Source organism: Larus michahellis, chromosome 10 (assembly GCF_964199755.1).
Source record: "Larus michahellis chromosome 10, bLarMic1.1, whole genome shotgun sequence".
NCBI classification, from domain to species: Eukaryota; Metazoa; Chordata; class Aves; order Charadriiformes; family Laridae; genus Larus; species Larus michahellis.
In genome coordinates this window covers 13,200,923-13,345,101 of record NC_133905.1, presented here as the reverse complement: position 1 = coordinate 13,345,101, position 144,179 = coordinate 13,200,923, and the positions used below count along the sequence as shown (strand labels likewise).

The 144,179-nt window shown below is 40.6% G+C and overlaps 2 long non-coding RNA genes across 2 annotated transcripts; both read left to right on the top strand.

Annotated features, from left to right (window-relative positions):
* The first annotated feature begins 53,905 nt into the window (after window positions 1-53,905).
* LOC141749332 (uncharacterized) lies at window positions 53,906-61,851 on the top strand. Its single transcript, XR_012589322.1, has 3 exons — window positions 53,906-54,523; window positions 60,176-60,255; window positions 61,463-61,851. It is a non-coding gene; the product is annotated as an uncharacterized LOC141749332 (long non-coding RNA).
* An 18,912-nt stretch (window positions 61,852-80,763) lies between these two features.
* LOC141749331 (uncharacterized) lies at window positions 80,764-140,316 on the top strand. Its single transcript, XR_012589321.1, has 3 exons — window positions 80,764-80,863; window positions 132,252-132,359; window positions 139,751-140,316. It is a non-coding gene; the product is annotated as an uncharacterized LOC141749331 (long non-coding RNA).
* The last annotated feature ends 3,863 nt before the right edge of the window (window positions 140,317-144,179 follow it).

Genomic DNA, 144,179 nt, shown 5'->3' with positions numbered 1-144,179 from the left:
AGAAACATGGCCCGCAGAGTAGGCAGAGGCTCCGATGTGCCCCTTCTCCTCCGCCCAGAGCTGTTACGCTTCCCACCACCATCAGGTCCTGAAATCACCTAAACTCTATGGGTAGCTCAGAGTTTAGTGTTAAAATTTTTCTACGACTGCAGGTCTGCTTATACTTGTCCAAAATTAGGACTTAATCAGGATGCAGGTTATGGGTGTCCGTCTGCCTGTCCTGCCTGCGTGGTTGAACAAACTGCACAAAACGAGAGGAAGCAATTTGGACCAATTAAAGCTGCTCTTTAGTAATGTTCAGGGAAATAAAGCCATGTTCCGTTCCATACAAACCTTATGACGGCTACTTGAAACTAGTGTACCACAATGCTAGGGAGGCGTCTGGAAATCCTGGGCAAAAGTAGAATAATGCAAGTTCTACCCAGAAAAACAGGCTGTTTCCTGTTAGCTGGAGACCCAATAGCTGTAGCATAACATCGGCCAAGCTTGTAAGAGAGATCTGTGGCAGAAGGAAAACATACATTTGCATCTTTTGCAAAATAGCTTGTTCCTTAATCCCTGAGCTGTCCTTCCTTTCCAGTCAAACCCAAAGCGCCCTTTAAACTCACGCGTCCGTAACCAGAACCACTGCCCTGGAGAAGACCATTTACAAAGAGCTGTATAGCTGAGGAAGAACCCCGAGTGCACGTCTTTAGGAGGCTTTTTATTCCAAAAAGAGAAGGGAAAAATGTAAGCAGGCAGTGAACAATCAACATTCAGCCACCCACGAATGTTTTCCCGTTGGAGTTTGGGAGAGCTACAGTCACAATGTGCAATTCATATATCTGCTGTGAGCCCAGTGATTATTTCCTCCTACATAAAGACTAGGAGGTGCTTAAAATACTTGATGAATATTGAACAAAATACAGAGTGAAAGTTACAAGAGGTCACCAGTAAACAAATTCCTGTAGACATTCAAGAGTTGATTTAGATACAATCTTGTTTTTAGTCTAGCTAAGCATCATTTCCCTCTCAATAATGTTAAATAATGTATATGCACATCAAAACGTCTATTGCAATGTGGAATAACCATCTTGTTAGTGCAAATGGTGCACAGTACTGATTTTTTAGGACCCCGGTAGACGAAAGACCATTTCAATTCTTTTACTGCAGATCTAAATTTCCCTTTTTATTGTTGCAGCATCATATAACTTTGTCACTTACAACTAAGTGCTATGGTACACAATGGGAGATACATTCTTCTGTACCTGAAATTATAAATGCCACCTATAGTTGGGTAGGTTTTGTTATTTTATTTCTGCTACACGTCTTTTTCTACATACATAAGGCATGGCTTCAAATACGGTTACTGAAAATTTTTGCAATACCATTTAAACCCCTCTACATCTTAAAGGAGATGTTTGATCTTTAGCAGGATGCGTTTCTTGAGACAACTACAGCAGTATTTAATTATTTCTGGTTAAAATCAAGCAAACTTCATTTTTTGTTAACCTCAACAACATTTTTTGTTAACCTCAGTGGATTTACTTTTAATAGCATAAAAGAAGCGTGGTTCATGATAAGGCACTCACGTTCTTCTATTTTAATAATTTTCTGACCTGCTTGTCTTCTGTAATCTTTGGTAAACTGTACAAAAAATGTTCCCTCAGTTTCTTCTTCTGTAAAATGTTAAATAATATTTTCTACCCCGATTACAGTGATTTTGGTCCATATCTTCCCATGTATCTATGTTTCTGATTGCCGCTCATTTCAGTAGTAAGAAGAAATATTTAAATGTTTGAAGATCCAACCTGCTTTGTGCTAGATTACAGGCAATATATTATACCGACCACAGTTCACCCATTGCTTACTATGTGCAGTGATAATTTTAAAATATTCCAATTCATCAAACAATTTATGCATGAATTAGGCAGGTGAACATGCTGATTTCGGCTGTCACAATCGAATGCCCACCTTGGAAAAGGAGGAATTCATTGATTCCTTTCAGTGAAATCCCAGCTCTGTTGACACTGTAGGCAAAGTTTCTCCTTGTGTGTATTTAGGTTGAAATTATCTCTTTGTGGTGGGAAAAAAACCTCCTCACTTATTGGTCTCATTGTGATTCCACAACTATCAATAATTTTTAAAATCTTGCCTCCTGCCCTTTAAAATAAGTGAGAAATACCATAGATGCCATGACTAGTTTAAGTGCATGTGGGAACAAAGCCAGAATAATGTGATTTAGGGTTGATTCAATATAATCTTTTCTTTGTAAAAATGTTTGATTCATTCTTATATTATTCTTAGTAATTAGAACATAAACAGATACAATACATTCCAAAAATCCAATTTTTGAGGACCTCAAAAGCAGCTTCTTTCTCCCTACTTACTCATTTCTTTTCAATAAACCTTAAAAAAAAAAAAAAGTATTCAAAGAGACCAAAAAATCAGTAGGATTTTATTTCAAACAAAGGAAGAAAACAAAACCAGGCTGAAAGTGTGGATTTCTTTCTAGTTTCATACTTCCTTTGTTTTGCTTTAGCTCTTTAAATGCACCCTTTCCTGGGGGGAAAAAAATCTATATTGTCCAATTGTCTTTCCATTAAAATCCGCAACAAACTCCTGCAGCTTTATAGAGGAGCAAGATCAAGGTAGGAATATTTGTTCGTGTATTGATCACTCCTGCAGGATATCATGCCTTTTCTCAGGGTTGATAATCTACCATCGCTTTCTGATCTGGCGATTTCTACTCCCCTGAACGTTGGATGGCAGGAGGAGATTGCTGCTTTTTGTCTATGTAATTGCTTTGAAGATTTAGGTCTAGATTTTAATCTCAGAAGGGCAATATATCTCAGAGAATCTAAGAAGAAAAAGGAGGAAATGTTGCTAATGGGTATGCAGGCAGCCTTGCAGCAGCATTTTCCATGTCACAAAGAACGCACAACTCCTACCTGAGATTAAGATCTGGCAGTCGTGAAATTCAGAGGGAAAACCCCACAGTGAGCTGTTACTAATTTCAATGCCATGGGTCATAATCTCCCACGTAATAATCTCAATAAATCTTCCAATATTCTTTACTCGGGGATCTGTAAGGCTTTTCACATCTAAATCCAAATTTTACACTTGGAAGTACACAAACATTTCTTCCTCCCCCCCAAAAATGCAAAATTATTATCCTTTTCTGAAACAGCAACATGCAAATCACAGAGGTCGTATCTGATGTTTTAATCCCAGCATTATTATTTTTTTCCCCCGTTTACTTAGATTTAGCCATGGTCAGAAGTGAACATTGCTTGGTCCTGAGTGCATCAGTGAGGGCATATCCTGTATTGTCTATTTACTGTCTATGTACAGTCCTTATATACAGCGTTACTCGTAAGGATTTTTTTTTTTTTCTATTTGTATCGTAGCAATGCCCAAAGGCAGTAAAGGAAAGCAAGGCTGCATTGAGCGAGGCGTGATGTGATGTGACACACACGTACACAGCAAAGGGCAGCTCTTACCTTCATGAGCTAAAACCCCCAGGAGTTGAGAAGAGCGGGAGGCGGTAGTAATATCTCACATCGTGGGAGAACTGAGGCACAGAGATCATGCTGAAGATGCGCTTTATGAAGGAAATAGCACTAGTAGGGAAAAGTACTTAAAAGAAGAATTGTGCTTCCCTCAGCACAGGAAGGACACAGAGCTGTTGGAGCGGGACCAGAGGAGACCACGGAGATGCTGGGAGGGCTGGAGCCCCTCTGCTGGGAGGACAGGCTGAGAGAGTTGGGGGGTTCAGCCTGGAGAAGAGAAGGCTCCGGGGAGACCTTCGAGCTCCTTCCAGTCCCTAAAGGGGCTCCAGGAAAGCTGGGGAGGGACTCTGGATCAGGGAGGGGAGCCGTAGGACGAGGGGGAACGGTTTTAAACTAGAAGAGGGGAGATTTAGACTAGATAGAAGGAAGACGTTTTTTACACTGAGGGTGGTGAGACATTGGCCCAGGTTGCCCAGAGAAGCTGTGGCTGCCCCATCCCTGGAGGGGTTCAAGGCCAGGTTGGACGGGGCTTGGAGCAGCCTGGTCTGGTGGGAGGTGTCCCTGCCCAGGGCAGGGGGCTTGGACTAGATGACCTTTGCAGGTGCCTTCCAACCCAAACCCTTCTACGACTCCTTAGAAACAGGATGTCTGCCTTCCCCCCCAGTTTAGATAATGTAGTAACTTTAAAGTCACCAGAAGGATTTGTGCGATCACATTTTAATTTACAATTTCAGGTCAGACTTTTTTCACTCTTACAGTCATTACACATAAAACTACTTTTCTTGCAGTGCTTATTACGATGATCTGTCAACTAAATGCACTACCTTGTCTTTACTATTGATTACTGATTCAATCCATTTTATGCGTTCTGGGTAATAGGCTCCTAACGCCCTGCCTGGGCTAAGGTGATATCTCTCAGGGACTACAAGGGTCATGGTTCTTCGCTGCAGTGTAGCACAATTTGATATTTTTTGGGTTTTTTTCTCCCCTCAAAACATTTTTATTGCCTATAGATAGGTGTCATTCCAGCTCCAGCTTTGGCATGTTGAAGAGAGACAGTTGTTGCACAGATAATGGATGACATTGCCTTCCTATCATGTTTGGGTTTCTTCTGTTGTTGCATTATTTGGCTTGAAGCATCTCTCTTTGTCTCCATATGTAATATAATTACCACCAACATGGTTAAAGCAGGTAGAACAGCTAAAGTTGAAGCCCTTTTTGCCAGCTTTCCCATGAAACAACCAAATATTCCATCTCTGGCTGTGCTCCACCTGGAAGGATGCACCAACAGCATCATCAGTGTCTTCAAGATGAGTAAATATTTCAGTTGTGTTTGGTCCTGTGACCAAATTCTCCCATGATATCATATTGCATATAAAATTGGGAATCTAATGAAGAAATGAGATTTCATGCAGCCCATAATGTTAACAAGCCTGAAGAAATTTGATAAAAAAATTTTGGGTGCTTTGTACAAATACTAAAAGGTTTTTTTTTTCCCCAATTGTTGCTACTGAAGACAAAGTGTGTTTGAAGATCTGAAACTTTTCATTCGAGGGAAAAGTTGCTGCCTTGTTCTTTTCCGCATGCTGTGTTGACATGTTTTCATCAGCTACATCGTGTTACCTCTTCTACATTAAAGGCTAATCACAGACTTGGAGTCTGCAGTTACCAGCTACAAATAGAAAGATTTCTCCCTGTGAGACCACAGCATTCCTCAAGCAATTTTCCACCTTTATGCAGGGTTTTTTGTTTTGTTTCATCAGGGTTTCTTTTTTTTTTTTTTTTTGTTTCTTACCATCTGCCTTGCAATTAAGTTATTTAAAAGCACCCACATCAAAGAAGTGTTCTGGTTCTCTACAAACAGACCTCACTACTGCACTGCAGAAGTGATGAAAATGATCTACCCAGTTCCGTAGCTTATAATGGTGAAATAAATATTTTTCCCTGGTATTTCTTAATGACTTACAAAACCACATCACAAAAAGGCATATTTTCTAAATGTGTCTAAATACAACAATTCTTCATTGAATAAAACCTAGTTAGACAATGAAAACCTAACCAGCAGCATCTACATTCTTTGTCTTTTTATGCATACATAAATGATGTTATAAAAATCATCGTGATTTTTATTTTTTCTTGTGTTTTTTCACTTTTTGTTGAATTCATTCCCTCTATTAAAACCATGATGATATGATCCCATACCTATATTACATTTACATTTATTTTTTATGCAAAAACGCATGTGTGGCTTTAATGCTAGTCTTCAGGTTTTATGGAGTGTGGAGAACAGGTAAATTTGAAGAAAGGGATGGAAGATTAAGGTTGAAGAGCAAGCTTAAGAACCGCTGAGACAGCTAGTACTTACATTAATTGTTATTGTAAGAGTGTTGTAGGGATGAGCCTTTCAAAGGATACGATATTTAAACAACAAGGTTATACTGAATGTAAAGGCAAAGGAGAAAAAAAGCATGGATTAGAGAAGCTGTTTAAAATAAATGGCAGCTTTGGCAGTTTTCCCACTTTCTTCTATTTTTTTTTTTTCACTATCCAATAATAACTGCAAAGAGAGGGAGAAAGAAGGCAAAATCCTTAAAAGAAGACAAATTCTATCAGAGGCTGTACCATCATAGTGGAATGAAAAGCCATGGAGGGAAAAGAAATGTATAAAATCCAGCGTCTCAGGAGAAATATTTGCAAAGGTGAAAATGTGCAGATGGTTTCCATGATGTGACAACGAACAACCTGTATAAAAAGTGGCCAGAAATTGGAAGTAATTGGAGGTAACGTTTCATTGCCCAGCTGGGTGATTACCTTTGTGTTGCTTGGAGTGACCTCCCTAAACAATCTGAAACCAAGCTGAGAAAATGTGATTTTCCGTTGTCTTCCTCACTGACCTCTGCTGTCAACTTGGAAGGAAAGTAAATTAATCAGGGTGTGTTTGCTTTATTCAGAGAGTGATGTTTTCCTTTGGCATATTATGTTTTATTTCAACAGCTAATGGTCCAAATTATTAGGAAAAAAATAGGAATTTTGCAAATTCCAATTCTCTTGTTAGAGCCCGATGAGTAAACTGAACCGGGCCCTTCCAGCTCCCCTGTCACAGAGGTACAGAGCAGAGCAGGGGATTGTTTGAAACCTGATATTCAATCATTAGATGATCCCTAAGGATTTCAGATCAGGTCTGTCTGTAGGCCGTTGTTAAACTGGGTTTGAGCTGAGACTGGAGAGGTGAACCCAAAAAATGTTTGCTGTCCCGTTCCCGTGCGCTGCAGCGTGCCCCAAGAGTGAAAGACAATGCAATTTCCTTCGGCTTTGAGATTTGTGTTGGAGCGTTACTTTTCCTTTGTTTTCTAATTTGAAAAGTCCCTGGCTGCCTTCGAACAAACCTCTCCAGGATTTACCCCGATTTATCTAAAGGAGTACAGGAATTATTTTCCCACAATCTCTTTTTCCTACCCAGCAATTAAAATTTCTGCCATCCTTCTGCAAGGCTAGCGCAGGGACCTTCCGAGCCTGACAGCAAAACTTCAGTCTTGGAAGTCCTTTAAAAATCCTTAACTTCCTAGATATTTAGCTGCTCTTTGTTTCTTCAAAAAATTTAAATGTCTTCTGTACCCCGCAGGTGTGCAGTCAGTCACGGGCAGGGCACAATCAGTGCTCAGCAACATCCCGTCCCTCTCCCTGCTCCTGGGATTAAAACCTGGGGTGACAAAATACCCCCGGCACTTACCACCATGTCGCTCCCCTGTGGAAATCACATTTTTTTTACCTTTGCAGTTGCTGAACATAAATCAGTCAGTGTATAGGAATTCAGCATGTGGGGTTGGGAGCGATGGGCAGCTTTATCCAGCTGCTGTGGAGGGCCCTTTATGATCTGAGCCACTTGGAATCACCATTCCTGGGGATTTGACTCAATTTTGGCATTAGTATTCCCGTGGACATTTGACACACGGGTACTACAGAAAGGTTTATCAACTCTGAAGCAATCAGAACAGAGGTTTTGTAGTTTATTACCAGCTTTGCCTTGTTATGCTTTTCCCCTTTTTACTTTCATTCCAGTGATTGAAAGTAACCAAATCTCAATTAATTGTCAAGGTTTGAGAGAATTAGGCTAATCGTTTTCAAAGTGATGTCAGAGGGAAACGTCTGGGCTGTGGCAATCACTTTGTTGCTGTGTGGTGGTTGTCTTAGAAGATTCCCGAAGATGAAGCTTTCGTGCAAATGAAGGAAGCCGGTTTTTGAAGAGCTCCGTAGAAGGAAAGATCAGAGGTGTCGTCTCCGTACTCTTCTCATCTAACGTCACTTCACAATGAATTTGTTTTCACACATTATTTTCCTTTGGATTTCTCCTTTGTACTCCAGGCCTGATCCAAAGCTTATTTCAGTCAGTAGAAAGATTCTACTGATTTTGGGGGAACTTCTCTCCATCTGAAGGAAAAGGCGTCAGAGTCCCTCCCGTTAGCGCTGGTGGCCATCAGGCTGCCGGGACTCGTGTCCTGCCCCACCAGCCACCGGCTCCCCAGCTCCGTGCTGCCTGGCAGCAGCCTGCCAGGATGACTCACGCTGAATTACACTCCTCCTTCTTCTCTGAGCATTCCTCTTCTTCTGCAGAAGTCTCTATTTTGCAGTTTTCGGCCTCAAAACCGTGCTTTTTGTCTCTCAGCCTCATGATATTTCATGTCTCTCAAATTGCATCAGGTTAAAAAAAAAAAGCGCTATCCACTCATTGTCAAGTAACTTTGACATAAAAGCAGAACCAAACATATCATAGCCTTTGTACTAATAAAATTGCATTGTAATATTTTCATTTAAAGTCAATGGGGCTGAAATCCGTGGAGCTGAAAGGGTGGAAGCAAGCGTAGGATTTGGTCCGCTGGTGTCTGTGATACATAGGCTTGCATGTCTTGGGTGAATCTTCACATCTTCTTCAGGGACGTTTTACCAACTGGTAAGTAAAGGTAGTCAGGATCAGGACCATAAAGTTTAGCAGTTCTGAATAATGTAAATGAATATATATATTAAAAAAAAATATGCCTAAAAAGTCGTGAAACATCAGCATGGCTCAATGCTGTGCTCGTCACATTCTTTTTCAAGCGTTAAGGAATGAAGTTATTCTTCAGAGGAGTCCTCCAGGGCTGCATTTATTACAGGGACCAGCAGTATGGAGTTCAAAGCATAAAACTGTAAGCAACACTTATAATGCACAAAAAAAGCCTTCTTAAAGAAAGAGCAAATACTCAGAGTGAGCTCTGTGGTGCCTCTACGTTAACGTCTGCTGTATAATGTAGGCTTTAATAGGCAGGTGTTAATAAGCAAGGTCGTAAGGACTGATCTATTCTCTCAAGGTAATGGCTGCTTCAGAAATAAAACCTTTTAACCTAAACAGAGTGAAAAGGCTTAAACCTTGACTGCATGTTGAACTGCAGCCCGTCTGGGGAAGAATAAATGCAGAGAGTAGCCCATTGCTGAAAGCTTAACGGATTTATGGAATGCAGAAAGCAGGAGGTATCAGGGATGCTGAACATCACAATTGTGCCGAGGTTGTTAATGAATGAAGTTACTCACTTTCTACCTAGCGAACTTGGACACTCAGAACAATTATAACTGATCGGATATATGTAGATGTGTTGTTTTGCTTTTCCTTTCAAGGGTGCTTTTGCATCCAAACATGTAAAGATCACTTTCATGTAACTCCTTTAGAATTGAACCACGGCAAATCCCAAATGCACGTTGCTACAGCAGAGCTTGTGCAGGTCGGGCAACGGCCACAATTCATCATGAAAAGCAGGTGTGAAAGGCAGAGAAAAAATATAATCAGAATGAAAAATGACCAGGGTTTGTTAGCAAAACTTTTACTGCTAACTTAATCAAAGCATTATATTTTTATTCTCATTTTTAGGTGGGTTTCTTATGTCCCCCTTTAGTAATCTCACTTATCTGAAGAAGTACTGAATAACCTAGCCCTTAGTAATAACAGACATAAGTCTTCCATCGATGTAATCTCTTTAATTTTAAAGGATTCTCAAGAGATTCATCAACTTTACGAGCCACATATAAGCAAATAATATACAAATTATGTTTGCCTGGCCTATCACTGCTGTCCCTAATCACATCCTAGAAAAAAAATAATAAATCTCTGCCTTTACGTGAAAAAGCCTTAAAGCAGAAATTTCTGAACGCACAAGATCTGCATGACCAAAGGGTTAATAAAATCTGTTGCACGGTTGAGGCAGAAAGGAGGATTGCAGAGAGTGCAGAGAGTGTTCAGAGTGCAAAGCTGTCTTCCTTCCCTGATAATAAAACAAACAAGGTGATTTCAGCACAACTAATTGTCAGAGATAAGAAACAAATGTCAAGAAGGGGGGTGAAGCCCGAGCTCTGACATGCAGAACATGTCGAACACCTTACCTGCCTTAGCAGCCGAGATGCTCCTTAGCACAGATGAGATCAGAACAGGGAGATTAAGCCTCATTTGCTTAGCAAAGAACTGTGGATGTGGTTTGTATCTAAAATAGTCAAAGTCAAAAATGCATTTCAATAACGGACCAAAAAAAGCAAAGTTCAATACGCTTTCCCCACAGGGTTTGCCTGTTTTGGAAGAAGTCTTTTACCCAACTCCAGAAACAAAAGAGAAACATAAATCAGAGAGCTGTGTAAATAAAGCATTCACAAATGTATGTTTTCTATCATTAGCCAAACCGCTCATTGTTGCAAGTATTCCTAGGAGTACCATTTTATCACAGCCTCAGCAACATATTTGTACTGCACAAGCCTTCAATAAGTACTTATTAAAGTCAACTATACAATGCGTTAAGTGGAAACCATTTATAAATATAATCTGAGAGTTAAATGCTGTTAGTCGTTTTGAAAGTATTGATAGAGCTGCTTATTAGAACGATTAGAGATATTACTTATCCAGCCACTTACTCAGGAATGAGAGTGTGTGATGGAGCAGAATTAGCGCTGCTCTGCTCAGTAAAACCCTGACGGTTACACAAAATTTGTCTGCGTGTTGGGTGGTGGGTTTTGAGTCAATGATGGTGTTCCCAGCATGTTTAACGCGTGCGGACTGAGCCCGGGTACAGCTCTGTTTTAGCTGTTCTGGTTGGGACATCCAGAAGAAAAGCTGCATTTGCCTGCACCCTGTTTACACCTCTCGGGGCTATACGGTAAGGTCTAAATATTATAAGTGAGCAATGTGTGAACTGAAAATAATTCTGATTTTTAATGATGTTTCCATCTCTGCCAAAGCCAGTCGCTGTCAGGCAGGGAGGACAACAGCATTTTCCCAGACAGAATTTTTCTTCCAATGCAATGAAAAGAAACAGGTGGTTGAAATAAAAGTTACAAGAAAGCACAGTAGGACCATGAGGAATATGGCAGGAAACAGCAATTTCCTACAGACTATGAAATGAAAAAGGCTTACTAATTCTTAAACTAAAGGTGTCTGTGCTTTAAGAGAGAAAACTTATGGGACCCGCACTTATTTTTTTCCATTTTATTAACCATATGATGCGCTGTAGGCACGTAATTTCTTAAGTCTGGAATTCACTCACTTTCTCAGCTCTGTTTTACAATACCTGCCAACACCTTGAAATAAGAGCGTGACGTGGCCACAATGTCCGCTGACCAAGGCTCGCGTCCGCGGTGGGAAAATCCATTTCGTGTTCTGCAGGGAGGGAAGGAGCGAGAGGGGCAAGAGAAGGGAAATGGAGCAGTGATGAAAAGGGAAGAAAAAAAGGTTCTCTCAAAACCCTACTGATTATTTTATCTTTTAGAAGAGGTATTACTGTTGTTGCTATTATTGTACTGTGTTGTAATAAGACCAGTATCCTTCTATGACCCTAGAGCAAGTGAGTGAGGTGCTCTCCATTCACACACACCTTCTGTGTCCTGAGAATAAGGTTTGGAAATAGAAAACCATGTGGAATATAGGAAGTGTCGTTATCACCTTTCTACAGGCAGAGACACAGAAATGAGTGCAGAGAGAATAGAGGAAAGAGTGGTAGCAGCATGAATCAACTTCAAGTCTCCTGGGTCGTAGTCTTGATGCTTTCCCCGTGACAGTTCAAAATGTATAAAATTTGCTAGTGATGATTTCCAAGAGGAGAAAGGATTATTCTTTACCTGCCATGTTATTAAATTCTTCCATAATCACCACTGCCCCAGAGCAGAAGCTTGCTAAATATATCCTTCGCCTGACCAGCTGTAGCAGTTCTTGTGTTCTTAACATTGCTTAAGACTGACATCAGAAACAAGATATTTCTCTTCTGCTCAAAACATTATTAATTTTTAACCCTGACTTTCAAACAGATGACACAATGAGATTATAAGATGTTTTAATTGTTTGAATTCTGCTTTCTAATTTGTATCCGAGATGTAAGAGTGGAGCGCTGTATTAGCGCTGTAGAGGAACTGATGCACGGGGTATGAATGGGAACAGCTACAGGTGATACCTCGGTCCTTCAGAAGGTGATTTATGAAGCCTTCTGAACAAAGTAGTGTTAGCAGTAAAAAGAAGCTCTCAGGGGAAGAGTAAAGCCAGAGCAGAGAGTGGAGAATTGAAAGACGCAGTAAAGAAAGATTATTTCACTTAATTGTGCTTCTCAGTTCAAGGACTGGTTCCTCCCACTGATGGCAGGACACCTCCATTGTAGTGCAGGGAGAGAGGGGCACAAATGGCATCTGCTGATTGCTTGAAAAATTGCTTGATATTTGATATTGCTTGAAAAAAATATGCAGATATGGTTGATCAGAGTACCCATGAGACTCCCCGGCTTCCTACTTTATCTCTTTACCCAGATGGCATGTGACTACCCAAAAGCATAGAAAATTCCCGACAGCGGGAAGTTGTTTGACTCCGCAGAGAAAACTGCAGGAAGATTCGGCGTTTGCAGGGTGAGGCTGGGTGCAGCTGGGTCTGAAGGGAAGCAAAGAGCCCTGATGGTGTGAGCAAGCGCTGCCTGGCATTCACTGAACATATTTTGATAAAACATGTTTTAGAAGTTGTGATGCCAAGGCTGGTGCTGGTCGGAAGGGGAGCTGTGGTTCGCCCGGTGGGGGAATTGTCAGGCATTCCACAAAAAAGCGGGCGAGTGTTGTGCACCTACTTAACCAAAGCAAGACCTGTGTGCGTTTAAACCCTGTCCCAAAATATCCAACACCCGCGATAAAGCGTTTTCAGCCCTTCATACCTCGTTATCCGCCCCATGTTAGTGGGTCCGGTCCTGGCATAAGGCATTGCTCAGCAGTAAAAGGAGTTGCCTTTAGGATATTGCCTTGACAATTTACTGTTTTCATTTTGGAAAGTCTGAATTTAACGTCTCGGACAAAGTATATGGCCACAAAGTTTAGACAGTAAATCAAATAATTGCATTGCCAAGTGGAAATATTTTTAAGTATTTTTATGCATTGTCTAGCCTGATTGAACATTGCTGTGACATTTAAAACTGTTAATGCGTGCTGCTTTTAAAAGTTTACTGGTTAAATGCAAATTGAGACCTTCAGGATGAATTGTAACTAATTATTCAAAATACTACTATTAGTAAGTGAGAGTAAACCATATGAAAACTAAAATGTGGATCAGATATCTAAATTCTACACTGCATGAGTACAGCTCTCAGAGATTTCCATAAACATAAATGCATGTTACTCAGTGTCGCTGGATATACTGTAATTGCATCGCGATGATTTTGCAGTAATAATGTTCCTATTGCTAATAGCAGGGGAGCAATAAAAAAATGTGTATTTCAGGTGGTCAGATTTGACATGTAACATCTACCTGGTAAAGAAGGGGTGAATTTTATGAGCTGTGCTGTAGTGGGGAGAGAGGAAAACGGGCTTCATCCTGATTTTATGGGACTGGATCAGTCTCTAAGTACTGTCAAAGCTCGGTGCGAGGGTGCCCTAAAAGCTTCAGACCAGGGTATGGATGGAAAAGCATTCTCACTATGAGGAGCAGCGGCAACTTTAATGTAACTTTAAGGCAGCTATATAGAGATGGATTTATACTATTTCGAACTTGACCTTGAGCGTGTACATAATCTTCAGCACTTATTTTCACTCTCTGAACCACAGTCACCTTTCCAGTGGCCCACAAACTCATGGCCCAGTGGCTCTGAATGGCTAAGGGAAAGCAGCAGAAATTGGGCTGAAGTCACCGAACGTCAAAACGTGGTGAGATTTAACTGAGTTTAGTCAAAAGGAAAAAGAAAAGAAAAAACAGTAACTTTCCCAAAAACCTTAACATTTGCTTTTCCACTAGCTGAAAAGACAAGCCTTGAAATAATTTTAAAATGCCCCTAACAAATATTAAAGGAACTGTGAACTCTTCAGTTATCGAGTTTAAAAAATCTTCACTTTTTAGCTTTCCTTAGTTTACATAAGTTTTATTCCGTATACATCTAAAAGGAACCAGGGGTTGCTGTAAGACACGAGCCCGTGTTTATGTGTCAATAGCAAAGGAGGCAGGCTAAGTCTAATTAAGAGAGAAATCTGAGTGATTTCCATATGTTAATGACAAATCCTTGCTTTTTGCAGTATTGCAAAGCTGATGGAGAAAATGAACTGACATAATCCAATTTCATATCAGGAGCTGTCTTATAATTTTAGAAAAACAACATTTACTAATCTGTTAAGTAAATTACTGATACGATAAAAATTATGCTTAATATGATAAGACTTCATTTTGCATTAAAGTCTCCCCTATCACATCAGGGAATTCTAGTCTCGCTAATGCTCTCCAGAAGCCTTACGATTTAAATGACTTTAGGTTAAGTAAAACAAGATATGCTTAATGATTTTACAGCCATTTCAGTACAGCAACATTAGCGTTATCAGTCAATCCCTCAGCAAACAGGTAATGTGCTCGGCTAACGAGCAAGAGGGGAGCTAAGCCAGCTCTCCGATGACGAGGGTGGGAAGGTGGCACTCGGGGCTGGAGGCCACCTCTCTGCGACAGCCCTTGGCCTTCAGCTCAACTTCCCCAGCGAGCTTGGATGAAGTCCCTTAAAAAGATAAATTGTCCCCTGTGGTTTTAACGTAAAGACACGCAAAACATAACGGATCTGAGTTTTTTTCTTGAAATGTGGGGACTTTTCATGAGCAGAAACCAGTGCAGTAATGTCAAGGAAGAAATTCTTGGCTGTGAGGGTGGTGAGCCCCTGGCCCAGGCTGCCCAGAGAAGCTGTGGCTGCCCCATCCCTGGAGGTGTCCAAGGCCAGGTTGGACGGGGCTTGGAGCAGCCTGGTCTGGTGGGAGGTGTCCCTGCCCAGGGCAGGGGGTGGAACCGGATGATCTTTAAGGTCCCTTCCAACCTGAACCATTTTGTGATTCTATGATTCTCTATTAACAGGCAGTTTGTGCCGGTGTTTTCCACACCTGACAAATGGGATGTATTATGGGGCATGAGTTTGCTATGGGGATATTGCCAGCTTTTTTCTTGTTTAGATGTAGGAATTCATCTGCTTCAGATCCATAGGCTTTTATTTCCACATTTGCTCTTTGACAAGGAGCTGGCACTGTATGCTTTGGAAAGGAGTAGATGTCTGCAACATGCCAGTTTGGGACACTAGCCACTCCATCTTCATTCATAATCGTTGAATAGGTGGCTCTAAACCCAGATGCACGAGTCTTCATGTCTCTTGTAAAATTTCCTAGCTAAATATGCTCCAAATATATGCATGTCTTCTCATTAAAATATAAAAAGATAAAATAGTATCATCTTATGCTGAATGCTTTTGTTAGCCCTACCGATGACAAGCTTTTAGAATCCAGCTACGTTTTTTGTATCAATAACATTCATGACAACGAATTTCACTAACTAATCACGCTCTATGTGAAAACAATTCCTTTATATCCACTCAGGTTGTGTCACTGTTCAATGATCCCTCATTTGTACAATCCGAGACAGTGAGAACATTTCTCTGCCATTCGTTATTTGATATAATACCCCCACTTTTTCTGCGTCCATAGTGAACAGCCTTGATTTTTCAAATGTCTTGGAATTCCTGATCCTATCGCCATGCAGAATCTGTTTCCGTGACTAGAGGAAATATCAGCAAGTCGTCAGCAAACCTTTATTCTGTGCACTTCGTAGGTTAGTTAGCAGAAATTTATGTCATTGTTCTTCCAGAAATTAATGTTATAATGAAAATTTATGTTACACTTTATGTCCTTCTCATGTATGATTCCCATTGGTGGTGCCAGCAGATATCCTGTTGGGGAGATGAGGAGGGATACTCACCTAGGAAAATAATGATAATAAAAAAACTCAGGCAGGCTAAAGGAGAGCTTTACTTTGAACTCCGACATGGGGGACCAGAAGCACCCCCCCTACTCCAGCCGTGCTCAGCCGGGAGCAGTCAAACCCTTGGGCATTTCCGTGGGGATGGTGCCAGAGCCGGGCTCTGGCCGTACCAACCCGCCGGGGCAAGGCAAAGGCAGAGGTTTATTAAACTCCCGTCCGGGAAGGGCAGACGCCACACAGCTGTGCCCGTGACACAGTTCTTTTCGTAGGTATCTGTCAGACAAAGCTGCGCAGAATTGTGAAGGTTATGTTAGATTGCGAAAATGAGATGGGAGATAGTAGTCACTCTGTCAGATAAATAAGTCATCATTCCTCCAAGAGAAAAGGGGTCTAAGAATAACTCAACCTAGAGCTCAGAAAGGGAAATGCTAATGAGTTTAAATCAAAGCTTATTTGCATGCAAAAATGCAAACTCTTTTAAGTATTAGCTTTGTAAGCTGTACAATAACCTCTTGGAGACGCCAGGAATGTGTTTGGTGTCAGTGAAGGATGCTGGGCTGCCAGCCCCGAAGCCTGAAGGGCTGTTTGCCGGGAGAGGAGAGGCGGCAGCATCGCCCCAAGGTGCCAAATCCTTCCCGGGGCTGCCCAGGCGCCGCTGCCCACCTCGGGCTGGGCACCCCCCGGCCGCCTTGGGCCTCCTTCCCAATTTATCGCAAACAAATCCGTCTCTGCCATTTGTTTACCCTTGTATTCCGCCTTCCTGCCTTGGTATGCATTTTTAATTAGGTGCACTCCAGTTCTTTCCCTGCTTGCTCGCACTTTAATTTGGGAAGCACAGTTTTCATTAGCTCTGCAAATATCCACTGTTCTTTGCAAAGTCAAATCTATTACTTGCGAAATAACCTTGCTTAGTCCTGGTTATCAGTTATACCAATAATACTGGGCTCCCTAATTAGTCCAGCTGTTAACTGTTCAAATTCACATGACTTAGCTGTATTATGTAGCTCTGCATCAACATGATCAATGCTCACACTTGGCAGATATTTTCTTGCAGACAAAGGCAGCTTTTCCAAGCTCCTGGAAGAGATACAGGTTTGGGGGTTTTTTCTTTAAATTTCAGAATGATTTTGTCTTGCGGTTTGCACTTTTCTTGGTAATCCCGCTGTAATGTACTGCCTATTTCTAACGCCTCTGAACCTGCCGCCTGTAACAAGCGGAGGATTTCTCTGTCTTCAATATCTCTTCAGAACTACTGGCTTCCAATGAGAAACACAAGTGCTATAATCCTCCCTTCCAGTCCCAGGCCACGTTGAGCTCCTGGCTGAGGGATTCACGTGGCTTCATTTTCTTCCAGAGGTTCACTCGCTCCTCGTACCCCGTAACCACCCCGTGCTTTATCGGGGAGATCAGGGGGGTTTATGCTTTCTGACTCCAAGAGCCTGGCAAGGAGTAGAACAAGAAAATGCCCCCCCCTCCTTTCTGCTGGAACCTTTGGATACAAGCGATGGAGGACCCAGCACAGGTCTTCCACGATTGCAAGGCTTTATCTACCAATTTATATTTTAAAGAGCATTCTGAGAAATCAGTCTTTTCTGTTAACTTCTCCACTCTCAGCATCAAAGAGCCGTATAACCTTCCTTATGGGCCATTTAAAAAAATCTCACAGCCTATTTCAAAATCTGAAGCTTTTATTAAACTATTAATTTTTGCCAGATTGATTCAGTGAAAAAAATCTGGAAATAAAATCCCATAAAGCATCAGCTGTGTCCATACCTTTTGCAATAAATTCAACACGATTTTTTAATTGATAGCTTCAGTGTTTACTTTCTAAACATATTTTCATCTTGTTTGTAAAGATGTTTAAGCAAGCTTTCAAGTAGGAAAGCACATTTAATTTTGGATTCGAATGGAACATTTTGTTCAACCCAGAAAGAAAGCTTAATTATTATTTTTAAGTCTGCCAAAAGCTTAGACAAATTTTCGTGTCACGTTGACAAATTTATCTTTTTTTTTACGTTGAAAATAAACTACAAAATCTTTTCCAAAGCTGTACCTACATTTTTTTTTCCCGTTAGAAATAAGATGCAGTGTGAATGTGCATAGGTGGATGGCTACAGCAGAGGGAGGTTAATTCTCATCCCTTCTCCATCGTCATGTGCTATCGCAGATTGAGAACAGACCCACCGGCCTGAGCAGAACCTGTTCGCAAAATAAAGCGTTGCTTGCTGTGAACATATGCTCAGCATTTGTTCCTAAATAAGTAAACCCTCCGAAATGAAGGCACAGGCAGCTTTTGCTGTTGTGTACGGAGGAAAGGGGCAGGTTGGAGACCCCGGTGCAGGTCCGGTGTGCAGAGGGAAAGGCGAGGAAGTGCCTCTGGCTGCTCTGTACGCGCGCAGGGAGAAGTCAACGTTCAGGAGCTCCTCGCGTGAAATTGCCTGGTGGAAAAGTTAACCCAGAATTGAAAGCAAATGCACGTAGAGTAGCAAGGAGAAATTCAGTTACTATTACAATGCGTTATCACCCTTTTTAAACTTGTTCGAAACAATCTGAGAGCATAAAGCAATGTCTTTGCGCGTTTCCCCATTGAAGTTTTTTCAGATGATGTTCAGCAGCACCGCAGATGAAGGTTTGCCTTGCCTTTGATGTAGCCAGGGAGCCTGATAGACTTCTCAGATGATTTGCAAAACAGGTCTGATTTGAATTTAATTTTTAAAGACAAGTCCAGCAGTGTCCCCTGGGGAAGGGGGGTTTCAGCCAGACCCGTGGTGTGGACCAACAGGTCACCATTCACTAATCGAGTCCTCTCCAAAGCCTAAGGGTCCATCAAGAGTATTTAGGGCACATTATTAAGTATTATTTATATTTTTCTTAAGATTATAATTTTCTCCATAGTAGTATATATCTCTTTTAACTTTGATTTACTCTGACAAGCAAGAAAGGATGAAAGTTACTGCTGTAACTTAAATAAATACCCAAAAGCTTGAATACTCATCAGAGACGATTGCAGGCCACAGGGGATTCCTCCAGTCTGGCGGAAGTCAGGCAGAAGCTGTTTTCCAGGCTTTTCACATAAAAGCAGAGGGATTGCTGCAGCAGGGCAGAGCCCCCTCCTCAGCACTCTCTCCTTTCCCCGCAGCGCGGGGTGAGTTGGGGCTGCGTCACACCGGTGGGTGCCTTAATTTGGGTAGAACCAGATATCCTGAGCTCCTTTTTCCCAAGGTCATAGTGGGAGATGGCTTAGACAAACCCACATCAGAATTCAGGCCGACTCAAGGCTCCGGCATGCGTAGAAATATTTAACCTTTTCGGGAAAAATAACGCAGAAGTGCTCTGAAGAGAGTTGGGCACAAAAGTGTCGGTTAACTCAGCTGTCACAACTCAACTGAGCTACAGACAGGTAAAAAATAGGAGGTTTTCAGATAAAGAATTTGAGAAAAACTTGTAGGTGGAAATATGTTGAGCCTAGGCAAGAGAAATCCACGCACAAAGATAGCAATACGTGTATAAATGATTGCTGAAAAGGAAAGAATGGTCCCAGTATTTCAGATTATTTACTTATATCAAATAGTTTAGGCAGGACCAAAGGTGTACTATTCTCTCCTCTATCTAGAAAAAAGTCTTGAAAAAGCTTTATCATACAATATTACAAACTTTTGAATAACAGGCTGGCCAGTGATTTCACATCTTTCCCAGTCCACAAAGAGACCTTGGTAGTTCATCCAGAGACCCTAAACGCTTTGCTGGATAACAAAGGACTTCAGCCCAAACTGTGCTGATGATTTGGGTTTGCAGTCGTTAATTGTCCTTCAGGCATTACTGGAGCTACCTCCCTCTATCGGGGTCTGATCCAGCTCTGACAAACCTTTCTGAGATTTCACTATGGAAGGTAGAGGAATCAGGGATTGTCAGTGGCAAGTTTGTAGAAATACAAAAATAAGCACTTGGGCTGTTGTAGAACCTCAGTGGTGTTAAGCTCAGCTTCAGATATCAAATTAGCAAAAGTAAATATTTTTTCTCTTTCTTTGTTAAATTGAGTTAGACTATCCGTTCTACAATAAATAATACATTGCATTTACTTTCAAGTATTTCTTTTTGTATTAGCCTGGGTAGGGAGTAAAACAGGATCTGCTGCAGCATCTTGCTAGAGCTGCTTGAAAGATACCCGTGCAATAAATAAATAAATAAGTGCATGAATAAATGTATATTAATTGGGAAGCCTGATCTTCAGCAGGGACACACTGGCTTTGTAAACAGACCTTGAGCTCAAGCTCGGTCAAAATCTAAATCTGGGTTTGTAACTCATTTTCACTTCACTTCCTGGCAAAAATGCGTGAAACCACAATTTCCCAGTGTAACAAGATGCAAGTTCCATCACCTTGCAAGAACTGTGATCCACCTAGATTTCAGATTTTTAATTCCTTACCTGCAGCTACGTGCTTATTTTAAAAATCTCATATTTCCACCTTAGGTAGGCTTCTTAAGGAAAAATCTCAGTAGATAACATCCGTATGTGTTTTCTGGCAGAGGCTCCTCAGGTTGTGGCTACATGATGGTTAGGTGCTGAGAAAGCATTTGACATGAGAGAATGGCTGTTCTCCAACAATTACAATTTCATTCCCACTTTTTACATGGGTCACAGTGCTTTATGCCTGTCTGTCTGACATTGTGAAGACCTCTGGTGTCTTCTCCTCGTCTTTTCCCCTGGACCAGGGTGAGAGATAAGAAAGTGTGCTTTCTCCTTTGTTGTCCTTCAGGATCAAAGGTGTTAATGGCTGTGATTTGGATTGCTGAGCAGAGAAGTGATTTATGCATCTAGAAAGCTGAAAATAGGATTTCAATTATTTGTAGGTAGTATATAGATTTTTTATGACTGATCCTAATAAGCCCTTTTTAGCATTTGACAGGCAGAAGTGTGTGCATTTTTACCAAGGAAATCAAATGGGGGAAAGGAAAGTAATTTTATTACTCTTGGTGGGAGGTAGTTGACTAATGGACATGTAAAGGACTATATTGCAAATTGGACTAGATCGGGTACAAATGTAGGCAGTTAAATGGCAGCTCTTGGTATTCCTGCTTTATCTGCCCTGGAGAACACTACAGAAGCCACCGTGCAGGATCTTCTGCTACACATTGAGAAAATCAGGCACCTGAAGGTCAGGTCTACTCTGCGCCTTTTAGGCAGAAATAGTACATGTTTATCTGTTTGCGGCACAAACAGAGGATCTTGCATCTGACTGCTGAGCAGGAAAATTCCAAAAACAAACAGGCTCAGCAGGTCCATAGAGAAATGTGAGAGCATAAGCAAAGTTGAAACTCCAGGCCCCCCGACAGCTCGCTCAGGGCTGCAGCAAAGTACCTTTTTTGAAATAAGGTCTTTCTTTAAGCACCAGCAGGTGGTAGGACCTTCATCCCAGGCTCCTGCCGCCAGGTGTGAACACGCACTGGGGTTGTCTCTGACAGCCCAAAGTGGCTGTCAGGTCATCAGCTGCCTTCCTGTCACTGGAAAGAAGTGAATAAAATAATCTCTGTCTGTAATGCTGGTTTTTTTTTCCTGCTGCCATGTACAGAGCCATGCCCAGGGCTCCTGGGGCTGTCCTGCAACCCCCAAAGCTCTGGTGTGCGTGAGCACGGTGAACTTGGACCCAAAGCTGTACCCACTAGTGCTAAATGTTCACGGTTTCCTCTTTGGGGAAGCATTTCCCCACTGAAATCAGGCTCCAGGGTGGCAAAAAGCTGGGCACTTTCCGAACTGACGCCTAGGGCTGGGGTGAGGAGGACACCATAAGCTGTAGGATTTGGAGCGTCATTAGCAGTGGTGGTGGATACACCGTACCATTAGGTAGGGCGATAAGCTATGCACAACCAGCAAACAGCTCAAAGGCATGAGCACGGAGATACATTTTTTTAAAGATATATCTTTGCTCTTCATACACGCCCACACAGAAGCAAAATGCCAGCAGGGACAAGTTGTATTTCTCTTTTATGTAAGATAGATGCTTCTGTGGTCCCTGTTACCTAAGCGTCTCAGCACCTCCTTAATCTGTCATTTATTTCACAGTACCATATTAAATTGATATTGTGGGGTATGGATCTACCAAAGGGCTGAATAACACAAACAAGTCGGCACAGGGGGTCCGGAGTCTACAGAGCAGGGAATTGGTCCCTCATTTTCTTCATTTCCTGACGATCAGAAAATACTTTCCTCCATGTTTTCATCCTTCTCCCAAGATCAGATCAGCTTCTGCAAAAGGACAAATGCTTCAATTTCTTCCTACTGTTTTCTCTGAAAACTTCACATTTTATCCATTAGCTTTACAATTTTAAAGTTTACTTGCTCTAGAGGGATAAGATTATGTGCTGCTTTTGCTATGTACCTTGTGGCATGAAAACAAATTGTTTTGTCTTGCCATTAATTTTTCACATTGTTACCCAGGAATACTTTAGTGTTTCATTAAAAACAGAACCTTGGAAAATGTCAATTCATAAATGCCTTCGTAGCCGTCAGAGTGACAATATACCGCTTGGAATAAAATTATAATGCCTTTATACCACACGTTAATGTCCACAGTTTGGTACTTTATGGGATGTAGTGTGGAAATAGACCTTTTTCCTCAGAAGAGGTCATCTCTGTGATGCTCTTTGTGGAAGGAAATGGTGGAGGCACTGGTTAGCGAAGGCGGCTTTTCTGCGATGCCCCGGGGAGGACTGTCAGCCTCGGCAGCATAAGCACAAGGCTTTTGAAATATGTCTCCAGCCAGTCTTGGCAATACCCCTGTGTTCATTAGTAAAACAAAGGAATCGTTTCTAAGGGTGTTATAAATACCCAGTATTACACAAAGCCCTGCCTGTATTCCAGCCTTCATAATATGGCACTTTGTCAGTCAGTTGGAGAATAAACCTGTGAGTATCATCGTCTGTGAGCTTAGTAAAAGCTGTTTCTGTTTTCTTCAGACAACTTGGGAGATAAGGCTTGTGACTACTGAATCACGCTAGACTAATACATTTATTCTTCTCTTATGAGAACACATATCCTTGTATATAATTTCAGACACACAGAGTAGCGGTGGTAATAAACAGATGTGTTATATTGGTCCAACTAAAAGCGCTGAGGAGATGGGTAAACAAAAAGAGAGATGCAGGAGATGGATGCAGTAGCGAAAGCTAAGGGGCCCTGAGCATCCGTGCTCTGTCAGCGTACGGCTTTATTGCTGGTGGCATTGTTGATAGACTCCATTTGCCTGTAAAAGATGGTGTGCAATGCTGATCTGACATCCCTGTATGTAAATACTTAAGAAAATATTGGAGGGCAAAAAACACTTCAATCTCTGGAGTCCATAAGCCTGAAAGGAACTTGCCATGAGGCTTATTCTTCTCTAGGTAATTTTCTTTCCGCTCCCCTAAAGGCAGAACTATTAACAAGACATGAGATCTTTATTGGTTTTGTGTCAGTGCTGGAGGAAAAGATCCTACACAATATGCTCATTAAAAGGTAGGCTTTTCTCATGATGCCATGTGGGGCTTTATATTTTTGTTTAGCTTTTTTTTTTTGTAATGTAGTCTCTGCGGAGCATGTTTCTGCAGTTACAGGTCTACTTTTTCTTGTGTAATTGAATTATTAACCTGCTACGGGGTCAGCAGAATGGTTTCTTTTATAACGGTACAGGCCAAATCCTGCTGTCATTGTTCACATTGAGAAGCAATGTGAGGCCGCACCGAAGGATGCACCTGCAAAGAGTGCTGCTGCTGAAATCAAATCGGTCGTCCCTTATAAATGAAACCACGGTACAGGCTGCAGAAAATCAGAAGCGGTAATACAAGTCTGGATGGATGTTAAAAAATCCAGATGCAGTGGGATGCAAATGACCTCAAGCTTTGCTTATTCCAAAAGAGTAAAACAAACAAAAAAAATCCCAAAATCCCCAATGGACTTTTGGAAAACCTCTACTCATCCTTGCATAGACTGCAGGACTGCATTCCTGTGCACTTAATAGAATCGCTTTTCTGTTTCAGATACCTGCTGCAAATCTTTTGCAACCCAGAATTAAACTGTTCAGCCCCTAAAACTGAATATTTCAGTTCCCAGGACTGAAATCTGTTGAAACTTTGTGTGTGCTTTAATAGAAGGAGATTCTCTGTAGCGTATCTTCCTTTGCACAATTTTTCATTGGGCACAATGTTATATCCTGATTCTTTATATATTCTGGGTCTTCTTTATCCTCCGTTCCCCACTGTACACCTTAGCAAAGAAAGAAAATTTACGGTCTAGTGTCTGCAGGCTTTTCTCCACAAATTAAAAAGAAATAATGCTGAAATAAATAACAGATGTCAGATCATGTCACAGTGTTACTTTGAGATGAGAAATGTAGTGTTAACTGGAGAGTTTACAAGTCATGCAAGCTAGAGGGTAATTAAGCATTACTATTGCTAATCAGGCATGTTTAGCAATAAAGCAATGAATGAACTAAAGAAAATATGGAAATCAAAAGCACATTTCGTGCCTTCACCTGAAGCTCCCTAAGAACAGAAATCTGACATTGACATAATTTTGTCCCATGTGAAGTATTTCTAATATGCTTATGGGGTGGGTTGAACTTGGCAGGCTGCGAGGTGCCCACCAAGCTGCTCGCTCACTCCCCCTCCTCAGCGGGGCGAGGGGAGAAAATAAGATGAAAAAATCACGGGTCCAGATAAAGGGAGTTTAACATGAAGGCCACGTGTGGAAGCAAAGGAAAACAAAAAGATTTATTCTCTAATTCCCATCAGCAGGAGATGTCCAGCCACTTCCCAGGAAGCAGGGCCTCCGTACATGTAGCAGATGCTTCAGAAGACAAATGCCTTAATAGCAAAATGCCCCCTTCTCCTCCTTTCTCTTAGCTTTTCTTGTTGAGCATGATGCCATATGGTATGGAATGTCGCTTTGGTCACCTTGCAGTCTTTGACATCCCTATCCAGCCCAGGACCTGCTGTGGCCAGACTTGTCCAAATTTCTATTCAAATAATGATTAAGCCACAAATGATAAATTGCTCACTGAGATTAATACATTAATCAAGAAAAATCGTGATCATGGGCAATTTGTTAACCAGAAAAGTGACAACATTTTTAAAATAAATAGAGTATAATAAATTTATCTTCCAACCTTCTCCACTCTCTTAATATGCTGCCTTTGCCTCATCCCCATTCCTTGCCTGTAGTTGCCACTGAACTCAAACCTTGCATGTAACAACGCAGAGATCGTTTGTAAGGTCACTGGAGTGAACCTGATCTGTTCTCTAATCCTGCACAATTTAGAAGCTGTGGTAGATATATAAACACCCCCGCTATTTCTGAGTGTAATATGTCGTAATGAAACCCTCCATCTTACACCGCAAGTAGAGCAATAATAGAGCAGATAGGAGGAAATGCCAATTACATCATGTCTAAGGCTGTTAAACAGTGGCTTACAATCAAGAAAAGAAATTTGACAGTTTGGACAGCATTAATGGATTGTCCTAAAATTCTACAGCCTCTGAGTTACTAACTTCAATTATGGAAATGGAAAAAGGCTAGCACCTAACACCCCTGTCTGTTGGTGAGTTAGAATTAAAAAATTAGCAGGAAACTTGTCCAGAACTTTAAAACAGAAGATGGTTAAAGACCAAATAAAGATCTTGATACAAGGCTACTGAAGGTAATGGAGGGATTCTCTACTGAATCCCTCAAACTTAGGATCAAACTGAAATAAGAAAAAACCCGAGAGGGATTTTGCTGGGGAAAAATTCTATCATATCCAGTGGGCCATAAAGAAAGGAAGGAGCTGCCTCATCTAAATCAAATGACAGCACTGAGGATGAGGAGGAGCACGTTCGATTCATGTGTTGTTCCTAGGAATGCTTGGTTTCCTTTTTAGTTCAAAAGTGGTTCATATTTCCATGATAGATAGTTATTGTATCCTCAAATAACCACAAGCACGACCGTAACTCAGGCATCCCTCCATCCTGCTGTGAGTTACCATCGCTCCCAGAAGGTACGGTCCTGATGTACGGTGCACAGTTCCAACAAATCAGCGCTTCTTCTACAAGAGAATAACGCTCCTTTCAAAGCACTCTCCTCTGGAGGTGGCCTCTGCACAAATTATGTCAAAAACGCATTAGTATGCCCATCAGAAAGGTAGGGATAAGGATAAGTCAGTATCTTCCTGTAGCACAAAACAGCTGAATCTCAGTAGGGGGTATTTGTTCCATCTCCAGCGTTTGCTGTTTAGTTCAGCTTTATCTTGTTCATGTTTTTCTCCCCCCCCCCATAAACAACCATAAAAAATCACTTTCAAAGGCCCCAAAGACAAAGTAATACAAAGTAATGGCACGTAACATGAATAATAAAACCGTATTTTGACTTCATCTCCCTTTTTGCATGCCTTAAGTATTATAATTATTAATTTACAACACAGAGGAGTGCATGGTGCGACACAGATGAGAAACTTGAAATCTAAATACTTTGGACAGCTCAGGTATAAAAATTGCATACTAAATAGAAACACGCAAACTCTTCAGAAAAAAAAAGTTAACTTGTACTCTAGGTGTGTCCCCTTCTTCGTAAGACTGTGCTTTTCCTGAGTTGATGGTCATGGCTACCAGCTTCCCAAGCAGAAGAATCAAGGCCTCTGTTCCTTTGGGAAGAATTTGGGCCCAGAATATATCAAAGATGGTCCTTGAGACAAAGAACATTGTTGAAAAAATGTGTTCCTCAGGCACAAATTAGACACACAGGTTCAAACCAAGTGAGCAAGAAAGAAAATCATTTTCAAGAATCAGACTGATGCTGTGAGCTGAATTCCCTCAAGAGCTGCAAGTCACCGCTGAACTCCCTACCTTCATCTGGCTTCATCTACCATTTCATCTCGCAAAACATATATATATTTCTAGAATTAAAAGTAACACTGCATGTATCGGGTATAACTTATTATATGTGCATTTCAGAAAAATAGTGGAATTTGTCCCCCTGACTTGATTACTTTGGTTTCCCATGTAGTCCATGGAACCAAACAAGATGTCGTCCAAAGATACAGTAAAAGATCCCTGCCTACCTAAATTTCAGGAAAGAAAATCTTTGGAGGCTTTCAAAGGAACTTACCTCTCTCCTCTGACTCTAACTTTGGCATAAATAATGTTCAGCAATAGGTAGACTGTACCTTACTCCCAGCTTACTCGCTGAAACAGGAATAGGAGGCTGTTATTCGAGCTGCCTAACGCACCGCTAAGAGACACTCAACCACCATCATCATATTGGTGGTAAGCATCCAGTTGACTGGATTTTTCTGGCAAAACATCTTACACTGGGAAATGCAGATATGTCACAAACACTGACAACATTATTATTATATTTATTATACTTACATCATCATTATTATTATTATTATTAGGGTTTGTTGTTTTTACTGTTCTCTATTACATCCCTAGGAGAAAAAGGGAATTTTTTTCATCTCAAAATGTTTTTCGGAATGTAACCATGATTCTCTGTTGCAGTCTGTCTCTATGGCTTGGAGTAGACAGCCAGCAGGAGGGTGCCTGCCTAAGGAGGATGTCTCTGGGGTGGGTGTCTGTTGGGGTTTAACCCCCGACAGCAATTAGGACCACGCAGCCGATCACTCACTCACATCCCCCCACAGGGTTGGGAGAAGAGGGAGAAAGGGAGAGAGGAAAAAACCCAATTTGTGGATTCAGATAAAGACAGTTTAATGGAACAGAAATGGAAGAGGAAAAAAAAAATAACAACAACAACAATAATAATAGAATAGACAAAATAAAGTGATACAACACAAGTTGCCCTCACCACCTGATGATGGATTGCCCAGCCCGTCCCCAGCAGTGATCCTGGATCCTTGCCCCCCAGTCAACCCCCATTCATACACCGAGCATGACATCTGTGGTATGGAATATTCCTTTGGCCAGCTTGTTCTGTCCGTGCTTCCTCTCAGCTTCTATGGGAAGCTGAAAAACTCCTTGACTAATGTAAACATTACTTAGCAACAACTAAGCCAATATGCGTTATGTTATCAGCATTGTTCCCATACTAAACCCAAAACAGAGCAGCTGCTGGAAAGAAAATTAACTCTATCCCAGCTGAAACCAGGGCAGTGTCCCAGCAGTGTGACCCCTCTGCAAGGGGCCACAGCACCTGCTGTATGGTGGAGGATGTAGCAGTGAAATTTTGATGTGCTACATGATTGCTTCAAGAACCAAGCATTAAAGTGTTCTTAAATTCTTTTTGATATCCTTGTAAGGGATTTTGATATATGGAAGGAATTCTCAAACAAAAAACCTGCCCAATGACATCCATGGAGTCTCGTGATTTTGGAAGTCTTGCTCTACCTTAAGAATTATTACAGCATTTTATGTAGCCTGCCGTATTTCTTCACCATTCTGATTAGGTACGGACATGGAACGAGCAATTAAACCAAGCTGAGAGGAAGAGCAACGTGGGCTCTGTGTGTGGGATGGTTTCCAGGTGGGATAGCTTTCATAAGTGCCTTAAAAAACATTCTGCCTCATGGCTCTTTAGAGGCCTCCCCACAGAAGCAGCTCAATTATTCATTCAGAGCAAAAACCGTTTTATTACATGTCTTGTAGTTCGAATGGTTAGACTGAAATGTGGGACACTCTGCTCTCAACAAGGTTCTGGTACTTGCATTTGTACTTGCACTTGTCCTGCAGAGCGGTAAAAGAGTTGCCAACACCAGCTGGGAGATAGGAATATCATTAGCACATATTTTGTTTTGTATCTTCAAGGTTAGAACAAATCACAAAACCTCTGCAGCTGAAAGAGAGGAAAAAGAGCAGAGTTCTGGAATTAAACTTGTTTTTCAAATCAGTCTGGGCGAGTTTTAAGATAGGATTGAATATTTGCCTTTGGCCCCCGGGAAGATCACCGCTGTGTTGCACCATCCCGCTCAGAGAGTCTGTTCTCATCCTTGCTTGAAAACTTTTCTTTCTGCCCCAGAAGGTGTTTTCTACTCTCAGACTGCCTACCTGCAGCGGGCAGTCAGGGAGGTGCAAACCTGAGGTGCCGCACGGTCCACTCCTGGTGTCCCTCTGCCAGGTGTCACCCCCCAGGGTGACACTGGGGACCTGAACCCACCACGGTGGCTGCTCTTGGCCAGCGCGGGCTCCCCTCTGCGTGCTACCAGGGTTGTATCCAGTTTTTATTTAGATATTCACCCGAGCACTGGGGGATTTGGAACTGCTTTGGGTTAAGAAAAGACACAAAAACTTTTAGCATTTTTCTGGGTGAAAAAAAAATGTTTTCCCGTTCGTATTGAGCATGAAATTGTGCGAGTTCAAATTACTATTGTGCCACGAAGGTCCGAGGCTGAATTGGGGGCTATGTGGTACCACAATCTGGCGCTGCATTAGCAGTGAATGATTTTCAAAGATTTTCCTTGAACTAACATTGACTTAATTGTGTAACACATTATATATTACCATATGTACACATTACCAAGGCTCTTGATTATTTTCTAATTTGAATTTCTCCAGCGGTTCTCTAAAGGGCACTAATTCAGTATCACTGTAAAAATTAAAGTAACTTACCATCACGATGCTTGCCTGGAACCGTCGAACCGAGCAGAATATCTCCCCATCTATCCATAACTTTGTATTTCCCCAAAGTGAAGAATGCCTAGTTAATTGTGGTCAGTGTTTACACAGTAAATGAGCATGATTTCAAATTGTTCTGGTCTATTTTAGAATTGGATTAGTTTATGTTTCTTCATAAAGCGACTACATTTGGTCAAGCTCATTTGTTGGCACTCCAGGGACAGCCAGACCAGCAAATGAATCATCTCATCAGAGACGTAAGCTGGCTCTGCCCATCCATGAGCTGTGGCGTCTCCTGCAGGCAGGGTGACCTCTTCATCTCAAAGGGCAAGATGGAACCTGGAGGCCCTGCCAGCATGACGTGGTGGCCCCCAGATGGGATAACATCTCAGAGAGCCACATCCTTGTTGGCCCAGCAGTGAAATGCTGATGGAGAGGAGACGCAGGTTTGCTGCCACACTGTGCTCCCATCTTATATCCCCAAGAAAAAAAGTTATTCCAACTCTGAGAGAGCATAACATCTATCTTCTCACATGCTTAAGAGTTGGAGAAACAAGAAAGATACAATCCTACTTGCCAACACAGCGTTGCCACTAGCATGACTCCATGCCCTTCACGCTAACCAAAGCTAAGGGACTCATGAGACTTTGGAAGCTCTACTTATTCTGCTCCCTTATTCTAGTTTTTTTCTCCAGTGTTTGCTGTCAGGATAAAAAGTGTCAGAAACTCTTAATGCTACGAAAAGAATTAACAAATAGAATGCAAGTATCATTGAAAGGTATCGTGCTCTGATCTTAGAAGGCGAAATCACGCGGCAAGGCAGAGTTGCCCAGTGCTTGGCAGCTGTGGTTCACCATGGTTTGTGAATAGTGTTTTCCTGCCTGATCCCCCCGAAATTACCTTCCACTCACTGACCTGCTGTTGAGGAGATCAGCAGGATGTCAGCATATATAATTCAGGCTGCAATATAATTAGAAAAAGAGAGGTCCCTTCTTCTGCACATAAACTATTGAACAATGGTATCTTCTGCACACCTGCAACACAAAATAACAGTAAATTAACAAAGGTTCACCCCAGAGATATTTGAGCCTCCATGAATTTTTCAGAGAGTGGCCTGAGGTTTTAATTTATAATCTAATCCAAACTCAGATAAACTGCAGCTTCATGATCTCGCGCCCAGCGTGAGAGCACTGCAGTCAGCATGCCCACCACAACTCATTTAATGAATATGCTAATAGGTGAGTTAAGGATAGAAAAGAAAGACAAGAAACTTATGGCTGAAACCTAGCGCAGAACTGGGATGCCCTCTCCATCCTCTCTGCTAACAGCTGCACACAGCTTTGACTCTTTCCATTCCAAGTTTGGATCAGCCTCCTTCTCGTGAAAGAAATCATCATAATCAAATTAAGTAAACGTGAATTACAGTACAGGAGGAAATTTGGACAACTTTGAGAAAATCCAGATCACAATTCAGATTAAAGACATGAACAGATGCTTTACCTGGGGGCGGTTACAGCAGCATCTTCCTGAACATGAATGAACTTCACCTCCGGGTAGGCTCTCGTCTTCTCCGGAGATGTTGGTAATTTCAAAATAAGCAAAGGGTCAGATAATTCATTTTAAATGAAGACACAAAGATACATACAAATGGTTGTATGGTTATTTAGCTATGTCAGGGGTGTGGCCTCAACTGATCTCATAAAACGCATACAGAAAAAATGGCACGTGCGTGAAATTCTAAGGATTGTTATCTTTTGGGAAGAAAATAAGATTAGTGCAGAGTAACATCTGGATTGCTGTATGGCCTAGACATTTATTGGATGCCTGTGTGTGGATGCAAACACACTTGTGTTGGCATCATTGGCATTTTTTATGCTTTCTCTCTTTCTTCGTGTCCTACTTTTACAAGATTTCCGATGCATTGGGTACTGAATTTTCCTCCTGTAACTAAACCATACTTAGACAGGACTCTCTTTCTCAGAAATTCAGTAAATCAGGAGACTTTAAATGGTTTGCTTGCTTTTATACAAGTGTTTTTGAACCCTATTGAATATGAATTTAAACGCTATAAGCAAAACACGAGTGTTTGGTCTGTAATACATTTATAGCCCTCAGTGTCTGAAATTAGTTTATCCAAAGGATTCTGTTCATGTGAGAGAAATTGCTATGATCAATCACCGCGTAGTCAGGGATCAAAGAAAACGCTGAATCAAGGACTGTATTTCATTTCACCCCTTCAGCGAAAGAGAGGGGACACTGCAGGGGAGCTGATAGAGATTCTGCAAGGAATCGACAACTAGTTTTAGATGTTCTCTTCCCCCTACACACCCCAAGTCCCTCAAAATTATGTGAAAAAACATGTGTTTGTCTGATTCTTTCCTTCATATTACAGATTCACCTTTCAGGGACAAGCCGAAAGCTTTGGCTGTTGGCTTCGGGTTCCTCTCCCTCCTTATCCCCATGGAAGTTCAATAGGGCATGAGGCACTTTTTTTCTCTGGTTTGCCCAGATTGCTGTTCTTTCATAGGAAATAAGTTAGAGAAAGCTGGAGAAAAATCAAAATATACAAGAATTTGAATTCTTTGATTCTTCACTGAGCAAGTAACACTTGTCTCTCTCTTCTTCCCTTACATATGTCAGGTAATAGCTGTTTCTTAAAAGGTTATAATGCGTATTTGAGCCCAACTTCAAGTGCCAGCTAAGAGGGAAAAGCTGAAGATACTAAAGATAAAAGCTAAAGCTCCACTCTCTGTTAATATCGGAGATACCTACAGATACCTCGAATCTTTTGCACTGCAGGACGTCCTCGTGGCACAAACTGCACCTCCAAGACACAGAGCTGGACCACTGTCGCTCTCGGGGCAGAAACAGTCATTGGGTCCATGGAAATCAGAGCTTCTGGTTTGTGTAATCCACAGAAAAAAATAATCTTGGGAGGTTTATGTATCAAAAATATGATTTCTAGATCTGATGTTGTCCAAACCTCCCTATTAGCCTAGTTCGCATGAAATTTAAGCTGTTAACAGACCTAGCAATGTCCTTTTCTAAACTGTTGCACCATGTTGTACACTTTGCATTGCCCCAAAATCTGTTGTATTTTGCTGTCAGATGATAACAAAAATGGAGCTACATCCATAAAGAATATGGATAGAGCCCAGGAGAGAAAAACATACAGGTCCTGTCACTTTTGTGAGTAGGACAACTGCATGACAGAGGAAAAGTGTGTATTAAATCTCTGTTGCCCACCACAAAGGTGACGCCTATGAGATGAAGTGATCAGCGTGTCTCAATGGCAGTTTGTAGGTGCTGTATCTCAGATGTCAATCTTGCAGGATCCGTGTAGATAATACATCCGTGCCTCATGCATTATCCAGCCCTCGAATCAATTTAAGGCTACACTTCAATTTGGCCCAGGGCCAGCTGCCGCCATCAGCAGAGCATCGCGCGGTGTTGCGTACCGTGCCGCTTGTGGGGGAGCAACGGCTGAGCACGCCCACGCCGTCTGAAACAAGAATTAGTCTCCCCCCACGCCCTGAGAAGAGATTGTCTCATATCAGCTCACCACAGCTGCTCCAACACAGGTTAAGCTTTTTGTCGTCTTACAGGGACTGGAGCAGGAAAGCCATACGGCATCCACACCAACACAGGGCACTGGGCAAAACCCTTGAGAAGACGTTCCAGTGCTCTGGTCCTGTAGCACCAGCTTTAAAGGCCTGAAGTATTTTGCCTTTGTGAAGACGTACAAGTCCTGTGGGTCAGGTTTTGTCCTACAGATCTGGAAAGTCCCATCTTCTTCCATCCCAGGCTCAGACATTGTTTCTCAGCAGGCTGGGTGTCCCGCAGCCCCATGCATCGTGCGTGGGCAATGTATCAGATGTTTTCTACCACTGACGGTGCAAATCTGTCGATATTGATTATATTAGGTACTTTTGCCACTCATTAAGCTGTATATTTCTGTAGTATTGTTGTTAAAAATCGCACTGCAGGAGTGTATTTAAACCAGCGAGTCTTTCACTCCTGGGGAAGACCAACCAGATAGATATGTATTCCTACCATACAGCGCTCTTGTGTGGACAGCATGGGTATCTTAATAGACAGTGCTTGAGAGCAGAAGGCAGACATAAGCCCTGAGTCTGGTTTGCACCCATTGGGACAGTTTACTGAACTAAATTAATGCTGCAGATGTCTGGAACTGTGAGGCAGGAGAGGCTCAGGCAAATACCCAGAGTAGGGGCACTGAACTAACCCCACTGTTAGCTCTGAGAAGAGCAATATCTACTTAATAAAAATCAGAGATGCACCAATTACATTGCCAAAATGACCTGGTGGATAACTAATGGCATGGAAGAAATTTCTGTTCCACGCCTGTGCTTGCATTGACAGAAGTGAGGACTCGGTGTCGATTTGCATGTAAGGAATGGGAAGGCAGCGCCCACCCGAAGGGTCGAGTACCACGTACAGCATTTCCTGCCTCTCCAGGGGAGAAGTACGGGATTTTAACATCGCTTTAATAAGCTTCCTTCATTCTCCACCATTTGCATTCATAGCTGATTATGAAAACAGAATTATTTTTTTTTTTCAGTCAGTGATGTAGGGTTAGTCCAGGATTTAAACTAAAACACGGTTTGGAAACCAAATATATTATTTAACTTCATTTTCCTTCCACTTTTGCGGAATCCAACCCTTTCTGAATTGCAGAAACACTCAGGCAAGAAGGATCTGTTAATAGAAAAGACAACCTGCTCTGACTGACTCTTTTTTTACACCCCCTTTTTCCCTATTTTTTAAAAGGACAGAAGAGTTGGTAGTTTATTAGGTAAGAGCAGTCTTTGAAGCTGAAAGCTTTCCATCCTCCTAAGAAATAGCATGACTGACTTTAACAATGTCACTGTCCCATACAGCACCATTTCAAAATTAAAAGATTTTTAATTTGCAACTCTAGAGGCAGAAAGGTAATTGTCATTACACCCAAAGATCTCATTTTCCCTGATCCTTCTTGTACTGCATCTAGCACCCAGTCTACTACAGAGAGATGCTCTTACTATTACTCTTCAACTCAAAACCCAGTTTTTACAACTAGTTATTCCAGGGAAACATATTCCAAAGAATGACTACAAAGACAAAAAGTGAAGATTCTGGCTTTTTTAATAAAATATTTCATTTTTCCATATAACAGGCAGCAATTCTCATTGAGGCCATAAAGCAGACAAGAAGAAAAGAAGAGAAGGGAATTCTTTACCGCACTATTATTTATAGCTTCCTCCCGTAGAGGATCTTCCTGGTGAGGGAGAGAAACCCCGTAGTTATATCACTCCGTGTGGCAATGCAGATATGTAAATTAAGACATCTCCCAGCAGACGAATATAGCACTAATAAGGATACTGCTGGAATTGTCTAGGAGAGGCCTCAGAAGGTAAAAGACTGTAGGATTAACTGCTTTGTTATTAGGGTTCTCTTTCTTCAAGAGGATGATGAAATTGTGACCATAAGAGTGAATGTTGAATGCAGATTAATTTGATGTCCCAGGCTGAATAAGAGTGGTTGAAACCAAGGAAGTGTATTAACTGTCATCTTCAAACAAGTTTATCGCTGCCCTCTCCCCAGTGTGGGGTAATTAATCAGCTTTGATGGAAACCCAGGGATCCTCTTACAATGAGCAGAGGATTTCCAAATGAGTCAGGGACAAACTCTGCGATGTTGGAAAAATCGCTGGCAGATTTCTTGTTACAGAAAACACAGCTCCATATGCACCAATCTGTCAAGGTTAACCTACAGAATTCCCATTTATTCAGGATTTTTACCTATTCCTTGAATTCCAAATTCTGACTGCGTGATGTTGTCAACTTCTGATCTATGAAGGCAGTCTCTGGTGGCGAACCAGGGCTCCCTGGTCTGCGCATCCCATTATGGATAAGCAGCTTCTGACACAGGCGAACACATCAAGGCGGATTAGCTGCTCCTGTCCTCTCACCCAGCCTCCGCTCCACTGACAGATAAACTGAAAAATTTAATCAAAGACAGAAACATATTCTGGAAGTCTCCATTTGTTTTATGCAAGCAATGAGACGCAGAAAAACATACTGTAGGTACGATCTGTAAGAGACTAGTGTGACATCTTACAAAGTAAATATAAATTTATATATCTCCAGTAGCAACCCCCTCTCCTAAACTTTCTGAAAGCATTTGCTTAAAGACCATTGAGTCAGAGTGTCAGTGTGAAACTGGAAATATGCGCAGAAGTGATCCTAGAGTCACAGAATCACAGAATCATTTTGCTTGGAAGAGACCTTTAAGATCATCAAGTTTAACTATTAACCTGCCACTGCCAAGTTAACACTAAACCGTGTCCCTCAGCACCACAACTACCCATCTTTTAAATACCTCTAGGGGTGGTGCCTCCACCACTTCCCTGGGCAGCCTGTTCCAATGCTTGACAACCCTTTTGGTGAAGAAATTTTGCCTAATATCCATCCTAAACCTCCACTGGCGCCACTTGAGGCCATTTCCTCTTGTCCTGTTGCCTGTTCCTTGAGAGAAGAGACCGACCCCCCCTGGCTACACCCTCCTTTCAGGTGGTTGCAGAGAGCGAGAAGGTCTCCCCTCAGCCTCCTCTTCTCCAGGCTGAACACCCCCAGCTCCCTCAGCCGCTCCTCACAAGACTTGTGCTCCAGACCCCTCACCAGCTCCGTTGCCCTTCTCTGGACAAGCTCCAGCACCTCAATGTCTTTTTTTGTGGTGAGGGGCCCAAAACTGGACACAGCACTCGAAGTGGGGCCTCACCAGTGCCCAGTACAGGGGGACGGTCACTGCCCCAGTCCTGCTGGCCACACTGTTCCTGATACAGGCCAGGATGCTGTTGGCCTTCTTGATCACCTGGGCACACTGCTGGCTCATACTCAGCTGCTGGCGACCAATGCCCCCAGGTCCTTTTCCACCAGGCAGCTCTCCAGCCACTCTGCCCCAGGCCTGTAGCGTTCATGGGGTTGTTGTGACCCAAGTGCAGGACCCAGCACTTGGCCTTGTGGAACCGCACACCATTGCCCTGAAAGCTTGCAAAGGGCTCTGGGCCATTGCGCTCCCGAGCTAACAGCAACCTGCTGCGGGGCAGGCGGGGAAGGTCCCGGCTCCCTTCAACCCTGTGCCTTCAGCCTGAGAGAGCAGACGCTGCAGAGCCATCCCAGCCATGGGGCTGCGCGCTGAAAGATATAAATAGCAGCAATTAACAGACCTCATTTGCCCACCTCCTCGCGGGACTGTAAATGGAGCAGTCGCAAGCCCAGGGCGCACCCGGAGCCGAGGAGATCCTGCTAAAAATATTACCGTCAATTTTTAAAAGCGGGAGAAGGAGGGAAGAAGTCACGGCAACCATTTCACAGCTCCATGCGCCGGGCGCCGGCACCCTCGGTAACCCCTCGCACACGGTGCTGCCAGGATGGGAGTCCATCCTCCATCTGCGAGGCCATCCGGGCCACCAGCATCCTCCAGCCCCACCAGGAGACCACGGCAGCCCCGAGGGGGAAAAAGATGTGCATTGGAAATATATTAAGGGTCTAGATGCCTTTAAATGGTCCGTTTTACATTAAAAAAAAAAAAAGAATAAAAATAAAAATAAATCCTTTTATTTTCCCGGAGCTGAAGGAAAAAGCAAGGTTTGGATCACCAGAATGTCTATAAGTCTGCTCTGCATTCCAACAACACTCTAAAAACCTTTCATGAACCTCAAATATAAAGCAGATATCCCCAAAATTTCATGTCTGTGTCCCCCCCATCCCTGCTCTACATTCTCCATTTAAAGGATTCTCCCAGATCCACGCAGGAGCGGTGGCTGTGAGCGGTGCCAGCAGGAGCCACCCTCGCCAGGCCCTTCCCCAGCCCTCCGCTGCCTTCCGAATTTGCAGCAGACTAAGGGAGATTTAAATATCGCCTGACTATTTTGCGGCGCTCTAAACCTGTGCTTATAAATGATTCATGTAGGACAGACAGACAAGCGAGGTTTTAAAGAAAGAAAACAAAAAACCCACCCCAAACTAACCCCCAAACTGGCTTTGTAATGGTGGTGGTTGTGTTCTGACAGCCCCTGTCCACCGGTGCCGTGGCACAGGGGGTTGGTACACAGAGAGCACACACAGAGCTGGACCTTTCAACCTCTAAAACAAAAAAAAATAAGGGATTTTATGACCGGAGCAGAAGGAGCCATCTCCCAGCTCTGGGTCCATATGTGCCTCCTGCACATTTCTAATGTAATGCTGGTGCTCGGGAGCAGTTGGATAATCTGAAGTTCTGGCTACGGGAGCATGCAGTCTGGCCAAGGATGCAATTACGCTGCTCCAGGGCTGCCCAGTCCTGCCCAGTCCCATCAGACAGCGACCAGCTTCTGGAAGCTGCTGCTCTCACCGGCCTCTGAACTGCTCAGAAAAAGAGTCAGCGCTCCAAGATTTGTAATATATCACGCATAGATTTTGGTCACACCAGGATTTTGATCGTTCAGTCGAGATGGTCAGGAGCTATTGGTGGGCGTTTGCTGTCACCGAGGACCTGCTGTGACATGAGGACCACTGTCCGCAGGGAGGCTAGAAAGAAGAGGTCAGTGAAATTTGAGTTTCACAAGGGACTTAATTTACCTGTCTTGCAATTCAGGCTCTTTAAAGGAGAAAAACTGACCAAAAGCCTTAATTAATATGCCATGAGATGACTGTTAAATTAAGCGCTTTAGGATATTGTCTGAACCTACTCATGTGGCAGCCATTTAAAGAGCAGTAATCTCCTGAGAGGGAAATCTAGACTCTTCCTTTTCAAAGGCTCGTGCAGGCGTTGGTGGCAGCCAGGGCAGTGTTATTTAGCAATTTGCTGGCTGCCGGTAAGATGATGCTACACGAAATCTTACTTTGTGTAAAACATAATTTGCGGGAATGAGTCCTGACATCTTTGGTGCCACCACAAAGGAAGGCCTTTCATCTCTCATTGTCTTTGCTATTAGAATTCGTGATTTTTATTTATATAAAGGATTTCTGTGCCCCATGATTACACTTTTCCTTGACACCAAATATTTGTTACGCATATGGTTTGGCATAAGACCCAAAAGTTGCTGTTGGTTGTGTGTATTCTCCTTCTTTGCACCCTGTCCTACACCTGGAATATTGCTGTTGCGTCTCAAGGTCCTGACCAGGAATGAGTCCCTGTTTTGCTGAATGCTGCGCAAACAGAGATAAAGAGAAGCATCTGCTTTGGAGAGATAAAATCCCCACTCAGGCAGGATTTGTACCCTCCAGGTGAGACGTGTTCCTGCTGGTCTTCTGGCTGGCCATGGAGAGGCAAAGCCAGCATGGGTGGAGCCATGTGGATTCATTAGATGGCAATCTTCACTCCGGGAGACTTAGGTGGGGACAAACAGCCAAAGTTTTGCGTTGTTTATCAGCATCTTTTTCCAGGCTAAGATCATGCTCTGTTTGCAGGTGGAAGGACACGCTGAGTTCTGTTTGCCATGAGATGGGGAGTACGCACGGTACAACAGTCTGCGGGAGAGGACGGCAGCGATTCCACCAGCATCAACCGAGTCGCGTGGCTGGAAGCTGCTGGCTCGTTTTGCTGTACTTGACACTCGAAATAAGTCAAGGGTTCGGTTTTTTTCAAATTACCACAGAAGTTGTGTCCACCAGCCTGACCCTCATGCTCTCTCCAGCAGATTATCGCTGGACCCTGCACAGGCTCAAACGGGAGTTTGTGTCACGTACCAAAGGCACAAGGCTGCAGTGTAGGAACAGTGTGTGCATTGTAGCTTTGCACCTTCCATTATTACTAAATAAAGTAGAAAAAACCCACCCCAAACCCCTAAAATTCTTTTATATTTTAAATAACAAATACTTGTAAAAAAATAATAAAAAGTAAATAGTAAATAAAGTAAAAAAAAAAAAGGTAAATAAAGTGTGAGTTTGGGAAGAGGTCAGGACAGAAACTCAGTGACCAGACAATTTCTGTGGCCTGCAGAGATATTAAGAAACAGAGAGTGACGACTGGAAATACCTATTTTTCTCAGCTGTTTAAAGAAAACACGCATACTATACAACACAAACAAGTCAGTGTTTTACTATGGGCCACAAGTTATGCAGAGGTTGTGAATAAAACTGTAGTCAGTTAGAAGCTCATGAGGGTTGTCTACACGCCATAAACCCGGGATTCCAGCCGCAGCTGAGGGTATGCCATGCGTGCAGATTGCTCTCCCGTTCCTCTCTGAAGGTCAGGCTCCTCAGAAGTGTTTAATAAACAGTGACTGTAAACGGTCATTAACAAGTTTGATGAGGCATCAACCGTCTACTTTGCGGCTTCTTCACTGGTGGTGGGGAGAGCTGGAGGTGGCTCCCCCCGCCTGGTCCTCACAGGGTGGCAGGGGACTGCATTCCAGCAGCCTGAAACCAAAACCTCTAATTCTTCTACTTAATTGCTTACATCCTGGTGGGGAAAAAAAATGTGACCTATTTAGGCCTTGATTGTAGGAGCACTGGATGTCCTTACCCAGCCCCTATCAATGGCTAACAACCAGCTTCTCCTCTAATCCAACCTCATCTTTAATGTTCAGTAATAATAAAATCCCAGTAAATAAAAGTTTCGCCTCCGTTATCGCTTTTGCTTCACATATCGATAAAACTGTTGCAAACATTAATTAACACCATTAAGCATAGTAAATGCTGACTGGTTGATACTCCTCCAGTTAAGTGAGGGGACTGGCCCAGAGCTGCTTCTGTCCCTCAGCACCATTTCTCCCACGTTTTTTCATATATAGTTAAATATTTAATAGAATCATCTAGGTTGGAAGGGACCTTTCAGATCATGGAGTCCAACCATCAACCCCACACTGCCAAACCCACCACTAACCCACGTCCCTCAGCACCGCGTCTGCCTGGCTCTTAAATACCTCCAGGGATGGTGACTCCACCACTGCCCTGGGCAGCCTGTTCCAATGCTTGACAACCCTTGTGGTGAAGAATTTCTTCCCAATATCGTAATATAATATACAATCGTAATATTTATTTATATTGCAATTTTATTATATAAAGTATATATGATGTAATATATAGATATATTATAGATAACATTATATACTGTATATATAATGTAATATATAGAATAAAATATATCCTGTATTATTTATACTATATATCATAGTATTTATTTAATATACTTCATATATTTAAATTATTATATATACTGTTTTTAATCTATATTTAAAAAAAATATATCCAGAAAGCACTCTGTAACTCCTCTCTTATTTTTCTCGTAACTCTAGTTTGTCCCCTGCAAAACTGGAGCTGGTTTGACCGGCAAATTGGGAAGCCCCCGGGAGGTCAGCGCACCGCAGGGGCGGAGACGCGCGGAGCTCCGCGCCCCGCTGCGCGGCACCATCCGCACGCCAAGAGGAGCCGGTAGGGCAGCGGGGCCGTGGGAGTCAGGGCAATTTACGCAGTGGTTGGTTTTGCGCTTTCCCCCATCCCCTGTTCCGCCCCCCTTTCCTTCCCCCCCCCCCGCCCCGGGCCGGCGGGGCTGCCCCAGCTCCTCCCCCGCCGGGCAAGGCCTTTCCTTAAATATTCCTAATGTTTTTTTCCTCCGCTCCTCCTGTTTATAATTTAAAGTTGCGGCTCCCGAGTCAGGCAGTGGATGCTGCAGAACTTTGTTTAAAGGAAAAACTACGCGAGGAAGAAACATCACGGCAGTTTAGGAGCAATCGGGAGTGAAAAAGGTCACACGGAAAAAAAAAAAAAAAAAAAAGCAACTTAGCCCTTTGGGGTCTGGACTCTAAATTTAATTAAAGGGAAGGTTTTCAGCCGGCTGCTTCCCCGCCCTCCCCCGGACCCGTCCTGCCCGAGGACCGACAAGGGCTGCCCCAACCAGGTATTTCTGCACCAGTTTCCCTCTGCTGCTTGTTATTTCCTCGGCTAACTAGGGTAGAGTTTTTACCTTAAGTGAAACTTCTCTAAGGAACATTTGGTATTCTGAAAGGCTGTAATTTCTTTGCCAGGTTCAATGGGTATGACCTTTATTTGGCCGAAGACTGGGCAAAATGTGTTTTTTATACCGAGGTGGCTAACTCGAAATAACTATTGCAATTAAAATCCTAATTGAGTGAAATATGCGCAACTTTAGTTTTCACGTATGTGATTAAATCGATAATGTATCTGCCCTTCATCTCGTCTGTTCAGCTACACAGAGGTTAAAAATAATCTGTGTTTTGTTTCACTAAAATTTGATATTAAAATGTACTTAAAGACTCTGTGAGGCTTCCAAATCATCCTGAGAAGCTTGGGTTCCACTCCTGCAGATTTCATTTATTTTATTTATGTATAAATCTGTTGTAGAGCTGGGCTGTAAATTGTTGTGTTGCTTTCTGCTTGTTGAGCACAGACTTCATTTCAGCTGAGATGCGGCGATATTTAAGTAGCTGATTAAGTGGGAGCCTTTCAGGACGGAAGGTGCTTTACAGCCAAAGCCACCTCTATGTGCCGCACTACAACAAAGTTAAATGCTGTGTGAAAGGCATCGTAAATCTGCGTCTCGCTGAGCGCGTTCTGCAGAGGCAAGTTCGAGACTTTTGACAATTAAGGGGCTTAATTAGGAAAAGACGAGACTAGATAGCACCATGTGACATGTATGTTTGGGTTTTTTTTTTTTAATCCTGACAATGTATTCTTTTGATTTGTGAAGTTTTGTACCATTGCAGATTTGCATGGTATGTGTTGGGCGCAGAGATTCTTTGCGGAGGGATGTGTTAGGAATTTTCAGTAGAGAAAAATCGTTGGTGTTGGTAGTAACAATCACCCTTCTGAAAAGATGCTGAATCAGGGATAATTTTGTCTTTTTGTTCCCTGTCATCTCTATGTAAGCAATTGCTGCCTGTACCCAAGTACCATCCTGTCTTCCTCGCGCGTGCCAATTACTGGTGAGACAACAAATGAAGCCCTCTTTAATTCATCAGCTGGGAAAGAAAGAAGGCAATGCAAAATCTAAGTGGTTATCATTTGGTTTTAGGGTGAATGGCTTTGCAAGGCTCAGCTGTGGTAGGTTTCTCGCTCGTTGGGCAGGTTTGCTCTGTGAGGAGTAGGGCAGAACTCTCCTGTCCTCCTTGGAAGCCATGGAGGCCAGCACCTGGCTCCTTTAATGGCACAAGTCCACAAACTCGCCAAATACAGGGCTGTGCGAAACCCCGTCTGTGCAGTACGACTGCTAGCAGCGCTCACTCGCTTGGTTTATTTTTAGGGGCTCGGTGAATAAATCCCGCTTTAAAATATTTCAGCAAATGAAAATGTCATCATTTTGTAAGCCTGTTGTCCTGCTCTGTCACTTTTCAGATGAATTCTTACATAGCGAGGGGCGTCTGGGAAGGGTTGGTGTGCTGCTCCCTGCCCGCCTCGGGTGACCTCCGCTCTGCACCCGGAGTCACACCTGAACAGCTAAGGAGGACAATCACTCACCCTATTAATCTAAAGTAAATAACTCCCCTTTTTAATCTAGGTAAAAGGAAATCTGCACCTTCTTCCTCACCCTAATGTAGCTGCTGCGATTCTAAATCAAAGATACTTTTGTTAGAACATAATAAGAAATTGAAAGTCTTGGGACAATCCGCCACACCCATTTCTAACTTAGAGCTTTTGCGTTTGCAACTAATTAAGCGTTTTGACTGGAATTAATATACATCTTGTAAATTTAATATACCCAGAGCTACAGACATCTGTCTAATTCTCTCATAATATGACAGAATGTTGCAGTATTTTAACCAGTATTTCAGCTCTTTATTTAGAAAGGTAAGCCAGGACGGATGAATTCCATCCGCCCAAAGCCCTGTGCTCGAGGGGACGGTTAGGTGCTCCGAACCCAGCGATGTCCCTTGCACTCACTGCAAGCCAGTTCTCTTGATTGCAAAGAGGGATGTATAAAAGTTTCAAAAGAAGGGGATGCATATTTGAAATCCATAGTTTTGCTGCAAGCATACAGTAAAATCGTGGCCCTCATCACTCTGAATTAAAAAAAAAAAAAAGCATCAGATGATACGCTGTTTTAAGGGTTTTTCGTCTGAAGCACAGATGCTTCGGTACTAGAGAGAGACCAAAAGTACAGTCTTTGTCTTCAAAGACATTAACTAAGGGATGTTACGTTGGTCCATTTGTGCTCTCTCTTCATAATTACCAGAAATAATTAAAATTACATCACACTTGCATTTTCCTCTAACTCAGCTGCTATGAAACACAGTTGCAAATAGGAGAAGGGCAGTAAAATTTAACCTTTTAATCTCTAGGTCAGCTCTCCAGCATCCTCAGCTTAGTTGGCAATTTTCTTTGCAAACCAGAAGAGGAGGCATGATGGATGCACACAAAAGCCCGTCCACACAAAACTGGAAATAGGGGGTCCCACTGGGCATTTTTTATTTATGATAGGCTCCTTAGAGTGCATCACTCCTTACACTCCTGGCCAGAAATGCCTGTGGCGTATTGCAGATGAGTGTGGCTTTTCCTTCTGCCTTATTATGTCTTTGTTCGTTGGGTCGCGGGAGGAAGGCTGAGAGCCGGCACCTTTGCTTTCATTAGCAGAAAGTGTCGTCCTGGGGTTGGGAACTCTCCTGCCGCAGAAAGGCAGCTCCCTATTTATCCACACCGGGCACAGAGCATCTCTTGTGGAAACGGGATTCATTTACAGTTAGACTGTCCAGGGGCTCGTTTCTCAGGACGTGTTTGATATTAAAATAGCGCAGGAAGGCTGTAGACATGATCACGACATATAAAAAAGTGATTCCCCAGTATCTGCGCTAATAAAATCACTGAGGTCAGTTCACTGCTCTGGGCACAGCCGATAAAATCAGTCACTGATTTTTTGACAAAACCTATTTTTTTTTGATAAAAATACTTTAGTGGAAAACAGTAATTTGTTGAAGGAGAAAAATAAACCTTCATAGTGCAGTAATGGAAGCTTTTCTTCAGAAACATTTTTGAGATCCTGAAATGGTGTTCAGGTCTTTTCTGGAGCGAAGTGAAGAACCTAATGATTACGATATCCAGTTTAGGTCTTGGGCAGCCGTCTTCAAGTAGTTTTTCCTACCTTTCTTTGTCATACACCCAAAGATACTGGAAAAGCTCTGATGAGCTGCTTTATTTATTAAAATGAAGCCACTGGGCATTTTGCAAAGTCTGTCTAAAAGTCAGGTGAGCAGCCTGTCTCTGCATTAGAGGACCGGATAAAGTTGAGCAACAGAGAAGAGGTAATAAGCCAACGCAAAGCTATTGCAAGCGATTGCGTCTCTGATTACCGCACTGAGTGCTTACCTTCTTTTTTTTTTTTTTTTTCACATCAGATTGTCATGTCAAACTGTTTCATTGCTGTACAGCCGAGAAGTGCAAACTTGGAAAGAGAAATGTTTCCAGAAAGTAGGAACTGCCCCTTAGTGATTTTTATTTTTTTTTTTTAAATTAAACTGCTCCCGCTAATGCTTAGCAAAAAAAAAAATGTTTTCAAACAATGTTTCTTTCAAGTAGAAAATGTTGTGACTAGCTCAGGTGAGCTCTTTCTGCTGCTACTTCGGTGGTAGAGGCAAAATCTGCTTTAAAAATACTGCATTTTCAAAAAAAGTTCGCATTTTTGTAAATTATGTCATTAGTTGTATTCTGGAGAAAATCCACAGTAAGAATGAAGAAATGCAGACAGCAGGAGGTCCGGCCAGGAGGAGATAATGGAAGTTTTAACTGAAATAAAACTTCCAGGCTGTGATTCAAGAAATAAAAATTAATAGAATGACTTATTTTATCTCGTGCAATTTTGGAGAACTGAATGTTTTGATGGATTTAAAAAAAATATTAAATCTGTCCTTACTCTAATACCTGAACGAGAGGGAACAGGTTGTGTCCCTGACTTGGGGAGGGAGGCTTGGAAATGTTCTTCAGGGTAGCAAAAGAATTCTTTAACAAACCGGAGAAAAAAAATATTTCTCTACAGTCCCAGCCTTAATTAAAATCGCTGTGACAACGAGACTGGCTTTTCTTTCTCAGGCCAGAATAGCAGAAGCACTGACAGCTTGATACCGGGTAGAGTTACAGCAGAACCGGTGCTGGGAGACCTCGGTTGGATTCTGGTGTGAACCACTGGATCAGCGCTTTGCTGTTGTCACCTCATTGTTGTAACTTTTCAGAAATCAGCAGCTATTAACTTGACAATAATCCTATTGGAATGGGTCCAGCGGAGGGCCACAGAGATGCTGGGAGGGCTGGAGCCCCTCTGCTGGGAGGACAGGCTGAGAGAGTTGGGGGGGTTCAGCCTGGAGAAGAGAAGGCTCCGGGGAGACCTTGGAGCCCCTTCCAGTCCCTAAAGGGGCTCCAGGAAAGCTGGGGAGGGACTCTGGATCAGGGAGGGGAGCCATGGGACGAGGGGGAAGGGTTTTAAACTGAAAGAAGGGAGATTTAGCTGAGATCTGAGGAAGAAATTCTTTGCTGTGAGGGTGGTGAGCCCCTGGCCCAGGTTGCCCAGAGAAGCTGTGGCTGCCCCATCCCTGGAGGGGTTCAAGGCCAGGTTGGACAGGGCTTGGAGCAACCTGGTCTGGTGGGAGGTGTCCCTGCCCAGGGCAGGGGGGTGGCACTGGATAATTTTTTAAGGTCCCTTCCAACCCAAACCATTCTATAATAATAATTCCACAAAAGTTGTAATTAGTAGAACTTCAAAAGTTCAGTGAGGAGAAGGAATGAGAACAACTGAGAAAGAGCTTTTCCTATTTCCTTTAAACAAAAAAAAAATAAATTCAATCCTGAGAAATGTCTTTGGTGAATATAACTGAGCCTGTAAAATGCTGACCTCTGACATAACCTAGAAAAATGACATCAGCATGGATCACTGAGCAGATATTTTACACGTCCTTTGTTTCTCTGAACTTGCAATGACGCATTAGAACAGTTCTGCTGGAGAAGGTGCTGCTTTTCCCACGTATACAAGATTTATCAGTGCAGAATTGGTAGAGAAATTTCCAGGGGAAAAGATTTCATTGACATGGATAATTATTTTGCGACTCTCATAATCCCTTTTTGTAATATCCGATAATACCCTTATTTATGATAACTTCAAAAGCTGCAAAAGAGTTAGGGTGGAATCTTGGTCCAAGCATAACCAATTGCAAGATTCCTAGTGAGTTCGATGGTGCTAATATTTCATCCCTGAAGTATTAGACTTGTTATTTATCTCTAGCTTTTTGCAAGCCTCCCCGAGAGCTACATCCAATTGCATGTCCAAGGGTTATATACAACTGCAAACTCCAGCCCAACGTCCCGGTGAATCCACTTCCGTCTTTAAAAGTTAAGCACTTACCAAAGTGCTTTGCTACAAGGTGTTTCATTTATAACCCTGTACATTGTGGGATCACACTATATCACTAGAACCCAAAATGCAATTACCATTGGAGCTGAATGTGGCAGCAAATATAACGGCTAACACTGCACAGTATTTTAGGCATGGAGGCTACAGTGGACAGCTAGAAGGGGGAAACTTTCACCTTGACTTGACTATGACAATTTGTTTTATTTTCTGTTTCCTTTGCTCCTGCTGGCTTTTGCGTAGCTGTTACTCAGACAAGTAGCTGTTCGAATGTTGCAGCTGATGGGAGCAGACTAGCTAAAAGTAAAATTCAAGTTAGGACTTCAGTTTTGTCTGCAAGATATTTGTATGAAAATAAGATCTGCTTAGATTGTCCAAGTGCTCACTGCCCACATACAACAATATGTTCTAGTAGCTGACCATATCTGCTTGTAATAGGATTCAGCATTAATTCTATTTTTATATAAATTCATGTGCTGGAAACGATAAATTTTACATGTCATTTAACGGATGTGTCCCTCCATGTGGTTCCTCTGCAGGCTGATGTCTTGCTGACTTTTTACCAATCAAAGGAATATCTCGCGGTCACTACTATGGCATCACCTAGACTCCCTTTCCCCGTATTTCTCTCTCATGTGTCCGTGAGTGCTCTCGCAGCATCTCACCATCCCACATTCAGCACGTGTCCTTCACACCTGCCGGAGAGTGGAGGGCACACCACCAGCTCCTCCTAAATCTAGATCCCTTCTCCAGCTGCTCCAGGCAGGTTCAATAACCAAACTTTGAAGAAGGTGTGAAGCCTTCTGGTACCTGTTCTGCAGCTGTCATTCAAGCAAGGCATGGAAAATTCGCTGCGATGAGCTGGGCCGGGGGAGTTGGAGGGTTTCTGCAACATAAGGGGGTGCTTTTGTGGGTGGAGGGTTGAGGTAGAGGAACTCCCACGGCAGCCCTGGCTCTCCTGGATAGAAAAGAGGGAGTGTACTTGGAGGAAGGAGGATGAGGATGTTTGCTCATCGTTAGGTGGGTTTGGTCAATGTTACCGGTTTCTGAATCCTTCAGAGAGCTTCAGGCAACGCAGGGGCACAGCAGTTCTACGCAGTCTCTGCTCGGAGCCATCCAAAAGTCGCTTCACCAGGATCCTTGATCCTGAGCTGTATGGATTTCCTTTATCCTCAGCTATACCATCAGATACATTTTTGTAACATACTAATATCCTCTTATTCAATTTAAAGACCAACTTGAGAATGCTCGTTAGCCTTTTAGCCTGTGAGAGACAGCCCCGGTATCTAGTGTTATCTAAAGGTCTGCCAACTGTCATGGTCACCATGGTAAAAGTGTTTCTTGTCTAACTGGAATCTGAATAATACAGAATTTGGTTTAAGAGATGGTGGTTTTTATAGCTTTGGTAAATGAAAAATAATAGAATACACTAATTAGAAATTCCTTGTAACACTTCACTATAAGAAATGACATTGAATCCGAAAGCTTCATAATATTTAAATATATTTCATGACAGAACGCTGGCAGCATTTAAAAGGTCTTAGGTGCTTTGAATTCCTGATTGGTTTGACAGCTTGACAGTGATTTGTAAACCGAAGGTGTTGGCACAGCTTGCTCTTCTGTCGGAGCAGGTATCAAAGTTCAGGCTCCAGACGAGTCACCGCTTCAACACAGAGATGAAAAATTGCTCTCGGATAAATGTTTTTGCTGTGGAAGAAACAAGCTTCTGCTCCTGAAAATAGTAAGGCCTGATCCGAAAATGATTCAAAACCAATGGAAAGACTTCTGGTGATTTCGACGGCCTTTGAATCAATCACACTTTTTCACGTATAACCCATTTTATGGCGTACTGGGCATGTCTGGGGTTTACCAGAGGACAGGCTAGAGCTAAAACCCCTCGCCATCTACATCAAAATGGGAGATTTCACCAACATTAAAGAGGGAAACAAGCCTTCATAAGATGAAACAGGTAGATACAGGGATTTATAATTTGGAATCATATAAATTGGGCTGAACATCACATTTGAATATCCTTTTCTCTCTTTCTCGGTCTTCCTTCTGAACATGGATCCATATTTTCTGTAGCTACCAAAATCTGAAAGCAATTCATTTTGATTCTACTGGGATTTCTCTGTAATACACCTAAAATACAGTTCTAGCTGTAACAGGACAATTTAAGACTACATATTCATAATCTTAAATAAACCAATTTCATTTTCAAAGATGGTTTCATGGTCTTCTATTGGGATCTCAACAAACATAGAAATAATTAAATGGGGCAACTGAGCATTTAACACCACACCTGCAAAGTTTGTTAGCCATGAAAATTTACCGTTGTCTCCATTGCAGTGCTGTATTTTACACATTAAACTGAACCCATATTACATTATTAAACTATAAATTTTCATGGCTAACAAACTTTGCAGGTGTGGTGTTAAATGCTCAATTGCACTGGTTAATTATTCGCATGATTTTTTTAGCATCCTCGTAGGAGACTTGGGAACTGCACGTGTGGGCAGTAAAAGCCCTGCCTCGCCCTTGCCCGGGAAAAAGGCTCCAAGGTGCAAACATTTTAAATTAAAACCGCAGGTATTTTTTTTATAGTGCTCTATTTTTAGCTAAACCCTGGAAATATCGGAAAGGCGATCGATTCTCTGCAGGATGTCAAGAAATCCTTTCTGAGGGGAAGAACGGTGAAGCACTGGATTTAATAGATGTTAAGAGCCACTCCACAGCCCAAGCTATCTGCTTCTCTCCTGCCTTCTCAAGGGGTGGTAGAACCGCTCTCAGCAGCTACAGACACCCTCTTCCCCTCTGCCTCTTCCTTCTCAAGTGCTTTCAGAAATTCCCCCTCGTCAGGGGCTGTCCTTGCCCTGAGAGCTGCCCAGCAGTGGATGCTGACCTCGGAGCGCTGGTGGAAGATGCTCCCCAGATCCAAGTACCTCCATGCCAGCAGTTCTCAAGAGACTAGTGCAGTCCTGAGATTGTATCATGACCAACAAAACATCTTGGGTAAAAACATGGGAAAATGAATCAAAATCGCCCCTTGAGATCCCTTCCAGCCTCGTTCATCTCTGACTCTGTGTCAGAGAGACACAGGCATGGAATATACCTTTTTAGCGTGGAGACAATCTGACGCAATCAAATGCTGACTCTTGTATTTGCGACGAATGCCCAAGTCTCAGTAACTTCATATAGAACTTCACAATTTTTTTGTCTCTTTATTTTTTGAGAAAATAAAGTGTAAGTATAATTCGCTCTATTTCGTCAGCCTGGCAAACTGATACAAAAAAAAAAGATCTGTACCTGTTCTCTTAGCTTTAGCAACAACATTTCAAATTATGTCCAATCTGGCATGATTTGCCCATGAAATAACTCACCAGCACAAGTCAAAATAGAACCAGGGTCTTAAATCTCAGCCCCGGCCCCTATCCCTGATGTATTCAGGCTCTGGGAACAGTAATTTTTTTCCAAATGATGCTCACCGTTTAAGAACGTAGCAAAGGCTCAGTTACAGCCCTGAAAATCACTGATTTTATGGTGAGTGAAATGGAGAAGGTCATTTGAAATCTACCATATGTAAAATGCTTTATGTTTGCATGCTCCTTTCTGCTGCCTGACACATTACTTAGTTTTACATTAGGCTAATGTAGACCAATATTAATGAGGAAACCAAGGTGTAATGTTCTTGCAAGAATGCTGACAGAAGTGAGTCCAAGTTTTAACCAGGGATTGCTTGCTTTAGCATTATCTCTATTGCCGTTAAACATGCTCTACATTTTCTGGGCAAATATCATTTGGAATTAATTGAATGGAAAGGAGGATGTTCAGAAAATGCATCTTTAGAGTTGTTGAAGTATGACTTTTTAATCAAACTGAGTGATTGTAAACATAAATTAGTTCTTGTTCTTCCTGCTGACTTGAAAATGGAGAAATGTGTACTTTTAGGTTAAAATCTTTTTCTCCTGAGTTTGCAGTTTCAAGCCTTGCGGATGCTTTGCTGGTCTGGTAGAACCATTACGTAATGATTAGTAACTGAATGTTACTTGAAGCACAAACTCACTGCACATACGCTGATTTTAAAGGTTTTACTATATTCCATTATTCTCCACGTTCCAAATATGTTGTCTTACGGCAAAATTTTGCTTGTGCTTCTGTCTCCTTCCTCTGGGAGGAGAACATTTTAGGGTAACCTAAACAACAATTTCTGATACATTTTATTCACAGGGAGTGACATTAGGCTTTAGGACAACAATGAGCAAACACACAAACTGTATAGTTTTTCCACCCAGATTTTATATTATCTGGATAAAGCTTCGGAGTTTGTAGGTCTCCGGCTTCTCTGGAGTTCTCTTTGGGAGAGGGAACATGATGTTGGTGTTCTTTGAGCATCCAGTTGTCTAATTAGGTATAAGCTGTAAAGCTGAATGATCTCATTTAATATCCACTGGGTAGTCTGATTGGAATTTGGGCTGAAGCTTAATGGGAGCAGAGAGAAATCTGAGTAGAAAAGCCTGCACCTGTAAGGAAGGAAGCTTTTAACACAGAAGCAGCATCCCAGTCATATGCAAAGATTTTATACTAAAGTGCGGTTCCTTTTATTTGCAGAGCACTAGTTATACAGAAAGGAATTAGAAGGTCTTAAATATGTCACTGTTACATTCATAGAACATTATAAAACCACCTTAAAAGTGTTTAAACCCCTTCATCCTGCAGCGTACAGAAGGAATGTGCAAAATATTAGTGGATAAAAATAATAGGAAAGCTGGACGTCATCCTTGGGCAGTTTCAAATATTTGCCTCTGATGGACCCTGCTGCTGTGGCCTGAGCGTGACTCTGCATGTGGTGAACACACTAAAAAAACATTAGTTCAAAGGGATCAACAGCAGAATTTGATTGCATAGAAAATAATTTTGCTGAAGGTTCAGAAGTCATTCATTCCGCATTTTGATGATTATATCTACCTGGGTTTTAAGGGTTTCTTTAAGCGTGTAGTTAAGCAATAATTGTTATTTCCAAACATATAAAGGTTGTAAAAATGTAGATGAACAAAGAAGAATGACTTTAAAGAAGAACTGAGAGGGCAGTTTTTAATTTTTCTTCTTAAAAGGGAAAAAACAGATCCTCCTTCCACCGTTCCTAATGGAGAAGTCAAGTGAGAACAAGCTGATCAGCAGCTGGGAGCCGCAAAGTGCTTGGGAACAGCAAGGCAGCCGGTGTGCCGTGCGCTCTGCTTGCTGCTGTAATCGTAATTAATGCCCTGCTGTCTCGTGCTCTCCCCACCTGGCTGTTGTTTCTGTGTCTGCGCTTGGGGAGAGCTCCGGGGATCAGATCGGCGACCGTCTTTTTGTTCGGTGCCTGTATGGTGTCTCTCGGTGCTCGTGAGCCGACTCCAGATGTGTTTTACTGTGCTGCATCTCTTTATTCCGAGGCTTACAAGATGCACTCTTCTCCTTTTTGTTCTGGCTTTTAAGCCAATTTTTGCTATTAGGCCTTTTTTTGGGGTGCAGGAAGGATCTAAAGGCGCTGCTGACTCATTATTTTGTTGCTTATGGGCTGCTGGAGATAGAACAAATGCTTAAGCTGTGGCAAGGGTTCATGTCAAAAAGTGTTCAACAAATGCCAGGAGGAGAAAGTATTTCACCCTCATCTAGAAATTCAATAAGAGCTGGTTTAAGTATTACAGTATGTAATGTCCTGGCTCTAATAATTCCAGGGCGTTAACTCTGCCCAGACATTATCCGTCTGGCTCTGTAGCCCACACCTAACCCATAAATTCACCTTCTGGAGCTGCAGCGATGACTACAGAGTTTCACAAAGCTGGTAGGCACCTTGTTAATTAAATTAGAAGTAAATGCTTCCAAGTAAACTTGAACTTGGGTCTGTTCCCTGAGACGGGGATGTCTCCATCCCTGGAGACGTTCAAGGCCAGGCTGGATGAGGCTCTGAGCAACGTGATCTAGTTAAAGATGTCCCTGCTTACTGCAGGGGGTTGGACTAGATGGCCTTTAAAGGTCCCTGCCAACCCAACACATTCTATGATAGTGAACTATGGGATTCATACCGGAAAGAGGGGGAGATCTAAGAGGAGGAATGAGTATCTGGGAATGGAGAGGCTGGATGGTGCCTCTTCCAGCAGCACCATTAGCTTGAGCTGGTTTAAGTTTCCCCGCAATGTACGTGCCTCTTGTTGCACTTGTTCAAATTGTATTTTAACATCTCTGGGACTACTGAAGAACTTGGATATCTTGTGGGGGATAGCAGTAGAGAAACGTTCTCAAAAAAAATAAGAGAAAGGATTTGCCATTCTCCTGCATTAAAATGAAGAGAGTGTCACGGAACTGGAGGAATTTAGGAAGTAATAAATCAGGTTCAGAGAGAGATCCAGCCAGCTTTAGTTTAAGAACATGTAGACAAACCAAAGGAAATTCAATTGCTGGTACAGAAACAGTCAAAACCTTCATTCCTGCTCTCATTATTCCGAATAAATAATTTAGATTGTTTCAAATTCAGATCGTGAGTTTACTTTCAACATTTCATGGCATAGACCAGTTTTGTTTTGCTTTTGATAGGGAAAATCATAAATTATCCACTGGACTGCTAATGTCACACAGAACTAATCAGACATATAATCATGCCTGATATATTATAAGTTCTCTTGTACTGAAATAATCTTAATTATGAGGATTTCATTTATTATTAATATGGAAATATGTAGTTCTACTGTATAACTGAAATTAATGGACTGTAATTTTGAAGGGTTAGTAACACCATCTTTAGTGTTTCTTAATTAGTCATGTGTTATTTCTCTTTTGGCGGGGAAAGCTTATGCTGTGTTCATATTACACATTCTTTACTGCCAGAAATCGGAGCTAAAAGGTCAAAATGAAAGATTTAAGGACAGAATTAATTCTTTTTTGGAGATCATCTTTCAAAGTCAAGAATTAAGAATTTCTCTTACTTCTACAGAGACTGAGGCTAACATGAGTAAGGAACAAGTACGTTATAATTCAATTAATTTTATAAAACGCTATAATTTCATTATTGTTATTGCACGAAAAATTGCAAGCAGATTCACTACAAAAAAAAAATACCAAGCCTCAACTGATAAATAAGGCTAGATAAAGAATAATGCAAACAACAATTCTCAGTTATCAGTACTCAGTGTGGTAGGAGTACGTATGATACTCCTACCCTCTTTTTTTTAATTTTTTTTTTCTTATTCGCTTATGTTGGAAAAAAAAAAAAAAGAAATTAGACCATGGTAGGATATATTTTTGTCTCACTTGGATTCCTTCAAAAATCCCATTAGGCACTCATCAGCTTCTTAACATGCCTAATAACTCATGAAATTTCTTCTAAGTGGTTTGTCTAATGAAACACGGATCATCTCTGGCATTATCAGAACCTAAGCCTAAGGAAAGTTTCCCTGTCTCCTGACAAAGCAACATCCATAAGATCCAACCATTCAGAACCTTTGATAGACCATCATGGTAAGTTAAGGACTGTTTTTTTAATGTTTTTTTTTTTATTTTTTTAAAGTTGAAAAATACAACTTTCATTGACATCAGTTAAAGACTTTTCAGAACCTATGAAAATGGGCCTGAAGGCAAGCGCAGAGCAATTCCTGAAAAGGTAAGGAATAGTCCCTTTTTGAGACTATTATATTTGAAAAAAGAACAAAAGATGGAAAGCTTTTTACTTGCATTCCTTCTTTCCTGAGATTGTCCTCGTATTTGTTTCTCTCAGACTTTCTTTTTTCCATGGTCTTCCAGGCCTCGGTGAGGTATGTTTGTGTCGTACCTATCTGTTGCACCATCAGTGGTCCTGGGTGCGGATCACACCAAGCCATCTAAGGCACCACGGCCAAAGTCAAGGGTAAGCCCACACTGAAGCCAGACATACGATCGTAATTCTTCTTGAAAGAAAAGCTGAGCACATTTATTAACAGTAAAATTGGAAAGGAAAAAAAAATAAATTGCTGAGTTAATGATGAAACATAAATTGCAGCCATCCAGGACGCTGGTTATGACCCGATGTTCCTGTTGCACTCAACAAACTCTACAAGTTGCGCATGTTAAATGCTGCAAGCAACTGAAAATGAATGAGGCAAGAAAACAAGCCTCGGTGAGAGGAAAGTACAAAGTCATTATGATTTTCAAACTTCTAGTAAATCAGTCTCTTCCCTGCTGCTTGACCCGATGCCAGGTACCACGTTCCCCCAGATATGTATTTGTAGTGGAATTGTAGTTGTAATGGAACAAACGTTCGGAAACACTTGCCAAAAAAAAAAGAAAACAAAACCTGTTTAAATGTCCTAAAAAGGAGAAACAACATGGAACAAAATGTTGCTCTTACCTTACCTAAACTATGTATTCAGCAATGCTGAAGACCGAGGCTTCCCAGAGGTACCCCAAACCCCTTTTAGTTAGGCACACCGAGAACGACACAGCTCAGGGAAACAAATACAGTGCTACAGAACTGGATTACCTTAAAGCGTCTTATCTGTTAATGTGACTAACACTGTTGAATAACGTGAAGCAGAACACATAAGGGAATTATTTGTTTATGGTATAGTTTTTATTTTTACAGTCAAGCGAAAAAAAGACTAACTTTTTGTACAAGACAGTAGAGCAGGCTGTCAGGAATTACAGATATGGAGCATTGTTTATTTGAAGACCTGTGAACAGGAGCTGTCAGACAGAACTGGCAAGCACAGCACACAGCCCAGGCTTTTCAGAGGTTCCTGCCACTGAAACACCCTTTTACAGAGCAGCTGCGGGAAATCGGAGCAAAAGATGACAACGTGGAGACGGTGGGGTTCAGTCAGTTGCTCTTACTGGCAATTGCTCTGGAGAGGTACAATTGAGCTCTCCATTACATGCGTTTGCAAAGTGGGTACCTGTGGAAACTAGAGGAAGGCTTGCATGGAAACATCAGATCCACTTTGTCCATACTCATGGCTTCTGTTTCAGTGAGTTTCAGACTGATTTTCCAGGCTTGGCTTCTCATGCTAGTGCTGTGTAATGGAACTCTGACTTTAGAAAAGTTTGGATTTGGAGCGTGATGGGATTTTAATTTCCTCTTCTGAAAACGCTGCTAGTGGAAAAAAAGGCTTTAGCTTTAGGGGTTAGGCTCTGTCGTGATCAGTCGAGGCCTTTTCTAGCAGCATAATTTTTCTGCTTTGTCATAATATTTAGAACGTCTCACAAAAATGGTTTCAGTACGTTTTTTTTGTAGCATTTGCGGCAGGGTTTTACCTTTACTGGTAGAGTTTGCAGTAGGGAACGGATCGCCTTGGGTGTTTATACAAGTGTGTTTCTTTTGATAAAACATAGAGCGAAGGACTTCTAAAATGTTTTCCCTTCCAAATTAGATTTCTGTCTTAAATCAGATTTAGATTAAATGAAAATTGCAGGCAAATTTTCATGGCGGTGGCAAAAATATTATTTGGAAAAGAACAAAAGAGATGTTCCTCGTTTTCCTTTCATGAGTGACTATTTCAAAGGAGAGCTGAAAAATGTGATTTGGCTGTGAAGTGGCAGTTGTCTTTGGAAATCCTGGCCGTGCTTTCCTGTGCCTCCCTTGCCAGTGTAGCACAGGGCTGACTGCCCTGCACCTCCTGGGACTCTCGCCACCCACAGGACTCGTATCACACGCTCTCTTCTCCGTCTGATGGAACACGGGTCAAACACCCTGACCTGCTCCATAGAGAAGCACTTGGACTTCCAAGTCCTTCTTCAGTGTCTTGCTTTGTGGAACACTTTGTTGATAAGTTTTTGTCCAATAATCACATTTTCCCCTAGAAAATGTCATCTTGGATTTGATTTTTGTCATTGTTGTGTTCTACATGGAGGGGTGGGAATGCAAACCCTCTAACCTCGCTTTTGACCTTAGACTGCAGACAGGGTCTTCTATTGCAGAAGGTGACTTTGGCGAAGGCCTGGGTGTCCTAAGCAGCTGTGATGAGTGAGTAGCAACCAGTAAATCATTGATTTTAACACAGCCAACTCATTTTCCCTGCTGGAACCCTTTTATGCTGTTACCAACACGTGGAATATGAAATAGTTATTTGCAAAAAGCCATAATACTGACTGGACCAAAACAAACCTGTGTGATTTACTTCTCATTGGAAGCAGTCTTTGCTCTTCCGTTTCTACTGCTAGCCAGCCAGCAATGAGAAAAGAATTTCTAAATCCATGTTCTAGGAGGAAGAAAAAATACCAGAGTTACTGCTTGGAACTTAAGGCTTATGGCGACGTGCATTCCACAGCTCTGTCATTCAGGTCTCCAACACTGGCAGTGTTTGTGAGCTAGTCCTCCAGAATCTAGTCCTTTCGAAGCCCTGTGAAGGTTCTAGTTATAACTGGAGTTGCTGAATTCTCTGGGACTTGGCTTTTGCAAGGAACAACTAATCCTGAATAGTAGCAAACAACTCTTTAACCGCTGTACTGTTTCCTGGGGTACTTCGCTTTCTCGGGAGGGGAAATAAACCCCAACCAAACAAATCCCAAACCCTGCTCCGCTTGGGAACTGAAAACTCTTATTTAACCAGTCTTTTGTCACCAAGGAGACCTGTGCATGTGGATTACCTTGGGCTGGCGAGGTATGAAAATTCCTTCTGTCAACTGCACCCCCCGTGAAATTACAGAAAGAAATCAATCACGAGAGAAACGCGTCAAAAACTTTTGTGCAAAAGAATTGAATGACAGATGGTCTGAGCCTGGAACATATGGATTTTATCAGACAACAGAAAAAATGTATAAGATCATGTTGTGGAAAAGTACATGTAACCCCTGTGTGTGTACTCTGGGAGAAAAAGAAGGCAGCAGAGTGTTTCAAAACTTATCATTTTTTCTTTGACAATGATTTAGAGAAAAGTGGATGAGAAAATATTTGGTCCTCAACCTTTCTAACCTCCCAAGAAACACTGGTGCCAGGAAAAACAGATGGCACTCAGGTCTCTTCTGAAATGATAGTTATTCCACTCTCGCCAGATCTCTGTGGTGTGCAAAATATATGGTATAAGTCACTCTCAGAAAACAAGTCATTAATTAATAACATTTCACTGCTCAAGGATCAGGTAGGTGAGAGTGCCAGTCAGGCAGCTGCCTCCAAGAAATCTGCTTGGCAGAGGAGGAGAACGGGCACGGGAAGAGATGACTCTCCCCACCTCCCTTACCTGCGACGTAGGCATCCATCATTACATGTAATCGAGACTAAAAGTATTTATCAACCCGAGGGCATGAAGCTGTTTGAAGTCCAGAGTATAAAGAGAACATCAGTGAAACAACAAAACGATCTGTCAAGTCAAAAAAAAAAAAAAAAAAGGTGGGAAAACCAGATAGTAGAATAACAGAAAAATTCTAATTAAATCCCTAACTGTAATTAAATTCAGTGTGAAGTGACAAACAGCACTTGCAGAATGATTTTTGCTGTTGGTGCCTTTACTATATAACTTGCATGTGTTTTTTCTTGGTGGGTACCATGCCTAGTACTCTTTTTGGCTCATTTCAAGCAGGAGTTACCCCCAGGAGCACAAATAACACCTCCGTTTTACTCCAGGGCTTTCAGTGGGTGCAGCTCTATAGATGGTTTGAAATCAGGGCTTTTCTGGGAAACCAGGGCATGCCCTTAGCCAAGGCAGAGGCCCAAACTCTTGTTATCTTCCTCACTCTCACACTGATGTGTGGAACTTTTAGAATCATACTTACTGGGCAGGAAATACGATACTGTGTGACACGTGTCTCTGGTAAACTTAACGCCATGTTCTTCGTGATACGTGGTTACCAAGGAATTGCTGTTGGACATGCCGTTGGCGAGGCTGACTCCTCCAAACGTGTGTTCCCCTTGTAACTGATGATGTAGAGTGTGCCCTTGACCACATCCGTACCAAATTGGGCAATGTGTTCAATAGGAAACCTGCTTCTTCGACAGCAGATGTTGTCAGAGGCAGTGCACGGTGTTCCTAGAAGATTCTCTTGCATTTTGCCATCTGTGTTTTCGTATCCCTTCTCAGCTCTTTTATATATTTATATATATATCCCGTGGTCATTTTGTTTGTGAAGGAGTCTGGCTTGTTTAAAAAAAAATCTAACAGGAATGTCTCCCAAGATTGTGCATGCAAAGCTAAGTTTTTAAAGCGAGTTTCCCGCTGATGAAGAAGCCATTTCCATGAACATCTGCCTCGTGGGCACGGCTGGAGTCCTGCTGGAGAGCCGTGCTGATGGGGATGGTGGGTCAGGAGTCGTGTCCTGGTCAGTTATCCCTTGCCCTGAAATCTGCAGTAAGAACAGGGTGTAAGCTCTGTTATTTAACATGTGAGCCTTAGGAACTGAAATGTGAGATCGTTTTGCAGAAACAAAGCAGCCTGGAGGCCAGCAGGTTCCCTTCTGGGCAGGTTCCCCGCTGGCCCCCCAGCCAGATGCCAACAGCCCAAAATTCCAGGTTGGGAAACTGCTGAACTTCTAATTCTCCAAAGAGAAAATCTGTCTGTGCCAGGTTTGCCTTCACTTCCCAAAACTTCAAAAAAAGTTTTAGTTCACAGCAAGCAAGTTATTATTCCTCAGTGTCTTTTGTTTTTCAGTTATTCTGACTTGCCAAGGAGCATATCTATCCTTCCACAGAGTTCCTCAGGGAGGAACTGGAAGTAGACTGGGAAGCTAAAGATTTCCATGAGATGTTCTATTCCAAAGCTCTTTGAAAATAGTGTGAAAACACGGAGCCTCTGAGGCTGGGTCACAGGAGGTTGTCTCCCTCTAAACTCTTCTTATCAGCCTGGCAAAAACATACGTGGTAAGATATTCACTGCGTATCTGCATGAGGGACACAAAATATAAAATAAGCCTCCAAAGGGACAGCAGCTGCATAATTTAATTGTTTCTTCAAGCAAAATTCATTTAGTTGAAGATATCCAAAAGGTTATTCCATGCCTGTGGAAAAAAGAAGACCTTGGGCAGCAGGTTTTCTCAATTGCTTGGCTTCAAAACATCAAACAAATCCTTTCTTCTGGGTTGCTGAGAGCAAAGGCAGGCCTGCAGTGGTGACATACTGCCCAGGGGAATCTTCCTATGTAATTGTTCTTGTTTCTACAGGAGTCAAAAAAATGACCCACGCCTAAACCACACCTAAATCCCTCCTCTTTGCTATGCAGTAGTTGCCTTGCACTTATTCTTTGCTTTTTCTCTGATGTGGTACCCAGCCTAACACAGGTCCCTGCATGATGTTCTTTTATGATTCTTATTTTTCTTGCTATCATTATAAAATGCAACAGACTTATTGAGTTTAAGTAGGAACAGTTACGGGCAACGGTAGCTTTAACATGCTCTTCAAGGAATTTTCATTTTAATTATGCTTTTATTAGTAAATTTCCAATTTGCAGCCAAGCCTGCTGTGCATTACTTGTATTGATAAAAGTTCAATTATCTATTTTTTAAATTTTTAAAATTGTATCTCAACCTTGTCTTAAAAGGTAAAATGGTCCTTTAAATAAGAGTATCCTAAGTCAGCCTGCATCCTGTTTTTCCACAGGATAACAGGGATCTCATGGCTGTTGAACACCTCCCCAGTACTGGCCTTTTATGTTACCTAGAGAGAACGCAGGCATATAGGTACAGTACGATAAGCTACAAAGATAATACTGTGTCTATGTCTATTAACAGCTCCTTCTGATTTAAAAAGCATCCAGTTGTATCAATAGTAAACAACAATAAACCATATGAAAAAAGATTCTGACCGTGACCTCCCACCTGCTCCAGTCAGAGACCATCAGCCAAAAAAAATAATTGTATCACATTTTATATGCTTGAAAGTAGCTGAGGTCAGAGAAATAGAGAGATTACAGAATACTGTCCCAGAATAATGCTGGAATTAAAGCATAAAATTAAATTAAAGCATTTGGCTGTGACACAAAAGCTTTGGTAATGCAAAAGTAAACTGGATGCTAAGAAAGGTTGCCGTTGCGAGGCTGTGGTTGTTTTGGCTGGAGTTAGAAGGTGAAATTGGTGATACAGATGAGAACCAAGGCTGGGGCTGGGTGAGGTTTCTGGGTGATCAGCTTTGGACAGTGTTAAGAGTGGAGATGTCTGAAACTGGACTGAAACTATTCATTTGGAAGCGGTGGTCCTGGATCTGAAGGTATGGTCAAGGTGGTCTTGGGCCGCAGTCCTATGACAGTCCTGCAGTTGGTCAGAGCCATGGTTATTGATGGTGATTGCGAGGCAGGATTACGATGACACCTTGATGTAGAATCAAAACAGGACTGGAAGTAGTTTGGCTACCCAACTAAGATTGAATTTTGCCTGCAGGCTTGATTTAATCTGGTTCTCTATATGGTTTGGATTTGGAGGCATGGGGGCCCAAGCAGCAGTTAGGTAAAAATATATACTCCCAGGTTTATAATGAGGGTGTCATCAGACAGTCATCATGTGTTTGCAGATGAGTAAGAGCTGGAGACTAGGGCTCCAGAGGAAGAAGACAATGTCTTTCTGTTGCAGTTAGGACTGAAGACACAGGGTGGTTTGGGGTTGTAGATCAGAGAAAGCTGGACTGGAGCTGTGGGCAGGGGCAAGGCAGCTTGGTATTTGTCACAGAAGGTGATGAACTTGCTTTGAGTTAGAGTTTTGCCCGGTGCTGATGCCCAGTGGTGAGTTTAAGGGGTGGGGACAGCTCTGGTTCAGAGATGGTTGTTGCACTGGAAGTCTCAGACTGCGGCCTCCTGGGGGCTGAGATAGGCAGAATGGGGTTAGAAGAATATTTGTTCCATGAGGAAGCAATTTCATGAACGTGCAGAAATTAATTTCCCTTCATTTTATTCAGCGTTACACAGAAATTAAAATGACGGCGAATACTCAAGAAATATAAGCTTGTTATAATGAACAGATGGCAGCTCAGTGAAGATTTGTACGAAGAAGATCACCAGTCCTTTTGTTTACAACACATACATGTCCTGTTTTGTTTTAATTATATCGTTGTTTTTCCACCCAGGCTATTCACTTAAAAAAACCCAACAAAAACAAAACCCACCACCACTGTGTTTATGTCAGCAAAGCTAATAAGCAATCTGCAAACTGGAACCGTGTAAGCAAATGCTCATGAATATTGAGAACTTTCTGATAGATGTGGTGTCTGCCTGTGTTGTTTGGATCCATCTTGATGTCCCTTGTGAAGTCAAAAGAAGCACGAAACAAAATCATCTTCAATCGCTGTCTGGCCAGGAGCTCAGGGCTTTTCTGAATATTTTTATGTTACGCTTTGTTAAATCCATTTAAGAGTCTTACGTTCATGAGTGAAATGTGTGAGGAGGGGAAAAAACCAAATGCTTTCCCTCTTGTCAAAGGCTGTAGGTTTAAGACAGGATTTAACCAGTTTCTAGCTCTTTTATTGTCTCATATACTTTACGCTGTAAATGGCAACATTTTAATTACAGGCAATAAACGCAGAAGCCGCTAACGGGATTATCAACACCAGCTTTCGGTGCTTTGCACTGCCTGGTAGACAAGGGGAAGGTGTGATGTGTTACCGCGGCCTCAGCGGCGAAGGGGAGAATAATCACGGGCGGACCTAAAGGGTGGGTGTTTGAACAGAAAAAACCCGATTTATTCGCCTTGGTTTGAGCCTCATGTGTGAGAACCTGTCGCCGCTTCCCATGGCTGCGGCCCCCTCTAGCGGCACCTCTCCCGCCGGCAGCGGCTGCTCGCCGCGCCCGTGGCCAGGGCTGGCCCCCGGCACCTGTGGCCACCGCAGCCCCCGGAGCTGCCGCCGGGCAGAGCAGGGTCCGGCCAGAGCTGATGCTCGAGGGGTGGCTGAAGTTTGAAAAATTCAGCTAAGAAAATACCACCAGCAATGCTAAAACTCACAGTGAGTTTGGGAATAAATCAGGTGAAAACCATAGCTTTCCAGAACCTTCGGGTTTGAGGGTTTTTTTTCCTTAATATAGTGTTCAGCTCAGAAAAATAGTGTCAGTCATTTGACACTAATTATAACAGAGCTGCATCTCAGCTGTCAGCTGTTAATACTGCTCAGTCAGTCAGTATTAAGCAAGGTTTAAAAACCTACCTTTACGTCAAAAAAGCCAAAGAAAATACAACCGGTTACGTTTGACTTAAACTTACATCCTTACTGAAACAAAAATTTGAAGTCACCAGGGTTCTTATGATGATAATTTCCTTCTGGTATACTATATATTACTTATGTTAAAATAGTTTAATGTTTCAGAGAAGGACTCGGAGCCTGCAAAGTTTCAGAACTCTCTGCTGTCAGCATTACTGTCAGCAGTATGTACAGGGTACCTTGTGCGTACGCTGTATTTCACGCTGGGCTTCTGCTTCACTCAGTGAACACAAGGGACAGAGCCCATAAAATTAACAGCTACTCACTCTAATCTGTGGCTCCAGGCCTGGTGTAAGTTGTAATTTAACTCCAAATGCAAAATTATTTGGGTTTCATCATCTTTCTGACTGCTTTGCAGTGATTTGGGGTAGTACAAATCCTCACATTGCTGAGGAAAGGTGCGGTGGGTGGAGGGGGTGCTGTATTATTTATTCCCTTTTGCAACTCAGAAACTGAGGCACAGGATTTTGACATCAATGACAAAAACATACCCTAATTCAGATTGCAGTGTGGAAGGTCTATGGCGTGATTTTTTTCAGAGTACTTAGCATTTCCCAGGGCTGTGGGAATAATTTTAGTCTGCTTGAGTTGCTCTCTTCTTCTGAAATACGACCTCGGAGATCAAGCTGGGAACACGTACAATATAGAAAATGTAATCAGAAGCCATCTTTCAAAACTTCGTTTCAGTGATTTACTTGTCATCACACAGTTATTCTGTGCTCCTTCCTCGCGGAAACCGCCTTCCTCCTCCTAAAAATCTTCTAATGGTCTTCGTTTCTGCTAACCTTATCGAAAAAATCAGTGAAGTGCTCTAGGCCATCACTACACAGCCTGAGATGAGTTCTGTAGTTCCTTTACACATGTGCTTGAAGACTTGGAGGAAAAGAAAGAGAAGAGAATGTCACTAGAGATGGTGCCCCTGTGTGTCCAGCGTAACTGGACTGGCAGCCCCAAATCTGCCTTTCCTGGGTTGAAGCCGCCTTTGTGTTATCCTTTTAATAACACTATGTCCAGCCTCTCTGTGTGTAATGTAAATTCTCAGGATTTTAGGAAAAAGGCAAGATGAAAAAAGATGATGTGCAAACCCAGATACTTGCTCTCTTTTCCCATGCCTCAGCTCTTCATTTCCCTCCACTCTCTTCTGCCTGGAGTCCATCACTGGAACATTTCAGTTATTTCACATAACCAAAAGTAAGTTTAAGCAGAAACATAAACTTTTAGAAGAAATCTTTAGTGCATAAATGGACAGAACTGTATTTTAAACCATTAGATTTAAGATATCTTTAGATTTAAGATATCATTAAATTTGAGAAGATATCAGCTTGATAGCACTACACTTGTATTTTAGTTCATTTCTATTACATAGGAAGCCTGAATTATGTGTCTTGTTCTGCTATTTTCTTTCTTGATCTTACTATTACATTTACTAAGCAATCTTTTATTTTTAATAGTGTTATCCTCAATTCAGAAAACAGAGTCATCCGTAAATACTCAAGGCTGATTCTGTGCTGCATAGTGCTGTACTCTGGTGGAAGATACTTGGTTCCTCATAACCACTGTGCAACCTCTTCAAATTCATGGGGTGAAGACCAAATTATTTTTGCCGTTGCTTTCTCGGCATACTCTGGGCTGTCTTGGCAAGGATTTGGGGTTTGTTCTGAGCCGTCATGGCCAAGCTCCTGCATTTCTAAAATCTCTGTGTTTGGTCAGTCACAAGCCATCTGTCTTTGACAGTGATTTAAACAACTCTACATTACCTTAGACCAGCTGTACATCCACAGCTGTAAGGGAAAGTTGTTGCTTTACCTCTGTATCCTCTTAATTATCAGGCTGTTTGAGATGTAGGTCAGTGCAGGCTCTAAGCCACGGTAAACTGGTCAAGCTGAAGACCAGGATTTTCTCCTATCCATTTTGCAAACAGATTCCTGCCTTAAGAAGACTTCAAGATTACCTCACTTGTAGATTACTCCAAAATATAAGAAATGGATCATTCATAAAGCTTACTTGTATCCTTGTGTTTACTGGCCTTTTTTGGGGAAAAAAACCCCAAAGTTGCTCTTGATGTTGCAACATCCCTTAAAATTTTCACCAACTTGTGAAAAAGGGGCTGGTTGTGAATATTGGTGACATAAAGCTGAGTTTTTATCTCAATTACTTTCAGCAGAGAATGGGGGATACACAACTGATTTCTGCAGGGCAAGTGAGCCATGGGGGAACCAACAGAAAGCATTTCTTCATCAAAAGAGCTATCGTTCACTGCAGCTCAGCCAGTTACGTGATTCAGTCATTCCCTTGGCACTCCCTGCAGAGAAAACTTGAAATGACCCTTAAGCTTTCTCCCCTTGGCTCTCAAAGCCTTTTCAGACTGTCAGGCTGCTGTTGTTTTCAGTGTCAGATGGAGAAAACTGGAGCTTTGGTAAAGTTCTCTCTCATTAAAGCACTGTTTTTCAGTCAAAGGCAGGAACACTTGACCTGCTTTATTCTCTCAGTTTCTGACTTTACTCTCCTGCTTTGGTGAACTTGCGTGAAGCCATCACATGGAGTTTTATAAGAGCAAACCAACCTAGGAGATCTCTATCAAAAAATACCAGTAACTTCTGTTAAAAGGTTGCTTAGCTGTATTTCTCCATAACAACTAGTATCATAGGCCAAGCCTGCTGCTGTCCTAAATCAATTTTTTCTCAAAATGTGAAAACGATGATTTCTTCTTGCCCATCTGCCTCTGCAGACCCTTATATTCCTGTCTCCGATCCTGTAGCATGACAGCATTAGCTGTCAGCTAAGACTATTAAAAAACTTCTGCTTGCCTAACCAAACACAATAAGTACTGTGTCCAGTCTGGGCTCCCCGGTTCAAGAAGGACAGGGAACTGCTGGAGAGGGTGCAGCAAAGGGCTACCAAGATGATTAGGGGACTGGAACACCTCTCTTATGAAGAAAGGCTGAGGGACTTGGGTCTTTTCAGTCTGGAAAAAAGACGACTGAGGGGGATCTTATCAGTGCTTATAAGTACTTAAGGGGTGGGTGTCAGGAAGATGGGGCAAGACTCCTTTCAGTGGTGCCCGGGGACAGGACAAAGGGTAATGGGCACAAACTCGAACATAGGAAGTTCTACCTAAACATGAAGAGGAGCTTCTTTACAGTGAGGGTGGCAGAGCCCTGGCACAGGCTGCCCAGAGAGGTGGTGGAGTCTCCGTCTCTGGAGACATTCCAAACCCACCTGGACGCGTTCCTGTGCAGCCTGCTCTGGGTGACCCTGCTCTGGCAGGGGCTTGGACTAGATGAGCTCCAGAGGTCCCTGCCAACCCCAACCATTCTGTGATTCTACATTTTGTACCCAGGTACTCGGCATACCTCAAATAATCCAGTCCCGACGGACGTTTTAGATTTCACTGTGGTCTTGCACACCTCTTCCCAAATGACACGCTGGCATTTGGGCTTAATTGGTCAGGGTGAGCTGGGGAACTGGTGCAAACCTTTCATCCCTCTGCAGTGGGAGCCTGACTGTTTTAGAGCTGCAGCCAGTTGCTGTGGTCTGGGCTCAGTCCCCTGCCCGGAAGGGGAAGATGACAGCAAACTACAGTAAAGACTGCCTCGCAACCCTCCTGCGATCACTACAGCAGTTGGAGGGATGAGAAATACTGTCCTAAAGGAATCAAATGAGGAAAATGTCATTACATTTGATGAGACATCCCTGGTTCCATCTCAGCTGCTTAAAATATGTGGATGAAACATGAATTAACAGATAAATAAGATAAAATATGCAGTATTTTTAAAGCTTTCATTAAAAAAAAAAAAAAAAGAAGAAAAAAGATTGCTGTTTTCCAATGTGGCATGACGGCTGTGGGATTAAGTGTGATTTTCGATTTTTTGACATTTGCATAAAACCGCACTAACAGTTGGCTGGGTTAAGCCGTATAACTACAGCGGTATTGCTAAAGACACCATATTCTGCATGAAGATGAAACCGTTTTGTGAGAGGAGTGCTTAACCTGCTGCAGCCCGTTCTGGTTTGGTGAATTGAAACAAACTATATGAGGAGGCATTGAATAATGATAAAATGGGTATGGTAAGGCATAAGTTAGAGCTGTGTATCGATGTGTGTCTCTGTTGGCATCCCTCTGTTGGCATAACAATGCCAGTGAAGCGTTAAGTATAGATCAGGCCTAAAAAATATTACTAACTTGAAAGGTGATGTGTTAAAACAGTGTTAAATGTTCATTACTGTATGAAGGGAAAGCTTAGGATCTGACAATATCTTGTGAAATAATACTAGGCGGTGTAGCGCTCTCATGACTATGGGGGTTTCAACTCTGGTTTTTGTTTACCTTGTTTTTCTGGTGAAGTTTAGAGTCCAACAAATAGTGAAGCTGCATTAACGAAGATTGGATCAGATTCTGAGGAGATGGTGTGGGTTAGCTGAAGGGAAAGTACGACATTTTGTTACAAACTACACTAACACAGGTTTTCTGACACTTCTAGAAAAAAAAAATCAGTGTACAATAGCGATGGGTCACGTTTTACTAGTGTTGTTATCTGGTTGTTGGCGTGTATCCTTACTTGTGTAGCCATTGACCATGAATAACGTTGCGTTCATACCCTTCTAGATGACATTAAAAGCACGTAATTGCATCTTTTTTACCTTATGAAAAATACAGAATGTCAAAGACGACCCAAACGATTTATTTTCATAAATGCATTTCTTTCCTGTAGAAATGTAACGTTATGAAAAGCCTCAATTTTCTCACAGTCGCAAGTAGTAAATAACACATTACAGCCATTTAACAAATATTCCCAAACCAGCAGCAACGTTTAGCTCTGTGAAATAGATTTGTTCTGGATATAAACCAAGGAGAGAAGAATACGTATTTCCTGGCCCTTGTGGATATATGTGATGGAGTCGTGCTGGATGACTTGAATTGAGATGGAGCATGTGTATAACGAGTATCCCCTGGACGGGGATGTTTATACACATTTCCTCCCACCCTCCCCTTTTCCCTCCCTCCCAAATGCTGCTTATTATGGCTTCTTTCCCCTCACTGATAAGTGAATTTTAAAGTTATGTTGCAGTTTTCTCAATACTGGATAAATGTGTGTAATACATCTCTCATAAAATGTTACTACGCAGATGGGACTGAGAAAACTTTTTCCAGTTTATGAAGCCATCGTTAGTAATATCTACCACTTATGAATAATAAAAGAAAACGGCCTTTGGCAAATTTTAGAGTTTTGTTTTGCTTTCCGTGGAAATCCTTGAAGAAAAGGAAAGCTCAGAAATCAAATGATCAAAGCTTGTGATATAAAATCTGCTCAGGTGCAGTCATATACAGCCTCTGTGATTCACATGGGTCATACCTTTTGCACGTGCAGCAAATCCTTTTGTTGTCCCTTTTTTTTTTGGCCACCACTCTTACACCAACAGGCAAATCTCAGTTGCAGTCAGTTCTCATCCTGTATTTTTAATGAGTAAACAAAGATGAGCTTGGGTACTACTTTCTTTTTATTTGTTTTGATTAATGTACCATATATACTTGTCTATCTTTGTGATGGCAAATGAAAGAAGATATTAATAATAAATGCAAATAAACAGCTAGTAAACAAAATCTGCAATCAAGATTGACCGGAGGAAGAAAAGTGGATGATAAAACTCTACAGTTTCACTTTATTCAGAAATAAATGGTGGTGAAGGGTAATTGTTTCCTTTATAACTGGAGCTATAAACAAATGGGACGGTCTGGCTGATTCTGGGCTCTTGGTGCCTTGGGGAGCTGGCAGGAGGCTCTTCTGGGTGTATATTGCACTGCTCTGTTTGACATAGATAGGAAGGTTTGGAGGCAGAGGGGAAAAGGAGCAAGTTCTCGGTCTGCTGTCACTTCTACACTCCCACTGCTCGGTTTTAAGGAGCTCTCGTCTGACCTGTGCAGGACACGGTGCCTGTAGGAACTCATGATTTGGAGCTATCTGCCAGGAGTTCAAAGCAGGTAAGAGGGAGGTAGTGATGGTAAAATGGGAGAAAAGTAACCAAAGGAGTGGCTGAAGTTTGGTGTTTCTCTTTTATGAATCCACATGTGACAACGAGCTTCGTAGCTCCGAGGTAGTTCCCGGGCATGCAGAATTGACGGAGTTACTAGATGAATCCTGCTATACTTTGCCATGCCTGAGGTGCTGCAAGCCTGCATGGGGCTGCATCCAGCTGTTTCCTACTTGTGAGAAATTCAGGGGTATTGGCAAGGAGGAAAAAAAAATAGTATCTATTGTGGCTCGTGCAGAGGTAGCAATGGAAATACCAAAAAGGAACTTGTCACAGTCGATGAAAAATTACAACAGGGATATATTGGTCGGTGCTATATGATAAAAGATTCAGTAAATGAATACTTTAACTTGCAACGTGTGAAGGCTGAGGCGAAAACATCCTTGGATATCAAAAATTAAGCATTAATGTTTCAGTAGGAAGGAAAATGAGAAAGTGACTGAGGTTTGCATCATTATTCGCAGGTAATTCTGAAGAACTGGAAAATGATGAAAGGGGATTTTACAAAGAATGCGAAGAGGGACTGTTGCCTGAGGTGTAAGATTGGCAGGAATTTCCTGCAGGCTTCGGAGATTTAAGCAAGTTTGGGGTTTGACCCAAAGTCTTTGGTTTCTAAAAGAGAAATGAAATATATGCCTCATTCTGTCTTTGGCAGTGCACCGAGTTGCTTTTGTTCGTGTTTTGATTTACAGAGCTAGTCTCTATCAGACATCTGTTGCTAGATGGATTAACAACGCACAGTATTTATTTCTCGGCATGGCTATGCAAACTTCTCAGTAAAAAAAGAGAAAATATCAGTGACTATAAATTGATGCAATATTTCAAGGAAGAAAAAAAACAAATTCACTAATCATACAGTAAATTATTAAAACATTCCTTTCACTTATCATAACAACAAAGGACAAGAGACAAAATGATATATATTTCTAAAAAAAAGTTTATATTTATGTCTATATTTATATCGACATGTTCTGCTTCTATTTTACTGGGTGTTGTGAGGGAACCTACAATAAAATCAAAGTCGTAACCCTGCAGAGCCAAGGATCTGTACGTAATTTTAAGCATATGAGTAATATGACTGACTCAAGTAGGCTTACCTGGAGGTTTAAAATTGTGTTGCAAATTCTTGTCATAGCTGGAGCCTTGTTTTCTTGCTAATCCACAAGTATATCAAATATCAAGCTTTCATCTAATTTGATTTAATTAGTAAGAAGTGAAATGAATGGTGTCACTATGCGAGGTAAGAACGGGGAGAAGTTAAAAATACGACACTTGAGACAGATACCTAAGTGTTCTGACTGAAAATTCAGAGTGATTTGAAAACGTGCAGCGTGTCACTATTGACTTCTGATTTATGTCCTGTTGGCGCTTGTCTCAAATGGACATTCAGGACCAGGTTTTTACACAGTTTTATTAAAATAGTAATTCATAAGAGCACCTTAATTGAATGCAAACAGATACAATAAATACCACAGATTATATGACTGTTGCAGACGTTGGATGCTTACCGCTGAAAGTTATCTAATACTCGGATGATGCGGAAATTCAGACATATACATATATACCTGGATGGGTACAGGCAAACCTCAGCACTTCGTTCCAAGCTGGGTAGACATCGCACAGTTCCATATACTAATGTAAATGGAGTGAATTAGTTCCTTCTCAGCCCAGGGACAGTAATGTGCTCATATGGACAAAAGATTTTCACATGAGGTCTGAAGAGAGTAGGCAGGCTGGGCTACCTATGTTAATCATCCTTAACATTTCTAATCGCAAATGCTACAAAAATGAGGTTAAAACTTTAGTATCAAGCTTTTGTAGACTGTAACACCCAAGATTTTGAATGACAGTAAATAGCTTCATGGTGGTAGCAGACTTTAGTTCCCGAAAGGGTAATGGGCATATTTTTTCCCACTTGTACTTGCAGTTTTCCACTCTATTTTAAAAATCTTGGTTATAAAATTGGCCAAGTACAACCCCCCCTCTTCTTTAATAGCAAAGCTTGTGAAAAAAAATCAGTGCCAGTTATTTAGTGGTTCTTAAATGACTTTATATTGAAGATTCAGGGCTACACTGTTTTTTTTGTTGTTTTAAATACTTATAAACATCAAGCACAGTACTGTGTGTTGACCGTTTTTTAACCATTCACTAGTACACAGGGCATAATCTTGTTTGATGGATAATCTTTTTAAGTCATGCTGGTGTCTGGCGATGTTCTAAATTATCGATCCATTAGGAACTCGAAGAGGATTCTGCCATTAGCTAAATCAAAGGAGTTAACAGGATTCATAAGAGAGTTAATTGTATTGCTTGATCTTTATTCTTTCTGTCTAGGGAAATGTACAGAGTAGCATGACTTTTTATGTCAAGATTTCTCATAAACCACCTTCTGTATTCTGATATGAGTGATCTGTAGTAAAACAAAATTATTTTCAAGAAGGGCTGCTTACATTGCTTCTAGTCAGTCTTTAATCACTTCTAGATTTTCCTGTATGTCTTGATATAAATTTTCAGTACCGAGAAGATTTATATATTAAAGGTACAGAGATTCTTGTATAATGAATTCCCATGTTCTTTAAAGCTAATAATCAACAAAGATACATTTTCAAAATTACTACCCAAAACATATTTGTATGCTGCTTGCTTCAGAGAGATTCTTGAGATTTATTTGAAACATAATTTCCAGACTTCACTAACTTCAAAAGTTACAGATTGCCTTTAGAGAGACTCTTTTGTTACCCCAGCTGTACTGCAGTCCTACACTGCACTGTTGTACATAGAAAATCTTATGTCTTTGTGTATAAACATGAGCAGAAGAACAGGGTATATTATACCTAGCTTTGGTAAATTCCATTCAAATTGAACAGTGGTGAAAAGAACACAAACTTATTTTATTAATTTCTAGTCCGGCTAATAAGAAACAAATCTTCTTCCTAGAACCCACATTACTTTGTCACCACAATAGTATTTTAACAACATTCCTCTGAAACATTAAATCAAAACTGAACACTCTATTGATGCATTAGTTTTTAATTTCAGTTCAATTTTAAATTCCAAACCACAGTTTGATTATTTTTGACATAAGTCCGTTCCTCTATGTGAGTTTTTATTGAATAAATTAGTTGCTTTTTACAACCATGTGTGAAAATATACACATAAGTATGGATATAGAAATATAGACTGAAATAAAAATTAAAGTAAGGTAAAGAAAAGCACTGGAAAGAAAATGGAATAACAACATATTCAGCACTGAAATTATGGGAATATCAGGATGTGTTTCCCACATCCTATGACCATGCAGCCCCACATTTAGAGTTGAGATACAATTGCCCCATTGAAAATTCTTCTTCATAAAGAATAACAGGTTTCCTTTCAGGATCTTGTAATATATTGAGTAACAACAGCATTATACTTTGACCAGTAACGTTGATAAAATGTATTTGGAAGCTAAGCTGATTCAACTCCCATGAAAAAAAATAATCCATTGTCTCATTAGAAATAGGATGTTGAGGAAAGTATAATAAGCATAGCTACCACATCACATCTGTGCTACATCAGTGTAGGTTACAGTCCTGGAGGTGGAGAAATACCCATTATGGAAATATGAGTCACCTCTACATATTTCTTATGCTCTCACTGAGAAACTATCATACGTTTCATGGCAAGCCAAAAGTTCTACCAGGAGATATAATGTGTAAGTCACACTGTCTGACCATGTATGAAAAGTTGCTTCTCATATGCCATAAGGACAGTTGGCTTTTAATATGGAAACTTTTCTTTGACCTTGTATGTCAACAGTCTTTTTTAAATGAAATTCATCATTATGATGCCTCATTTTGATGATTCAATATTCTTATTCAATTGAAAAGGCAATTTTCTTTGATGATGCATATTATTTATTCACTACCGAAAAGAAAGAACTATTTTGGGAAGCAGGTGGTTTTCCAAGAAACTGGGCATGAGGGATTAATTTACATTACCAAAACAAATCTACTTTTGAAAGATAAATAAGTGTAACTTCACATAATTTTCTCAAAGCAATGTTGCTAAATTTAGATCTGGTCTCAGGGTATGTTCTGAAGATTTTCAAATATCAGAAGCCTTCAAACCCAGGACTTCCATTTTGTCAGTAAGAGTCTTCAAGATCTACTCAAAACACAGTTAATTACATCCTACTTTTGTTTATCAGCCTGCCTTGCTGTGTAGACAAAGGTCTTCAACAGTACATGTTCTCTCCCAGAGCTTAGGGATCAGTGCACAGGACTTGCCAGTGCAAATGCTAGTGAGCTAAAAACGTTTTGAAAAAACCCTTTCCAGGGAAGAACTTATTTGTGGGTTAAAGTTCAAATGTTTTATACAGGCCCATTTTTATTGAAGTTCCTCTAAACTCTATTGAAGCCTTGCAGGCTTTCGACTCCTCTGCAGCTGGAATCCCAGTCTCCTGGCCAGCACAGCCAGACCTTCCAAGGATGTGGTCAGGGCGCCACTGGTACAGCTCCAATTCCTTTTGCAGAGAGGCAGTGGTTTTGCTTTTAATTGGAAGAGAACCAGCACTGCAGTATTGCATCGTAGATTACCCAGCTCTAATGAAAATGGAGTATGCAACTGAATCACTCTGCTGGCATAATAAAAGATATTAACTGAAGAAAATGACCCTGCAGGATGTGCTAATTCTCACTCACTGTTTCACACTGCCAGTTTCTTTTCCTCACTCTTTCCGTATGATTAGATAGCTCCTGCAGCATATGCTGGAAATAACAGATAAAATTTTGGACCATTTAAAAACAGTAGTTTTTTTATCTTCTTAGCCCGTGAACAAAAGCTTCAGTGTGTAAAGCAAATGAACCTGAACTCCACTGAACTGAAACACCAAAATCAGCGTATGCTACTTTGAAATATATCTCATGATTTCAGGGACCTGAATCCTGCATTAAAGGAGTTGGCAATGCTGGAGATCCCATAACCTTTCTTCACCGCTCCTCTGTCTGGTCTCCATACATGTGTACTAACGGCAGTAGCATTAAACAAAGTTTTTCTTCCCATCCTGTAAGCTTCCTCTATGGAAGAGGAAAGTTTCTGTCTTTTAACCTCTTGCATTACCTCAAAGAAATGGCTTCACTCAAACTTGTAATATCAATATTAAAAGATCTAATTTGATTTCACAGGAGCTTCTTGCAGAGGAGTAGTCTTCTGTGGATACGGGTAGCGGAATTAGGCCCAAAGGAAATGCTGTGATCAAACTCTTCTTACATTTTCATAAGCAGTTTAAGTTTTAACACTGGTAAATGCAGGTGAAGGCTTTCCTCCAAAATGCTCTCCCACACCACACATGAATGACAGCTCTGAAGTGCGCGATCTGTCACAACAAACATAACTCGCAGCCGGTAGATGGATAAGCTGGGACACACAAGTGGAAGTAAGTAGGTCATGTTTCATTGAGGAAAGTATAGACTATGTATAGTGTAAAAATACATTAGCAGTCAGGTCAGGCCGTGAGTTTAAAAGCATAGGAAGTGAGATGGAAGTGTGATGCCGATAACAGCAACAACAGTTCTTTTTCCATTTGCTGAAACCTCACTACACAGAGTACTGGAAAAAGAATTTTATGCATGGAGAATTTGGTGCAACAAGAATATTACTGTGAAAAATACTTCTAGGAATACATTAGATGATGTAATGCTATGGCTAAATTTGGCAGGTTAGACCTGTATGTAATCATTGGCATTTTGAGTATGTTACACGTGTTATAGAGTTAGACACAGACTCACCGAACCTCAGTGGGGTAACTACCTACCATTATAACTGTCTAAACACCTTTAAAAACCTATTTGTTATGTCTCTGTGCTGAAGTTGTTATTTAAATGTTTTAATTTTGTCCAGTTTTCTTGGAATTTTCTATATCTTTCTGCTATGGAAAAGGGTACATAGGCGCACGTAGAGAAGCAGTGACTATAAAGCATTGGAAAAGAGTGCCCCGATTACAGAGCTCATCTAGACTTCCCTCAGTGCAGATTCAAAGAAAGCTTTATTGACTTTTAAAAGTATTTATTGGTATAATTCTTCATCATTCCAGCTATTTCACATTAAGATAGCCAAACAGTGGAATTCTTAATTAAAACTGTTAATTAAGTTCTTAATAAAAAATGCGGCATATGTGGTAGTAATATGCGGGTGCTTCAGCAGTTTGTACTGGAACGTGAAAAAATAGTAGTATTTTGTAATTTTCCGCTGAATAGAAATTCTGATTTTCAGCTCTAATTAATATTTGCATATTTTAAACATACTTCTTAAATTTATCTCAAACACTTGTTTTTGTTTTTTTTTTTCCAGGTAAAACAGTTAAATACTCAACATGTAAAGTTTTCAGCTTTCTTTTGTTAGATTTGGTGCTATTTAAGGTATTTTTCTTTTCAAAATAATTTTCTATTAACTGTAAATACATACTCAATTGTAGCAATTGCTGTTCTGTCAAGGATTTAAATGGGTTTAATCAAGATTTATGCCAATGAAGGTGAAAGAAGAACCATGTCCCAGTGTAAATCATTGTAAAAGGGTGGAATGTGCTGAATTCTGTAGCTGGGAAGCCCTACCCTGTTCAACAGACAGTCAAGCATTTTAACAGCCCAGATCATCTCTCCGTTTTAGGGTAGAACAAATCACTCTGGAGGGTTTATTCCTGTCCTCACCCATGACAGAAGACTTTTCACACTGACTATGGAGGAAGCACATATGAGTAATTTAAGATCCAGACTTGTAAATGGATAAAGTTAGGTTAAATGAATCCAAACCCATCAGCCTTTAGCCCAGTACCTGCTATTGCTTTGTTTCAGCAATAGATTTCTAGAATTCTGAGAAAAACCTCAAAGTTTCAGTTTCTACTGAGTCAGTTGCTTACGTCACCCTATTGCAAATACATTTTTGGCAGACTGCCCGTAGAAGCAAGTTTATGTGAATAAGAGATCTCACTGGCTTGATCCGAGTGCTTTTTCTTTACTTGATTTGAGAAGAAGCATATGCAGCAGCGGATAAAATCTGAAGAGTGCACAATATCACGTTCTAGAAATGTTACCCCTCACGGTATCACAAGTCTACATGGAAGGTGTTAAATGTATTGCTTCGGCTGTGCCACTGGTGCCATACATGTGTCACAGTTAACACTATAAGCATGTAGCTGAACCACGAAAGCCTTGTAAAGTGATTCTTAGAGAAGGATTAGAGCTTTTAGGCAGGAATTAGTGTTTGTGTTGAATGATATGATAAATTAGTCTGTTGAATGATAAATTAATCTATTGTTTCAAACTTTGCATTGCTCACGCTGGTCCTGTCTCCCCGCGCAAAGACAGTGGAACCAAATCCTACCAACATGAGTAGGAGGCTGCTCTTACTCCCTTGATTTCAAGGGGTTTACTCCTAATCTACATCATGACACATGAGAAGGAATCCAATTCCACAAATGCACTTTTCTAGCAGATCTTTCATCTGCTAAATCTGACCTTTAGCTTCAGTTTTTCCACACTCTAATATCTCTGTGTTGAATGACAGGTTTATGATTAGGGGACAACAGAAATGTTCAGGGAAATATAAGAGTTGACTCTAACCTTTGGTATTCTGGCACCAAGAGGCATTTAGACCTTCAGAAATTCTGTGATCCATTTTAGAGGAAAAGTCCTATCTAAAATTCTTAATAAAGTTTGAATAAGCATTGAGTTTGAAAAAAATCTTCAAAATGTCTGGACCCTGGGAAATCTTCCCATCCCTAATTGTGATTCAGTAGTTTTTTCGCTGTCAAACGTGCGATAAATGCCAAAGCAGCAAAAGCACATTCTGCTCAGTATGAAGTTAAAGGCATGTTTGCCTTTAGACCTGTGAATTTAATACACAAGTTTCTAAGTGAGCTCTGTTCTTTCTGCCTTAATATCTTTGGTCTGAGTGAAAAATTTAAAGGTTTTATTTTACCTTTTTTTCCCCCATACAATATTAGCTTGTCTGCTGGGAACAAAGGCACAACTTGTATGTGAAGGAATAAAAAAAGTCTTTCGCTACCCCAAAGTGTGTTTTTTTTTTAATAACACTATTGAAAGTTCAATGTCAGTAGCACTTACTCTCAAGATGATCAAGAATTCAAACTATTCATTGCACTTATTTGCATATGTAACTGACAAAATGTCATTTCATCTGTCCCAACAAAGGAAATGAAAGATTTGAACATTAATTTGTATTTTTTTTGAAAATGAAAAGTCTTCTGTGGTGCTTCCATTAATGCACAGAATATGAAGAACTGAAGTTTTCTAGTCTTTTATTCACCTTTTTACTTTTTTTTTTAATCAAAGAATATTGTGAAAAATAAAATGAGAACATCAGAGGCTGATCTCCAGATACTTAAACTTTTATTATCCCTTATTCACCTTGTTAGAGGCAGTGAGAAGAGAAAGACTCAGATTCTCTTGGTGTGAACGCCCTTTCTGAAGGAAGAATACGCCTTTCTTGCAGCTATTTTTCAGGGCATTTATCATCCTGGAGTAGAACATCTGGTCAAAGAGGGAGAGTCCTCCCAAAATATTCAGGAACAAAAGGTTACAGAAAAACCAGGTTCAAATACAGGCTCTGTTACAGGTGGAAGAGATTTGACCTTGAGTATTCCACATCTCAGTTAAGAAAAACATCGGGCTTTCAAAATCCTCTGGGCATCTAGGCTGAGAGACAGAGAAAAAAAACCAACCACAGGCCTTCCTGATGGAGGCCTCTCTAACCCTTTTCTATCTCTTTCCTCCCATATTTTAATAACATTTGCAAAAGAACTTCTCATTTCACTGAAAATAGGGGTGCACTACAAAGCTGCCAACACTTTATAACCACAACCAATTCCATTTACCTTGAAACACAGGAACAGGTAGTTTGAGAAACTCTGAAAAAAATAGGGTTCTCCGTTATTTTGAGTTTGAAAAAATCTCATGATAGCAGCCTCCTAAGGAGATGTTATGTGGTACTTGCTTTTAATATTGATAGTCATTGTCAGTGTTGCTGAATTGCACCAGAGTGTGGCCCCAGGTAAACAATTTGGGTCAAACAAGGCTGGGAAGCCTCAAAAAAAGCGTTCCCTCAGTTCTGTGTAGCCAAGAAATCTCCTTTTAATGTGAGTTAAGAATGAAGACTGACTTCTAACTACTTGTAGCAATTAAATATTTAGTTGAGCTCTTGACTGGCCCAAGCCACACTAGTTGTGAGTGATTAACCCTGGTCACCTGCCCCATTCCTGTTTTTTGTCCTTATTCACTCTCTAATTTGCCAGGGGAAGCTATTTTCGCCTTAAATTGTGATGTGATGTGGTAGTTGGCAACCATTATCTCTGCCTGGATTTCACCCTTGAAACGTTCAGTGATTAGAGAAGTTATGTGTTACATAGAGGTTTGTATAATGTTTTGGAGATAAGAATGAGATAAATTGCTAAATACCCAACAGATTAATAGCCCAAACTCTTGGAAAATCCGATATTCTACAAACTGCCAGCTGATTTTCAGGTAATCTTGTTTCTGTGCTCAGTTTTAAAGTATTTAGGAAATTTACTAGTTAAAATTCAGCGAGAGGCAGCATAGCTCCTCAACTTGATGTGCAGAGAATGTTCTTACTGTTTCTTGTTAGATTTGGCAAAGCTTTAGGAAAAAAAAAGTGATTTTTTTTTTTTTCCCCCCCCCCCTTTCAGGGTCCTGAATGTTGTTTGGGTTGCATTAGTTGTGTCACATACATCCTGACGTGTGGTGATGTTTTGACCGAGGGTGATTACAGGATCTGTCCTTCTCGGGAAGGCCCTGCGGCAGAGTTTCGCCTCAGGGAGAGCTGTGAGCCCTGACCCTGCCTCAGCAGTCCATCCCTGAGTCTTCCTGCTGGGATTTCTTTTCTTTTTCCCTTCCAGAAAAGTTTTCTTGCCTGTCTGAGCTGTCTCCCTAGAAGCTTAACCTAGCTGCAGGCCAAAAATCATTCAGATATTCAATAATACAGCACGGACCACTTAGCAAATAGACACAAACTTGAACGCAGGCTTAGATAAGCCCCAGAATCTGATTTTTTGGGTTTTTTTCCCCTCCGTCCCAATAGTTAGAGCGTAAAAGCCTAAGAAGATAGATCGGATGAAGAAGGGGATGCTGAAAGTGAAGAGCTCAATAGAAAAAGAAATGCAAGATGTTAGAGGAAGGGAAAGGTCTGATTCCAGCTTCCCCACAGGCCTCACCTTTGGCGCCGCTGCGTCCCGGGGGCCCTGTGTGGGGGTGAGCTGACTGATAAAAGCAGACACACGCTCTGCTTTCGCTGAAGGAAAAGCAAGGAATGGGAAAGGTTTGTCTCTTCTGATTACCTGAGAAACTGTACCGAGTAATGTTCATTTTCAGAGCAGACTGCTGGACACAAGTTTAGAAATGATCCGCCGAGAGGTTAAGCATCCCAACTGCAGGCGACAGGCATTTTCCTTGCCCAGTGTTCTGACACTTCTCTTCCTCAGAACAGTTTCAAAAGCAGAGAAGTGAGATTACTGCTAACAGCCCCTCCATGTACCTGTTAAATTGTTTATTAGGATGTGCTCTGGAAAGAAGATACTTGAATCTTCTTAGGCAAATAAAGTTTTGCAAATACTGAGGAGTTTTGTAAACGGGAGACATAAACTTGGCCATTGTGTACATGGAAGCAGCCACTTGCTTTCATATTTGCCTGCTCAGAAATGCCTGGCTCATGCTAGGAAACCCTCAGGCCGCAGCAGGGGCAGGGGAGGGTCAGGCCTCCTGCTCTCTACACCCCACAGTTAAAACTTCTCGGCTCCTCACATTAACAAAGGAGCTTCGCATAAAACGTCCACTCCCCTGGCCTGGTCTGACACTGAACGGGAGCACAGGGTGGGTATCACCCCTTTCAGTCCCGCTTCAGGTGCCAAAAAGGGTTTGTGAACTATGTTTTAGGCATTTTCTCGAGGTTTTAAGAAAACTGAGGTTACTGGGGGTGTGCCGGGGCTAAGGGGATAGGGGCAGCCCCTGGGCCCAGCTGTCGCCTGTGGGCCAGGGGCAGTTGTCGAGCCCTGCAGGCCTCGTGGTTGTGCAGCCGAGGGAGCCCTTGCTATTCTCCTTCTTCCAAGGACGTGCGACTTGCCCGTGGTTTGCTGTGGCTGTGTGCGATGGAAAGGCAGGCAGCAGGAGCCAGCACGGACTGTGCTGGTTGTGTAAGCTGCCATGGCCACTGGCTGCTGACTCCTGTTTGCATAGGCGTGTGTTTGAAGTTACTCCATGGGACATATGACAGAAATCGCTCCTTGCCCAGGCAGCCTTGGCCTGCTTTTCTCTTCAGACCAAACCCAAAACTTCAGCAGTGAGCTCCCAGATACAAATGCAGGGACAGGCAGGGTTACATGCACACCAGGATAAAATAAAAACCCCTTTCTGCTGTAACCAGCCATCCCACTAACCCAGCTCTGCCTGCAGAGCACTGCACGTGGAGCCAGTTCTTGTAATTTCTACTGGTACCCTGCTGCTCAACCCTCTGTATTATCTTCTGTCGTCCTAGCTCTCACCTGTAGCTCAGGGTATATGCCTAAGCAGTGGCCCCAGACTTCATTAACAAGTAAAAAAGGAGCTAGCTGTATTTTAGTTTCAAGAAGGGAAAAAACCCCAAAGCCTTCCACAGCTTGCTCTCTTGCAGAGAAAACTTCCTTAAGTAACGTGGAACCTTGAGACAGGCAGGGTTCTTGAACCTTCCTTTTTCCTTTGGCCTGAGAAGATAATGATGGTAGTAGGAAGGCACCTAACAGCATAATTGCAGAAAGATGTGTTTTATAACCATTTGCAACAGCAGGTTGAGATCTCTGTGGGGAAAGGGAGGATTAAGTAACTCCCTGGAAAGAGACCCCTGCTTTATCCCACAGAGTTAGTGCAGCTGTCGATTAAGGGCAAAAAGGAAGTTCAAGCCTATTAAATGTTAGGGAAGAGCGGGGATGGTAGGGGTGTGGTTTCTTAAGTACTTGATTGTTTTCATTTGCAGCTTGAGGTGTCCCTGAAAAGGAGGTGATTTTAGTTGCCCTGCTGGGGAGAGGAGTGCTGGTGGGTGAGTAGCTTGTCTGGGTTTTTGTTTGGCCTTTTGGAAGCTGTTTTTAGCATACTTTCAGCTTTGGACTAGTAGACCTGCTTGTTGTTAAATTGGAGGCTGTATGGTGTTTTGTATTCCTGTCTGCTTTTCATGTACTATTCCCAAAGTGACTGGGTAACAATTTTGATTCCCCTGTGGTTAAAAACTGTAACGTTCTCCTTTATAAGGTGATGAGAGAAAATGTAGCCACAGGATGCAGCATCTTGATTATTTTCCTTTGGGATGAATGACCCTGATGACAATAACTGGAAAGACAAGGGAGGCATGAATTAGAAATGTTAAGCAATGAAGCCTTTACCTCTGAATACATGTTTTCCCTGGCACTGCGTTCATGCATATCATTCCTAATATTTTCACTATGTACTCTAAGTTTTCTCAGTAGCGTATTCACAAACACAAAATGACACAATTACGTAGATTCTGCACTGCCTTGTACTCTCTGCATGTTTAAGCAAACTGGAGTAAGTTGTTCTTTCTATCTGGCTTCTGTGACTGGTTGATACTACCTGATGCAGCTGACCCAAGCATAAAAGGCTGGGAAGCAGCTGCTGAAAAAAATAATATGTTTGCTAAAGAGTACTCAGTTTGAACCACAACAGCCTGAACATAATTTAGTATGTGTGGCTCTCTTGGATGTACATTTCTATGGACCTGAAGGAGCGCTGCAGATCTTGATGCTGTGAGGATTTGTTTCTATTTAGCAGAAACTTCTTCTTTGCCTTGTGCTCTATGTAAGAAAGGGAGCTATGGTACTTTAAGTTTGTTGATTTTGCCACAAGAACTTGCACCCTTGCTTTCTGATATCATATTGCTTTTTTCCCCATGGTGTCTCACTATGAGTGTCATTGTGAAGCAGAAATTATTAAAAGGGATTTTACCTTTGTATCTAGGAGAACTCAGAGGCTGTTTTGATCTTATAATGAAATGATGATGCAAGAAGACAGGGCCCTGTTGTTCTGAAATGGTGAGCTTATTTTGAAGCCTCTGGTGAGTAAAAGGTTTGCCAATAGAGCTAAGCCTGCAGCAGTTCACCCAGAGCATTCAGCTAGATGGTGTCTGCCATGATGGGTCATGGAGGATAAGTCATCTCTGAGGTTGTCAGAAGCTGCCCCAACGTGGGGTTTGTACACAAGGACTGAGTAGACTTGCTGCTTCCTAGAGTACCCTGCTCCCTGTTCACACCACACTAGGTCTGCTCAAAAGTCTGTGAAAAATGCTGTCCTCCTTATGCCACTAATCAAGTTTCAATTTGCAAAGAAGCCTGATGGCAGCTGAATTTTATCTTGTTTTATATTTGACTTCATCTTAACTTCAAGATTCTGGTTGCTACACCATTCGTTTTTGAAAGAATCATCAAATACCTCTTGCAAATAATTCAATAGAGCATAGCCACGTGTGAAAAGATCTCAGTAGGCATATTTAACCTTGTGAATCAGTTTCATTTCCTACATGTTTAGTGCTTTATGAAAATTCATGGTTTTATCCGCATCTTGCAAATTCTTCATTGTATTGAGGTTTTTCATTGAAAAAAGTTCAAAAAACTTGACTGATATTCTAATGAGTTCTTCTCCTGAATGCTGATCAGCTCAGCATTAATGGGCAGACATTCCTTGTAGCTGCTCTTTAACTTGAATGCTGTCAAAATAATAGTGGTTGCTACTCATGCACCTCCAATTTACTGTCGTTAATGGTGCTTTAGTTGTTTCTGAAATCATCCTTCAAAGATGATTTTAAGTGACATCTGTGTAGGCCTAAAGACCTGAATTGCCTTCTAAATCATATCCACTTGTGCCCAGGGATTTAATTAAAATATTTTGAAATACAGAAAGAGGAAAAAAGCTTTGGAAGATTTAGAAATAAGATTTCCCCCCACCCCCATTCGGCAGCCATGCTAGGGGAGACGGGGGACTGTTCATAAAGATGCTGTAATTGCCTTAATGAAGTACATAATCACATGATATTGGAAAAACAGGATGGAGGTGATCTTTAATGGGATTAAAGAGTCTCTGCTAGTTCTAATTACAAGCTACAATTTCAAGGCTCTTGCATCTGTCTTGAAACTTCTAAATTTTGGATGTGGGACAGCCATTTTATACCTCTGGGTTTTACTTTTTAATAAAACACACAAGCATCTGAGCAGGGTTTGCTCCATTTAAACGGTATAACACTTCATTGCCAAAGCAGATTATTTATATTTAGAGCTAAGGAAAAATAAGAGAAGTGTAGACATGGTTAGGAATTTAAAATAGTCCAGGCTCTTACTGTCCTCTAAATTCAGGCAAAACAGACCAGAGTGGAGTTCTTTGAAGGCTATTTAAAAGAAAACAAAAGGAGTCAAGATGCAGGACTGGGCTCTTAGTTAATACCTATACCCTTGACACTGTAAGGGTAGCAAACTACCGAATTCATGTGACTGTATAAACTATGTTCTTCTAGTGAAAAAGCTCAGACTGAATCCTTTCTCCTGCACTTGTCCTGAATTGCTGAGAATTTGCATGATTAAGGGGAGAGAAAGTTCTTAAGCTATTGTTGCTAGGGAAACTGCCACCTTGATATTTGCCTGGTGAGAACAACTGTCTCTCTTTGTATCTAAGCAAAGGAAATCTGGGAGCAACTCTTAGTAGTGGCAAGGTTGCATGTGTTACGAGGACCGTATGGGATTAATGACTGCCTGCTTGAAGGGAGTTTGCCTGCTGCAATGTGTTGGGATGGAGGGGTGCATTTTCCTAGCAGTGGTTTGAGCAGGCTTTGTATCTTTCTTTCTAATTATTCTTTTTTAATTCACAAACATGTAGATCAGTGTTCACCTGTAAAGCATGTCTTTTTTCTTTCCTTTTTTCCAATTTTTTTTTCCTTTGAATAACAGGATGCAGTATAAGGCAGCCCAAAGAAAATTACGGTGCTCTCCTCCTTATTTTATAGCCCCTGTCATGTTGGTCTGGAAATACATTAGGGCTTCAGTTGGAACGTCCACCTTGCATTCACCTCTGGTCTTTTCTCTTGCAAACCTGTCATTTGTTCTGACCCAGTGTGTCAACCACTCAACTTGGAGAAGTTGCGTGTTTTGATTTAGTGACTCTGGCCAGAGCAAATTTAGTACTGTCTGCCATGATAGAACTCATACGATTGTTCAATCTCTAGTTTATTCTTTCCTTCCTCCCACTCTAAGTGTGACTCTTAATAAGTTAATACTCACAGCTTTGTATTTCTAACGATGTAGGTCTCTGTAGTGTAACAATGCTGGATCAGTCTATTCCGGTCATGACTTCTGTTTTTTATACTGTCAGCTGTACAGCTCAGTTTTGTGTTTTGTCCCTGATCCAGTGTGTTGCTTTTTTGTTTGAAAAAACAAAAGTGATGATTCTCAGGCATCTACCGTATATCCATTCAGCTGCTCTGATAACGTGACTTTTATTCTGGGAATTATTCTGGAGTAGCTAAACTAAAGAAACCAACCCATTGTGTACAAACTGCAAATCTGCCATAAAGGTTAGGTGCACAATTGCCTCCTGTAGTGTCTGTGAAGACTGCTGTTCATTTTTAGAAATATGCAGACTGTGCTAGATTGGTCAGTGAGGCTGTGCAGGCAACACTGAGAGGGACAAGTCTGTCATCAGTCTATATTGGAGACTTCCCCAGTAATGTTTTTATTGATTAAAAAGGCCTATAAAATGTAATAATTCTTGTTAGAATCAAGCGTATTTAACAAGTCTGCTAAGTCTTTTATCATAATAGTAGCTGTATGGTATATTCATAAGTAGATCTGTAGGCAACCAAGGGATGCTGAACTGGAGATTTGGATTGTAGTGACTAGGATTTTTTGTGCTGGTGCCAATTTTATTGTGCATCTGTCCTATTTAGTCAAATATACTGGCCCAACAAGTCACTGTCAGGGTTATTCTTCCTCATGCCACTGCCTTCCTTGTATTATTTGTTCTGAAAGACTTGAATTTGGATTGTGCTACTAGCCAGCTACAGATACTAGTGGTTTGTCTTTTCAGACTTCCGTTATTGCTCTGGAAATCCTTCAGATAAGGCTGTGGGCCAGAGCTCTAAGAAAAGCTGTACAGCCAGCTGTACTGAGAACATCCAGTTGAACATCTGGCCTACAGTGGCTGCTGTGATGGGACAAAATTGGCCTGGTGGGAAGCTGATCTTTTTAGTTCTATATCTGTATAAGAACACAGTAGGGGACAGATACAGGAAAACAGGATGTATCAAAGTGGCATGAACCAAGCCTTTTGTAGGGCATTAAGGACCTGAAGTTCTTCCATATAGTCACACAAGTGCAATTGTTACAAAGTGCAGGCAGAAATTGAAGGAAAAAAGCTCAAGTGATGCATTAATTGAAGACTGTGTTCTGCCTCGAATATTACGTTTCCCTCCCTGTGCTCCATGGCAGGCAAATAATGGGTATGTCTTCACTATGTTTTCAGAAGCAGAGAAGATAAATTTGAGGTAACCAAGAAAATACTTTCTTTCTGTATTTACATGTCACTTCCAGGAATTTATTGGTATTCATCCTTCATCCAATAAGAAAGTAATGTTTTTCTTGGAAACTTATGAGGATGTTAATATTGTGTACTGAACTGGATCCACTGCGGAGGGTGCCCATTTTCTCTGGGAAAGACTTGACTGCTCCAGCGTGCCATTTTATGCTCATGCTCTTTCTGCACCAGAGAGAGAAATTGTTTTAAAACTCTATTGAAAGTAAACGTGACAGCTGAAGTGGCTTAGCTTGAAGTTCTTAACTTTCAAGGTGTTTCTTTGCTAAACTCTGTATAATCTCGATTAAGTTTTCTTTCCTACCCCTTTACTTAGCTTTTTGAAGTTAAAACACTTTTCATCAGGTTCTTCCTGGTTGCAGTGTACTTAATGGATAGATCGCAACTAGGAACAGCTGGACAAGATCTAAGAAAAGCTTGTCAGGAAAGTTATGAAAATCTTCAACCTTGTTGTATAAATTAAAAAAACAACAAAACCAAGCAAACCAAAACCAAGCAACCAAACAAAAAAAGCTCACAACCCCTAGACCTTTCCTTCAGCCTTACTTAAGGAGGCATCCCATTGCATATCCCTCTCTGTGTCATAGCATCCACTAGTGGTTGTAGTGTTTAAAAACTTGTTTTTCAAATAGTAGAGAAAAAGTATGAAGGAAAGTGGCAAGCATTTTTCTTTGTAGTCTCATCACATTCCAAGATACCTGCCTTTTCTCCCCCCTCTAATAGTCCTGTGTAGTAAAACTTTCATGACTGTGTTTTTCAAGCACTAACTATTGGTTTAACAGAAGTCCTCACAGAGTATTATATTCCCAAAATATATATTTTTATCCATATCTATATAACAAAATTAAGTTTTCAAATGTTTGGATGTTCATCTTATCAGAGAACTGCTTGAAATAAAATAAAAAGAATAAAAGATTCAAGCTTAAGATACAGAACACTTTTTGTAAAATATGACACAAAGAAGGATATTAATGTTTGAAGTGATTTTAGCTTTCCTGCACTCTTTGTGTGTCTCTAGCATTCTCTGCTCTCTCTAATCTCCACTGTATCGCTCAGTTCTTTTAATCTTAATTCTTTGTGCTGCACTTTCTGCATCAAAAAGCACATTCGATACCCAAAAAACCTTCGCTCAGACGTTTGCTCTTCAACAGAATAGTTTCGATACACGGATACAGAACAAGAATAAAGAAGTGCAAACAGTGTAAAGAAAGTCAGGAGTGAAGAGAGAAGAAAGAGGCTCTAATGAGAAAGATGGTGAAGGTACAGTGACTGCACTGTAAGAAAAAGATAAAAGTCCATGTAACACATTGAAATAACACTGTATTTTTTATTCTAAGAAGCTCATGCAGCATATAGTGGCAAGCAGTGATCCTGGAGCTCTCCTAGGCCCACCCAAAGGATTTCAATTCTATCTCAACTCCCACCTAAGGAAGCAAAAGATTTGCTCAGGCTTGAGCAAAAATATGAAAAGTATGAACATTGCCTTCCATGATCTGATGTGAGGCCAAGGAAAACTCTGCATCTAAACTTGACCGCAGCTCTTGTCCTTGTCACAGCTTTGCTCTGGAATGATGGCCAATGACTTAAGTCACCTTTGAGTTCCCTTGATCTGCTTCCTCTCTAACTTAAATTGGAATAGTTTTACATCCTTTGTCTAATGTACAGCTCCCTGTAACGGAGAGAGTCCCTCAGCATTAGGAGAGCAGCTAGTCTTTGTCTGAATACCTTCCCTTGTAGTTTCTGAGGTAGATCTGTGTTGCTATGCTTTAAAGATTTTTCCTTAAAATAACACCCTAAACCAGCTTTGTCATCTTTGAGACTGTTAGCATTTTGATAACTGTGTGCAGCACAGCTGTGAAAAGGTGTCTGATTGCAAGCCCCATGTGAAATGTGAGGCTGACTCAGATACCTCCAGACCAGGATAATGGCTGTGTGAGTCTTGCCTCACATTTGAGTGTTCAAACATAAGCACTTCTTTTGCTAATTTAATAACTGAAACACAGTGGGTAGTCTCTTTCAGTTTTTTTACCTTTAAGAGACAAGGCATCTCTCTTGCAAATAATCTTTTATAAAGGATGAGCCTGAAATTAAGAGCTTAGGAAACTTTTAGGAACCTAATTACCATCCACAGAAAAGGTGTATCATCTGATTGTAAAGCTGATCATGCTAGTGCCACCAGAAGAAAATATGAATTATCTGAGAGAACTATAGTTTTTAATTGTACTTTTTATCACCTGGAAGGGTCATTAAAGAAGCCTTACAAAAGTCATAAAAACTGTGAAAACCATTCCAGGAGATTTTACTTTTTAAAATTGAAAAAGGGAGGAAGACATGGAGAAAAGTCTAGTGAAGCTTTCTCTTTGTCTGAGCTTGCTGTCTGCAGGTGAATGTTTTACTGGGTTCATTTCACTTTTAATTCTTAATCTATATTCAAGCCTAAATGTAATAGCAAGGGGAAAAGAGGGGAGTAATAGAAGATATATCTTCTGACAAAACACCACGAAGCATGGTGTTCCCCCCACCCGCCCCCCACCTGGAGTGAGAATTTGTCCATAAACCAAAGGAGCTTCTAAACCTTTGTATTAAAGTTGATGCCAGACTTTTCTTGCCAGGAAATATAATGATACTAAGAAGGTATTGTAATAATACATGTGTACATTAGAGAAATAGCAGAGAAAGCAAAAAGAACAGAGGAACTTTGCCTCCTCCAGAAAATAGAATGAACCTAAATTAAGGAACTATTAAAAAAAAAAAAAAAAGGGCCAGTCGGTTGAGTCTGAGTCAGGGTGTTCCCTAGAGAGGGATTTCTTGGAGCAGGAAGGTTAGAACACCAGATGCAGAAGGCAAGTGAGTCACAGCAGGAGAGACAAACATTACTTCAGAAGGCATTTGATCGTGGTGGCTGCGGTGTAAAATGCTGAGTGCTTGCAAATCCTGGTGATTTCAGTGGCAGCTGAAGGTACTTGGTGAGGCTTTCCAAAAATACTAAGCATCATTCAAGAAGCGCAGTATGCTTTCAATAGGCTTTAGATTAGACTGAAAGCATTAGGTGAGATGCTAAGAGTCTTTACTTTGACAAGGTTATATATGGAGTTGAGTGCTTTTAACGTGTAACACTTGGTGGTATGTGCATGTTTGAACACCTTAACACCCTAAACGTTAACACTACTTGCTCTTCTCAAGTGTAGAAAATAGAATGTTCTTGATTGAGTATCATCCTTCTGTTATTGAGACTGTAAGAAGTGCATGATGTAGGTTTTGTAATGAAATTATGCCCAATGATAGCCTTGGAGGTTTGAGTACAGTAAGATAGAAATATTATACAGAATGAAATTATTCTATAAAGTCAGCCAGGAGTTGCTTCTTTTCTAAACATTCTGCTGTAATATGCAACAGTTTTTAGAGGTGAGAATTCAATTAGCCAGGGCTTTTCTAAATTTATCAAGGCTTGAAGTCAACCGAAATCTAAGTTCTCAGACTTCATGCATTTTTAGTTAGCTCTACTATATGGTTACCAATAGCGAGAATTGGGGGTGGTGTTGGAACTTTGTATTTTTAACTATAATGTTAATGATTTTGTGTAAACACCTGATAACTTTACAAAATTATCTAGCAAAAGACAAGCATGTAGATATACTAATTCAGAAAGCCAAGAAAGACTGTGGTTCTACCATTTATGTTGATTCCTCAAGGGGAATATCAAGTTGAATATCAATCCACTGAAAAACTCTAGGTGTCTTCAGATATTAACAAAACTTTCTGAGAAATAGGGTACTGTTTATGTGTTAATAAAAGCAAGGACTATGTGAAAATTCCTTTAATATTTTTACCTGCTGATCATCAAAATATGACACTTCAGGGAAGATTATCCTGCTGAAACCTTCAACCTGTTCTATGAACAACAATGATCATGCTGTTTTCTAGTATTCTCCATTCCCTCACATTTCTGCTTTTGTTACCAGAACAAAAAGAAAATTGCAAGTTGATTTGTAAAGGGCTGTTTTTTCTGTCCATGAGCAGCCTTGTTTTAATTGACTGCAGTGGGATTCCTCTTAATACCAGAGAAGGCTTTGTGTGAGCAAAGGAAACAATTCAAGAAGGGAGAAAGTTATTCTTTGTATATTTGACTGTGTTGCAGTATTTTCCTCTGTCACAGTTGCTAAAAAATACTTTAGAAAGAAATATTTTTAAATGAGTATCCATTGGTACCGCTTTAGCGTGTTAACTCTAGTAGAGGTAAATATAAAGATGCTTGGTGGAGTAGGGATTGGGCCTTTCCCTTGCTGTATGACCTTCCAGGAGATAATGTCCAGCATTAAAATTTGTGAGAAATAAAAAGATAGAGTACTTCAATTGTAATTTACACCAATATTTGAATGATACCCATGGTATGCTAGGTAGTGTATTTACATTTTTATTTATAGTGATACAGAGAGATCCCACAGGATTTTCTAGATGTTCTTGAACATTGATTCTCTATAACTAATACTAGCTGTTCATAGATGGTCCCAAATGTACATTATACCTATTTTTTGGATATTGCTTTTACTACCCAGAGAGTCCTCCTTCATCTCCTTGTTCAGAATTCCAGCATGGCTGAAACAAAGCTAGCTGGCAGTAAATGGTATCAAAAGTTTGCTCTTTTCGTAAAGAAATGGAAAAGGGCCATGAATTTCAAAGGAAGCTTCCCTACTTCTCAGTCTGGAGATATATAGAAAGGTATTTGAAGCTATAGCTCAAGACAATGAGTAGCATGATCTTGCTCTACATGCAATCCCTCCTGAGTGTCAGAATGCGGGCTTAGATGTGTTTTCATTGTGGGGTCTCAAATATGCAAAATAATGATGAAGAAAATGAAATGCATTTACTGGCACGTAAAACCATCTTAGCTGTCTAAGCTTGCTATAGTGAAATGGTTGCCATTGCTTTATATGCCTATATGCATACCCCTATAGGATATCCAGATTTGAATTTTTGAAAACAACAGTTGAAGCAGGCAAGTAGCCAGCAAGCTCCAGTCCAGACTGTAAATTAAGCATACATTAAAAGTTGAGGATATTAAGGGTAGGTCAAGAAGTAAATCTTACTTATGGTCTACAAGACGTTAATTAACTCAGTATTCATAGGCCCCTAAAAACAGGTACCTAATACTTTATGGCTCCAAGTATATCTTGTTGTTGAAGTATTTAGAAGGAGTTTCCAAAACTTGGCCTGTGGGCCCAGTTGTGATTAACAGCACTCTTGTATATTGCTAACAAAGGAATCATTCGCATTCTGCTGTTGAAGATAAAAGGTATTATGTTGCAGATGAATTGTATCTAACCCAGTCAGTGCAGTCCTCAGTGAACAAAACTGAATAAATTTATTGTGAACCTGAAGCTGTCGGGCAGGTGGGTGGTGGTTAAAGTAATGAGTGGCTTCCTGTTCTGTGCTGTGTGTTTACACGATGTACTTGCTCTGTGCCTCGAGAACACATTTCCCTCATTCTGAAAAACGTCCTAAATGTAAGGGTCTACATCATCATCACAGGCCTTGCGGTCCCTTAGTTTCTCCTTTTGATTAAACAGAAGGAAAAAAGCATTCCACAACTGGTGTCCTAAGTATAGATAAGTCTAAGGTGGTTTATACAATTTAAATATTTGCACCTCATTGACAGCATGTTTTATCAGACTTATCCAAGCTGTTTTTGAGGATGGTTCTCAGTGTTCAAGAGAAGTATTATCTTTCTATGCAGTTAACCTTATCGACTTAAATATCTGAATGAGTTTTGAGATGTTTTGGTTGCAGATGTAGAATGCTTTCTTTGCACATTTAATAAGAATCTGCAGATCTATATCAAGGGCCTATATTCAGATACTTTCATTTCTTAGGGAACACGTGGAAAAAAAGATAGCGGCTTTGTCACTTGGCCAGATGCATTGTACTCGCATGAAGTCTGTTTTCCCCAACTACGAGCTTGCTGAGGTGGTTATATTTAGCTGATGGTAGACTGTTTGTTCTTAAGGGTTTTTTCTTCCCACTCTGCTTGTTGTGTAGGCTCTTGGTACAAGATTGAACACGACTGTTTTATAGTGGTTTAACAAGGTACTGCTTGCCAGCTGAGCTTCTATCACTGATTTTGCAAGTGCTGTTAGCTCTACCTCACTGAGCAATAAAATGCATTCACCTAAGCCACTATGGTAATGCCAAAATGAATGTATTTCACCTCACAGTTGCAATGGGCAAGTACTGGCCATGTGATTAGTGAAGGCAGCTCAGCAGGCAGAGAATTGTGGTGAATCCTGTTCCTTTGCCTCGACTTCGATAGGCTGTAGTTGCTTGATTTATGGGGGGGAAAAAGTGTTTTCTCTTTGGAAATTAGCTTTTTTTCTTTTCACTCTGAAACCGGAGTGGTGAGAAATCCAGATGCAGTTGCTATAAGAATGTAGGCAGCTGGCATCTGGGCTCTGAGACCAACAACTCTGTTCTATATGGCCCAGTTTTAACACCAGAGAATTTTAACAAGTGAAAAGGACAAACAATCCATCAAGCCTAAGTACTGTTCATTTCTGATTTTTTTTTTTTTTAAGGAAAGCAATTTGTACTGCATTAAGACACACTGCTTGCAGTGACTTTAGGAGCATTTATTCTAGCCTGAACTAGAGAAGAAACACAGGTATGACTTCCTTTGCAAAACATCCAAAATTTTGTTGGAATAACATGTTTGAATGTGTCTTGAAGACTTCACTATCTTATGGTAGCATATGACAATTAACACCACAGTTGAATAAGTGCTGGAGGCTGACTGGGGCTATTGAAGCTTCAACCCAGCAGCTGAGATACTAGCAGAGGTCAAACCATGGTAAGCAGCTTGCTGCTAGCACTGCCCGAACTAGATTTTTTTTCGTACTTCTCTGAAGCAGACACAATGTACTTCAGTGTAACCATCCTTAGTCTGGATATTCCTTATTACTTTAAATGCTTATGGTGGTAAATATTTCCATTAATGAGCCTTGCTGCACTACTCTGCAGAGTCAACTACTCTGAATCAGTGCTATGAGAAACAAACCATTCTTACTACCAAATCTGAGAAAGGTATGAGCAGCCTGGGGGGGTGATGGTGCTGTTAGACATTTTATCCTGGGAGTGGAAATCTGTATGGGGTGGTGATATGGTGTAACTTCATTATCTCTGTTTCAGTGGGGGATTGCCAATGAGGTGAAAAAAAAAATCCTCCTCATCTGAGTTCAACAGATACCTTTTCCTTTGCATCCCCAAATTGTGTAATTAGTTGCAGAAGACATAATGTATCTCTTTTCTGCTTATATGAGTTGATACATGAATGCGAGTGATACAAAAAAAGTGAATTTTCCGTTTCAATGTCTTCCTCTTCCAGTGTTGGTCTCTTATTATTTTACAGCTAGGACATTGGCCTTTCAAAGCTCTTTCAGGTCAAAACCTGCTATTCTTAGAGCAGTGTTATAGCTGAGCACTTCATAGGTGGTAAGTCAATTAAGTTGCAGGTAGTCTGAGGCAAATAATGTGTCTGCGTAAGCAATAATTGCATTACTCCTCTCTGCAAGAAAATATTTGGAGAGTGAATTTTGGAAGCAATGTAGTGAGGCCTCTGGCTTCCTGAGTACCTGTTGACCAGGGAGTAGTTGCTTTTAAACATCAAAGACTCTAATGAAAATTGCATTTTCTTTTTATTGCTTAATCTGCAAAAAAAAAAAAAAATCTGGGAAAGTAATGCATTTGAAATAGCAAATCTGTCCAGAGGCTATGTGGTCCATATCCCATCTTACAAGAGTGTGGTTATAACAGTTTTAGCCAGTTGATGCCTAGTGCAATTCCAGCAGCTGTACTTAAGATAAAATAGTTCATACTGTAGGTAGGCCACTTCCTTCCATCCTGTATTTGTGGGAACCGCATAGATGGGGAAGCGGAAGGACGTGGAAATCTGTATGACCATGCAGTTTGTACCTACAAGCTACCATGAGAGTTTCACTACAGTGAAATAGAAATGGCTTGTAATCATTTAAGTGGTACAAGCTTTAGGCTGGAGATTCGTGTGACTGCAAATAGATCCCTACAGTGACATCCAAAAAGAACTGTTCTCAGATACCCATTCTCGTTGAACAAGGTGAGAGACCTTCCTATACCACGGAGGCAATTTAGGATTCTTTCCATGTACCTTCAGGTACAAGCTTCCGAGAAACTTGGAAACTGAAAGATGAGACAGAGGTAGTGCATAAGCTGCTTAAATACGCACTGGCACCAGTTCAAATCAGGACTTAACACATGGTATTGTCAGGAGAAGGACTATCGCAGGGTGTGTGCGTGAGCAGTGTATGGAGGAGAGATGAGGGGAGGGTGTACCAGGCTTGAAACAATTGGGCTCCAGTCTGTGTTGCGGAGTCAAAGACCTCCTTTGAAAGTACAAAGGCACACTGTTTAAAGGGGAGAAAGGTGGGGTAGCTAGCTACAATATCTACTACCAAAAGCAGTTCTATGTTTTGGGAATCTGCAAAAACAATAACAAAAAATCATTTGTAAATCTGTGCATAGAGATAAAAGCTGGTGGGGAAAAAAATAACATGCTGTTTTTGTTTTACTTGAAGTATATGGAGTATAAAGCTCTATAGGTACAGGGCTTGGAATGAAGTAACAGCATGAATAGGAAAAAACCACCATGAAAACTGGTGTATGGCTTGAGTAATATTAAATTTTGCATCTCTACAGCATTCTAGTAGGAGGTGCTGTGAGGATTAAATTAAGCCTTTCTGATGGAGACAATCCACCTTGCTCTGTCCCCAGAGCTTTTAAGTTTCTAATATGAGCTGTTGGAATTTTATCTCCAGCCTTCCTTCAAGAGCTAGTGTGTAACAAATAGATCACACAGAGCAGAAATGTAGAAGTAAATCTAGATGACATAATTTTTCTATTCCATTATAATAAAAATAGCAGGTTTGAAGTGAAACATCCATTAAAGCTACTAAAAGACTACAACTTGCTGCAAGTAAAACATGACAAGTAACTTTCTCTGCCGTGCCCCAAAACAAACCCAAAACAAAAACCCCAAATCTAAAACTGTGAAAATCTTTCACTTTTTAAACCTTTCTTAAGCCACAAAACCCAAATTCATTCTATAATGTTATTGCATTTTAAAAGTCATGTCATTATTTCTATGTGAGCTGTCATTGCTTGAGTGATCACTCTTCTAACTCGTTTCCAAAAGAAACAGCCATTCTTTTAGGCATTTCCTGTATCCCTGTAGATCTCTACTGGTATGTTAAGTTAAATAATAATGAGGCATAGTGTGTGATGCAAGTATCCACTAAGTTGACATATGGAAAAAATAGTTTGAAGTTCTTAAATGAACCAGCCTCTCTTCAACATCAATACCACAAAGAAAGCGTTATTCTACAAGAGAATATATTTTTCTATAACTTACAATAACTGAGTAATGATGTAGTAAGGATGCAATTAGATCTAATTTGCTTATGTAAGTGAGCTGAATAAAAAAGATCAATATTCAATCTACACCTAGTGTGAAAAACAATTAGTTTAATTGACAAAAAACCTTCTGCTTCAGCTAATTACATAAAAATGACCTAATACTCATGCAAATTAGGATTATTCATAGTACATGAGTATTTTAATTACATAAATCATCTTTACCTGTTAACTGGTATTCTTTCTGTTAACTTAGGGATTTAATTTTCAGGAAAACTTCATTTATCCTTATTTTCACAAAGCTCTATATTGCTTTTAAATTACAAACTAAGCCATTTCTCTCAGGGTCTCAATCTAGATTGAGATCCTGTGGAAACAATGGAACATCAAAACTCATTATTCTGACTGTCCAACTGATTATTCAATAGACAAAGAGGACAAGCAAATGTCATGTCCTACTGATGCTTGGCGTGGATGATGTGAATAGACACTGAAGCTAGATGCTACACAGACAATTTTTCACTCTTGCCAGAGCAGACAGTGATGGGAAGGGGGCCGGGACTCCTTCACAGGTGATTCACAGATCACAAATTAGGTTTCTGTTCTGAATCATCTTTGAAGGAAACTCTTGCTCCCTCTTCAGTCAATGGAGAGGAGACATCTTAATTTATGATTTTTATCTGTAATTACGCTGTGCTCTACTCCCCATAGCATGGTTGAATGTAGGGTCTGCAGCTTTAAATTATTTTCTAATTTAAAGATAACTGCCATGCATTACCTGGCTGCATTGTGTCTTGATGATATGTAGGTACAATCTTGCATCAGTGACAGGAGGGTAAGTATCAAGGCAATGTCGTCTTTAGACTTTTTGGCCTATCAAGTTACACTAGAGGCAGTTTATGAATATAGAAACAGCACTCTTCATCCAGAAATGCTGCTTCAGTTGCGGCATCCAGGCTGCACGCTGGGCTGCTGAAACTCTTCTACATCCTTTTGAAAAAGGGGTGATGCCAGGAACCTGGCCGAGCTGTTGTGGCAGAGGTTGCCTCACCAAGTCCTCCACCTAGCTCATCTGCTTGCTGGTTTTCCGGTGAAAGAAACAGTCCTCATGTCTTCTGGCAATACAGAGTAGTGCTGTGGAGTCCCCAGTGATTACCTTGTGGAGGAAGCTGGGTATTGGAGCCCCTGTCATCAGCTAAGAAACTAATCAATTGGTCATAGCAAACATCCAGCTTCATTAGTGAAGGTTATGGACAAGCCTGAGATGTAGCGTATGACTGACTTGTTCCAACCACTTTCCATCCTCAGTCTTCACTTCATGTGGACGAGAGGCAACCAGAGACCATCAGGCTAAAGGCGGAGTAAAGGCAGTTGGGCTTTGGGTAACGCTGCTTTTGCTATTAGGTAAAAGCTGTTGTTATTCACTGTTCTCCCTTGTGTTTTTAGTGCTTACGGCACAGTTTAGATTAGGAAGCACTGCAATTCTGAGGGGCAGGATAAGTGATGATTTAACCTTTTATAGGAGCCATTCATCAGTCCAGCGAGAATTGGAAAAATTAGTGCTGCTCTAAGCCCTTCACAATCTCTACTAAATGTCACTGTTGTGAGCAATGGATGCTTAAAAGGTGTGAACTTTGGGGGAAGTGGGGAGAGAGGATTGATCAAATCTCCGTATAGAATGGTGCTTGATGACTCTTGCAGTTGAGAATTTCCTTAGGGTATAAATGGGTTTGGATTTAGTCCCAGTCTCTGACTCTCACCTTACCTCCCCGTTTCATGGGCACATTCTGTACATTTCAGTAAATGATGCAAATATAGGATAATGCAATCTTTTTGGTCATTAGATAGACATACATGTGTTTCCAGGAAGTGCTCAGGTCTTGACTCTTATAGATACAGGAGAGCATTTAACCTTAAATTTTGTTACTTTTTTACGCCCCCTTCTCCCCCCAGTTTGTAAGTACATGCAATCTATCCTTTGAATAGGAGACTTCATAAAACTTGTTTAACCCTTCACAAACTACCTTCATTGAGCCACACATAGTTCAGGACTCAAAACTCTTCCAATCTTGGAATCCAAAAGTGTACTTTTTTTTTCTTTTTTAACAGGTCTGAATGCAATTTAATAGTGTGGTGTGTTTTTGGTTTGTTTTTTGGGTTTTTTTTTTTTACCCTGCAGAGAACAAAATCCTCTGTAGAACAGCTGGTATTTTCTAGCTTTCAGCTCTGTATGTAATGTAAATGTCAGGACAGCATAAGGTAATAATTATCAAATCATATTTTGCTGCTTAAAAGAACCAAAATGTTTCTAAAAGGTAAATAAAACTTGTCTTTTACATCGTAAGCTCTCTCAGCCAGTGGCTCTATTTTCATGTGTTTGTGGACAGTATTTACTGTTGTCTGAATGCAAATAGTATTTATTATAATAATAAAAGCTATTTTCTAGTTCTCCTCTTCTAAAACCTTATAGTGTTCACTACCTGCAGCATTTCAGCCATGTAGCAGGACAAAAAAAGAAACTGGATGCAATGTCTGGCTCATCTTCGTAAGAATACGCATGATTAATTAAGTCACTCTTGATTTCAGAAGACGGGCTAAGCCAGACAGTTAAGCATGCCTCTGTCTTGCAGTGGAGTGAGTGCTGGTTACAACCTTTTAGCCTTTTATTAAAGGCCAGCAGCAGTACTTACAGCATAATATCTCAGAAAAAAAGTACAAAAATGGCAATTCTCTTCCAGTACAAGTTTGTTTGTCTTATTAGACCAAGAAACACAGGTAGAAATGTTAGGTGACATTTAAGAGGTCACAGAAATTGGGCAAACTTGGTCTTTGAGTCCTAGTTCTTGTATTCTATCTGCCACAGAACGCTGCCCATCGTTCTCTCTGCCATAAGGAGGAGCTAACCTTTGAAATCAGAGCTAGCCCTGCAGAGTTAAAAAGAGTTTATGTTGGAGCAGAAACTAGCATCACCATTCACTAATGTTTTTGTGATCACAGGTAGGTGGAAGGATCTTTACTTATATTTCTGCTTCTCATTCTTCCTCTTAGTCGTCTAAAAATGTTTTACTTAATACAATCCTGCTCTTCTGCATAATACATCATTAGTATGCAGGGGAGATTTTGAGCTTGTTCCCACAAATTATACAAAGGCGTTAAGCATGAATCTTCACAAAGCCCAAGTGTATTTTACAACAGCTCTGGTGACGCTGTGAGCTATGTTACGTTTTTGTTCTGAAGGGGTGTTCCTCTGAGAGGTGGTAGAAAGTTATGTGCTGTCAAAAAGTCTTGATGTTTTTCTGGCCAGAAGTTTCACACTTGGAAAAACAGAGCAAGGTGTTTGCAGGGAATGCCGTGACCTTGGGCTGGGGTAGGGGTGTGCATGCATACCAAGACGGACTAGCACGGTGGTAAAACCCTTGGGTTCTATAGACTAGATGCCATAAGGAGATGAGCAAAATAATGCTAGAGAGGTGCCTTATGAATTTTTACCTACTGCACCAAATGCTTGGCATATTAACTCCTGCTCAGCAAGTTGTGGTACCATTTCAGGCATGCTATTTAATTCCTTCTCCTGTTTATGGTAAATAATTTTCCTATACCTGTCAGTCTCACAAATATTTACATAACTTGAAATAAATTTGAGTGATTCACTTGTCAGTCTCATGTGGAGTTGTGACCTAATGCTCTGCTATGCAGGGCTGTCTCTGGGGAGACCACATTTGTCTAATGAGTTTAAACAGAGCTGCTCAGCTTCTTTGTAGGCTCCAAACTCTGAAAACTCACAGCTTCTCTTTCCACTAGGATTGTAAAGGTCTTTGCTTCCACTTGATTTGGAACCGTGCAGTGTTTTGTGAGTCAAAGCTAATGCTCTATGGGTTACTCGTGCTATACACCTGCCTGGTTGATGGGGCAGAGGCATGTGTCATACCTTTCCAAAGAATGTCTAACAGAAATTGGGACATACATGCCAATAATATCTATTCTACAACCATTACTAACTGCTGTTTATTTTGATTCTTCAATGTATGTGTCTCCGAAACATCTTTAACTGCCTTAACCAGGGACTCTTGTGTCACTGGAAGTTAACCATATCATACTGGTGAGAAAACAAGAGAAACCTTAAATTATGTTTTCAAATTTTGCCTCACTCATGCTGTCTGTGTATGATTGCGTTGAATCAGGTGAGGAATGGGCAGCAGTGGCTTGCTAGCTGTTGCTTGGATGTGACTGGAGCTGTGCCTTGAATAAGAACCACCATCGATCATCATTAGAAATACCATAAAGCTTCTAACACGTGCTACATCCAATGGCTTGTCCAAATTCTGAGCCAGGAGTACCCTGATTATCTTGCAAGCACTAAATAAATTCCCTCAGCAGTTTAAAAAGTCGAAGTATTCATGTGTGTCATACCTGGAGATGGTTCCTGAAGCATGGCATTTAGATTGAAGGCTGAGGATGGACCTCTGCAAATGCACTGGAGAATGAAGTCTGGTCATCTGAAGCTAATGTAGCTGAAAGTAGCTAGCATCCATTGTAACAGCAGCTGCACATCACACAGGACTTCACTAGCTGCGAAGTGAGCTGGGCATTATAAAAAGTAAAGCCTGTGGTGTTAAAGGTAACCGCGGAAAACCAAACAATATCACATACTTCACTGTACTGTGGTTAAAAAACAATAATGAGTTGCCTGCAATTTGTGCCACTTTGCCTGATTGATGGCTGATTGAAAAACATAATCTTTAACTTTGACTCTCTCAGCTTCTCTCATTTTTTAATTCCAGACATGGCTTTTGTGCTTTGTTCCTATAGGTACGCTTTCAAATTGTGTAAAGCTGTGACAAAACTGGAGGAGCCTTTGGCCCCACGGCTTGAACCCCCTGAGTTAATGATGTACACAAAAACACTTTAAAATGTAAAGCAGCCTGAATTTAAAGGCATAAACAATATCTGCAGTCATTCAGCTAAAAATGTTAACAGTAAGATTTTGGCCAAGGACAGAATAAATAGCTCTCCAAACAGAGTTAAAGATTTTCTGAAAGAGTATGTGGGGCGGCAGAGAGAGTTTGTGTGTATGGGGAGGGGATGGCCTTTAAGTTACTTTTACAGCCTACAAAGAGTAAATCAAATTTAATGTCACTTCTTTTTTGATTGGGAGCTGTTGCTTGCATCTTCTTATGTCTGTAAATAAGAACAGATGTGTTATTACTCAAAACAGTTTTGATTAGGGTTTTCCCAAACATGATCTATGTTTGCGGGTACGTTGGTCTTGAGAAAACACAGTATTTCTTCTGTCAAATCGAGAATTGTCAGTTCTGTGTACTTCTTTCCACATCACTGAAATGGAAAATGTAGATTTCATTTTATTTTAAAAATAAAACTAGATGGTTCATAAAATACATTAGTCGCTTAAAAAAAAAAAAGGGCATGGGGTAGGTCAGAGTAATGCTTAATTACTCTTATTGATTAAAAAGATGTTTAATCAGTGGAGAGTGTCAATATCTGAATAGTAAGCTCTGTCTGAGTTTGAATTAGTTGTTCTCAGTGACAAATACAGCACAAGCACGTTTAAAAATGTACCAGGTGATTGTTTTAGGAAAATACTACTTATTAATAAAATTGGAACATTCAGGGATACTGTTCTAGTCTATATTCTTTTGCAGTAATCATTCTCGAGTCTAATCAGACTTTCCTTCATCTGAAAGGCATGTGCTTTAAGAAGCAAGAAAAATCCCTGGCTTTCTGGTATGTTTTGATCACTTACTGCTCGATCACTTACTGCTCAATCACTTTTAGATGAAAATGCACGCTTACTGCTTATTATATGTTTGGTAGCAGCATGCTGTTTTGCTTGACTGCTTAAATTGTTTTCTAAATTCAGGCCAGTATATGTTAAAAGAGGGGCTATATAAATGAGGATTCATCACAGCACAAGTCTCCTGACTTTGAATAAGTTTCGGTGGCCTCTAGATCAGATGGAGGCCAACTCTCATTTATTCTTGTGACTAGCTTAATTTTCGTGGTCCTGCTGATGAGGTACTTCAGAGCCATGTCTGTAAAAGTGCTCATCCAGCAATTTTTATTTCAGCATTTGGGAACTAATGATCTATATTTATTCCAAGAATTATCAATAGTTTAAAACAAGTGCGATTGCGTGTACAAGCTATAGCACCATTGTAAATTGAATGCAGGTGTCTATAGTGGTCGGTAAGGAACAAATCAAAAGTTGGCCACAGTGTGTCTAAGGAAGTCACACTCTGAACAGGCACTCTGAAGTTTAATAAATATGCTTTAGAGGGTGATTGGAATAGTATTAACTGTGCAGCAGAGGGGCATTTTGTGAAGTAAACCCAAGTATTAGTGAACAGCCTCTAGGCACTTGGGAGATGATGTTTGAGAGGTTCTTTTCAGAGAAATCAGGTATGGAGCCAGGAGTAACATATCACAGAGAGGGATCTAGTGCTTTCAGCTGTGCATGTCGCATATCTGACCTTGGAGGAAGGTTTTGTGAGTGTACACTGTCTTCTGCTTCTGAGTGGGAGTTTACAGAATTGGAGGGGATGCCAGGAAAATAAATTAATGATAATCTAGTATTAAGGTATTTGCAAAAAATGATGGAAAAGGGTATTCCAGTGTGGTTTTGGGGTTTGGTTTTGGGTTGTTTTCTATTTGTTATTTTTAGGGTTTTTTTGTGGCTTTTTTTTTTAATAAGCCAAATCAACATAGCCCTCCATGTCAGATTGATCGATCTCCTTATCTTTAAGAGTAGCTGTTCTTAATTTATGGTTCCATTCATTGGTGCTCTGTTATGTGAGTAGGTTGAGAAATAACCAAAATTCAGACTGGCTCACTTAAAAGCTTTAACTTTGGCCAAATTCTCAGTCAGCATAAAGTATGAGCTGAATGGTGCCGTGGTGCTGTGTTCTGTGTACCTGGTTTAGCCTCCGAGGTCAGATTTGGCCTGTAGGTACTTTATGAGAACAGCTGGTAATGTTATTAGATAATAATACGTTAAGTATTAGTAAAAACAGATATTAAGAAAAAATAGTTCAAAAGTTTGATTTTAATTTTCAAAATTTTGCTTGGAAAAGGCAAGGTTTAAGATAGTGTCCTTCAGTTTCTATTATTTTCTGTTTCCATGGGCAGACCATCATAATGAGTACATCCTAATACTCTTTGTAGAGTTTAGTTCATGTATTACACTTTTGTTTGCCTGGCTCCTTAAAGCTTTCTGAAATGTTTTTCCCTCTCTCTTTCCTTCCCTCCTCTTTCCATGAACATTTGTACCTAATTTAAATTTTGCAGACTGCAATGAGCTTTCCTTATGTGTATAAGCATGCGGGTCACATAGGCATTTCTACATCGTAGCATGTGGGGAAGGCAGTCATTAATGAGAATTGTCAACGTGAGAAAAGAGAACGTTGTTGTGAGCAAATTCCAGGGGCACACTGATTATAAAGGACTTGAGTCCTTTATATGTACTTGCAGGCTGGTAAATGGTGAATACAAGCTTGTAAACTTGCTACACAGCTTATTGTTTTACAGTCAGCCTTTTTACTGTGGATAAATTGGACAACTTTCCACGTGATGTGCATATTTGTATTGTTCTACCACCGTGTTTGCCTCTGTGCATGTTCAGACTGGTAACAGGCCCTTGATCAGAGGAGATGATGTTAGCCTTTTATACTTGGGGTAAGTCAGGAGCACTTTGAGAGCACTTAGATTAATCTCTGCTTAAGACTAGTTTACTTCACCCCTGCTCCTGTGAAAGCACCTGAGCTAGAGCTGCATCACAGAAAGTGTTTGGGGCGTTCCAACAAATGTAATGCTGAAAATAAATGGAAAATTCAGGTAGGTTTGATGCCAAGTGGTTCAGTTCCAAACAAAAAAAAAAAACAGCCTCAGATTTTCACTGCCTGTATACTGTGTTTGTCTCTGATCTAGTGGCAGCTTTGGAAGAGTGTGCACAGACTGTAAATCTAGTACATCTAATTACATGTAATCTGTAATCTAGATCTAGTACACCTATGAAGAGGTGTGTGCATTCATGAGCTTTCACTGGCACCTGTATGTTAGCATGATCCATTGGGCTGATAAAGGTTATGAATATTGGTATTGTGTGTTGATAGTGTTTTGATAAGCTTTCAGCTGGCAAGTATGTCTGAAATATCTCATGTGAAATAAGTAATCTTGGGAGGAGAGTCCTGCATCCACGATTTTACTAGAATTTTACAATGGTAGTCAGTGGTTTTACAATGGTGTTCAATCAATGGTATGTACGCGTGTGCAGAAGTAAGTATTTAAGATTTTTCAGGAAAGTTTTAAACACACAGTTTCAAGAAAACTTTTGGTGTATCTCTTTCCATTACCTTTCATAATAAGTACCCCTAAAAATAACAAGGAAACATTTCTTAACACTTATAAAAATAAAAAATATGGTTTATTTTAGGAATGTCTGTTTAGTAAAATGTGCAAAAGAACTCCTAAAGATTCACACTTCAGATTTTCACCAGAATGTTTCTTTTTCATGGTAATGTATTTGGGTTTTTGTGTTTGTTGTTTTTTTTCTTAAACAAAAAACCCCAAATCTCCCAAATGTTTTCTTTTCAATTAGTTTTACATGCAAATTGCTCAAATTCAGTGGCAATGGCTGTCGGAAGAAAGAGCGCTTTTGGCAGCAGTCACCAAATAAAAGGCTCGAATTTGTTTAAAATGGATACCTTTTAAAGTGTATAGTTACCAGGTTTTCACACTTCTATGAAAATAGATCTGTTCTTTTTTTAAATCTACTGGTTGCTGTGGCATGGGAACATATGTCTATAATTCCCTCTGTCTAGAGGGAATTCTGCTCATACATCACAGTGTATTTCCGGAGGATTTATGTTTTTCCTTAATTTTTATTACTGAACTGATTTGCATGAAAACAGGATCTTTGTTCCGTAGGGATTCATTGGATCCAGATGTTTGTTTTCTATGTTAAGTCATAATCTCATTTGTGACGTTGCATTTGGTTGTGGCAAAATGGTGATGCTCATAAAGAAAGGATTATGACTTTTGCAAGGGATAAGCACCTGCAACTGATAGATTTCAATAAAACAAAGACCTTGTTTCCATGCAAATTTATTCTGTAATATGAAATTTTGTAAAGGGGTTGAGGCAAAGGAAACCAGAACTAATGAAGTGCTTGTGTAGAGAAAAAAGAGCTAAGCTTTGCCTGTAAAAAGCCTGCTTTGCTACTTGGTGGGTCCTTGCCCCTACCAAGGGAGCCCTCCCAATCTCCTCGCCACCCACTCTGCTTCTCCAGACTTTCTGGTTCTAACGTTGTCCTGCACTGGGTAGTTTGTCATTAAAGGTGTGGACTATACTAGCACCATATTGTTTGGACCTCTGTTCAAGCTCTCTTCCAATCTCTGCCTCAGGCTTTCTGGAGCAAATTCATCTCTGGACAGGTTTTATGATTAAGTTCCATTTCTGTTATTCTAGGTCTTGGCTTTCTTTGGCCAACACCTCTAATTCAGAGGAACTGATGTACAAAATTTCATTCCTAGGGAAGTTTAGTCTTGAAATGTCTAAGACTTCAGGAATCTTAGCCTGCTATCTATCTCAAGAGGCTTACAGGCAAGACCTTTCATTACTCTTCCAGCTACCTTCCTGGATAACTTATAGATATCTCTAGGAATAGTGCACCAGAATCAAGAGGATGCTTTCTCTGCTGTTCTAGTTCAGTTTACTTTCTCTAGATACTACCTCGTTCATCTGGGAAGAACGTTGGTTGTTTTTTTTTTTTTCCCTAACAAAACAAACAAAAAAATCACCCCTCCTCTTGAATTTTAGCAGGAAGTGGAAATCTGGAATACATGTTAATGTCCAAACATCCGCAGTGTCAAAGAACTGGAAAAGAGATGTCAGAGGGGGTTTCTTTTAAGAAGTTTCAGTAGTCCAGCCTTCACTTGTCATCCTTGTATTTGCAGTTGGAAATCTTGCTTTGGAAACTAAAATTATACCAAATACACTGAAGTTGTTCTTTCGGTCACCTCCATCATCTTTTCCTGGCCACCGTCTCCCTTCAGAGAAGGTGGTGATGAAGTCCAGTGTTTTATTCAAGTCTTTTATAGTCTCATTTGGAAGTAATTTTTCATCTTTATTCTTTTCTACTCCTTCTCTCTGTATAACTAAAAAGCTGATCTGTCCAACTGTATGCCTGTAGGCACCAGTCTCTTGACTCTGCTCTCTTCCTCCTAGTTCTGATTGCAGTGTACAGCTAGACTTTTATTTTTTTCTTAAACTAGTGTCCACTGTCTGACATGTAACGATGCTTAATTTTCCTGTTACCCTTTGCAGGAAATCCCGAGTTTAGTTAAGTCCTTTGACCTCTTCATTACCTGTGTGATCCTGTATGATAGAAATATGTTTGTTTATTGCTATCTTTCAGTGCTTTTTGTGAGATATAGTATCTTAATAAAAAATAAGACTCTGGATTCTTGAATGATTCCAATCTATAAACTATTTTCAAAAGTGAAAGATTCCAGAATTAGTATAAGTTATGTGTCTATATTTTTGAATTAATTTTTCACCCTTTAAATGTGTTTGCAGTAGCTGTTAGTTTAGATACAAGCCTGTGTTCTGAGACCATGCTAAAAGTTTATAAAGGCTGTGTGGTTTAGTATCACTATGCAGAAGATAAGTCTTAGGCTGCATGGTGCAATCTGTAATATTGGATATTTCATCTTTATTAGATTTAATGATATCAAATATTCTGATTGTTTTAACAAGTTTAGTCAAATGTCAAGTCTAGTTAGCACCATTTATCAATAAAATTTAAATTTTTTGCCTCCAGCTTTGGACTGGCAATTTTATGTGTGTGCATGTCTGTGTATAATATATAGAGATTCATTGTTAGCTGTAAAAGAACAGAGATTAAGGCTTTAAAATATAAAACAAGAAATCACGCTCTATAGAAGGCTTGAGGGAATGTTAGAAACAAGTAGTATTTGTCATTTGCAAGCCAAACCAAAGTGGTTATAAATACATTGTTCACATTAACATCACACTTCCTTTTGGGTAGACTGTGCATAAAGGCTTCAAAATAATTGAAATGAAGAAACTAAGTTACCAAGAACAGTAGAATTACCAATCATAGGTAGAAAGGTAGTGTTTAGGGACCAGCTGAGTTTAGCTGATTGTCACTGTAGAAATATGGAGAAGGTCCTACCCAAAGACTGGTCTGATAGATAGTTCAAGCTGTAGATAGATTATATTCTATAAGCAAGGTGAATAATGAAGCCAATGAAAATGTCATCTTAATTGCATATTTTTATACGCATAACAGCCCAGGAGGAGAATTTCTTTTTGTACTTAGCCACTTACTACTGCTTAAAAATTTGGAATAATTATGGCAAAAAAAGGAAGCGATATGAATGAAACTTAATGTTTGAAGAGAAGGACTGGTGTAGTGGCAATGCTGGAAAAGTGAGTAGCTCCAGAGAGGCTGGTCAGTGATTCAAGTATTTGTACTTGGTATTGTTTCCCACCCAAAAAGAACTTATGGGTTTGTCAGAATAGTCTTTGCCTTTTCACCTTGGGAGAAGGTGTGATTATGACATGTGTTGAGCATGACAGCTCTGAAAGGCATTAAAGCATATAGCATGTGTCCTAAAATACAGTGCTGTTAGAGGGAGCAAAATGCAAATCAGGTGGGGCAAAGCCTGGCTTCCCCAGGCAGTACTAGTACAATTCTAGTATAGAATAGATGTACAACTTCTAGACTTCAACAAGAACACTGTAGACAATGCCTACAAAGATCCTTTTATGTGATGATGTGTCCCGTGCTGGGAAACAGGACCTAGGAAGTGATTGCATGGACACTCAGCTACCGTCTCCTGCTCCTTGTTTCAAGGTGTCTGTCCTCTAGAGGAGAGAGCCGATCTCTGAGAGAATGGACTGAAGAGGTAGCCATAGGTGGGAATGGGGAGGTGGAGGGAGGAAGAGCTTCCCCCTTTACATCCAAATCACCACCACATCATATTTCTCCTACACTGTTGTCCCTGAAAAAGCTTATAATGTGCCTTAAAGTTTTTATTTACAATGTTGAATTAACTAAAATATAAATCTGTAAAGGGAGCTAAAATATCACCCATGACGCAGATGAGGAGAGTATTTTAGGAAGGATCTAGGTATCACTTGAAACTTTGTTCCTATAGTGGTGTAACTTCTGCTCTGGGCTGCATGTGTCCTACACCAAACTACAGCATCCATTTGGCTCTTGCACAGAACCAATCAATTTCAGGGCATCCTCAGTCTTTCACAACTTGCAACATGAAAGTTAGTCTGACTCTCTTAATCCTGAATCAGGTCCAAAATGATTAACATTTATTATGTAGCCACTTAATGGCTAGTAGCTATCCAGTCAAAGCAGATTTATGTCTCCTTCAACAGCTTAATGTGTACTTATGCTCCCCCAGGGTCCCTTGTCCAGCTGAATGGCCAAAATGAACATGTTCAGTACTCTCTTACAGCAACCTATAGACCCAATGGCTACTTGCACATTTTTATCTGATATATCTTGTCAAGGATAATGCCAATGCCAAACGAAGCTGTAACAGCAAATCTCGTGCAGGGTCCTGCCTGCAAGAAACTGTTTTCAGAGACTGTCCTGAACTGTCAGAGATGGTGGTTTTGCTGTGTAGAGGATTGTGTGCACGTAACTGTTCTTATTTTATGCTAAGTATAATTTTACTATATTCTTGAGTATAAGTACAGATAACCTGATTGAGGTAATAGCTAAGCATCACAGCTACATAGCATGGCAAATAATGCAGTTAAAATGAGGGCATTTAAAGAAATCAGCAGGAGCCAACATTTTCTTAAAGCCCTACTCTGAAAGTACACAGTATTTGCTTATTTTTACACCTTTTACGATGCGGGAATAATCCTTATTTATGATGGAAACACTTGCCAATCAAAGCCTCTAACTTCTTCATGGATACGTAGTCACTTTATCCTGGAAAAAGATCCAGTAAAAATCTAGGAAAAGAAAACAAACAAAAAATTGAATAGTAACTTTTAAGTTTGACATAAGCAGTTGACCACTGTTCTTGTCTATTGCTCAGAAGACAGGAAAGTAATCTGCTACTTACATGGGCAAGCAACTACATGAACATTCTTTCTGTTGTCTTTGGCTTGTGCTTTGAGAGTAGGAAAGGGTGAATCTAACCCTTCCACAGCCTATGTAAAGGAGCTGTGTATCATGGGGAGTGATTTTTAAATTGTTCCCTTGCCCAGATTCACCTGTCTCAGCAGATGAGGTGATTGCTCTTGCATTTAGATTGTTATCCAGAAATGCTTATCTGGTCTTTGCATGCACTCCTGCATGAAGTTGCCTAGTAAAGTGTCTTGAAAGGCTCGCAGAAGTAATCTGTTAAATCAGGGCTTGTCTGTAGTCAAGTTTCTTCTTGTAGGATTGTTTGAATCCCAGGCCTGTTTAATTAGTGCAATCTAATCAGCAGTACTTCAAGAGCCTCCTGGCTCCCTCTGATTCAGCTCTCTGTTGTCCCACAAAGAACAAGTGCCTTGAGTTTTGTAGCAGTCAGGGAGAGCTATGACAGTTTTACCTGCGACTTTGTTCTGGAAAGTAAACAGGCTCCCCAAAGCATCTACTCCTGTGCTGCCTGTAGCAGAGCTATTTTGATGTGAAGGATAAATGACATAAAGTTGTACTAAAAAAGACAGTAGCTGTCCTGATTCCAAATGTAAGTAAATGTGTTGAGCCTCAGTGCTCAGAAAGAAAATAGAGTGTACTTTGTGCCCATAATCAGCATGTTTCCAGGAGACTAGCAAATGTTTTATGATATTATTCACAACCGTTGCACCATCAGGAGCAGTCCTGCATTTCAACTTAATTGAGCCACTGCTATGACATAGCCAAGCTTTTCAAGTGGTAAAATTGTAATTATAGAGAGTGCTTCTCTGGCACTTCCTATTGGAGAGCTGCTTTCAAAATATTAAGCCTTCTGAATGCATCTGTGAGGAAGATTTTCCTGGGGAAACTTTAGATGCATGGTTCCTGTACCAAGCTCCTGGCTCCTTAGCAGAGAGAACAGCATGTATCATGTCTTGAAATGGTGCATTCTAATCCCGTTTTCTTGCATATCTACCATAGAGCCACCTCTTCCCTTCAAGATAGGGATGGGTTGTGCACCAGAAGCTCAGAGATAAGGTGGTACCCATGCTGTTTCCAGCACAGGCCCTGTGATTACTCTAGCCTACAGGGCAAAGTAGAAAACTTGCCATGTGTTCATTTTTCTCTCCTATAAAAGGGCCTTGAGCAGCCAGTTATGGAATGTGCCATTTTTCTGAACCTTAATGCTAATAATGCACATACAAGCTGAGTCTAACAATAGAGAGAGAGAGAACAGCACAGACCTGGCAGCGATGTTGGAGCTACAGTTAATTATAGATTTGTAGCAGCTCCTAGGAAAGGTGTATTCAACCAAAGGTCACAATTTTAAGCTGTCAAGAGTTGATTCTGCAGAATCTATACCTCAGATGTGGCTTTTGGGGAGAGCCAGAGTGGCCCAAGTGCCTGTTTGCATCAGATAATATAGAACAAAAAATTAAAATGAAAGGTCTACCATCCCCTTTTGCCGCACTGAGCCAAAAGCGCAGCATTTAGATAGCATGCAGGTTGGAAGAGTGTAGAGGTAAAAAAAAAAAGGGGGGGGGGAAAGGAGCAGTATGCGTAACAAAGGATCTCCTCCTTTTTCTCCTCCTTTTGCTTTATTTCTTCATGTTGGAGAAAAAAACCTTTGTGCGGGTTTGGATTTCCAGGGGTACTGTGCAAACCATGTGAAATGAAACTCACTTTCCCCAAGCTCCTTGGAGCATAGATACTATGAAGGCATATATTCACATCAGCTGCATGCCTCTTTCCTCCCACAAGACAGAAAACACTCTCTTTTAGTTTAAAAAAACCAACCAACCAAACAAAAAAAACCCCAACTCCTGTTTTTGTTGTTTTGGTCTGGATTTTTGTGGTATTTTTTTCCCTCTCTTTACCTTCAGCTGTTGTGTACTGTGATGTTCCATTGCTGTGAAAAGCTCTGGGACATTGCCTGACACGCACTACTCATGGTGCTGTATCAATGCAAATCATTGTTGGCTTTCCTTGCCTTTCATGCTAGACAGCCTGGCATTGTAATTGCTTGGTTCTAATATTTCCTGTCCCAAGGCTATCAATTTGTTTTCAGTTCCTCCACCTGTTGGGTTGGCTCAGGTATCCCACAGGGTTTTGTCCTAGGCATCCACTGCTTAAGGTAATTTATTATGCTCCCAGCTCTGGAACATAGGCACCCTGAAGCACTTTTACAAACAGGATTGTATTACAGGGTTGTTTTTGTTTTCCAGAGATTTTGGCAGGGATGTAGTTGAGTTTTCTTCTTTATTTTCTCCATGTAAGCCTTGTTGTGAACCTAGTTATTATTGCACTGCATAAATCTAAATTCTTTGACCAGTTTTCTGGTCAATATTGTGTTGTGTCCATCTTTGGAGTTTCTTCTTGAGTTTTCTTCTTTATTTTCTCCATGTAAGCCTTGTTGTGAACCTAGTTATTATTGCACTGCATAAATCTAAATTCTTTGACCAGTTTTCTGGTCAATATTGTGTTGTGTCCATCCACTGCCACAGAGCATGCTGAGCAAATGGACAGGATGGGGAAGAGCACCTGAAGAAAGGTCTCTGCAGATGATTGTTTCCACATCATTCATCTGCCTTTCCTGTGGTTAACCTTGAAAATTACTTTGTAAGATGATGGAAAGAGGCCAAATGTTGCTTTCTGCTGTGTGGATTTCAAAAAGCAGAATTTAGCCTGGGGGAGGCACTGGAAAATAAGCTGAAATAGCATGGCAAAAAGACTAGGAGAAAAAACAGTCTGCCCTCTTAGCCAAAGCTCTCAAGGCCTGTTGTTGTAATGTCTTAGTAGAGACTGGAGTAAGAATAGTAGCACAAGTAGCATTGAATCACTTCTGTGCTAGGCATTTGAGGCTTTTTAGGAATGTATCTGTAAATTAGTGCCCTAAAGGCTGGTATAACAGGCTGTTGGCTGGAAAAGGCTTAACAACTAGAAATGTGTAAAACACTGAGGCATGAAAGCCCTGTACTTTCCTTTCTACCGTGTCCTGTCTGCTGGATGAGGCGTGTTTCCCTTTGTATAGGATGTAAGATGTGCTCTGCATGAGGGTAGTCTCCAGACAGCATTTACTGGGAGAGGGGCAGAAGCAGTTGCTATTACCACTTGAATGATTTAAAACATCCAGAACAGGGCCCCAGAACTTTCTTCTAAGCTCTGTGTAAGTACTTAATTGTTCATATTAGCCATCTAGGGAGAAAGATTGCTCCTTATACGTTTAATAACTGGACATTGGTGTGAACTGAAGAGAGGTCGTAGGGCAGCATGGATTAAGTCTTTAATCACGTTGTTGTGAGTGTAGATAAGCACAGCAGAGAGCTGCCCTTCATGGGCAGGAAGATGCATCTAGCGTACAGTGTCCTTCTTGGTCTCTTCAGGTAAGATTCATATATAAGCAGGAAAACCTGTGTTTATATGAAGAGCAGCAAGGGGAAAATAAACCCACCAACACTCTTTTCAGGATGTGCTCCATGGTCTCTTGATAAGAATGTTAAGAAAACAACCTCTATATAAGACAAATCTCAGTCACCTTGGTTACAGAGTGGCCACTGCTAAATTGCACCCTGTATAACCTACAATTTTTTACTCTTCCTACTTTGATATATTAATACTAAAATATTGAATACTTCGTCTTATCTATCTTCGCTTTCTTCCTAGCAGACAAAGAAAGTAAAAATAGCCTGAGCAGTGGGCTTTCTGTTTTTGCTGTGGTTTAGTCAATTTAGTTTTTGATTTGTGTGATCCAAGAATGTTTAGGGCAGGAGGTCTAAGTAAGAGAGGGAGTGAAAGCAAACCTTAAATCTCTTAGTAAAAATGCTTGTTCTGCTCTTTCTGCTGGAGGGGGAGGGGGGGAAGAAAAAAGATAAACAGCAGAGCCATTACAACTTGGCCTGAGTCCAATCCCTTAGTTACATCCATGCCTTTAACTCTGCCTGAGAAAGTCATTTTAAAGAAATACAGTTATTACATGCATTAGTCCTTGCATCCTGGGAGGTACATCTGTACTCTTCAATCTTTCTGGATTACCTCAAATGTTTCCTGAAGGCTTTTAAATCCAGTGAAGACCAATCTGAGAGAATTCTCTCTGCAATCCTTTTCTTCTTCTGGCTTCACAGTCAGAAAAAAATCTGCAAGTGGCTTGCAACGTATGGTTTTAAAAACAGGAAATGTAGCAAGAAAATTCAAAATGGTCTGTAAAAACACTGCAGACAGGGAATTCAACAGAAGCAGAGCTTTCCCCTAGAATAAAGTGTGATTAACTTCTCAGATTCTGTTCTCAAATCAATGTTTTCTGAAAATACGGGCCATCGGCTTAGCTGGTCAAAATTATTGTGGCTTCCCTGATTTCAGTGAATATGTGCCAGTTTACTGCTGCTGAAAATGTGACCCAGCAGGATAAGCGTGCACAGCCTTCAAAATATGCTCTAAATCATACACTTGATTCTGATAATACTTTTATTAGTCTTTCACTGATGAAACTCAATGGGGCTGTTTCCAGTTTACATCAATGTGAACTAAAACACAGTCAAGTCCAGCATCGCTAATCATTTAGATTCTGTCTTTGGACATAGGTCTGAAATACGATCAGAGATAATTGCCTGCTGTTTGGTGTTCTGAGGTTAAAAATAAGCCCAAGCTGAACTCTTTTGTTATAAAGCGTTTCTCAGTAAATGCCTCTCTCTTTGCTTGGAGTCATAACAGGATCACAATTACATTCTGTAAAATGATTAATCCAAAAGACAGTTGTTAACTAATGCTGCTGGTTCTACTGATGCCACTTGTAATGTCTATGAAACTGTTCCATGTTGCATCCCCTGCTATTGGTACTACCGCGCGTTTGACTTCTGGATGTGGGCTATGATGAATTTGCCATCTGCATAGCCTCTATGGCTTGGCTCCTCTCTTTGATGTTCTTCTCCAGGAAGAAGCAAATAATGAGCAGGCCTGGTGATGGTCAATTGAGCCTATGGAGAAGGTGGTTAGGACACTGGGTTCCCCACCATGGCATGCAGATCACTGTCCTAACAGTGCCAAGAACAATCTCCGAATGGCTCATCTGTTGTTGAAAGCAGATGGTTTCCCTCAACTAGCAGAGAAACATGAATTAAAACACAGTCCTTAGTGTGTTATAAATGGAAAGAATGAGAAGATCCATAAAAATTGCATATTGTTTGCTTTTTCTATGCACGTTTCCCCATGCCAGAAGAAGCTTTAAGGGACTTGAACTTATCTGCAGCATAACCATTTTCTAAGAGTTCATTCTTGACTCTTCTTTCTTTCACTTCAGCAGTAAATATTCATTGTAGTAAACTAAATTCATACCTTGCAGATAATATTTTCTTTTAGATGATTACCTTCAAACCAGTATTCACCATTCCATGAGACAGATCCTGTGACAGGTTTTTTGGGCATTGATGTGTATCCTGCAGGTCCTGGAGCTTCAGTAGAGGGCTGAAGTGTGTTTATATGTGAAAACTGTTATAGCACCAGAGTCTCATAGCTGCAGATTGACTCATCTGTGTGGAAAACATAGAGATAAAAATTGAAAGCAACAAAAGAATGGTAGTATTTGCTTTTAAATTAGTTTCAGGAATTAATGCACAATACTTATTTTCAGTAGGTTTTAGAGACAACTTTTCTTACGATGTCAGCATGGAGCTTTCCCCCTTTTGGTTTAGCTTACGTGCAAGGCAAAAAACCCCTGGGTTTTGCTTTCTTATAAATTGTACAATTCAAAGGTCAATAATGGTATCATGTATCACAAGTCACTTGCCATGCCACCTAGAGCTTAAGGGCGCATGTTTTAATGTGATCTGCCAGCCCCTTCTGAACAGATTTAGTACATACTTGTAATATATTAGTAGTTTCATTTTTAGATTTAGCTTTCAGCCCAAGTAACAGTGGGAAATTGATTGCCAGCTCTGTGGCTTCAGAATGGAACCAGATTGTTGGGCATGAGTTGCAGCCACAAAAATCGCAGGAAGATCCTGGATGGGAGATGATAAATGGGAGATGTTTTGTGCATGGACATACCCGCTTTCATTAGGATAGTCTAAAGGATAGTCTGAGTCTTCCAAGCAAAGAAAGGCTCAGCTGGGTGGCTGGATTTCCACTCATTTGCAGGGCAGCACCATGAGAGACAGGTACTGTTTGCTTCCTCTTTGTGCTGAGAAGCAAAAATCTCCATGTTCTGTAGAGCTCAAGGCATAGTTCTCCATTGTACTATGAAGTTAGTATCAAAAATCCATTAACTTTACAGAGGCCAGAATACTTCTTCCCATGCTTCCTGTAATAATTTCTCAAATTGTGAAGAAAAAGAGGTATCTTTGCCAATGACCTTGGTGTCTCTGCTCATGTTCTGTTGTGAAAGGGTGGATTACTTACTAATTTCTATCATGGGATCATAGTTAAAAGGAAAAACTTACTCTTCTGGGCTAAACAGTGTTGGAACTTAGTAGTAAAATCATCTCTTAGTGGTAAATAACAAGTGCTACGTTCACCTACAACTCAAACTAGTACGCAAGTTTTCTATTATAAATACTGAAGGAATAATGATTACGTGTCCATCTAACTAACATTAGTCAGTCATATCTGAATGATATTGACTTGCTGAAACAGAATTATCAAATTGTTAAGTAGTTCGTTCATTTATTTGCTTTTTGTATATTCCAGTTTCTCTTAGGGATAACCGTTTTTTTTTTAGTTCTGACAAATCCCATTTGCTCTCTAAATCAAAACTCAGGTATTCAGTTAATAGGACAGAAACTGAAATGTTCCAGTGTACAGCAGACATGTTGTTATCTCTACAGTAATTATTTGATTCAACCAAAACAAAGTCATTGTAAAATAACATTGTCAGATCTTTCTCACAAATTGTCTCAAAATTGCGATCATTTTGCAGGCTATAAATAGCTTCAGAATATCTCGCCCTTTCTAGTGGGAGCTGATGTCATCCTGCATAGAGGTGATTTTTGTAGAGAAGATGTCTGTCTTAAATTACTATTTTTAAATGTTCCCTGACTATTAAAGCTGTCTTTATGTCCTTTTCCAGTTTTTGTTATTTGCTATCCTTATTCAGTTTTCTACCACTTCATTTTCTGAATTTTGCTGCACAAGAAACTGTTAAAAATAAACATCCTAAATTAATTCTTTGTGTGGAACTTGCAAAATTATCTAAAATGTGTTTGCAGTGGTCTTTTTAGATTCTTGTCGTGTAGAACTTATTTTTTGAATTTTGGAGGTCTTAATTTCAAAAGTAGAAGCTTTGGAGTGGGTTATCTGAATAACTTTTAAGTAACGCTTTCAATGGTAAAGTATTCAAGTGCTATTAGCCGGATTCCCCGCTGAGATGTAGAGTCCTTGAGCTGTTGGCTGGTTTAGTTGTTAACATATTGTTATAAGAAAATAGTTTTTAATTTTTGAGGGACCTTTCTTGTTTAACTGTTACACAAAACATAATTCTAAATATAATTCTGCCCTGCCTACAGCCCTCCCATGGGAATGCAATGCTGCAGCAGATCTAAGAAAACCTACCAGAATTATGTATTTAAAATTTCTTATTTAGCTCAGGTTATCCACTGGGCTAATAGCAGCCCAGCCCTATTTCTTTACATTCTACTAGCTTTTTCTTGGAATATCTGCTATGTTCAGGCAGAACAGGGTAGAAAGTTTATAGAAGTGTAAAAAATATTAGTAAGTTCTTGTAGTAGAAGGAAAAATTGCACTCCTCCTACAACACTTAAAAATGCCTATGTTCATCGCTCTTTTTTTTTTTTAACTGGAAAATACTTGTTCACTCCTTTCTTCCACTATGGCAGACATATTTCTTGGCAAAAAAGATCTGCTTTGTAATGATCATTACTGTTCCCACTGGCTGAAAAAAAAAAAAAACCCTTTGTTTTTCTTTCACGGCACTAAAAAAGCTTATTTATTCATGTGTGTATCTTATTAATTTAGCTTTTTTAACAATTTCAGTGCTTCACAGAGCTAGGTCTGAAAGGCTTCTGGAATTACCAAATGATGGCAGAGAAACTGCAGGAACTGGAGCTTCTGCCTGAAAAATGGCTTTGCATATGTTTGCTTTATGCAGTGTGTGTTTGTTCAAGTTAATTTCTGAGTCTTATGCCATGGAGGGGGGAGCAAGGGGGGACAAACCCTGAAAAGCCTGTGCTACAGCAAGTTTCCTTTGGTGGACAGGCATATCCATTTCAAGAGCTCAACTGGTTTGTTCTCTGTGAAATGAGAGCAAAATGTTAGGTCACGGTAGTCTAAAAAAAACCTCCCCATCTACTCTGGATGGGGATGAAGTCAGCGGATGTTCCTCCACTGAGTGTATTGGTCTTTGGATCGATCACATCTTTGGGGCTCTCTTGAGTCTGCAAAGTAGTCTGCAAAAACTTGGTGTGGATGTCTCTCAAAACTCAGGATTTCTTATTGTTTTGTAAGATAGCAAATCCAGATGGAGCACATGCCATGGAGGGAGGTGTGTGGTCCCTCCTTGGCTGTCCTGTGGCTGGGACAAGGTGGCAGCACCACCAGCATGAGGTGACCTGCTCTCCTGGGGAAGGCCCAGCTGCTTGTGGGCACAGTTCAAAATAGTTGTGGTTTTTTTTTTTTTTTCCTTCAAAAGCTAGTTAAACTGTAAGCAGAACTCTTTTTTCTTTTGAGAGGCAAAATGATCATATTACAGAGAAGGAAATAAAGATGTTAGAGATGGTTCCATTTTACTGAAATTAAAAGGCTTCTGGCTAAGTTTACAAAGAGGAACATTCCCTCATGAAAGAGATGCTTGTGCCAAAACCATCCACCGCTGTTTGGCTTCAAACTCTATTTTATCATTTATGCTCTGTTTTTCTGGTGCTGCTCTTCCTTTGTACTGTCAGCTCATCCTCTTTCATAAGCTGACTGTAAGGCTCAGAGATCTTGTTAGGAACATAAAATTCTGTATAAATTGTCAGCAATAGAATATTATTTGTTTATTTAACCATGGAAGTCCTATAATATAACTAGTCCAGCAGTAACACACTTGAGCAATTTTTAGAGACTATTACCCTCTATTAGTTATAATGGCTGGATCTTTCTTGTCTCTTTGACTGTATCTTTGACAAGTTAGGGAATGAAAGATAAGCAAACACATGTTCCTGACTGCAGATGTTCAGAATTAGTTTCTGATTATTGTGAGATTTTTTTGCTGCTCTGACTTTGTTCTCAATAAAACCTATTCACTTACAGCTTTTGCTAATGAAACTTAAGTTGCGAATCTGAATTTTATAAACCTAAAGGTTGTGGTCTGCAGTGGACTTTGAAGCATGTCTTCTATCAGGCTCAGGGTGTGCAAACTAAGCTAGACTCTCAAAGGCCGTGAATTCCTCCTTCCCCTGCCTGTGGCCGAGGTGCCCCCATGAAGAATGACGCCAGCGAGGGACGGACTGGGCGAGCTTCAGAACTCGCCAGCAGACAGAGCACACGCTGGGGAAGGAGGTGCGTGGTCCCTCCTTGGCTGTCCTGTGGCTGGGACAAGGTGGCAGCACCACCAGCATGAGGTGACCTGCTCTCCTGGGGGAGGCCCAGGTGCTCATGGGCACAGTTCAGGTGGAGCTAGTCCATGTGGTTATGAAACCTGATATTGTACTAAGTTAGTGAGCAATGCTCTTTGCTGACTGGATTTGCTTTCCAAGTCCCTTCAGTGAGTGACTCGGACTATGTGTTTTTTTTAAGAACTATTGCTAATATCTCATCTGTTTGTTTTGCTGCTGGGTAAAGCATAACCTTTCAAATCCCAGGTCTCTGCAAGGAAATTGGAGAAAACTGGCTTATCTAGAGTGCCGTAAGTCATTTGTTCTCTCCAGATTAGGTCTATTCAGCAACTTGTAGTCCTTAACTATCAATTATTTAAGAGCAGATGTACCAAAACTATTCTCTTGTGTCCTTAGCCTAAGAACCATAAGGCAAAATACAATAAAAGGTAGTCACAAGACAGTAGAGAGAGTCACAAGATATAAGAGTACAGGTACTTCATAAAAGCACAATGGAATTCATAAATCATATTTAGACAAGTTCCCCCAATTCGTCACAGCCAAACACTGCTAAATGAGATTTTTATATTGGCTTGGGGGACTGAAGTTCGTAGCTTCAAAGAAGGTTGCGTGTTCTTCTGTCACTACTGACCTGAATACTTTATTAATAATGAATACTGCATGAAGTCCTTGATGGTTATGGAGTTATTGTTGCTCTCCTTAAAAATAAACATTGATTTCAACTCTATTAGGTGTTTTCCTATGATAGGCAGACAGGCACACTCTGAATTTGGAGAGGCTTTGTTTGTTTGTGTTGGAGGTAACTCTGGATTACCCCTGATGTAAACTGAGAGAAGTAGGAATAGAATATGTATGTTCAAGGAATGAACTTGCCCAAAAAATATTTCTGTCTCTCTCTAGAGGGGTAGCCAGGCACTTGGGTGTTCAGGAGAGAAGGTTTGTCCAAAGTACCAATAACTTCTCCCAAGTGTAGGCATGCAAGGAAGAGAGAACTTGCGAAACGCAAGTGTGAAAGGATGCCCGAACGCTTGAGGTCCATGCAGCAATGGCTCAGCTGCAGCATCCCCAGTCTGGTGAGGGAGGAAGGTGTAAAAACGCCCAGGTGGAGCCCTGTTCATGCTTTGCTGGGAAATGGCATCAGATCACAGCAAACTCTCTGTCCCAGAACAGAGACATATGCCAGAGATAGCAAAGTGAGACCTCCTAGTGCCCATGGCTGGGAAGTGATGCCCCAGCCCAGGGAGCCTGCGCACAGGGCAGGCAGCAGCCAGGCACGGGGGTCACCTGCGGCACCAAAGGGTGTATGACCTTTCTGTGCAACTGGGAAAGGAAACAGGGATACTGAAAGGAAATCAAAGGGGAAAAAAAAAAACACAAAAAAACAAACAACTCCCCCCCCCCCCCCGCCCCCGACCCCCCCAACCTAAATCCAACCAACTAAATTGTGTCACAAAATGGGAGTGAGCCTGAATCATAACTTATATTTGTTATCCCTGACACCTATGGCCATAGCTCAACGCAAAGTGGAATGAACTGAAAATATGTAGTAGTGCAGCAGTGCCCTTAGCACCCTTTTGGCCAAAGAACTGGAGCTGCTACTTTATCTGTGATGAGATGGAAAAGGAAGAACCTGTGTGCAGAGGACATGGAGAAAATGCAGCTTTGCTCTGTAGCAGAAGGAAGTAAAGGCAAGACAGTAACCCTCTTTAGCCAGACTTGCCGCCTTGCAGACCAATTCCCTCAGTTAACTGAGAAAGCAAACAATCTCATTGAATGTGTTTTGAGATGCTTTGGGAACAGGGAAGGAAACTGTTGAAGGCTTGTTTTTGCTTAGAAGGTTTTTCACTGGAAAATGACGGTTCCTCTCCACGAGCCAGGCACCGGTACCCCAAGAGGGACTGGCCCATGTGGCTACGAGGAGTGCGTTTTATTGCAAATTTCCTTCTCTTTTAGCAGCATTTATCTCTCTTATTCATTACTCTTTCCAGATGTAGCGAGCTCTGATTCAGTGAGTTTTATTGGCACTTGGCTGTGGAATTGCTTTGTTTTCTTCTCTTTACTGTAGTATGTATGTCCCCTGTAGGGAGCAAGAGGTGGAAGGGCTCTTGGCAATCTCTAACTTTGAAGGCTTTGCAAAGCTCACGTGGGTTTGCATTGTATGATGTGCTCTAAATCTTCACAACTAAGAAATTAAATTCATCAGAGAACCTAAAGGAGTCTGCGGAGAAAGGGGAGAACGACACAAACTTTGGATTTGGGGGGAGTGTTGCACAAGTAAGGAGTGGATGATCTGGCCTCAAGGGATCCTTCCATTACACTCGCTAAACCTGTAACTTACAATGTGCAATGTATGTAGAGTCATGCTGTGTTATCTCTAAGTACTGCTGCAAAAAAAGACCTGAAAGACTTCTGAAAACAAACCTAACAGCATGGCCAAGAGCCTTCTATGTAATTTATAAGGTATTCCAAGCATGATTTAAGTCTGCAATGTACTTTTATAGTATTTCACTGGCTGTTTCATTTATCCTGAGACAAAGCTCTAAGCTAAAACCCAAGTCCTCCGCAGCTGTAAATGGACAAGGAGACAAAGCTCAGTTTTCCTGAGGTGGCTACTGAAATTGTGAATTAGGTAGACCTTTCTTCTTGTCATCCCTGGATTCAGCACGTGCCACCAGTCTTGTCACAGCAAACCTGCTGCATGTGCTGGCTCGTCTGTGTGCTCCTGCTAAAAGCTGCGTTTGCCTTACATGGGTAGAAATGTGCACCCAAGTTCTTCAAAGGTGAGACTATGAACAGGTTCTCAGTGTCTTGTTTCCCTATGTTTTTGTTTTCTGTATTCTGTCTGTATCTGGGCTGTCTGAGAAAGACATTACCGTGGGTAAAGGGCAATGATTCTGCTGACCCAGGTAGGGTAATCCACCCTGTGGTCTAATCTCCCTTGTATAATAATGTGGTTTGAAATGACAAAGTGCTTTGCTCAAGGAAACTCAAAAGCGGGAGGCAAATGAAAATCCCAGTTTTAAGTTATGATTCCTTAAAGAGCAGTGGGTACAGAATGTGCAGAAGTGATATAGGTATAATGTGGCTTCTCCCTCCCCCACCCCGGCCCCGAAACAAAATTAACTACCAAGCGCCATCATTTTAAGACTATAAAACAGTGTAACCTATAAAACATTTACTGGGAATCTAACTCTTCTTTTGGATACCTTAGTGAAAGGAATAAACATAAAACTGAAATCAGATGCTTTAGGATTTATGAAGTTGATACAATTTTTTTTTTCTAGTGACTGTTTTAACAGCCTATTAACATCTTCCCCACAGCAAATATATAACAAAATTGATATTACAGAATTGAGTTGTGATGCTTCCCATGAGTGTACTTAAATATACCGTAAACATCTAGCGCTATTCATCTGTATTATGGACTGTGCATATAAAGTACATCTCTATAAATTCTCCTAAAGCAAATTCTTCCAAGTTCCTCTTGCAGAATAAAAATTAAAGGTCTGATTCTGCAAAGGGTTGAGTGCTCCTGCTAAATTCCCAGATCTCATGTAAAAGGATGGTTCTTGCTCAGTGCTTTCAGGGCTGCTCACAAAAGACTAATTTCCTTCCTTGCAAGTGAAGACAGCTGAAATCAGTTGTCACTGTAGTAAAAGTCTTTTACAGATGATTTGTGTCTTGTTAATTTCTTAAGTGTCAGACGTGAGCGCATCTAATTCATTGCAAAAGTGTAAAGGCCATTAAATGTTACTAATAAAAAGGAATTGGAGGACCGTTCTGCCCCACGTTGCTTTACCATTTATCTGTATCCTGCAAGCTCTGTTATACAATATTAGTGCAGGCTTACCATGGGTACATAAGGCTTCAGTTGTGGATGTTTGTTTCGTGTCTCGTCCCTCAAAAATGAGAGAAGTAAACTTTTTAATTAGATAACCCTGAACTGAGAAAACAAAACTCTTTTTGTTTCTTGCCTGAATTTTTAAGAGTATTAAGCTTGGTGGTAGGGACAGCATGTTAAAAATAATGCACAGGTCTTGTTTGCATCACTGGATGATTCAGCATGCATCTCAGCTGGTCTCCTTTACTTTCTCTGTTTATTCTGTTACATTTACTGATCTAAAGAGAAAACAATCTGAGAGCAGTAAGCTGTTTGGAATAGAAATAGCTGTGTTGCATCCAAAGTGGCATATTTGAGTGTTTGTAGAAGAGGATTTGTAGAAAGGATTTAGCTTTGGCTTAGCTAATTTTGTAATTTCAAAAGAGTATATTGATTTCTGTACAATTAAGATGGGAGTTGTTTTGGACATATATATTATGATGTGTCAGTTACATTTTATAATTAAACTGCATGACTGCAGATTTGTAAATATGGGACATTTGTGAACTAAAGCAGAAAAACTCCAGGGCCTTCTCTGAAAGCAAATTCTAAATGGAAATCTTTCCCCATAGCCAAACTAATTCTACTAATTTCTTCAACTGTTTTTCTGTAACACACTATTTAATCTGAACACAGCTTCTGTTGAATGACTTGCAATTCAACTCCGATCCATTGAACATAAGAGTGAATTTTGAGACAAGATTACTTTGATTTGACAGAGTAAATTACTGATCCAGTTGGCATCAAAGTCTATAAAGTACCCAATGAAGTGAACTTTTTTCTGTGTAGAATAAGTGTAACTATTCTTGCAGTTTCAAACAGCGAGAGAAAGACACTGCTACTTAAATAGAAATTGATTTATTCACTTAGGACAAAGATTGGAGACTAAAAGCTCTGTATTCAAGAATAAATTGAGATTTCTTCTGGGTTTTGAAGTGAAAAAACACATGGTACTTAAAATCTGGTGACTTTAGGGAGATGGTTAGAACAAATACATACCAAAATAGAGTAAGGTATATTGACAGCAAAAAAAATGCATCTAGTGGGGAAAGGCAAGAGTACCACTGCTTCAGGCCCTGTCTTTCATCAGTTGTATCCTTTTGCCTGAGTTTTCTCTTAATGTTCAGCCAACTATGAAAAGGTCAAGCAAACCAGAGAAACAAAAGCTTCAACTGCTTGTCTTCTCATTCTTTTTGATTTCTAAGTAATGCCAGCATATAGTGGTAGAGGAACTTGGCTGTCTCAGTGACAGCAAGACTGGAATGGTAGCTCTTTACATCCTTATGACTGTCCCTAATTTAAGACACACAGAGCGATCAATGAATAACCGCTGTTGGCAAGTCGAAGGTACCATTGACTTGTAAGCATTCAAGTACACCTTTTCAAAATTATGAAAAGTCTTCATAGGAGATTTTGTGTATTTAGTTTGTGCAAAAGGATTATTTCAGCAATGTTTGGATTAAGTATGGTACTTATGGCAATGATTACCTTGAAGGACTTCTGTGACACTACTCCATATGAAAAGTTAGAACCAGGTAGGCCTAGCAAAATACTTAAACTATTTCTCAAGGTATTGATGCAGCTGATTTTTTTTCTACCTGCAGATGATGCTTCAGCTGCACCTGCCCATTTTTTCTACATGCAAATATTCATGCCATTGCCAAAGACTTTTGTTATTTTTCAGAGTCTAAAAATACTGTGATTCACTGCAGCACAAAATACGCAAAATTAAGATGGCATAAAAATGGAGATAATAGTTCATATTTGCCTATTCTTAGTGCTTGAGAATGCCAGAGTAAATGAAATTTCAAGTGATAGTCATTACATGTGATTGGATTGAATATTCTCTTTTCAAAATAATCAGTTGTTTTATTTCAGCAGTGATCCCATTCACACACCATTGCGCCGTGGTTACAATGAGCTGCTTAAGTTTCAAACTACTTTGAGCTCATCCTAAGAAGCAATGGCAGCTCAGCATTGGTGGGAAGGGTGGGTGTTCCCAGGCGAGGCCGTTCTCATGAGTTTCAGACCTATTTGACAGATGCAGAAGCTCTAGAGAGATATGCTGCTTATATCCACCACTCCTGCTCTTTAGCAAACACGGAATCAGCTTCCAAAACACCTGAGTTTGCCCTTCAATACTTCCTGTGGATCATTTCTCAAAAGCCTGAGACGTATATCTCACTTTATAATATCAGCTTGGACCAAAGTGGCATTAATATCACACTTCGACAGCCTACATTGGTCATTTCACATTTTCCTTAAACAATAATATTTTTGTAATTTCAGATTACAAATTGGTAACCAAAAATAGATTGCTCCCAGACAAACTAATCTATTTGCAACATGTATTGCAATCAGTCTACCAGAGAAAGACAGGATGAATTGTCGCAGCTGGCTTTGAGTGTGGTCCTCGTTTCACCCCCCTTTCTGGCTCAGTGCGATTGCGAAACAAGGTTGTGTAACTGCCTCAAGGTCACCAAATGGGTTACTCATAAAAGGTAATGAAGGATTTGCTCCTTCCACCCTACAACATTTATTTACAGAAACCGATGCTGAACCAGTCCTTGGTGATTTGAGGCTGGAGGGGGAGGCAGAGGGGGATTTAAGCTTCAGGAAGGCAAACGTCCAGAGGGATTATTCCTTCATAGCCATCATTTCTGTTATCCCTAATCTCTCACTTTCTGTCTCAAAGTAAGGCCTATGGCAGATCTGTGGGGGTTCAAGGTAATGCACTGGCATGTCCTTTTTCCAAAGACCTTGACGTCTCCAGTTTCTGCTCTTGGGGCTAACAGGGCATCCAAGAGAAAGTGTTTACTGGCTCTTTGAGAATACGCAGGGGGCAAAGCTGCTACATCAGCCATAGCTGTATCAGCAATGCAGTGGAGGAAGGGCACAACTGGTGAAAATAACAATTATTTGACTTAAATTTGGAGAACAAAGGGCCTGAGTGAATTCCATCTTATTTAAATTAAAAAAAACAAACCTTTTTTTTCTTTAAATATTTTACCTTAGAATATGCCACATCTGGTGGAAAACCAGAACTATTCTTTTCCGATCCAGAAACATTTCCAGTTCTTCCCAATTTTCTAAACTCTGATATATCAATTCTTCACTTCCTAAAAATACTATAAGGTACGATACAGTTATGTTTTCATTTGCAGTTTCTTGTCTCTGATTTGTTCAGGTGTTAACAAACCTTTTACTCTGGTGTCTGAGCACAGCAGAGTCTTTTAATATATGAAATCTTTACAATAGATAGGGGTTATCTTTATTTTGCAGGTAGGTCCAGGAAAACACAGAAGCCGAAGAGCAAAGTCTTGAAAATAGTCATACATCTAAATAAATATAAAGATCTATCAAATGGAAGTTTCAAAGGAGCTTAGCTGCATAACACCTGCCTAGAGCACTGTCATGACATGTTTATTCTCATATGTGGTTGCATGTGTATCTTTAATTATTTAGTTTTATTACTCAAATAAAAGCACTGATGCTAGAATGAGTTAATCAGGGAGCTGCTTTTGAAAGTCCTACTGAGCACCTTTCCGCGTTTTTAGTGCCGTGATATTTTGGCAGATTAGGCTTAGATGATGACTTTCTTTGAATAAAGGTGACAGAATCAAGCTTGTTCTAAAACGTGAAAGAAATTTAACTTCAACTTGTATGCAAATATGCATCTGATTTTTTTTATGTGCTTTATGTCAAAATTATTGTTCAGATTTTTTTCAGAGTTCTAAATGATTTCAGATGAAAATAATAGATATATGGAATGGTAAATGGGAAGGCATATTAATGTTAACAGGAAAGCTTCTAGACTGTGGATTAAGGGGGTTATTCATTGTTTATCTCTTACAAACATGGTTGGTTTAGAAGTACATTGATTGATAAGGTGTATTCCAAAGCTATTTTTTAAAATTCCAGTTAAATTCTTAGTTGTTCTTGTTAGATCTTATACTTTTGCAAAAAAAATGCTTTTCATTATCTCATAAGATCCACCACTAATTTCATGGCAAAAAAATATATCTATGTTCTGCTCTTAATAAGCTTCAATAAATTCTTTGAAATGATATCAAGATCAAATGGGCTTAATTTCTTCAAAATGAATTATAATGCTTTCCATAAGGAATTATAAATCCTACAAGCATATTACTGATTTTCAGAATGGCTGTATTGTGAGTCCAAGACAACATGTTAAATCTTTAATCACTAACTGTTTTATATTACTAATAACTACCTCGTTTTATTGTGAGTGCTTTCTGAGTTTGTTGTTTTGAAGCGTCATAATATGCTTCATCCTAATTTGCTTAATACATTCTGAGAGTTATGTTCTACTTAGATATTTATCACAATACAACCTGAACTGAGCCTCAGAACAGCACAAAACTTTAGCTTTTATCGCATATGCACAAGCTGTATTATTTCTGATGATAAAGGTACCCATCTTATGCATAATTTAAAAGTTTTTAGCCAACATTAAACTGAGCAGCCTGACCAGCAGAAGCAGATACCTAGTTTGTTGATGACTTTCACTGAAGTTAAACTTAGCTGTAAATGTGACTTTATTTTCATATATGCCAACATAGACAGAGATGGGCCATAAAGCGATGTCCCAAACTCTCCTAGCCGAAGGTTTGTCTGTAGCCTCTGCCAGCTGTCTTCCCCTGCCCGTTTGATGGAAATTACCCCTTCCGTCCGTGCTGTAGGAAAGCAGCAGTTCATGGGTCCTGTGTGTCAGGGAGCAGCTGGGTCTGAGCGGGCAGGACCGGGAACTGAGCGGGGCAAACTGCCTGTGTTGTCAGGGCTTGTCAATCTCTGCTCGAGTGTGTGCTTTTGTCATACTGTCGGTGAGATGGACGTAGATGGAGCATTCATTGGTCTTGAGGGATCTTTTTGAGGACAGAGACTTAAAGGTGATGCTTGCATGATTAGAAGTGGAACCTATATTTAACTTTACAGATTCAATTAGAGACCAAGCAGAAAGCTTGTGGATGATTTGTAAATATATTTAAGTAGCCAGATAAAACTTGTAATCATTTTAAAGGGTGTTTTCACTTGCAAAAATAAAAACTGTAAATGTAGCATGTAAGGAGAATTGTTATTTGTCTGCCTAAAAAGTCATAATGATATTTTGCTCATGTGGCAAGATAGGCTTACCTCATTAACCTGCCGTAATCCCTCCGTGTCATTAATCACAATGTCCATCATTTTGTCAGGCATCAGATTTTTCTAAGGAGATAACTGTCTGTCATCTTCATGATCCATCAGACAACTTACCCTTTTGAATGACAAAGATTGTTTTATGTCTCTTTTTTCATGAGACTCCAATTCCGTAAAGCAACTTGGGGCAAAATCCGCAACAAATCTAGTCCTTAGAACAACTCTCTCATGTTTTGCCAGCTGTCAATCACCACCTGGTGCTGATATAAAACTATGTCCTTGCTATGTCCTTCCCACACCTTGTGCCTATGACTGGGAAGGGTCTAGCACTTGCCACAGTAGCTATCGATGCGCCGATCTACCCCTTGAGCAAAGCCTTGGTCGAACTTTAATGTCACCAGCTCCGCTGATGCGGCCTCTCTGCTGGTGGAGAGGTTCCCACTGGTAAGAATCCACACAAAAGCAAATGCATTGTCTTAAAAATGCGTGGACAGCAATGAGGAGTTTGGTATTGCTCTCCAGAACTGACCAATCGGCCAAAGCTCCCGGTAGCAAAAATTAATATAGTTCAGCTTGCAAAATCAGAGTTATTCCAGCATGTGCAAACTGAGGATGTAGTACATAAAGAGTGAATATTGGTGAATTGAAGGGAGTTATAAAATATCTTCCTTTTCTCCATCCTTCAGGAAAAAATCCTCTGGAAAAGGACATGAAAATGCACTAGGCTATTATATGTTCATTTTCTTTCAATAGTGCATTGCTATTTAATTTTTTTTTTCCCCCAAAATTGCACCTTCCCCCATGCCTTCTTTTGGAGATCAGAAAACAGTCCTGGAATAATTGTATAGGAAACTTGTAATAGCCACTATATTCCCAGTTCATTTATAAAGAACTGCAAGACTGAACACACCTTCTAACGTTTCATTTTATTTATGAATTAAGCTTTTGATCTAAAAACCAAACCATGTGCAAACCACGTTTTATGTGACTGAAATATCGAATAGTCATCACTGTTTGGAACATGCTCCCCTTTATCTGAATAAAGAACAGAATTGATGACAACCCCCCATGTTACGGTAGTAATTAGCAAAAATACATACAATTGTGTTTTTACAACCTTTGTTTATCCAACTGATTGGTGTGAATACTTCTAACATATTTTCCTTTTTCATCTGCATTCAATTAGGCAGAAAACAACACATAAACCCACAGTTAAACATGAAAGAAAGGTGATAAATTAAGCTATCTTTCCATTTCCACACTCTCGTATAGCCTGCAGAATGTGTAAGAGTCTGGGATTTTGCCTTGATAACTGTCGTCAGAAACAGATCTGAGAGGAGCTTTGGTAAACATGGTTGTTTTTTTTTTTCTCTTTTTTCTGTAGATATTAATTCCTAAAAATACAAAAGCCTTTCTGTACTTGTTTGTTACAGATTTACCCAAATCATTCTGAAAGTCATTGTAAAGTTAAGAAATGCCTATCTGCTCTAAGTCTGTTTTCTCTGAAGTATTAAAAAACTGGCAAATACTGTCAGGATGTGCAGGAGGAGGCAGACAGTGTTCCCATCCCCATCCGGCTGCTGCACTGGGGGTGTGTGTGGCTGCTGTGGGCATCCTTTGCACCCAGGGACACCCCCCACCACCCCATTGGGAATGCTCAAACCAGACAAAACCAGCAGCACTTGGCAGGGAGCAACACGGAAGTTAAACTAATACAAGCTCAAAAAGTGTAGCGCAGGTCAGTCCTGTTATCCCAGCAGAAGCTGCTTGGGGACATCTTTGTGCAGGACTGGGGTACAATATTGCCTGGCTTTATTTCTGCTACCTCCAGAGAAATGGAAACACATGTGGAGTTTGGTTTTGGTTTTTTTTTTTTGGTTTTGTGTGTGTGTGTTGGTGTGTGTTTGTTTGTTTTTTGCCAGGCAACAGACCCAGAGTGGTACCAGCTTCAAAATTAATAACTGGCCACCAATCCCTGAAACACCAGGGACTGCATAACTACCAAAACTTGGAAATAATTCTGTTCTCTTTGATACATGGGAGTAGTTACCAGCTCACGGGTCTTATTCGGAATCAATGGAGGGCTTAGTCATGTTTTCTCCCAGATTAGACCTATGGTCTAAGCATAGAGATAAATACTTTTTTTGGTGGAAATCATCTCTTACCCCAACGTTTCAAACAAAACAGCTTAGAAAATGGCATAGAAACAACACAAACCTAACCTTTTTCACCCACAGTTCCAAAGCCCATGAAATTGCAGGAGTTCATGGCAGAATTTCTAGCCAGTTGCTACTTTAAAAAAAACAAAAACAAAACCAAACTAAACAAACCCCAAATTTGTGTGGGGTGGGTTTTATTTTTTTCCGTCTAAACCAGTGAGAAGCTTAACAAGTAAAATTAAAAAGTTTTGTCATCTCATGTGTGGCATGAAGATAGACGGCTAAATTTCTCCTTGCTGAACAGAACTTTCTAATCTAATTTAATTTATCTTTTACGTGGTTAGAGAAGTACTCCAGCTGTTTAGGCTGAAATGCTCCTGTAGAAAGGGAGTCCCTTTCTACAAGTACCAGGGTAACAGAGATCCATAATTTGCAAAATGCATATGCTGCAGTTCTTATCTCTGCTATGGGGAATTGGCCAAATAATCAGGTGGAAAAAATAATTTCCTGAAATCTTTTCGGGGGGAATGGGGACAACGCTCCCTGAGTATCCATAAAGGAAGGAGACAGGCATTACTCCTGGAGTGGGTCCAAGGTTCTTGAGTTGCTTTATTTACACCCGATAGTAAGGTGCTTTGCAGTGAAGAGCTCTCAGCTCCACTGAAACCTCTGTAATTAATTACTTCCACCTTAGCACACAAATATGAAGTTAAAGCACCGGGAAGAAAAGACATTTAGAAGTGACCTAATTTTGTGAAAAGGCAGGCTTCTCACACAGGCTGCTGCTAACTCCCTGTGCTCCTGCTTGTGGGACAAACGATAGCCAAGCACTCAAATTTTCAAATTATTAATTGACTGGACATAACAGTTCTTGACTCTGAACTTGAAACTCCTTCCATCAAGGCAGACAAACCCCTGTCCACTGGAGCTTCCTAAATTTCAAGACATCCTGGTTTCAGGTTCTTATTCTGTTATTACATGTTATTATATATCAAGTTTTTCTCCATGAGTTATAATTCTGGAAACTTCATCTAAACATAATAGATATAAAAATATGGTTATTTAGTATTCCATGTTTCATAAGGTAATGCCTCAAACTCAATAGCACTTAAATATTTTTGTGCACTTTTTCTAGCGCTAAGCAGTAGAAAAGTTAAGTAACAGACAATGTGTTTCCTGGAACAGGAGCTAAAATCTAGATCCCAGTGGAAGGTACCTGTGATGGCAGGGATGGGTCTGTACAGACACCAAGTTAATTCAGGCAGAGGTTGAAAAAGGAACTTGATGTACGTGGTTCTCTGTCCGCTTTTATTCTGCTGAGGAATTGGAGTCCAATATAAAAGATTAATGACAACAATATTTCTGACGCGGAACTCAAGTATTCACACAAAAGCATAATTCTGTGTTACGTCCACTCCATTTAACCAAGTTACTGAATGTGTATGTCAGGAGTTTTATACTCCCCAAAAAGTTGAAAGTGAAAAGGAGTCTCCTGAGACGGTGGCCAGGCTTGTTCTTCGATGGCTGACCCACACACGTGAACGTCTGTGAACTGTGACAGCCCTTGGGGACTCTCTTGATTTTCAGTTATGGTGCTGGTAAACTGGAAACCTACAGCATGTCCCTCACCGACTGTGACTCCCCATGCATCCACATGGGATAATTCATAGTAGGTCCCATTGAATAGTTTGTGCATTTAAAGTTAGAAGGACGTGACACTTTGTCTGTGATCAAAAAAAAAAAAAAAGCCGTACACACTTATTAAAGATAATCCTGATCTTTCTTTTGGCCCTAGGCCACATTACAAGTAGTCGCTAAGTAATAATAATGCTTTCAAGCTGAGAAATACCATTTGTAAAACCTTTTGTGAAGCTTGCAGACTGCCGTAGGGTAACTGCATGATCAGCGTCATATAAATGTTAGTCATTAAGAAAAATAATCATAATAATGATCGCTAGTATAATAACAATTAGCCTGTTCCCTGGCTTTCGGAATACCGTGGTACCTACAGACGACTCATCTTCAATAAGCTAGAGATGGTACAATGACTGAAGCTTTGTATAAGCAACACAACTGATCAATAATGTGAGCAGAAGCAATCACTTTCATTGACTTCAGCAGGTAATTTGTGTTCATCTTGCAGTGCAGCTGCGCATGAACATGGTGAGCAGCAAGCAGATAAAAGTGGCAGCACATCAATTGTTGCTGGTGGTTGGGGCCAATTACTGGAATTAAAATAACCTTTTTCAGACTGCAGCAAGATTAGCTGTTGACCCTGTTGGCCTAATACAGTTACTGTTATACTTATTATCATTGGTCCCTTTTCCTACTTTCACTGGTTATTCTCTATAATTGAAGGCACCCACTCTTGTATGTATTGTTTCTGCTGCAGCCACATTCTCTGGATTTGAAAAGTGCCGAGATCTTTCTATTAACAGAACTGGAGGATGCTAGTGCACAAAGCAAAGGGGATTCGGTTCGAGATATAGTGGATAAAGGAGGAAGGCCACTGTAAGACTGTGCTCATTGAATAGCTACAGTGAATCTAGGAAGTATAAGAACTTGAATGATCTCTGTATTATATGAAACTTGATTAATCTCTTTTATTGTATATAATTTTTCTGTTAGAAATACTTATTTTTTTTCTGATCTACGTCTAATGATGTGCACACAACCATTGAAATGTAACACAAAATGTTTGAACACCCACAGAACCAGTGTTAATCCACATCCCAATTGAACATTCTGTAACGAGAAATTGATGCTAATAAGACCCCTCGGGGACTTCCTGGGGAAGCAGGGCTTCGCCAGCCTGTCTTCAGAGCCCTGCTTTGCACCTGCTGACTTCAAAGTGATGTTCTAAATTAATTAAGCCTCCTAATAACACCTATATATTGGATTTTTTTACTATATTATCTATTCATTATTCTTAATTTTCGGGAAACTTTACATAGCTTAATTATCAGAGGTGTATATCATATGGTCATAGTGTGGTGGTCATCACAGTTGGAGGCACAGCCCGAGCATTGCTATCCTCAAAAAACTCTGAATTGCCGTAGTGGACTGACTTGGTGATATGTTTGTTCTATAGTTTCAGTGAGGATGAACTTTCTTAAATGCCTTTATGTAGAAAACACAAACATGTATTCTTATGCCTGAGCAGAAAGAACATGCATTGTAGTTGAGCTGGAGAAGGTGCCTAACTTTTCAAATAAGGTTTCCATAACCATTACACAGAAACTGCAGGACTATTTGCGCTGCAGACCTTGTTGCATGGAAACTGAGCTCATCCCCAAGAGACTGTACTTTAAAGGGTGAAGAGCAAACGTGACCACTATGAACATTCTGAAATCCTCTTTGCGCCTTTCTCTTCCTTCACTGAATTACAGGTCGCCTTATTTAAGTGGCTTTACGTAGTCTGTAACTAGAAGGTCAAGTGGCAATTGTCAGGCCTCGGGTGGATTACATGTTAATTTATTTATTTTCCTTTGCAGAGAGCTGCAGGGAAAATAAACCCATGAAGCAAATGGAGTATCAAAAGGGTGCTTAGCTCTTCCAGCAATATTATTCATCGGTTCATCTCACAGCCTTTCAGAAAGGAGGTAAGCAACACAGTTTCCCTTTTATATAGGTGGCTTTGCAACTGTGTCTCTCTCTCCCTAGAAGAATCTATCTAAGACACTGAAATTATTGTTAGGGGGGACACAATAATAGTTAGACAAAACATCATTTGGATGATCAGTTTTCTCTCAAGAGGGAATGATGCCAACTGGGACTAGAGCGTACGTAGTGGAAATAAGAAACCACGAGCCATGCCTTTGCAGTGACTGTGAAATGAGGCACCACTGGGAAATCTGTGAATAGAAGTACCAAATATGCTGGCAGCACGAGTGGGGTCTGAAAACACTTCCCCAAAGGGAGATCCTGTTGAAACAGCATGACATAATATTGCAAGAGGAATAAATTCCCTATGCAAACCACCCAGCTTTAGGGAACAACCAGCTACTGTGTCATTAGGACGGAATGAAATGTCTGGTTTGCTCTTGGGGAAGTGGAATGTCACTGACAGGAAATATGAAATGCAGGATTTTCTTCCTTGCAAGAATACATTTCTGCAGAGATATATTTTCACAGCAGGAGTGTAAAAGCCTTTTAGAAAAAAACATAGCAAACAGTAACTATTTTTTCTAACTTACGTATAGCTCTTGCTGTTTCCTACCTGTTTTAAAAAAAACCCACATTTAGCTGAAAATGGAAGTTGTAATTAATTTTATCACAGGGTTACCATTGTGATTTGTGCAAAAGGGTCATGCACTTCTTCAAAATTTATCCTAGAGTATTATTTCTTTAGCCAATTTCTCTGAGAAGAAGAAATTGAGCTGTTGGGGCTGTATTAATGTATATCCACTCTCTGAGTCAGCCAGGGGCTGGATTACAGACTAAGATGTTATGTTTACGTGGGCTGTTTGACAGAACAGTTATCGAAGGAAAATAAAGAAGATGAACTATTCAGAACAAGTAGATGAGATTAAGAATACAAGGTCAAATGTCATGAAATAACTCAAGTCAGACGTAATAAAAATAAAAGGAAAGACACAGAGCATAAAAGTGATTTGAAGGGCCAGGATGTTAAAGAGACGACTGGATGTGTGCTAAGCAGAAACCCAATAAACCCAATTACTCTGGTTATTACTTTCTTCACTACTGCTACAAAGGCAGTTCAGTTACTCATTAGTCATTCCTCGCAGAATTATTATCTATCATAGCCTCATCTTTTCCTTACTCCTTTGGGAATACACGAAGGAAAACAAATCTATAAGCTATCCCCTCCCCGTGTCCCCCAAAGACCATGAGAAAAGCTTTGTCATCCTTCAGAAGAACAATCAATATTAAACATCTTTTACTTTGCCAATGATTGATTCTTCCTCATTTCCCATTACTCATTAAAAAAAAAACAGTGGGGGGGGGACACGGACGGACATTTAGGCTCTATTTTTTTTTTTTTTTTTTATTGTAGAGGAATTGGTACCTGAAAAAAATCATGAAAGCTTCACAGTTGTTCCTTATACAGTTTTGACAGTAACCTCGAGAAACAGGAATGCCCCAAGAAGGAAACCTTCTCTTTTAGCTCATCCTCTAAAGCCCATGAACACCCAGTGGTAGATAAAGATGGTAAGAGCTTAAACCTGCTTCTTTTACCATACGTCACAGAATTCTTGAGGTTATTCTACCTGTAGATTTTACAAGTTGACATTTATATGCCTTTAAAAGTCTCGGTAAAAAAACCTGTTGGTTAAAAATAAGTAAGGAAACTTGTCTTTTTATTCAGAACTCTTTTTTTTTTTAACCAATACTAAAGTATCACTCGTTGTAGATATAAACTGGCAATATGACAGTAGAAATCAGTGGGATTTTCAGATGATCATTGTGTGGGTGCAATTATCAACCCCACAAACACACACAAAAAAAGTCCCTTGGTTTTGTTAACCTCTCTTTGAAAGTCTTGTCTGCTGGGTGGGACGGGAACATAGACCTGAAAAGGCCACCTGCGTGACTGCATGTAGCTCTGGTATAATTTCGGGAGTTTTGCAACAGATGTTTAGTACAGAATATGTCCAGAGTCAGCAGAATACTCCTCAATGTTGCAGAGCAATTTCAAAACCTTTAGTAAATGCTGAAAGTTGCGATCATAGTGTGTCACGGGAAGAGGAGATTGCCACAATATGAAAATTCCCTGGACTGGCAATAATAAAATTCTGATGGAGTTCTAAGAAGTAAACTGTATCTTGCTATTCAAAAGAAAACAAAAACCTTTGAGACGAACTCTGCTTTCCTGACTTGTGAGGAAACTCTCTTTACATCTTAAAGTAGCAATAATAAAGATAATGAAGTAGGATAAGCAGCCTGCTTTTATTGAACTGCTTCAGAACTGCATGCTGCCGAGACCTTAGCAACATGTTTCCTTCTATACTGTTATTTCTTCTGACTATAATAAAGTTAAATCAGAAAGTCTAGAATATTGTGCTAGGGATGTTCAATTAGTTCCACAGAGTGTCCATGTGAGTTAATGTGATTTGAGGGAAGCAGTACTTGAGTGCTCATATCAGATTTGTGTTCGGTTTTGTTAATTCAGACAGATCCTAGCAGATGTCTGATTAGACTAATTTAAAATTAAATGGCAAGGAAAAAGTTTGCCTTCATTTAAAATGATTGAACAAAAAATGAAAACTCTGTATCTTTTTGTTTGCTCAGTGTAGAGTATTTCTGTAATACCCTAACTTGGCTTCCTTGTGGCCCCTCTTCTCAATTCACGATAAATTACACAGACACCAGGCAGTATATTTCCATTGCAAAGACTGCTTTTAATTAAGCAAACACTTGAAGTTAAATAAACATTTGGAGAACACAGCACTATCAAGGAATGAGAGGAACTGAAGACAAGGAGTCAAAAGATACTGTGCTAGTCCTCCACAGCCTTGAATTTTAACTACCATCATGGTCTCTGGTCATTTAGCAAAACCAGAAACTCTAGTTCAGAAGACCTTTCATGTGCACTGAAGGAAATAAGGAGCTATGTTGCCTGTGCTGCATCAAATGATTGTTCCATCTAATCGTTTTCCAGAAGACATTTTTATGACTTAAACGTTTTTGTGCATTACTTGCAGTTTTCTTTTGCTTTAACGATGCTCAGGCTTGGGCTTGCACAAGATATGCCATACAGAAAGTACTGAACTAAGATGTGGAATCTGCTTCCTGGATTTGCGTGCTTAAAGATGAAAGAAAAGCATAGACAGTAACATTTGAATCAGGGTAGAAATTCTGGGTAATTTTAAAAATACCTGAAAGTCCAGGGCTGCTTTTTTTTTTTTTTTTTAAAGAATTCATGTCGGGGGGCGGGGGGAAAGAAAGTAGGAGCCATTTGGTATTTTCAAAAGTACCTAAGCAATTTAGCAAATTAATTGTATCATTAAGTACTGATTTCAGAAAACTGGCTTGTAGGAGGCTAAGCCTCACTGAAAGTCAGTCAAATACTTCTGGGACTGGGTAATACGGTGAGATTGGAAAGGTGAAATTATTTGTGGCAAGGTCCAGATCGCTCCTGTAGTACTTCATGAGCGATTGGCATGAGAAGCATTTGGGCTGGAGAAATGTCACCAGCTTGTCTATGTGCAGAAATACTCTGTGTGTGTGTGTTAGCGGGAGGGTGAAGTGGTTTAGATCTTCTAACAGTATTCTTGACTGCTCACCTTTAGCCCTTCAGCTATCTGACCCTGTTTGTCCCCTGTGAGCAGCATCAGGAGGTGTACAAAGGTGTTCATCTGGTTGAGTGAGACCTCAACCCACTGGCCTTAGAAAACGCGTTTACAAGAGGGAGACAAGGGGACCGCAGTCCCCAAACTGGAACTGAGCAACATGACGCAATTTCTGCATCATCAGGAAAATGGTTCTGGCTTTACACAGCCCCTTAGACACTGGTGAGCTTTGGTCTCTTGAAACTCTGTAACTTTGGCTACCTTGGTGTTTGTAGAAAGAAAAAAAGGTGCTGAGGAAACTAAGGGGAGTCATTACTCCCCACCAAATCTCTGCCTCTTTAGGCGCAGGACTGGAAATTTAATTATTCCTAGCCTATGCTTGCAATTTGTCTGCAGACCCTCTGCTAACATGCCAGAGGACAGAGGTTCTCCACAGCTGGAACTCATACTACAGACCTCCTCCATCATGTGGGGTAGAGGGAAGTTGCTCCCCCATTTAAATGTTTGGGGCCATTTGATATTTTACACCTTTGAAGGAAAATATCTGATATTGTTCCAAACACCCATATTGCAGCTTGAAAGGACTTCTATTTTTAATGTGGTATCCGACTGTCAAGAGTGGACTCAATAACGCACTAATGACAGTCCATATGTTTTTCACGTACAACTAAAACTTTGAAAGTTCCCTGTAAATGAGCCCAAATCCATTGCTGTTAGAGCAAAGGTGGTGAGGGCTTTGCATAACCTGAGTCTTGCCTCTTTGAAACAGCACATACACATCTTTCACTCAACAGCCAAAACTTTTGCATTTTCTAAATTTCTTTTGCGTAGTTACCTCTGGAACATTCTTCAAGCGGAATGAAATGATTGCTCCATGATCTCAATATATTGCAGGAAATATTAAAGAACTACCTGCAATACCTAAGGCTACAAACATAATGTATTCAATTAAACCTTAGATAATAACTTTTTAAACTTGCCTTTAATATCAAATGAGTTTCAAATTAAAATGGAAATTTATCCAATATAGCATCATTTAATATATTAAACAGTTCTGTTGTATTTCTTTACTGTAGCATCTCAGCTCTTACTTCACACCAAACGTGCTAGCATCTAATTCTGTGAGAAAGTGTTTTTTAGGAAAAGTAGACGTTTTCTTTGATTGCTTCATGGGCTGCTGAAGGGATTAGGGATGAACCAGGGGCTCCATTTCCCGTGTTGGCAGCTCCCTGTGCTGGTGCAGACGGGGTAATCACATGAAGTGCTCGCTCCTTTGAACTGTTCTTTGTATCGTCTCTGGTTCGCTACTTGTCTTATCCAGAAAAGGGGAAATAACTGATTGCAGTGTCCTAATTCTCCAGCTGTGAAGCTCTGCTGGTGACCAGGGTCATTCTACATAAAGGATCTGAAGAAAAATAACAGTGTTGTCATAGGAAGCACAAATCGATACAAAAGATGTACTATTCAATATCCATGTCTTTCTCTGAGGCTTAGAGAAGCGAAGCTTTATTTGCAAATAACTTTCAAGAGATGTGAAAGGTCAGAATTTGTATTTTAAATAGGTTTGTTGCCTTTTGGTTAATTCTGAGGCATGATTCTTGGGGCTGGCCTCGGTCACCTTACTCAGCATGTAAGAGCAGGCTCCTCGTTTCCCGTTGTGCAGTCAGCAGAGCGGCTCTAATGCCACCAGTTTAATAGGGTGAGCACGCTTTCTGTAATAGAGAATAACGGAACAGTTTAAATCTACTAATACATTTGTTACTTTATCAAGCAGAGCATATCATGCTCTGTGTGTGGCAACCAATTAGGTTAATTTTAGCACGTAATGCAGATGGCGTTTTCTTGGAAAGATAGAGTTTATGGATCAACTCGGCAAACTTCTCACGTTCTCTGTCAGGTTTATGGAGCTGGGAGGAAAGGAGCTCATGGGCAAGGAGCAGCTGGCACAGGCTGAATTCAGGAAAGATGAGAGTGGTGGTGTTCAGAAAGTGCTTCAAAGAATCAGGCAAAACACTAGTGCCTGGCCTCTGTTCCTTGAGCGCTGTTAAGGCTTCTGGATAACTAGATGGCACTAGGTTAGCTAAACATGCTTCTCCTGCTGCTCTGGAATGAGCTTTACCTCTTCTTTCAGATGGGGTCTCTGCCACAACGATCCACGAATTTGTCATCTTCAGCCTGCATCGTCAATGCTCATGGATTACCAGATTTAATTTGTTCCTGTTTTACTGCAATGCCAGGCTTCATACTTAGGGCACATGCACATGTCTGAGGTGAAATTTAGCTATTCAATTAGCCTTTTCATAATGCTTTGAAGTAATTTTGTCTCACCAGTGGTGAGGGATGTAGCACGGTTGGGAAATCCCTCTTTGAGCCTGTTGTACCTGAAACAGAATAATGAAATGGATGGGGGAACATAGACAGTGAAATGCAGTTGATTGCACTGCATTTTAAGAGGAAACAAGAACTACGCTCAGTCCTGGGAGAACCTGCAGTTACATGTTTAAGGGCTCCATGAGCAGACTCCTGCAAGGCCAGGAATAGTATTTGCAGCTTGAATGGCTAAATGGAAATAGGGGTAAATGTTCCTCCATCCTGTTTTCCCCCATCCTGTTTCCCCTCTGCTCCCCTCTTCTGAAGAAATAAGGTGTTGAAGCTGAAATGATCCCCCAACTCCGCAGCAGATATCAGTTGTTATGCTGTAGGACAAGTCGTGCCTATAGAAGATAGATATATGACAGCAATAGTAATTATTTTTAATTTGCATTTCAGTATTCAGGTTATTACATATATAAAAATTCAATTATAATTTTTAAAGGCTATTTGGATGTGTTCCAGTGTGCACTCTAAGAGATGAAATACCCATTGCCTCAAACCTGTTAATGCTGTGGAGTGGCTGGTTGCTGCAGGCTCTGCCTGCTCTCCAGAGCCAGCACTAGACAAACGTGGGTATTTTGCTAACAGATGTTGGTATCGTGTATGGTTTACAGAAGAATGAAATGTTGCTATCAAAAGAAAGAGGGGGAAGAAATATACACTTTTATGAAGCAGAGTTGTTTACTAGCAAGTTAAATGCAGGAGATGACATTCTGATGATCCCTCAGAAGAGATATAGTAATTTTTCTTTTATTTATTCGCCAATGTCGTTTGTTACCACGTGGTCTATTTTTGATATTATAAATACCTCTATCTACACTTTACCTTAGCTGGGATTGGATTGTAATTTGAGATAACTGGATAACAGCAAGACCTTCTTCTTAAGGCTTAGTGAATCTATATGCGGGTATCTCAGCTTTCCAGTCCATCCTCCAATATATCTGATGGACAACAGAGTGTGGAAAGCTGTTTGCCAGGGCAGGTAGAAAGACACAGGGTGCAGGGAGGTAGAAACGTCTTCCAGTGATTGTTGTGGCATTGAAGTCTAGTATAAAATAATGGGGTTTGTAATTGAAACGCTTTTATCACAGGGAGTAACGTCACAAGATTTATACCTTTGTATACTGTAAAATATGGAGGGGAAAAAAAATGTCTATTTATTCTGGTTTTGTATGTTCAGCAGTACCTCAGCATACATACTGCCATGTGTGTCTCATAGATTTCATAAAATCTATGCTGCAGTTAAATCAAAAGAAAACAACCCTGCAAGTATTCCCATGTTGCAAACACTGCCATGAATAAGTATTTCATGGAAAAAACATTAGGTAATTTAATACAATTAAGTTTTTTTCGTATGATACTTTTAGGCAAGGCAAGAATAGAGCTTCGATATTAAAGAAGGCCAAGAAATTTCAGATGAAATTGTGAGAAAAATAACAACTTATTTTGTTTTCAACTGAAGACTGGGAAGAAGCCATACGCAGTAGACTTTCCGTTTTTGCCTCCAGCATAAAAATGTACAAACGATGCATGATGTATCAAGAGAAGGAGATGGAAAACAGACTGTCAAGACTGTTGCCCTATTTTACTTTTAATAAGGTGCATAGAAATTGCTGTAGACGAAGGGCATAACATATTGGTGTCTATTAAGTCGTATACTCAGCGAACCCTGTTCTCCTCCTCACCACTATAGGAGCACAATCTTGTCCTTTAAAGCCATCATTACAGCAAGATCGGTCCCTTTCGTCTCTGACTCGCAGCCTGTCTGCGTCGCTTTGGGAGAGCAGAGCTCAGCTCGCTGGCTACAGAGCAAGCCTGTTCCCAACTGGAGTGTTTTGGGAGTTTTTCAGGAAGGAAAACTACACTAATCATATCATTCTTTAATAATTTCTTTGTTGTCTTGAAGCACATGCTCCTTTCACTTACCACCCGTCTCTGCTTTGCAATTAGCATCTCCGCAGGGGAATCGTTGCCAGCAGGTGTGCACTCACCTTGCATCTCTCTGACAGCTTTTGCCACAGCAGCCTCCTCGCCGCAAAAGCTCCCAAGAGGACTGCGTCTCCCTTCCTGCCTTAATTCTGACGATTCGGGAGCTTCAGGGGCTGTCTCAGCTATTCAGAAGCGTGAAGGGAAGAAATGAAATGTGTTTCCATAACCTTCCACACACTTGATTTCTGTTCCAGTAACTTGCAGTCTCTGGGTAGAAACAGAAAATCTAGCTTTGCTAGATTTTTCTTTGGTCTTATACTATACAGCATGGAATTTCCCACTCTATCTCCTAATATAGAATCATATTTCTGAATTATTTTTATTATAATAGAACTGAAGAACTGTCAAATTGTCAAACCTTAGTAAAAGAAACGACCAAAATTTAAGAATATTTAAAAAAAAAAAAAGGATCAACATGGCAATTTAATTTTTGTGTTGAATTACCAGGAAGTCCCGAAAGGATTATGTCCTGACATGAAACTCATTTTGCTAGTTGACCATTAGAAGTTCATGTAATTGTTTAGGTCCTTATCATCACTGAACTGCGACCGTTCTTCATAACTTCAGGCAGGATTGTTTTGAGTTGGAATTGTTTCCCCTCTTATATAGAAAACAGTATTTTATTTGTCACTTAAAAATAGTCAGAAGCAAAGCTGAGATTGCCCAAAAAATCAGGACAGATACAAGTTGCACTTAAAATTCAATACCACAAGCGTGTCTACGGCATGCATGCCTACCTGAGTTAATCTCTTTCAAGTGCCAGCACTAATTTTTGAGCTGACCAAGTGATAGATTCATCTGCAAAACACGTGCTAACTTAACCAGACGTGCATTTGCAATTTTCTATTTAAAGGTATAAATCCCTATTATTCTCATCAGCTCAAGTTCACAGAGCAGTACCTGCCTGTGTGGACATTGAGTTTCTAGGTGCAAATATCATTGATTTGTTCAAACAGTGCAGGGTTAGGGGATTCTCTTAGTGCACACCATGTCTTCTGAGGATATGCCCTGCCCTCCACTGACAGTGAAGTTGTAAAATAGCTTATCTTTTTGTTGAAAGCAATTATTGGCAGTATTATGAAACTGGAATATAATTATCCTCTATGCAGGTCGCATTGTGCTGGTTGTACTACAACCAAGCTGAGTCAAGTCGTGTTAAGTAGGAGTAAGCTTAAAACACAGTGTATCCATCAAGGAAAAGACCAGCTAACCATTCCAGACTATTCCACTAAATAACTGGAACCAAAATATTTCTTTAAGATTTTTTCAGGTTTTTATACTGACCTAATTCTTGATGAAACATAGTATTTTAAAGTTACTTTAAAGGGAGGCATAGGCTGAAAATAGTGTGATTTATACCAGAGAGAGATACATAGTAGCTAATTTTATGATATTATCTTTAAAATTGAAATGATGTTTAATAATGGCATGTTTCCCTATCAGAAGATGTTTGTGTACTCAGAAGTCTGTGACATACAAGTAGAGGTTATGTGTCAATGCAATTCATTAATAAAAATTAACTTGTCTGTGTACAAATTTAGGCTTTTTTCAGGCATCTGTAAACAATCCCCATATGCCTGGATGGATGCAAACTGTAAATGTGAACAGAACTGCTTAAACCTTTACCACCCAAATCACAAGCTTGAAAATTCCACCTTTTAGCATTTAATGGAATTGTAGCAGATGGGAAACTTTTTCTAGTTGTACTGTTTAAGACATCCCTATGAAATATACTTGTTCTTCTGTATTGGGTGTTTTTTTTCCTGCAGATAAACAGAAAAATTGGCTTTGGAGAAACCCAAATCACCAGCAGTTCTGTTTATAAATATAACAGCAAGCCTTAAAGTGAATGCAATCAGAGTTTTCACAGATGTTTTTCCTGAAGGGCAATAATAATAGTAGACTTTGAGCAACTTTCATACCTGGGAGCTTAAAATGTCCTTGCAGAAAATCTCCTCAGCTGTGCCACATATTCTGTAGCACGTCTGCCGAAAGATAAGCATAAAAAGGAAAGATATGAGCACAAAGAAGAGTCTTTCTCAATGCATTCTGTAACGTGGAATAATATTCCACATTCGTTCAGGGCCAAATTCAATCCTTGCAGCTTATTCCATCCACCACCAAACTGGAGACGTGGCCCTCAGCTTGCGGATGGGCCGTGCGGATGCAGAGCGGGGATGCTGATCACCCATCGTGTCTTTTGAACAAGGTCTTTCTTCCCAGTACTCTAAATGTTGCCCAAATTGCCACCCTCTGCTTAGTTTAATTAAAACCAGTTGAGTTTTGTGTTTGTTTTTTTTTTTTTTTTTTTAAGGGCAAGTGAGATAAGAAGGACTTGTTTCATATCGTCTCTGCAGACTTTTTCTCTAAAGGATGCTCCTTCTCTAAAGCACCGTAAGAAAAAATAAATGACACACAGAGCGCTTTGAACACGGGCGCATTGGGGCCGATGCATTTGGCATGTATAGTAATTACCTTCTTCCCATTTGCTCTAAAGGAGCCAGCCAACAATATCCAGGTTTATTCTAGGGGGTAGATTATCCACCGTTGTTGTCATTTCAGAGGCAATCCAATTACCAATAAATATCCTCAACACAAAGCATAGCAATTTTGCGCTGGAGCAACTGCTCTCACCTACCCCCAGGCTCAGTTACTGTGCTCTTCCCTCTTCCAAAAGTGAGGTCACTGGCAAGAAAGTTGTTTTTGCTGGAATTAGACAAATGCAGGTGGTAACGAGAGTTAATTATATAACAGTATGAACGCTGGATATCCTGAAGGATGTGGAGCATTTTCCACTGATCCTTATCTGTTTGGGAGCGAGTAGCACCTGTGAAGAAACATTTCCCATGAAAACGGAAGTTTGGAGGAGCTCAGCACATGCCTTGTCCCAGAATTCCTTTTATGCTGAATTTAAGTATAAAAAGGGGGACATAACAGCTGGACTAGAACTACAAAAAGCGATACCACAGAGAAAAACATACAAGCTTACATGTCTACAGGAAAATAATCTAAAACGCATACCAAAAAAGAGAAGAAATGATAATAAAAAATAGTTATGGAGTTATATTGAACTTCAAACTAAATATGGCTTGAAATGAAATCTTGCTTACAAAGAAGACTGCTGCAAATTTTTGCTGGTAATCTCTATGAGAGAGAAAATAAACCTTTTCCTCTACCTATAATGTCCCGGTGCAGCTGGAACAGCGGGTGCAGCTCTGGGCACCGCCTGGTCAGAAGCACTGGCAAACTGGGGGGAGAGCTCTTAGGGGAGCAGAGGGTTTCCCCATCGCCCGTCCTGCCTCTCCCTCTTTGAAATCATCTGCTGCCTTTTGTTTTCTGCTTAGCTTTCTGTGTTCCTTGTTTAGAGTTTGCACCTCACCAGCTACAGTATCAGTGCTCCAAGGGATTACTGATATTAAATGACTTAAATACTGTTAAAGCAGTAAAAAAATATTTGCACTTGGGTAAGCAAGAGCTACGGTGAACAGAAACCAGTAATTGTTTTTTGGTACAGGTAACTGAAAGGTGCATGTACCTCTGAAATTGGAAAACACTTTGAAGTTTCTAACACTTTATTAGAAAAAAATCTTCTCCCCGTGCTGACTATAAACTTCCTGTTGTGCTCCTTCATGAAAGTCAACTTTACTGTACTGTCCTAACCTTCAGTATTCGCCTCCTGTATTTTCTATTGTGCAGTTCCTAGTGTTTTACGGTTGCCAGGTCTGCCTTGGAAATGACTGTATTTTAAGCATATATAGTGTTCTGGAAAGCGTATCTATTTTGGCAACTGAATCTGCTTGGGTGTCA